At 40.6% G+C, this 121896-nt stretch overlaps 3 protein-coding genes across 3 annotated transcripts; 2 read left to right on the plus strand and 1 right to left on the minus strand.

The window, feature by feature from the left end:
* Positions 1 to 2924: 2924 nt before the first annotated feature.
* nefla (neurofilament light chain a) lies at positions 2925 to 6464 on the plus strand (the record flags this gene model as incomplete). The annotated part of the gene is made up of 4 exons (XM_080510699.1): positions 2925 to 3968; positions 4105 to 4229; positions 5331 to 5788; positions 5876 to 6464. 4 exons carry the CDS (start codon positions 2925 to 2927, stop codon positions 6277 to 6279), a joined length of 2031 nt encoding a protein of 676 aa, XP_080366825.1. The 3' UTR covers positions 6280 to 6464.
* A 4595-nt stretch (positions 6465 to 11059) lies between these two features.
* On the minus strand, positions 11060 to 15154 carry nefma (neurofilament medium chain a; the record flags this gene model as incomplete). The annotated part of the gene is made up of 3 exons (XM_080509955.1): positions 11060 to 12977; positions 13071 to 13195; positions 14096 to 15154. 3 exons carry the CDS (start codon positions 15152 to 15154, stop codon positions 11060 to 11062), a joined length of 3102 nt encoding a protein of 1033 aa, XP_080366081.1.
* Positions 15155 to 45408: 30254 nt separating this feature from the next.
* On the plus strand, positions 45409 to 121672 carry ank1b (ankyrin 1, erythrocytic b; the record flags this gene model as incomplete). The annotated part of the gene is made up of 44 exons (XM_080509824.1): positions 45409 to 45534; positions 79725 to 79826; positions 84001 to 84099; positions 84362 to 84460; positions 85066 to 85164; positions 86562 to 86747; positions 87092 to 87190; positions 87362 to 87460; positions 87694 to 87792; positions 88262 to 88459; positions 88918 to 89016; positions 89627 to 89725; positions 89999 to 90097; positions 90349 to 90546; positions 91039 to 91137; positions 91351 to 91449; positions 91637 to 91834; positions 92665 to 92763; positions 93484 to 93582; positions 93694 to 93792; positions 94910 to 95002; positions 95207 to 95279; positions 95453 to 95473; positions 97780 to 97903; positions 98077 to 98140; positions 99236 to 99348; positions 100187 to 100411; positions 101411 to 101565; positions 101831 to 102042; positions 104089 to 104293; positions 104428 to 104524; positions 104658 to 104886; positions 106401 to 106529; positions 107785 to 107904; positions 108962 to 109046; positions 110130 to 110204; positions 110884 to 111015; positions 112033 to 112191; positions 112715 to 112786; positions 118428 to 119085; positions 120460 to 120595; positions 120686 to 120730; positions 121167 to 121238; positions 121604 to 121672. The coding sequence occupies 44 exons, from the start codon at positions 45409 to 45411 to the stop codon at positions 121670 to 121672; spliced, it is 5757 nt and encodes a 1918-aa protein (XP_080365950.1).
* Positions 121673 to 121896: the final 224 nt, after the last annotated feature.

The raw sequence follows: 121896 nt of genomic DNA on the forward strand, positions 1-121896 counted from the left end.
CATTGTTTACCAAACTACAATCAACTGACTTTTCTGTTTGTATGAGTGAGTGTAAGGATCGAGGCCCTCCTAATCACCAGTCTTTGTTGTTTGCCTTTTGATGGACTGGCGATTTGTCCATAGTTAACTGGGATTAAATCAGCACTCTGTGACCCTGAAGAGGCACATATGGTGGATTGGTTTCCAGATGGTGGAGTGAAATTTCTGACATTTTTTTGTGAATTTATTTTTCACATCAATTTCAATTATTAAGCATTGCATAATTCATTTCTTATAACATTTAGCTCAGATATGGCTGTGCCCTTCTCCTCATCTTGTCTTTTCACTCTGCCTCTCCTCCATTGGTGACAGTTCAGTTCATTGCTGCATGCGCCTCAAGATGCACATGCTAGCGGGACACCAGTCACTGTACTGGGAGCCCTGTATTCAGTGCGGTCTACATATTGACAGTTAATTATCTTCAACTCCTTACAACTGTAAGTTGCATAAAGCAGTATATAACATGGATACATATCTGAGCAATAAAAGTTTAAAATTGATGGCAGAGCTGGGCAGTTATTGATAGTCCCCCACACCCCCAAAACTGAACAACAAATAAATACAAATACACCTAATTTATCACTTATGAATACATCACTTATCTTAATTGTTGATGCCTCCCGTGTCCACTGCATACTCAGTAGTAATTTGATACCAGGAGTGTACTTTGATGTCAGAGAGCCTCAAGAAAGAACAGGAACTGCAATTAGCTGTGTAGGTGTCTTCATTAGTTTGGCATAAAAAAGATCCTAATGATATACAGTGTCTGTTACATTTCAGACAGTCCGGTAAGCATCCTGTCAACCAAAAATCGCCTCGGTGCAGATTGTCAGACTGCTGTTAGGGTGGCAGAAAATGTACACAGAGGAGTTTGTGTGATCACAAGTGTTAAGATGACTCAGCTTGCAGCAGAGTCCATGCAGCTCCCACCGAAAACCTCCCTCCCCTTCACTCCTCGGCTCGGGCACAGTGCTGCCTTTAAATACAAGGGGTCTTTGCTGCAAAGGCAAATTGCACAAGCAACACAGTCACATAGGCGTGCATACACCCTGCGCACACACAAATTCACACATCAAATCACACGCAGATATTACTGCAATATGCTTCATTTAGGCATAGATCTGCAGAGCCAGATGAACCTTAAACTGTATACCTGCATACTCACGCACAAGAAGAGAAAACACCAGTCAGCAGCTGTTATTGGCCTGCCAGTATTTCTGTGCTGCAGATGAGATACAGTAGTTGTTTGTCTTCTTAAGATTAGAGACAACAACCTGACAGAAAGCAAGACAACTTTATCATGAGTGATTTAATGAAAAAACATGCCATATGATCATAGAGGTATAGGATAGGCTACATAAACACCACTTTGTAGATTTAGTGGCATCTAGCAGTAGGGTTGCAAACTGCAACCAATTAGTCTTTTATCACATTTAGACAATGCGAGAACTTGAGGTGGGCAAAAAACGGGTGAATCACAAATACCAATTCATTGGAGGTGAATGTGAATATATATCAAAACTAAGTTGTCTAAATGAAGGCAGCATACATTGTGTCAGTAGTCCATCGCATGGATAACAGTCAGACACACTCAACTTGAAACTACCTAAAAGTTTGAATACAATAATTTGCCTCAAACTTGTAACTGTACATGTAGGAAATCCATACATGTACAGGAACAACATGCAAACTCCACGTAAAAGGGTCCAAACCCAACACAGACTTGAGAAGAAGCATATCTGCTAACCATTACACTACTGTGGATCCATCTATCCTTCCTTCCACCTTCTATTGCTCTTTATCCTATTCAGGGTCACTGGGTGGTGGAGCCAATCCCTTTACATGCAGAAATGTGGGTCCAGAAATGTTTTATTGCCAAATGACTTCTTCAAAACTTCATTGGTTTGGTTGAGAGAACCCAAGAAAATCTATCTTGGTACAAAAAGATCTGAAAAGATCATTCACTTTTTTATTAACATCTTTATCAGCAAACCAACAGTTGAAAAAATAACTTTTCAAAAACTCACAGACACACCACTCTCATGTTAAGTCCTTCAGTGTAATGATGACATTCTATTGACAAAAACTCAATTTCTATAAAAGATCCTTCAATCTTTGATCACATTCTGCATAAAAGTCATTGATGGATTATTTAAAAATAATAGCAAGACCACAGAGGTTACAGACATGAATTAATAATCACATTCTTAAGTCTATAAACTGCACTGCACTATAAATACAGCACTATACATTTTATGTCAGGCCCTCACCACATGACCACTTAGTCTGTTTGGGTGCGATTTTATCACTGCGGGGCTTTCCAGTTCATGACTGTAATTCTGAGCGCCACCAGTGTGAGAGATGCTGTGTCACGACTGTAAAACCAGGACACACAATCCCTCCCCTCCTTCCTCGTCCTGCAGTGACATCAATGCAGTAAGTTGCTTTAGATGTTCAACATAAATGTTTTTGCAGCACTGCTATGGACTCTGATAAATCTGTTTTGGACGTCTATTCTTTCAAGTGGCTTGACTTGATTCACTATTGATGTCAACAAAGACGCACAGCTTTTCCTACATTGCAGTTTCTTTTTTTCAGTGTCTCCTCTCATGTCTTCATTCTGCCTTCAACCCTCAGTTATTTTCCTCCTACACATATTCCCATGGTCCCTCTTGCTTTTCTCGTTGTTGCAGTGTAAAGCTATCGAGCCTGCATTGTCAGAGTTGAAAGAAAGCGCTTGCGTCAGACCCCCTCATCCTGCTATAAAAGCCGAGGCTGCTGCAGCAGCAGGCAGTTGAGGCTTAAACCTGAGCTCATCGTGCACCTCCACATACACATATACACAGAGCGAGAGGGAGAGCAGCTCATCCTCGCAGCACTCCATCATGAGTAGCATCGGATATGACCCCTATTACTCCACTTCGTCATACAGACGCTGGTATGTCGAGGCTCCCCCTCGTGTGGCGGTGACCAGAGGAAGGACCCACTCTGCCTACTCCTCCCACACATCCCCGCTGTCTTCCTCCCGTCTGCAGTACTCTTCTCCTGGCCGGACACTGCTCTCCTCGTCCTCAGCAGCCTCTTCCCTGGAGCTGGAGCTCAGCCAAGCGGCCCAGATCAGCTCTGACTTCAGGGCTGTGCGCACACAGGAGCGCAGCCAGCTGCAGGATCTCAACGACCGCTTTGCCGGCTTCATAGAGAGAGTGCGTGAGTTGGAGCAGCAGAACCGTGCGCTGGAGGCAGAACTGCTGCTGCTGAGGCAAAAGCACACCGAGCCGTCCCGCCTGAGAGCCCTGTACGAGCAGGAGGCCAGGTCACTGAGAGCAGCGGTGGATGAAGCCAGAGCAGAGCAGCAGGCTGTCCTGGGACAGAGAGAACGGCTGGAGCAAACCCTGAGCGCCCTGCAGGCTCGATATGAGGAGGAAGTGTTGGGTCGTGAGGAGGCTGAAGGGAGGCTGATGGAGGCCCGCCGTGAGGCCGACCAGGTTGCCCTGGCTAAGGCCGAGCTGGAGAAGAGTGTTGAAACTCTGCTGGAGGAACTGGCCTTCCTCAAGAGGATTCATGAAGGCGAAGTGGCTGAGCTGCAGGCCCAAGTCCAGCTGGGCGTCCATGTGGCTGTGGAATCTGAGGCTGCCACTCCTGACCTCTCGGGAGCTCTCAGAGATATCCGGTCCCAGTATGAGAGGCTGGCGGCGAGGAACATGCAGGCTGCAGAGGAGTGGTTCAGAGGCAAGGTAGGCTCTCTGACTGAAACCGTGGCCCAGCACACTGACGCCGTGAGAAACTCCAAGGATGAAGCTGGAGAGTACAGACGCCAGCTACAGGCTCGTTTGCTAGAGATCGATGCATGCAGAGGCCTCAATGACTCCCTGGAGAAGCAGCTGCATGACATGGAAGAGAAGCAGAGTGCTGAGATAGGAGCTATGCAGGTCAGTAGAGATGCTGTAACACTCTGCTTTATCAGAGATCCCAGAGATCCATGATAACCATTTTGAATCCATTGCTTTAGGTATAGCGTTCGTAATGCAGCTGTGTTCTGTTCCCTCCTCTTTGTCTTCGATTTAGGACACCATAGCAGAGCTGGAGAATGAGCTGAGTGGCACCAAACAGGAAATGGCACGTTACCTGAAGGAGTACCAGGACCTGCTCAATGTCAAGATGGCTCTTGACATCGAGATTGCAGCATACAGGTAAGAAACAAGAATAATGAAGGGGTTGGTGATCAAATACATATTTTGAGAACAAACAGAATAAATCTGGATTTTTTTTGGGAGGTTAAAGTAGTACACAATAAAGAGGAACACAACAAGACTGTTCTGAGTAATTCTCAAGGTACTTGAATACGAACAACATTCAAATAGCAGGCCTGATTCATGTCGACCACTGAATTCCTCCTGCTTAAAACAGCTATTTGTATAGAACAGGGATATACTGTATATTTGACACAACCTCATCAAAGAGGTTTTAAAAAAAAAAAACAAACATAATGTATGAATAAAATAATCATCAAATTAGAATGCAAACTTTTCATCCACTGCAGGAGCAAGGGAATTTCATCTGGGGCCCACATTTAAAGAACACATACAAAAACAATAATACAATAACAATAACAACAGTAACAAATACAATAAAAACAGTGTGTGATGTACATCAATTAAAAACTCTGAGATTCTTATTAGGAATGTTAATGTCAGATCAGTTATGGAAATATGATCCGTTTGTATAATAACATTGGTCATTCTGATGATCACCAGGGGATACTAAAAACAATAACAAAACCAATGGTCAACTTCAAAAATGCTTAAAGTCTGAATGGAATGGACTATATATATATATATATATATATATATATATATATATATATATATATATATATATATATTTGACCTTATTTTGGTTTACTGCCATAGTATTTTTGGGCCTTTGAGTTTTAAGACAGTACATTCAAAGAACCAGCTTCTATATGTGACAAGTTTATATGTCTAATGTGTCGCCACAATGGTCACTAAACCAATTGGCAGAGGTCAATGAAACAACAGAGGTTATTTAGGACGTTATCACATTCTTAAAGTTAGAAAATAGGTGAGATTGACGGCAACATGCCCATTCAAGTTGTGCTAATGAAAAAAGTCCCACATCAGAGAAAATGTGCTTCAATTTCAGCATACGAGACACTATAGTGTCGTCGTGCTCAGAAATGGCCAGAAGAGAAAGCTGAACGTGCTAATGAAACTGATATCCAATGTACTGCAGTGCACAACACTTTTTCTTTTTTCAATCTATCTGCACAGGAAGCTCTTGGAAGGAGAGGAGTCCCGGTTCAATGTCGGCCTGGCTGGGGGAGTGTCCTCCTTGTACAGCCACAGCTTGTCGGCGCCCTCCTTTTCCCGCCCTGTCTTCTCCAGCCTCAGCTCCGGCACCTCCTACATGCTGACGTCCCGCCTATTCAGCTCCAGTGTCAGCACGACTGAGGACATCGTCTCTGCCAGCCACGCCCAGAAAGCTGAAGCCAGCCCACCTGGAGAGGAGGAGGAGGCAGTGGAGGAAGCAGAGAAGGATGAAGAAGAGGAAGAGGAGAAGGAGGAGGGAGATGAGGGTGTAAAGGAGGAGGAGGAAGAGGATGGGGGAGTACAGACGGAGGAAAATAAAGAAGAGGAAGAGGGAGGAGAAGAAGAAGAGGGAGAAAAAGAGAAAGGAGACGAGGAGCGAGCTGAGGAAGGAGATGAAGAGGCGAAGGAGGAAGTAGAGGGTCTGTGAATATTTTTTTAAATCATATGCTAAAGTTCCTTAAAATCTTTTAACATATCTCATAATAAAGTGTGATCTGTATATACAGGTGGTGTTGAAGAGGAGCAAAAACAAGAGGCTGCAGAAGATGAAGGAGAAAAGGAGGACAAAGGTGAGGAAGAGGAGACCGAAGTCAAAGAAGAAGCACAAGAGGAGGTGAAAACGGAGGGAGCTGATGAAAAAGACGAGGACGCCAAGGATGAAGAAAAGGGGGAGAAGGTGGAAGAAGCTCAAAAGGGTGTAGAGAAGGAAGACAAAACTGACACCAAGAAAGAAGATGGCACAAAGAAAGAAGACAAAGCCGAGACAAAGAAAGAAGACGAAGCCCCCGAGAAAGACGTCAAAGCTGTTCCGAAAAAAGACGACACAGCTGAGGCAAAAAAGGACAAAGGTGAGGACAAAGCAGCCAAACCGGAACCTGCTGAAGAAAAAAGCACAAAAGGTAAAAAGTAGGCCAGTAGCCTCAGCAAACTCGGGTCAAGACTGTCCATGTGCGAGACATAACACACACACAGCTGCCAGCAGAGGCATCGGCTCTATCAACGCTACCAAGCTGCTTGTTAACTCGGTGCTCAATAAAACAGTCCAATAGTAAGTTACAGCAACAAATCAAGGTTAACTGCTTTCAGATGTCCAAAGTAATCCATAAAAGTTTGGCTTCACACATCCCAGTGAGTGTAATATGTGCTACTGCGGTACGTAGAAGTGACCTTGTGAGTGTTTGAGTGGTTAAAATAAATGATTCTCATAGCCACGTGTGTCGATCATTTTGTATCTCGATTTCAACTTTACGGTGTGGCCTCTTTTTGTAAAAACTTGTCCTGGAGCATCTGAGGTTCTGCATTTATCATGGCAAGGATTTAAGAATGAGATATGTGTGTATCCTCTCCACTCCATCTGACTAACAAACAGTGACTTTGCTGTCACAACATTGCTTTTCAGATCATTAACACCCTGCTGTGTTACGCAGCCCATCGCAAGAGTCCTGCGGTATTTCAAGATGCGTTTGGCACATTTGAAGTGAAACTGAAACTGAAAAGCAATTAAAATTCATCTAATGCATTCAGGAATGGCCCTTTTAGATAAGCTGTGCTTGATAAAGGTTAATGGTTTTGGTTTAGTTGCTTTGCTATATCAGCAAAAGTATTAGTAACGCTGTGATTTTATATAACTATTGATTTTTCATTAAAGTTACAAAAGTAACAAAACAAAAAGTTTAAGTAAAGTTTGTTTTTACAGCAATTATGAATGAAGATATGAAATGTCCATTTCATGTCAATTTTTTTTATTTTGAAAAATCAACAGTTCACACCAATCAAATATTAAATATGCAACAGCAGAACAATATAATCTGGGTGCATGCAACATATTAAATTCCACCCTGTCTTCATAGATGAGATTTCTTTTAAGCTTCCACTTATATTAATAAGCAATTAATTTAATCACGTGAGAGCTATTATTTCAAGTCTTTAACATTCATTGATTTACAATAGACCAGGTTCCTCCACAGAACTCTGCAAGGAAATATTGAAGTTATATACAGTTTATAGTACAAAATGTATTTAATATAACAAAAAGGCAGCTTTTTCCTCTAGAAGGCCGTTAACTAAAATTTCAACCAACAAAAAGTTAATCAACACAAATGGAAAACCTGGAAACAAAAATGCCTAATTAAAGGTATAGTGGAGGATTTTCTTCTTCCGGGTGGATCATCAAAATAACTGGTCCTCCCAATTGTCAATCATTCTGGTGATATATGACGTAAGCCCGTCGTACGTGCTCGTCCCTGCGCGCAGCTCACTCCACACGGTTCTCATCATGCCGGTGGCCGACCCGACGCATTATTCTCGGACGTTTTTACACAGTTTCACCCCCTCTGGTGCAAATCTTCTTGTAAAGTGAGCTTATGTGAGCGATGCCGACTTGTGACTTGTAAACAGAGCGTGCACGAGGAGAACTGGGCTCGTGCATGTCTCTCGCACACGTTTTAGTAGGCGTTCCGTCTCGGGAGCAGGCACAGTGTTGCGCATGCGCATTTTTTTCAAACGGTGGAGAGGGCGGTTCTTTCCTAAAATTCCTGAAAATCCTCCTGTATACCTTTAACTCAAAACAAAAGCTGGTACCTTCACCAACATTTTTAAGGTTAATCAAAATTCAAACACTGAAAGATTAGATTGGAGCCGAGTCCAAACACACGCCAAGTTTTCTTGAGGCAGACTGAACAGACACTTCCCACATCAGCCGCCATGAGGAGTCTGCTGGAGCTGTTTAAATGGCCTCAGCTGGTGGGCGGAGCTGAGCCAATCAGCAGTCATCCTCCAATCCAAGTGCTCCACATCAGGACAGGAGAAAGAGGTAGTCGGTGAGGGTACCTCCTGTCAAACAATACACTTTTGGGTGCTTCCGAATAGTCCCTCCTTTCTCCTTTCCTATCCACTTTTCCTTAACTTCGTGGATGACATCAAGGGGTTAAGGGCATTTATGACACTTTCCACCTTCTAACTGCTGATATAATCTCAAAGATCACATTGACAACATTAACAGATACAGGCACATGTAACCCATGAGGTACTTGATGCATGCTTTCTTCCACAAACAAAGGAAATATCCTGTGTCATCAAAATTAAAACACAATAATAATGAATGAATAACTGAACCACAACATTGCTCTTGCGTTCAGATCAAATGACCTGAGTCCTGGCAAAACTCACCAGCTGCTTCATTTCATTCATCCCCTGAGAAACACATCAAATGTCGACAAGTAAGGAGCATTTATAGCCCTGGCTGTGGGTTTATAGAGACCTCTCAGTCTATCGACACTGATGCGATACTGCTTTTGGCATCCGGCCTGCCACGCAAATAACATCTGCCATCAGTGTCTGCGTTTATGTTGCTGTTGACAGCAGGAAAATTAAGACACAAATTTACAACTTGGCAAAGTAGGAGTCCACAAACAGACAAGCAGGCAAATGAATCTCACTTTTGCAACAGAATGAGCACAAAGATTATACCCCTTTTTAAAATGAGTCTTTTTCTAAAAATGTGATTAAAATAATTCATGGATATGATGAAAGGGAAATCATAATTCAATATTAGTTAATTCCTCTTTTTATGTACAAATAATGAATGCAAACTTATAAAAAAAAGGTTGACTTTAGCATTTTAAAAATATAAACACATTTCAGTCTCTCCATGAAAAACATGCATGAAGAAGGATATTTATGACTAGTATTGCAGCACATTAGAATTTTTTTTCATGTTGTATTCATATTAAGTATACGTTACAACAGTTCATCATTTATTCAAACATCTTTTACACCACTGTATCCCAATGCATTATTGTTATGTTGACTTTAATATGACGAATGCCAAAAACTAAACATAAACTTTCAGTAACTTTTAGTATTGTAAATTAAAAATAAACAAGTTACTATAATCTAAATTCTTCAATTTACTTTCAGTACTGCAAACTCACAAGAAGCCATTTAAGTTAATATTAATACATTTTTGTGAGGCAATGAGTTTGCGTTTGTATTTTTTTTTTACATTAAAGTCAACTTGTTATTTTTTACAGTGTATGGGCAAATCAGGGCTACAGGTTAACCTCAACCAGACTTGAAACAGGATATCACTGTTAGGTGAGAGTGCTAACTCTTCAGAGTGTGGCTTAATTTACCACATGGAACTGTTTGAGAAAGAAAGGTTAACGCACCTGCTTTTAAAGTACCATGTAAATATATCACCTCAGGACATTGAGTGAGTACAAATGTGTTTTTTTGATCACTACAAAAATATGTTAATGGACTCTGCTTCATCTCTGTCAAACCCAAATCATCTTTAAAGTTGTGTATCCAAACCTGGTGTCCAGGGCCCCCTTTAGCGGTGGCAGACATTATGCAGAGAGCCAGAGGCGTGACCTTCTCTGAGATTGTCAATATAAGATTGGCACAAGTCCAAGAAAACTATTATAACATAATACGAATCTGACTCAGACGTGGGAAACTGCTGATTTGTTTTATTATTGATTTGATGGCTTCTGGTTCAGTATGTGCACAAGAGTATGTGACCACCAACATTTGGCTTCCCTGTAATATTAAAGGTTCATAGGTTTTCCTTGAATAAACTCACAAATGCGTGCACTCCCCAAGAAACTTAGACATTCTAAAAATGAGATGAAGTTTATTTGAATTAAGGAAGCACAGTTTTAGTGTATACCTTAAAGAAATAACGGAAAGAAAAAGAAAAACAGAGACAGCATTTTTAACTTCAGTATGACATTTATTGAGCAAATGCTGCTGGGAAATTGTTCATTATGAGTAGAGTCATGGGATTGCAAACAGTAGCACCTCATTTATTTCTGTATTTAAATTCAAGTCCATCCTATTCATTCAAGTATGCATGTGTCTACGCATTTACAGTTACAATGTTATTTCAGTAGCACTTGGATAAACATAACAGACATTGATAAAAAGCATGTTTAAGGCTAGGAGTTTCTTCAGGTTTGTTAAGCTTTAATTGCTTCAGTTACTGGATGTATATGGTCATGAGTTTTCATCGCACCGCTGCCAGTCTCTCTCCACACTGTACGTTGTGTATTTATTGTTAGTTTAATTTTGGCTCAGTTGGTATCTTCACGTGTCAAGTAAGGCTTCTTCAGCAGTTTATCATCTCTGCATCAAGGACCCTCCCACCTCGTCTCCCCACCCATTTTTGTCCTAAAACTCAAAAAACCTCTCGGATAATAATATATCTCATTCTCCCACCCACGTTATATTTAACCTTTTACATATATACTGTTTTGACACTGTTTCCACCGGACAGACAGATAAGAGAGGAACGTAGTCCCCTCCCCTGAGCTTGCATGCAGAGTTCCCCTCCCACCCACCCGACCCTGAGCTCACTATGAACTGCAGAAAGAAAGAGAAAAAGAGAAGAAAAAAAAACGTCCAGTCACTTGCTCCTGACCGCGTCTGTAGCGAAGCCCAGTTATAGCTTTCACTCAACATGCAGTTTGGAAATTGGTAGCATTTCAGGATTCGGCTTCTCTCTATGATTTGTTTTGTATGTTTGAGAGTGGTTGTCTTTTTTACATCGCTCTAGCTGTATGATTTTCTTTGTTATGTTAGTTCTGGTTTGATTGCTTGACATGTTGGCTCCTCTTGTCCCCACCCTCCTCCTCTTCCTCCGTCTCCTCCTCCTCCGCCGCTTCCTCTTCAGCCATTTGGATTCCTGCTCAGTCCCCCTCTGATACCTGCTTAATGGACTGGGTGGAGTGCTTCTCCGTCTTCTTGGTGGCGAGTACCTTTTCCTGCACCACCACCTCTTCCACCTCCTTCATGGTTTCTGTCACAGTGACAGACTTGGTGACGTGCTTGGAGCCGTCCTCTCCAGTCGTAATCGTCTCCACAGTCTTGGTGATGACCACTTTCTGGCTTCCATCATCCTTCACTGGGCTCTCATCTACACCGTTAGCAAGCACGTCGGCCTCTTTGCCCTCATCTTTCTTTTCTTTCTCCTCCGGGCTGCTCTTGTCAACGTCCCCATTCATGGCAACATCTTTCTGTTCTACCTTCTTGTCTTCTTTTGTATCACTCTTTTTCTCCGATTTGTCTTCAGTGTCCTTGGGAGCCTCGGGCTTGGCGCTCTCGGTCTTTGGAGACTCAGCTTTGGGGGAGCTGGGTTTTGGGGATCCAGCTTGAGGAGAGCCTTCGTTGGGTGACTCAGACTTAGGAGAGGATGGTTTCGGGGATTCAGATTTGGGAGAAACAGGTTTGGGGGATTCAGACCGAGGTGACAAAGGTTTGGGAGATTCAGACTTGGGGGAGCCAGCCTTTGGGGATTCAGACTTTGGAGAAGCAGGTTTTGGGGATTCAGATTTGGGAGAGGAAGGTTTTGGGGATTCAGATTTGGGAGAAGAAGGTTTTGGGGATTCAGATTTGGGAGAGGAAGGTTTTGGGGATTCAGATTTGGGAGAAGAAGGTTTTGGGGATTCAGATTTGGGAGAGGAAGGTTTTGGGGATTCAGACTTGGGAGAGGAAGGTCTTGGGGATTCAGACTTGGGAGAGGAAGGTTTTGGGGATTCAGACTTGGGAGAGGAAGGTCTTGGGGATTCAGACTTGGGAGAGGAAGGTTTTGGGGATTCAGACTTGGGAGAGGAAGGTTTTGGGGATTCAGACTTGGGAGAGGAAAGTTTTGGGGATTCAGACTTGGGAGAGGAAGGTTTGGGGGATTCAGACTTGGGAGAGGCAGGCTTTGATCCCCCTGTTTTTGGAGCCTCCTCTTTGGTGAGCTCAAGCTTTGCAGCTTGGGTTTTCGGAGCTTCTGACTTTGCTACAGCTTTTTCTGATTTGTCACCCTCTTTCTCGTCTTTTCCTGCCTTCTCATCTTCCTTTTTGCATTTCTCAGCATCCTCTTTTTCCTCCTTCTCATCTCCACTTTTTGATCCTTTGTCACTACCTGCATCATCATCCTCATTGCCGCCCTCCTCTTCGGCACCGGCCTCTTCCTCTTCCTCCTCCTCTCCGCTGCCCTCTTTGTCTCCAGCCTTCTCTTTATCGGGAGACGCTTTAGATTCTGGAGCTTTGGAGCACAGCACCGTCTCCTCTACTTCCTCCTCCTCTCCCCCCTCTTCTCCCTCTTCATCTCCTCCTTCTGTGTCATCCCCCTTTACTCCCTCATCCTCTCCCTCTCCTTCACCTTCTTCCTCCTTCTCCCCTTCTTCATCACCATCACCGTCTCCCTCTTCTCCCTCTTCATCACCTTTCTCATCCTCCTCTTCATCCTTACTGGGTGCACTTGCACTAACTTTAGCTTCAGTGGCAGCTATGATCTCCTCCTCTCCCCCCTCCTCTGCTTCTCCCTCCTCTCCTTCTTCTTCCTCTCCCTCACCACCCTCCCCCCCCTCTTCATCTCCCTCTTCCTCCCCTTCATCTCCTCCCTCTGCGGACAGCTCCTGTGCTATCTCTGCCAAGTCTGCATCAAGTTCTGCCTTGTCATCCTCCACCCTTGTCTCCTCGATAATCTCCTCCACAAACTTGTGCTGCACCTTCAGCCTGGAGACCTCAGATTTAGGTTTGGAGGTTTTGCTGGAAGAGACCACCTGGCGGTAAGGGTAAGTGCTGAAGTGAGTCTCCTCACCCTCAAGGAGTTTCCTGATGGGACAGTAAATTGCATTTAATGTTAATTTACTCAAAGTATTTGTTTTAAGACCACTTTTGAAAAGAGAATTGTAGATTAATGTCTACCTGTATGCAGCAATCTCAATATCCAGGGCCATCTTGACATTGAGCAGGTCCTGGTACTCACGCAGGTGACGAGCCATCTCCCATTTGGTGCTCTTGAGCTCATTATCCAGCTGGTGAATTGTCTCCTGAGGAAACACAAAGCAAACACAATATACGGTTGATTACATGCAACAGATTTGCATGCAGGACAAGCAATCCTTTCTGCAGTTGCTGTTTTCCACCGCACTGTGGGTAAATTGCAGAGTCACTGCAACAGTTTGCAAAGGCTTCTGAATAATGACTGCAGTAAGAATCAATTCAGCCCTCTGTGAATGGAATTATAAGCCTTCTTTTGTGAGACTATCTCATCTCTGTGCACCCAAGGATGTTGCTTCAATTTATTCTGACGCAATACAGTATTTTAGAGAAGTCCATTGCCTCTGTTCCAAGGGCAGCCTCCACACAGTTTTGAATACCCCCCCCCCACCCCCAAATCTCTGTGGTGTGATGCAAGGACACTGCCAATAAAGGCATCGACCCATGCCTCTGACTCAGCAAGAGAGAAAGAGAGAGAGAAAGAGAGAGAGAAAGAGAGAGAGAGAGAGCGAGCGAGCGACAGAGAGAGAGAGAGTCTGCTGCAGTGTCCCCCTGCATTTAACCATTTCCTGACTTTAGGAATCCCTCAAGCTTGAAAGATGATCAGTCATGATACTAAAATGTGTCCCAACAACATTATACACTATACACATAGGCAACACAAACTATTTGAAATAACAACATATCTTTTATTTTGTTAGTTTTTTGGGGGGAACTTTTTGGTCCTTTATATATATAAACTGCGTCATTTAAAGAAAAGCAAATTGTTATCACAACTTAATTCAATTTAACTTACTCATCCAAAATTCTACTTATAAAAAAACAGCAATTATTCAGCTTTAACACAGGTATCAGTGTAAACTGGTTAAAACCCGGAATTCACGTATGTAATAATCACTTTGAACGATTTTTACGCACGGCTGTGCACAAACGCCTCCGTGTCGTCCTACCTGCAGACTGGCCAGGTCGCTGTTGTGACGATCCTCTATGTCGTTCAGCTGCCTCTCCAGTGACTCTCTCGTCCCGCGCACGGACTCCAGCTCCACCGTCTTGGACTGCAACTGGCGGCGGTAGTCAGCGATCTCGTCACGGGCGGACTTGATCGCGCCCTTGTTCTGCTCCGCAGCCTCAGTGAGCTTGGAGTAGCGGCACATGAACCAGTTCTCCACCTGCTGCAGATTCTGGTTGGAGTGTCCCTCCAGCTCGCAGCGGATCTCACGGAGAGCCTCGGTGATGTCCGCCTTCTGGAGGTCTTTCCTCTCCACGGTCACCTGAGACGCCTGGATCTGCGCAATGAGGTCGCTCACCTCTTCCTCGTGGTTGTTCCGGATGAAGGCAATCTCGTCCTGCAGGGACTGAACTTTCTTCTCCAACTCGGACTTCACCAACTCCGAGTCGCTCATGTCCTTCTGGAGGAGGCGGATGATGGCCTCCGTCTCCTCTCGGATGCGCGCCTCCTCGTCAAAGCGGTCCCTGAGCCGCTGGATGTCCTCCTCGATGTGGTCGGTGTCAAGCTGGATCTGCGCCTTGTCATGGTGGATCTGCTCCAGCATGGAGCGCAGCTCCTGCAGCTCCTGGTCATAGACGTCGTCCAGCTGGGTGCGCGACACCTGCTTCTGCCGCAGTGCCTGGATTTCCGCCTCGATCTGCTGGTTCTGCTGCTCCAGGTAGTGCACCTTGTCAATGTAAACAGCAAACCGGTCGTTGAGCCCTTGGAGTTGCTCTTTCTCGTTCGATCGCTTGTAGTCTCCGTTCAGGATGGACGATTGGTTATAGTCAACGCTGTCGGCGGAGCTGAGCACCGTGGAGCCGTACGCGCGGGACACCGGCATGTTGACGCTCCTCTTGTAAGACGCGGTCACGGTGGAGCTGGGGCTCGCCCGGGACCAGGACTGCGAGCGGAAGCCGCTGGATGGGGTGCTGCTGGAGCGGCCGTAGCCGTAACTGCTCGTCCTCGTATCCATAACTCTCCTGAAGGGACTCCCTATCGTGTCCACCGGGTAACTCATCCGGTCAGACTACCTTGGAGGATGTGCGCAAGAATGAAAGGGAGGGACAGTGCAAAGTGGTGGAGGCGCGATGTGTTAATGTGAGTGTATGTGTGCGTGCGTGTGTGTGTGTGTGTGTGGGTGTGTTATGTGTGCGTGTGTGTGGGTGTGTGCAGGTAAGGAGTGTATGGCTCTCACAGCACTTGAGTCCTCCTCCTCCTGCTCCTTATATATGCCAGGCAGTGTCGCTAACAAGGCAAGCTCAGGCAGTTTTGTTTGGTCCACGGATGGAGGGGAGGGTGCAACCCCCTCAGGCAGTCTCCTAGTGGTCCTGGGTCCCGTTCAGTCGGAACCACGTGGTCTGGAGGGCTCTGATTTAAAGTACACACACACACACACACACACACACACACACACACACACACACACACACACACACACACACACACACACACACACACACACACACACACACACACACACACACACACACACACACACACACTGATAGATAGATAGATAGATAGATAGATAGATAGATAGATAGATAGATAGATAGATAGATAGATAGATAGATAGATAGATAGATAGATAGATAGATAGATAGATAGATAGATAGATAGATAGATAGATAGATAGATAGATAGATAAATAGATAAGAATGGACGACAATTGCTAAAGCATACATGTTGCGGTTCATTGATGACCCTAAATTCTCTGTATGTGTGGATGTGAGTGAGTGAGTGAGTGAGTGAGTGAGTGAGTGAGTGAGTGAGTGAGTGAGTGAGCGAGTGAGTGAGCGAGTGAGTGAGTGAGTGAGTGAGTGACTGAGTGAGTGAGTGACTGTCGTCTGTCTTTCTGTGTTAGGGTGAATGGATAGTTACAACTTTAAATCCCCCCCACAGATATATAGTTATTCAATCATTGAACAGTTTTAAATATAATTTGACATGTCTAATACAGTATAACTTTAGTTATTTCTGAGTTTTTTGAAAGAATCACTGCTGATGATGCGGTCCTGTCATTTCAGCACCACGGACAGCGACTGGTCATCACGCTGGCTTAAAACTAACAATCAAAGCTGGTTTTTTTCATATGATATTGGGCAAAATCAGCAAAACTGGCCACTCCATTTCATTATTGTATTTTTACTTGTTTTGTACTGTCAGAAATCTTAAAATACATAACGTTATGTGAGCATGTGTCTTTTCTAGAGCCATGATTCTATGGGAGGTCGGATTAGAGATACTTAAAGTAGTATTGTATGAATAGTATTGTAAAAAAACAAAAAATAGTAACATTGTTGATTCAAAATTAAAATCATGAAAATCTTTAAAACTTACGTTTATTCTGAGTGTTCTTAAACACTTTTCATAAATCTTGTATCAGAATAATCCAAAAAACAGGCTTATAGGAGTTGAATGAATTAAACAATGAATAAAATGGCACTGAATAGTTACAAATATTTGAAGAGGTCAAAGCTGAATGCTATTCTTATCCACACGTAAATTCTTTCCAGTTTTCAAAGAGCAGGAGAATCAGCCACTGTCCAAAAGTCTATGTTATCTCCACCACCATCAGCCGCACGAACTCTCTCTCTCAGCACATAATCTCTTTACAGCAAGTGATAATTATGGGTACAATGCCAGACTTCTTTGTTTTTTTTTTGCATTATAAGATGTTAATATTAAGATCTTTAATGGTTTAGAGGGAATCAAAATTACATAACACTTGTTGTATAAATGATTTCTGGTAAAGCTTTACATGTAGTCTGCGACTGTCATATCTGTTACAACTTGCTTATTGCATTAAAAAAATCCCCACTGACCCCCAGATATATATTTTTTTCTGTGTGCAGCTCTTAGAAAACACGGAAAACCCACCAGGGGAGGCTTGTCGTATATTATGAAAACTTTAAATTGTTGAAAATTGTGTGAAACACCAATCTTAAATGACCACAGCACTTTATTTACATTTATTTGTAGCCTCTAATTGCACAGTCTTAAGTCATGAAAATTCAATAACATACATTTTCAGTTATCTGGGTTATACAAGCCAAGAACCAAGAAAATAATTTGGAAGGTCAATGAGCAGATAGATGTGCACTTCCTGAGATACAACTGCATTTGTTCTTTTTGCATTGTTTCTTTTTTTTAGATTTACTGCAAGGATTTTAGTGTTTTTACACAGAACAGAAGCATTTGCTTATGTTTTCCACCCAGTAGAAATTATTTTCTTGACTGTTGTTGCAGCAAAACCACATGGGAATTAGGTGAAACTCTGCATTTTACTAGACATTCCCACCCCCAGTGTGCCGGCTGCCTGTCTGGTGGATCAGCCTCACCAACAGCATATTGATCTCCTATCTATCTTGAGGCCTCTCTCCCGTATCAGGTCACCTCAGGTCAATGCAGAACGATTAGTGATTGTTGGAGTTAATGCACCAAAAACAGCTGCATCAGAGCCTTTTAAATCCATTACCTAATGTGTTTAAGGCATTCACATTCCTTTACACTGTCCCTCTTTACGTGTTGCATTTCATGCTAAGTGAATGCATACAGTTGCTGATCACGACATAAAACAGTCAACTGCCATGTAAACTAAATTCCGACCAAATCAGGATCATCTCCTGTTCGCATGTTCTTGTGCTGCTTCATTAACTTTCCACTGCAAATCTTAGTCGGGGAGAGTGAATGCATCAAGCACAGCCAATTTTAGATTGCTCTCGAGACAGAAAGGCAGACCCAGAGAGGAAATAGAGACAGAGGCAGACAGAGAGGGAGAGAGAGACAGTCACAATGACTTTCTTGTCTTGTGTGTGTGCATGTCCTCCTATTTTAAGCAGCTCTATGTAATGTAAATGATTACACTACAGAAGCCCCACCCATAATCTCTTCTTATGCTGATGTTTCATTGTCCTTGACCATCGCCTCGGGACGTTTCCTCATTTGGGCCTTACTACCCCCAAACATACGCTGTATGCCTGTATGTGCATTCAGGACCTTAAGCTGCTTTTGAGGTAAAGATGTGTGTGTCTCAGTATGTGTGTGTTTGGCAAAAACAGGGAAGTCATTCAACATCAGTTTGGGCTTCAGCGCAGTGCAGAAAGGTTGGAGTGTTTTCAAATGGCACTGCAGCAGAAACTGACTCTAAAAAGGCGATGAGCCCATCCCAGTCTGTCCCAGCCGACAACCTGCAGAGACCAGGCCACAGTGTTGGAGCGTGCGAGGAGAGTATTTTCCTTTGAATTGGGGTCAAGGCGTTTGCTTCATGATGTGGCATCTTGCAGAGGTGTGCTGCAAGGTCAGCATGACCTTCTATGCAGCTGATATACTGCAGAGGGCTGTAAATATAAAATGATATGCTCAACAAGCATCATTTGACAATCAATTGAAAAGCATGCAAGAGTGCAGAGAGAGTCAGCTCATTGGATTGGGCTGCAGAATGGGACATTCGTTAATGCTCCCACTTCATAGCAAGAAGGTCATGAGTTCAAATACTGTCCAGGCCTTTCTGTGTGGAGTTTAGATTTTCTCCCCGTGTGTGCATGTGCGTGTGCGTGTGCGTGTGCGTGTGCACGTTTTTTCCTGGTTTCCTCTCACAGTCCAGAAACATGCATGTGAGTTTAACTGTTGCCCCTAACTGGCCTGTGAGTGTATGTGGATGTCTGTCTCTCTGTGCTTGCCCTGTGATGGACCAGCAACCTGTCCAGGGTGTACCCTACCCTCGCCCATAGTTTGCTGGGATTGGCTCCAGCAACCTGCACCCCTCTATGGGCTATAAGTGATTTAGAAGACCGATGAATGGACGTTGTCTTGTCAATCATAATGGTTTCAGTTTTATAGACTCGTATACATGCAATATATATAATTTTGCAATCATGTCAGGTTACAGCACCTTTTTCATAAATTAGGGAAGTTAGAATTCACTCAAAACTGACGTATCACATCTGCCTTTGAGTGTTATGACTAATCTCTAATACGCAGAGGAAAAGAACAATGATCAGATGTATCATTTACACAATTGAGAAAATCAAACCATTTTGCTTTTTGGACTTTTGAAAGAACTGCTGGTAATGTGGTTTTTAAAGCATTTGAAGGAAAAGCATTTTTTTTTTTTAAAGCATTTGAAGGAACACTTCCTTTGTAGCTGCTGTAGTATCTCATCCAGTCAACGTGGCTGTCAGCTGCATCTCTAACCTCATAATATATTCATGTGGAAAAGCAGAAGGTCAGGAGCCAGTGAAAAGGCAGAGAGTGAAATCAAGATAAAGATGGAAACAAAGTTAATTAACTATAGGGCACTCACTCAGATATGTGCAAATGTCAAGTTGCAAGAATAAGTTATTGAAAGATACTTCTATACTTCAAAACATTAGATTCTGTGTAAAATACATTTCTATGCCAATTATACAATCATATCTGCAATAAAATGTTGTAAAACTGAACCAAAGCCAATAATTTTTTCTATATTTTTGCTAGAAAATCCTCTAAATGGGTATTTGTTGCTATTTGGTATTTGAGAATCACTATTGTACAAAACAATGTGACATTCATCAAAAAGTGCAACAAATAGTAATCATTTATTTTGTGTAAGTTTCAAAGTTTCTACAGTCATTTTTCTGTGTGTAATTTAATGCAGTTTTCACACATCAATCAATGAGGGGGGAAAAAGGAAACATTCTTGTGTGAAATTCTCAGGGTGAGAGTTGAAAAGTGCAGAGAGTTCATGTGTTTCAGTTTCTGTCAGGATGGGGCTCATCCTCCCCCTCTCTCAATGTCTCTGCACTATTTCTTAATGGACCTCAAAGGATCAAATGTGAATTGCCTCTATACAGTACATATCTAGAAGAGTGATTCATTCTCGTCAATGCTCGTGTGCAGCAGTCATGGGGCCTGAGAGGAAAGATTTATAAGAATGCAGGTTGTTGTTCGAAGGACTTGGCACACACACATCCATAAATACATCTCTTGTTTATTTGAATTTGCTCATTTCTTTTGCGTTTGCTTAGTTTTTTCACAGTGTGGTCTTAACTTGTGCTGCTATCGCATCCACCTGCCCTTGCCTCTCTGTTTGCCCCCCCCCTTCCCCCACCTCTTCTGTGCCTCTCCCTCCATCATTGTGTCATTGTATCACAGTCAACTTTACAATTATGTCCTTTTTGTCACCATAATAATGTAATTTTACTGCAATTTCATAATGCCAGCATACCTCTGGTGCTTTTAACCACAGTTGTCCACCAGTAGTATATATTTTCCACAGTATATTGTATATAAACATATCAAGGTCATACCTTTGTCCTGGTACTCCCTTTTGTCTGGGTCAGTGTGATTTTAATGTTCTCTAATGTTGACTTAATGACAAACTGTGTAAAGCATCAATTAAACATAAATTGTTTTCATGTTTAGGGCACAGTAATGTAAGTAGCTGGTTTTACGACATTCATAAAATTTTATGAATGATGCTATAAACATTTTACTATGTTTGCATTAGTCTAAAAATTGGCATGTGTGTACTTAACAGACACATGAAATGGAATCGGTGGATATACATTATTGCATGTTCACCTCCCATTTGAGGTTTGCTGTATATTGATGTGCATGCTTTCCCTAGAGGATTCCCCTGCTTTGCTGACACACATATCAGCCAAGAAAAATCTATAAAGGGGCTTTCTTTTGGGTTGAGAGAAAATAATTTGTCAAACAGCCCGAAGGGAGTTCGGTCCCCATTATTAGGTAATTCAATGTGTGTATAGCTTTTATAAAAGGGTCTGGATAAGTATATGTCAGAAAATACATTACCCTTTTAGAGGAAATTGAATGTGATAAGTGTTGTGCACACAAAATACACAATGCCACTTTCATTCAGATATCAAAGATAGCTGAACATTCCTTATTGTTATGAGGCACTTAACCTCACAACCATTTTTGTGTTTTGAAAAGGGGGTACAATGATATTGTTTTAATTTTTATTCTGACACTTCCAGCAAACTTCATTGACTATTGTTAGTCAATATTGAATTTCATTAACATGTATCACTGAATATTGTTGTACATGTAAGACTGACTGTGGTCCTACTAACAACGAATTATCAGTGCAATTGTGTGATCACTAAGAAATCTATGTGCAATAGTCACATCACAGGAAATGCAAGTAAGGTAAACTAGCTTATATATCAAGCTACATATGACGTAAACTTATAGTATATCTATATGTCATATTGTGACCAGTCTACTTATGAAAGAGGCAACATAGACACAACAGGGGGGAAAACAAACAAACATCTGCATCTGTAAAAAGTGTTCCAAACCTCTGTGAATCCAAAGTTAAGTACAGACTGAAGGGACACCAGAGTAAAAAGTAATAGGTAGAGTGTAAAAAAACTATATAAATATTACTGTAGGCGTGGAAAATGTGCACCACCTCAAGCACACCTTAAATCTCATTATAATCCTAGAATGGATCCAATGTACACAGAAAAGGGCAATTTCCCCAAACAAATTACCTCTACTTTTGAAAATTCTGGTATATTTGTCACTCATGCAGCTAAAACCTTTGAAAAAACAACCATTGGGACTGAAAGTGTTCAGACTGACAATGATGCTTATTTTAAATGGAGAGTTTGCATCTGTAAAGCATTTCCAAACTTTGAAGGGTTCATTCAAATGGACAGCTAAAATGTCCTTTTGCAATTGGTCTCGCAAATTTCTTATTTGTGTTTTGTGAAAATCCAATGTGGGAGTGGAGTGTGCTGCTCCGGACTACAGCGCTCTGCAGAGGTCAGAGCTGGTGTGGGCTTCTGAGATGGATGGGTGAGAGGTTTGGGGGTTACAAGGCTCAGATGGTGAGGTAAGCAGGCTGTGACAGGTTGTGGATGGTTGTATGGGGTGATGCTAGTGGGCGGGCTGGAGGCAGTGATGTCATGTATACTGGCAGGGCAAAAACAGAGCATAAACAGTGGAGGGTGGGGGGGATGCATACAAGAATAAAATGGGAGGGGTTACATGAAGATCTGCAGTTTATCTGCAATGCATCAGTAGCTCTCTCGCTCTCGCTCTCTCTCTCTCTCTCTCTCCCTCTCCCTCTCCCTCTCCCTTTCTCCATCTCTCTCTCTCTGTGTGTGTTTGTGAGTAGATGCAGCGTCTTTTCTTCATAGTTGATCCTTCATGGACAACTTAATAGCCTCAGAAATAACACTGTTCTCACACAGGGAAAGCGACTGGCAAACGCTCAAGAAACAGTTTATGTCACCTCACACACAGGATATGGATTCCTTCAGATACGCGCACACACAGACAAACAGCCATGGTACAATATATACTGTCGAAGTTGGCTAGCATCAACTGTGAATGGTTTTCAATGTACAGTATGGTAAACTCTTCAGTGTATCCAAGCAAGACCAACACTAACTGTGCACCAATTCAAAAATAACTTCCTAAAAAGTGGTGAGATCTAATTTTCAACTGAGACATCTTCAGCAAGGGACACATCAAAATTGTAATAAAACGTCAGCAATAGTTTCAGTTTTCCCCTTGGTAATAACATTATGGAACAAAAATATATTGCAAACAAAGTGGAGATCCTAAATCTGCCTGCTTCTTCAGCAAATACGAAACCAATTTGAAGCAAACACATCCACACCTACACTGATAGTATTTATCACTCAATAAACTTGCTTCCTTGTATCCCAGCAGAAAGGAAATGCTCTGTGATTTATATGGATTTTTTTGCTCATTATGCAGCATTTGCTGCAAAAGATATATGATGTGGAGCGTGGCACAATAATCAGACTGCTTATTCATGCAATGGTTTTCACTCTGACCTCCAGTCAGCTCGCCATTTGTTACCCTCTAGCATTTGTACCCTGTTTTAGATATTGCATTCTTCACAAAGAGCAGTGTGATTACCCTGACCTTGACCTTCAGCTGGTCACATTGTTGTATTCGTGAGCACTTGCTGCCTGCGGGTTCACTTCACATGTCTATATATTTTACCAATAGTTAAGCTTTAAGGTTGAATTGTTAGCAGTATGTGTAGTTCATTGAGCATGTGTATTGTATGTTTTCAAATTTGGGCTGCCGAGTTGACAACTATTTTTCACTACTCTGAAGTCTCATTGACAATTACATTAAGAACTGGGGGAATTTCATAGTTAGGAAAACACCTTAAGTTTGGGGACCTTGGTCTGAATAATGTTAGGGCATCTGTTGTGACTCGTAAACTAGACAAGTCTAATGTGCAAATTATATTGACTTTTTTTAGCGACACTAGTTGAAAATCAGCAGCTAAATAGACCCATTTGTTACTGAAGAGGCACAATATGATCCTTTCACCCACACTGAAAGAGAGATTCCGCAGAGAATGCCTAATGCCTACAAGTGTTGATTTCTTGATACAAATGGACATATATATATGAGTATATCGAGTTGATGAGTACAACACATATTTACACATTTAGAATCTAATCTTCTGATTCTGTGCGGAAGATGAGACACCTCAAAAGGTCCATGAAGACACAAGAAGAACTTACAAACAAGTCTCGGATCTGAATGGTCTGACAATATAAATATAACTTTTCTTTGAAGACTACCAAGTTGATCTCTGTGTTTTGTTTTCTAAAATTCTTCTTTGTTTCCGTCATTCTTCCCGGGATGACTGGAGGTCACAACAAACCAAACCAAAGCAAATTGTTGTCACAGCCACGAAGAACTACTACAAAACTGATCCTGAGAGACTGAAGTGAGTTAAGGTTTTCAAGGTTTATGTTTTTATGATATTTATGAGGTTCTGGTCAGGCTGGAAACGTTAAAGTAGATTACAAAAAAATAAAAGAATGTGATTGTTCATTCAGTTACGTTCAATCAGCTAAAGACTAAAAAATGGCTTAGCATACAATTAAAAGTCTGAGATATTGAGGACATTGTCTCATGATATCATCACTTCCATTACTTTGTTTTCAGCTTATTTGTGACACAAGATAGCATTAGGCTGACAACATATCACTGGAAATAATGATTTTTTTTTTGGTGGTTTTTGTTCAGGTGGTCCTGACCCAAACACAGTCTTTCCAGGAATGTCTGTATACCTTGCCTTTCCACTGCCTTCAGCAGTGTCCTCTTCCTGGTTATGTGAGCCCTTGTTGTCCCTGAACCACACGTGTCAGCATGTATTGTGTGTGGCTTCGTAAGTTGTCGATATGTCCCTGCACCAAAGTCACACAGAGACAAATTCGTTTACACATGTTGTTGTCTGCAAATAGGCCCATAGCATCCCCCCACAGACATGCTGTATGTGAGGAACGCAATTATTCAGGGTCAAGACAGATACAGAGTACATCACAGATCAGGGTCCTTCTGTGTGTGTCTCTCTTCCTCCCACATGCTGACAAGGTCTCGCCTCTACAAAGTCTTTAAGCTTTTATAGCCAAAGTCAGCAGCTTTTGTCATCTGGGGGGAGAAGTGAGCCATCAGCTGAAAACCGGCAGCTTAAACTGAATCACCTCACAGAGGGGGATCACTGTGAAACCCCCAAATTATTAATTAATTAGTGTCAGCTTTCTCCTCTCTTATTCCTTTATTTTCCTTTCAAAAAGTCTACTTACATTCATCATGTAAGAAGATTAGTTTGACAGCTGTGTATCCCAGCTTATTTTAGTATTATTTTTGTATGCAGGAATCATTCAGCACGAAGAATGTTTGTGTAACAAGGAGGGTCTGCGCTGTGTACCAAGTACCTGAGTCATGCCCATAACTATACAAGGGAGAGTTGCCAGATCCCCTGATGAGGCTTTAGTTTGCTCTTCCTCTGTGTTTAAGACTATTATATGCCAGTAGCGTATGGTATGTTAATTCATGCCAATCATTTGAAATAAGAAGGTAAATGGTTGATTTTGGTATATAATTACTGTCTTTTTTGTTTGTTTGTTCTATTTTTTTTACTTGTAAACACTTGTTCTTTCGTAGCATTCTTCAGCCTTACCCGTGACCAAGCAAGAGTGGTCAATTGCTCAATTTTTATCCATCGGTCGCCAAAATCTCAGACCACGAACAATACTCTGACATCATATTTGTGATCTGCAGAGTCACTCATCACCCTCCTCTGCAACGCCCCTCCCTCCTCTGCTGTCTGCACCTACACCGAAGCAGAATGACTGTCTCTCTTTTTATATCTCTAGTACTCCGCTCGATCTTTTTTCAGACATTTTGTTGCCACAGCCTCTGAGAATTTTCCGATATCTTCACATTCAGGAGAAGAACCAAACTCTACATAGTTTGGGTAGTTCGAGTCAAATTAGAAAATCTCACAAGGGCAGAAAAGACATAGCCGTACATTTCAATGACAGAACAAAAACTCTCCTAAAACAATACGTTGTTTTAGTTCTCTTCTCATATACCTAAGTTCCTGTAAGATAAACTTGAGGATGGCTGACATGGGCCACAGGCTAATTATTTGTGGTGCTTGGCTGAAGTTAGGAATTAGTTTAGGCACAGAAACTACTTGTTTATGTTGTGGATAAAATCATAAATGTAATCTGAAAACATCAATAAACTTAATTTTTTGTTAGACACAGATGAGGTCAAAGTCATATATGGCCAATCCCTACGGTTGGAAATATGCAGTAGGACTCTGTGCCTTGCAGGACTTATTTCATTCTGGTATGTAATGGTTGCTGTAGTTGCTATACAATGACTGTATACATAGACTGTGTGTGTGTGTGTGTGTGTGTGTGTGTGTGTGTGTGTGTGTGTGTGTGTGTGTGTGTGTGTGTGTGTGTGTGTGTGTGTGTGTGTGTGTGTGTGTGTGTGTGTGTGTGTGTGTGTGTGTGTGTGTGTGTGTGTGTGTGTGTGTGTTACACACCCCAGCCAATGCAGGCTGTTCCACTGAATACGTTGTGTCAATGTTTAATTACACAAAGATCAAACCATAATGCATCAGACCATTAACTGCTGGTACTGTGATCTTGTGGTCAATTGCTTGTACTGTCTCCAGTCTGGGTTGAAGTGCATCAAACTTCCTCCCACAATTCAAACACAGTTCTTCGGCCTACTGATGACAAGTAATTGGCTGTAGATATAAATACTTGTTTAGCTGATTGTGTCGGTTCTCTAATTGCTCAAACTGTCTGATATGTTTGATAAATACCTTCACCAACATGTTAATAAAATGTCAATCTAGTTGTTGTTGTGTTAACAGGGCATACACACAAAGTTAGAATTTGTATACTCTTGTTCGTGTGTGATGACACTCATAACATTTTAGTTTGTTGATCATCAAAACCCACAGGGACTAAAGGCTATAATCTATTTGCATGAGCATGCAACTGAGCAGACTTTGTGCAAGATCTCAATTAACCAGGCATTATTTATCCACATACATTAAGCAGTAGACTTGTTCTCCTACTGGTTGCAGTTTCGCACGAATGGCAAAGATAGATGTAACTTTCTCTCTGAACAGGCAATATAGACAGTGAGTTTGTAGCCTACAGTAAGAAGGTTATCCAGTGATGCACTGCTTGAGGACATTAGTGTGTCATTTTACTTCCAGAAAACCCATTGAGAAAGCTGTAAGTTTTTTTCATTGACAGTTTATCTGTCAGACTTATGTGTTAGAGCATCTTTAAGTGGTCAAATGAATACATCAGGTGACAATATACTGTATATGTCCAAGTAAATCATCTGTGCTTGTGTATTTACAGAATAGTTCGGATAAATATAAATAACCCTCAATATTGCTTTTGTGTGTGTGTGTGTGTGTGTGTGTGTGTGTGTGTGTGTGTGTGTGTGTGTGTGTGTGTGTGTGTGTGTGTGTGTGTGTGTGCGTGTGTGCGTGTGTGTGTGTGTGTGTGTGTGTGTGTGTGTGTGTGTGTGTGTGTGTGTGTGTGTGTGTGTGTGTGTGTATATTGGCGTTGTTTTCAGTAATTCCAGTATTTCTCCTGGGCTTGTCAACAAAGCTGACAAAGGCGCAGAGAGGAAAGTGGAGTCATGCTGCAGAGGTTGAGCTGCAGAATCATGATACAGCTGAACGAGGGAGTGCAAGGCGAGGGAGGGGAGAGACGAGGGACCTAAAATAAAAGGAGAAGGAGAGAGGGAGGGAGTGAAAGCAGAGGCTTGGAGGTTTACAGAGGTGGGATTTTAAATCCGTGTGTGTGTGTGTGCGTGCGTGCGTGCGTGCGTGCGTGCGTGCGTGCGTGCGTGCGTGCGTGCGTGCGTGCGTGCGTGCGTGTGTGTGTGTGTTGGGAGGCTTAATGTCCATTCAGAACTCAATACGTAACTGTATCTGTTGCTGCAGCACAGCCGGACACTGTTGCAGTTTAAATAGATGGATTCTGTGACTTTACATCTGTCCAAGTGTTGCACTCAACAAGTCATCAAAAATAAACAGTCTCTACTGAGTCAAACAGATGTTTATTTAAATTAGAATTGAGATAGATCAGTATACCCTAAAGACCAAAGACTTCAGCAGAGAAAAGAACGTACACTCATTTTTGCTGCATGAAGGAAGGAATGTGTGTCCTTACGAGTTGAGTTTAACCTCAAGTCTATCACTATCCCAAATGCAACAATCTGATGCCATTTTTGGAACAAATTATTTCAGGCATACAAGTATGACCATTATTGAAGTTCAAGTAAAAAAAAAAATCTTTCATTCATGAAGTCCTTTCCTGCATTTGTGTCTGAAAATATGAACATAGAGGACAATCTTTGAGGTTTAGTAAAGAGCTAGGAATTCATTACTGAAGTTCAATTTGCATCTGCTTTCCTCTTTTTCAATACGCTTTGTAAGTTAATCTTAATTCTTATGATTCGAGCAGCTGATATTTTTTTCATCTCAGGGCTAAGACTCTGCTTCTGGTACATAATTTCTGTAAAAAGTTGTAAAATGAAATATTTTATGCGGATGATAGTCCTTACAACTAATGTTGAAATGTGAATGTCTGAGGTGAAGGCTTTTCAGTTTCTCTTCTGTTGTCTCCAAGTCTCTTTACACAGTATGTACTTATTGAGTCTTCCATTTTTGTTTCCAATAAATTATGAATTCTTTCCTTTTCTTTGCATTTATTTTCTTGTGCAAGTGAATACAATGTGCCACTTCAAATGCCTGTTTATTGAAACTTTCTTTGCGTGTAAACTTCTTGTATGTGCAGCAATTCTCTATTTCTCGGTATTCCATTGCAGCACATCATTGATTGTTGATGGACAACTTCTTCCAAGAGAAACTACCACGAGATGAAGAATAGTGATGTGTTCAGAAAAAGAATTGACACATGAGGGATGGGTGGAGGGAGGGTGCCTCCTTAATGGCGATGACTCACTGTTGTAGGAGCCTTACATCAGCTTTGCCCCTCAGCTTTGCTTATGCATAGAAAATCCTTGAAGTTACTGCTTCTATATAGATATTAAATCCTTTTTCCACTCCTTTTGGTGGAAAAAAAATCCTACTTTTCTTTGATCTCACAACTACAATCTCTGTCCCTTGTGAGTAATTCGAAGAACATGTTGTTTTGTTGTTTTATTGATAATGAATGCAGCAATGTGCTTCATTATTTGTTTGCATCCTTCAGAGACAAAGAACACTCTAAATATAACTCGAATGTACCGCTTTCTTTGAAAACTAAAGCTAATCTTTTCAGCAGCTTTTCAGTTGATAAACCATTTGTAATTTGATTTAAAAATCTGCACAAGAAAAAATTGGCCACCTGTTCAAGCAATTGTTTCATTTGATTGAAATCAGTGCAGGATGCAGGAATTTGCCACATTAATACTCTCTCACACATCTTAGTCACCTCATTCTGCTTGTTATGAAGGTTGCCTCATTTTATTGAGGAAAGAGTCAATATCCATTTTTGGTAATATATTACTTACTGTATGTTGTGCATCGAAATACAACATGGGTGTTGCAGTGGTTCTTCTTCTGAGCTGTAAGGCAGTCCAGCTGAGCACAGTCGGAGTCGTGTCACGGTTGAGTAAGCTGTCATCTTCTTTGGGTCATGAAACTCAGACTCCTGCAGCCGTGACTTAGCTCAACTTTGCATATTTCATGAAACAGACACATGGCGGCAGAGACCTGGTGTGCGCTAGAGAAATGGGTGTGGTTATGAGTGATAAACTTGAAAGGAAACTACAGAGCAAATAAATGAACGATTTTACAGAAGAATACGACTCAGTCAGATAATATTTCTATCATATTCTGTGCATATCCAAACTTGTTCCCAGTGATGCTACTATTACTGTATGATTAATTCTCTGTGAACGACACATGCGAAAAGACCCTGTGCCCCAACTTCAGGTGATATATGACCACCTTGCATGGCAGGCTTTGCCTTTATGGATTTGTCAAGGTGACTAAAGGTGAACAGAGTGTGCAATCATGAATTGACCCAGACCTCCAAGTGATCTCATGTACTGAAACCTACGATTTAACCCAAGCTTATGAAATGCACACTGTACAGTAGCAGGTTATAGACCCATAGGACTGCTATAAATTGCTCTGGTGAATGTTTTTACACCTTAGGCAGTGTTGATCACAAGCTTGAAGCAAGCTGGCAAACAGAAGATTGTTGGTTCCAAATCCACTACAGCCAGGTCAACAAAGTGGGTTACGGAACAAGAGGTTTTTTTTTTCTCTTTTTTTTTTAAGTACCAGGACAGCAGTCCTCTTTTTTTTTTTTATACCCCCCAAAATTGTTAAAAATATACATAAACATTAAAATTGCATTCAAAGGTGTATGCTTTCCAACACATATAGTATTCCCACATAAAGAAGGTGTGATACCATAAAGATTTGGACATCTGTAAAATCTTTAAGAACAGGCTCAAGGATGTGAGCTGCAAGAAGACTGACAGAGATGAAACATCTCAGGCGTTCCCCCCCTTGCGGGTGGCTGACTCACTCTCATGTCTCAGAAGAGCCAAAATGCTTTGTCTCATCCATGAGAGATCCTTCATCAGCATGTTTTATTTCCTCTGAAGCAGGGGAGGAGGGAGATGGGGTGAGTGTTGTGGGGTGTTCTGAATTTTGAATGTGGCAAGCTTTTCCCTCGTGCATGACGAAGTTTCTTTTCTACACAGTCCTGCAACTCTTTCTCCTGTTTTGGCTTCTGTTGTTTTCATCTCGGCGAAGATGTTTTAGTTTTCACAGTTTAACTATTTTTGTCTCAAACGAAAGCTGCAGACAGAGTATAACTGTAGATTAGCTTGTAGCCTACATATATGCTCAATATGTTTTGTTTTTTTATTTGTTTTAAAACAATATAAATATGAAAAATGTCCATTATGATTCTAACCTGGAGCCAGCGACAGCCTGGGTGCAGCCGTGGAGAGCTCATCAATATTTGAAAAGCCCATTCAGTATTCAGGGAGGTCTGATGCAAACAGGCACCACTGCTCCAAACCCTGAGTTGTAAATCACAGTATTAACTACAGCACACGCACGTACACAACAAATATTTCTATTCAAGCAAGCTAAGTTCAAAAAATTTTACTTTTCTTAGAGTGAGTCACTTGACAAACACAACTTTATCACTGCTTCATTGATTTTCCACAGCTGCATGTCACATTTGTTGTATTTCTTTCACATGTGACAATGTGACTTCCATTTTTTTTGGTTTTTAATTACATTTTGTGTTATTACATCTGCACATGTATGAAAATACATGTGCAGATGTAATTGAACAAAATAAATCAGACAAACTGGCATCCTTGCGCAAAAACACCAGCATAGTGGTTTATTTTGAATCATCAAATGAAGCATATCACAATATACTGTTAATATACTATCACTTGAACAGTTTGATCACTACAGAAATTGTGTGATGATTGAATATTTACTATGCATATAAAGAGGCTAAAAGTGTTGTCTTGAATAGCATATATTGGGGATAATTTTTGTCATTACTCAAAATCAGAATTGCATTCTTCTCTGCACACTTCACACTGACAAGTGTACATAAATAAAACAGCTATGTTTTGTTTTGTTTTTTTCAAACATGAATTCTTGCTGTTTGGTGAGATCCAGTAAACTGCATGGGTGCAATGCAGGGAAACTATGAACAGTGCCATGCAAACGAAAATTCCATCAGCCTCGGGATTGAGTCCTGTTGGCAATACCAGGGCCAACGACTTGGTTAGCTCATTAAAAGTTGGTAGGTGGCCAAAATAGATGCCCACACCATGACATTCCCTGGTGGTCTTGTGAATAGGATTTGGTGCTTTCACAGCCACGGCCTGGGTTCAATTCCTGGCCAGTGAACAGTATTTCAGGCTCCTGTGAGTTGTTTGGTGGAGTGGTTCATTATCTCTTAACTCTTCCACATGTCAAAGTGACCATGACCAAGCTGCTCCTATTCAATGGAAAGAGTGTCATGGCAACCACATCCACTGGTTTGAAGAATCAGTAAACATGAAGTGTTGGAAAAATAGATGAAAGTTTTAAAATGTGTTTAATGGGCAATCACAAAACTATTTCAAACAATCATTATGTTTAGGATTTATAAGTCCTCCACATTCCTCTCTTTGTATTTTCTTTCTTCACATTATATTTCTCTATTTTGTGACTCTCACACTTCTTTTTATCTGTCTCTCATTGGTACCCCCATTTCCATCGTCTGCATTCAAAGCAAACACCGCTCTCCTGATAGCAAAAGCAGCGTCATTATCAATTACTCCCAGTCTCCTGCACCAAAAAACCTCCCTGCGGACACAGCAAGTTTTCCCTGGCCCGGAGAGAGAAAGAGAGGAAAAGAGACGGAGGAAGAAAGGATGAAAAGTCGAAGGGGAGGCAATGAATGAAAAGGAAATGACTTCAGAAGCACAGAGAGAATGAAGAGGAGAAGAGAGAGGTGATCGCATTTAAGGAAGGGGTTAAAAAGAAACCTTTACAGCTTGAAACATCGCATTGGCTTTTCAAGGTGGACTTGGTGATAAAGGAGGTGCTTGCACACATTATAGCTTTATACTTTACAATGTGACAGCTGGACTAGACTTTCCTCCTCTGCGATGCTGAGCATGTCCTCATTCGACCCAGACCGGTACGCAGACACTGAGGATTATAAGACCTCAATTATGTCGGCCTCAATAAAACCCTGAGCATATGAAGAGTTAATGCTGGTTATGTGGAGTTTAACTGCCATAAGTTATTGATTGCAGGACGAGAGGAGACAAAAACACAATGTGAGCTTGCGGAAGCTGGTGAAAATGGACCACAATGACTCAGCAACTACGTGGAACTTTGAATTAAGAAATATTCCACAAGTTACACCTACCTGCATATGAACTCAATGACCATACAAGAGGAAGGCAAAATGGGGAGGGATGGAGACAGCAGCAACAGCACTTGTAGTTTGCAGAATTCAGTGCTTTCTTCAGTGCATTTTTTTTTTCATAAAGTAACTTAGGTTATTGTTTTTTTTTTCTCACAAAAACAACAACCACAGCTTGACACTGAATTTCCTGTCTAATAAATGCTCTTAAGATAAATCTTAATCCATCGCAGGAGATGCTGGAAGTGTCTGTCAGACTCTTGTAGTGTTAGTTAAATTAGTACTGAAAGTTTTAAAACTGGTTTATCTCAGTTTAGGATGACTTTGTGCTTTCACGAAACAATAAGTGGCAGAAAATAGGAAGACATCCAGAAGATTTTCCAAAGTTGAAGAAATATTTTCCCCCTCCTTCTTGCTGACACTCACAGTGACCATCTTCATGCATCTACTCCACTTTTCTTGCACAACTCCTCACTCGTCTGCCTTTTTCTGCCTCCTTCCTTGTGCCGAGACAACGCCCAGTTACTGCAGTGCAGTTCACATCCCAATTTTCAAAGACCCAGCACCTCCCTCCTCCTTTTCTCTCTCTCTCTCTCTCTCTCTCTCTCTCTCTCTCTCTCTCTCTCTCTCTCTCTCTCTCTCTCTCTCTCTCTCTCTCTCTCCCTCCCTGCAGTGAGGCAATGGGGAAGTAGAGAGACAGTGAAATTATGATTTGTTTTTGCCCGCCATGAGCCCCAAACACTCCCACAATAAACAAAGTATGAGTGCCCATCTGCAGTTTGTGTCGATTAGTTGTGTTTTTCAGTCAAAGTTGTAAAGAGACAGCATTATCATTAAAAGTAACATTGCGCCACACAGAAACCCAGCTACAAATTGCTTCCATCCACCCCCTCCTCTTCTTATGTTGGCGAATTTAATGAGCCTAAACAGACTCATCTTCATCATCAGACCACCTCAACGTGTTTAATTTGTGGGAGGTCTGGAACAGTTTGCTGGAACAGTTTGCTCCTGGTTTTGAGACTTTAATAACTTTAATGGCGAACTATTAAAGCTTGTAGTTGTTATCCCAGAGGAGGTGTTAATGTCATTGGTGTTATGTAAGCAGTGCTGGGTCTTTGAAGTAATTGAAAAGTGAGTAGACACAAAGCTTAGATGGGATCTCATGTGAAGGATGAAACCATCAGACAGAGTGAGGAATAGCTCCAGATGCGACTTGGATTAATAATAGAAAGGGGACCGATATCCCTTTAAAAAAAATAAAAGGCTCAACTTCAAGTCTTTTTTAGGAAAAGCCTGGAGAGAAGCACTTTTTCCCAACCATGATGCCACTGATCGTGGAAGAGTTGAAGCCCATATAACTACTCAATCATGATTTATTGAACTCAGAGTCATGGAGTGCTGGAGCTGGTCAGCTGACAATGGTTGAATACATTCTGGACAGGTCACCAGACCAAACACAGTTTTATTGATATATTTATTTTATTAATATTAAACAATAATAGCACATTTTATTTGTTGGATAATTTCAGGGCATTTAAGGTCAAAGATAGTTAAGAAAAAAAACACAACTAAACAATTAAAACAAATGGAATGTTTGAAATAACATATAGGAACTATTCAGCGTTGGAAATCAAGTTGAATAGTTAAGTTGTTAACTCTAATTAACACTACTAATGTATTGGGTTTTACTTTGTTTGTATAATTTCACAGTTTTTGTTTTATTCATCTAAATGATTCTTTTTTTTCTTCTATATTTGCATGTTTCATGTCAGACATTGGCCTGGAGCACAGGAGGGCACTAGTAGGTTGAACATGGCAGGGTGTGTCACCAGAGTGCAGGTAGAGCCTCATTGAGAGGATCAGTGGCAGGTGAGTGCTGCTAAACTGTTTGCTGGAGTTGGAAATGTAAGTTACTTTAGTATCTTGGGGTTTCGTGTGACCGAAGTTGTGCATATTCAAACCTGACCTGGTTTTCTGATGTCTGTTAAAAGGAAAATTAGTGTTTGTTTTTGCTTTTGGATTAAAAGAGCCTGGGGTAGTGGAGGAGAAAATTAACTTTAAATGTTGGTTTTAATCCCTGAGGAATGAGTTGGAAAAATTCTTGATTCAAACACAATTAAAATTATATTCTGAAATTGGTTGGTTTAGACACCTTTTCAAGGTGTTAAATGCAGGATGGTTTGCTTGTCAACAAAATAAAACTAGAAATGGATTTGTCCAGCGTGTGTCTGTTGCTCTCTCCACTGATTGGAGTTCACGGCAGCATTGAAGCAGAAATTCAAAAATAACCTTGACAATTTCCTTTTGGGAGTATCTGTTGCAATGTCAATCTGCACAACAAAGTCAATCTTGCAGAAACAACCTTTTATCATTTTAACCAGGTTTCTAACAAAAGACATTTACTTCAATTTTTGCATTCAAATCCAATTACATCATTACCTTTAAATTGGTTTCAAACCTACATGTTGGATAAGAAAATGATTGCCCTTTTAATTAGTAAAACAAAATGATATTGCATTACATTACTTCGTTACTTAAAGGTTGTCGATTTACATTGTTTTAACTCTGGTCCCTAACATTAATATTTTTGTTGAGAATCGCACGATTAGTTCTATTCTAATCTTGACTTTGTTTCTATTAGTTTCCTTTCTCCCCACAACACTTCTGGGGCTTTCAAGTTTTTTGGGTTTCTTTAGGTTGGTATCCCAAAATATCCAGTACAGAGTGAAGCTGATTTATGTGTTTTGGGTCCTGTAACATAATCACCACAGCAGCCTCGTCAATAGAATGTGTCGGAAGTCTCAAGGAGCCCTACTTTCAAAATGGCTGTCCACAGTGTGACAAGTATAAACAGTGTGTTAATGCTGTTTCTACAGCATAGACATTTTTTTATTTAAATAATTTGAACACATCTCTAGCTCTGCTTACGTGTCTAAGGGTGCACTGTTCTTACTGATTAAATGCAGTGCTCGCTGTTTGTTCTCACAAAGAGCAAACACAATACAGCTTCACTGAAGAGTCCACACTGTGATGAACCGCTGCTTATCCTGTACAGATATTTTAAAGGTCATCATGTTGCCTTGAGAATGGTTTTATTTTCTGTTATAAAAAACACTTATAAATAAGCTCAACATTTATCGTCATTTTAATGACTTTTGGGTCTGCATGGTCAAATTAGGGGCTTTAAGATGTTAAAGCAAATTCAGTTTGAGTTTATGATCCCATTGGTTTTGTGAGCGAGCACATATGATGGTGTAATGGAGCTTTATATTCTGACTTTATTCCCTTAAGTGATCCATCATTTTCACTGTCCATCATTTGCTGTCCATTTCCATCATATTATGTCAGTTCACATTACGCTGCAGCATGACATACAGTAAATATTACAGCTGCAGTAAAGAAAAGCACCCCTTCTGTCATACCACAGGCAGCTTTTGGAAGCTGATCAGACCTCTACACCTCTGCTGTACCTCCTAATCTATGGAACAAGCGACCCGATGCGCAGTTTGCAAAACCACTGCAAAGCAAACACATTTACTGTAATGTAACTCTTGTAACAAAAAAACCCCCAGCACAATCAATGAGTATTGATTGAGTGCAGAGCAAGTCATGTCTTCAAGTGCTCTTGAGCGGCTCTCAAAGGCCCTGTCAGGTAATCCAAGACTCAGAGGTCAGCGAAATTCCCGGCAGGTTGAGGGAGGTGTAGCTGCAGCGCCGGAGCAAAAAGAGACGCAACAATCTGTCACAGGATTTAGCTTGAGTTAATTGTTTTTCTACTAATGGGAACCTAGCTGCCGTTAGGATGGCTGTGTTTAAGTCGGACCTCAATAAAGCTGCAAAATATGCAAGCTGCGCCACCATCAGCGACTTCCTGAAAGGGCTTTGACAATGAAAAAGGAGACAGTATTATAACCAGTGCAGAATTGCCATGTGAGCAAGTCCTCCTCATCAGCATTTCGGATGGAAAGAGAGAAACTTTGCATTTTTCTTCCTCCTGGACAGGAAGCCACTCTGCAGTGCCGTGGTGTCTTGGCTTCAGCAGGGGTGACTCTGAGATAATTTTTGGGTGTCCGCCAAGTGCTATTCAACCCAAATCACTCTGATTCTCAGAGCGGGGCCAGCATGCCCAGCTCTGATGATCAATGCCTCCTAATGGAGGAGTGGTCCTGCATGGCATGGGCTTTAAAAAGAACAGTCTTCGATTCCGTTTCATTTTGGGTAGCCGCTTTCTTACAGCATGATAAATGATAGGCACCAATCTAATTTTCAGGATCCATTCATGCGTGCAGGACTCATCCGGATAATATGTTGTAAAAGATTTCACGCTCAAAATAGACTTGAGTCTCTGGGGGAATATTCTCATTCTCATTTGAGAAATATGAGTAAAAGCCAGACCGGATCAAAAGGTCTGAAGTTAGCTTGGTAACTATTTTACAATAATGTCGAGAGAGTACATTGTGGCTAAAAAGGTCATGGTAGCTTTTTCGCTTCTTCTCTGTTGTAGACATTTGAAGAGATCTGGAGTTGTACAATGGAGAGATTAAGAGATGTTAAGAAGGAAATATCTGAAGGTCAAGGGATGTCTTTTACCAGGCTAATATTTTTTTCCCTTTTTTCTTTTTTAAATTTCAAAAGACACCACAATGAAGAGAATGGAGGGTCAAACTATTTTACTAAACACACATTTTTCAAACAGATTATTTTGTAAATGTAATGGAGTTAAATTTGAATGATAAAATACATGCATTTCAAATTTTTATATTTTACTATGATTCCAAAAAGGCATTAACAATGATACCATCCATCCATCTTCTATACCGTTTGATGTGCAGTCAGTAGAGGCATGGGTGGGATAAAATGTACAATAAACAAAAAAAGGTAAAAGTTAGATTTATCCAATTTTTTGAACCGTGAATTAATTTTCGATTTCACTTAAATAGTTTGATTGCTTTTTAAATTAAAAATCGTTAAATTTTCACATTTCATTTTCAACTATGGGTGCTTGCTTGCTGAAGTGAGGCACGTATCGAGGTTGCAGGTGAAGCAAGCAGTTCTTCTGCCTCCTGGTAGGGGGCGGTCGTGAGTTCCAAGCACTCTGGTCGTCCAGCTACAGAGGAAGAAACCGACGCTCAATCCAGTCAACAGAAGCACATCCGCTTTTTAACCAAAAATACATTCAATATAAAACTATTTTCTAAACTAGACCTTCAGTTGAAGTACGAGGAGATAATTCGAGTGATTGCAGAAGGATCTGCAGATGAACTGAATTTATAAGTAAAGGTAAGACCACAATAAAACAAATTTGAAATGACACGTGCATCACATGGTCTACGATTTGCATAAGTTATCTGTTTTCATACACTCATTTTACTATCTTTAAACTTTTTCATCGCTTTTGGTTTCCTTCTTCCTGGTGTGTTGGTGAGTTTTAATCTGCTTCGTCCAACACGTAGTTTTTTGGGGGGGGTTTCTCTCAGACTTGCTGGATTGTTTAGGTATCAGCTGATCACTTCTTTTTAAATGTTTTTTTTTTTTTACGGTCCAACCTTTCATTGTTTTCATATCGATGTATCATTTGACATGTAAATATTAAAATGTCCTTGTGCACATTCATATTTACTTGTTTAATATTTAATTGTTACTTAGTCAAGTAGTTCACGTTACCTGTGGTCCAGTATTTCTCCACTTGTGCCCATAATCAAGACACTTTACCAGGCCACCACTTGGGTGGTAAGTAGTTTTCTTATGACATATGCATGTCCTATTTGGGGATGTTGGAAAAAGTTAGCTTCAGTGGGAGATCCTGAACATACATTGAAATTAGCGTCAATCCTCCATTCATCGCCCCTTACTCGAGTATATTAAGTAATCTTAATATTGCTTCCGGAAATATGGCTCGTAGCTGCTCTGATATGAATGAGTTCAGTACAAAAAGTAAGTTACAGTATTAATCTAAAAGTTACAAATGTACAAGTTACTTTTACTTGTTTCATCTTCACAAGGTATTTAAAAAAAATAATAATTTTGTTGTTGTTGCACTGTGACTCTGCATTGGGACCCTTTTAACACCGAAGCATGCTTTTTCTTTCCCGCAGTGCATCACTGATTAGAGCGAGCAGTGCAGATCTTTAATCAGCTTTTGTGTTGTTTATTTCTATGCTTAGGTTCCTTAATAAGTCTCAGTACCATTATATTCATATTTTAGTGTAACTCCATGGCAGTTAATCTGCGTGATGCTGAATAAATAAGAAGAAAATGATAATAATTTGCCATTTTGTTCACACGTTTTCTAAGACTAAATTCGTTGCCACTCTATTACATACTGTGTACTGTATCCCACCTTGAGAGTGCTTTCCAGTCCTCTGTGGTATACCACATGTTGAAACTTTGCTGACACCTACAGTTACCTGTGTGTCAGTGTGTAGAGTACTGTGCATAACGGCAATGAAAGAAACAACTGTGAGACGCAACTGAAGAGTAACACTAGTAGAGGCAATGAAGAAAAATAAATGTATTTTATTTCTATATGGAGAAACTAAACCTTGTATTAAACCATTACATGAAATACCTCCCACAATGTATGCCAAGTAGTAGGTTTTGGCTGATTTCTGGATTATTCAATTACTAAAAGGTATTTTTGTCAACAAATGTGTGTATTTTTCTTTTTTTTATTGATTCCTTATTCCTTAAAAACGGAGAAGAAAGATTTCTGATGGAGAAAAGGCATTCCCATGACCCTGAGATCTGTCCTGCTGCATGTGCCTGCTCCCCTTGAAGCTCTCTGGTGCCCCCCAGAGGCCAGTTAAACACCATAGGGTACACTATTCTGTGAAATTTAGCATACATCCACTTCCTGTGTAATGTGTCAGCATATAAAGGTTGCATTTCCCATCACTGTGTTTACATCATCCTGGATGCATACTAAACTAGTGTAAAAACACTCAGATCATTTTAAAAACCACTTTAGGAAGAAACCTAATTAATAAATAATTTCATAGAGGCAGAGTGTAGAAGCTGTTGTTGTCCTTTCGGACAGCAGGTATGGAATCATTACATGAAGGTGAAATAAGAGACACGTCCTTTGTTTGAGCCTCTTCTTGTTTTAGAAATGGCCGTAGACTTGATATTGGACGCAGCAGCACTGGCTGAGCCCCAAAATGCTCTCCCTCTTCTTTTTTTTTTTTCTGCTGATGGAAGTGCAAGTCATCGTCAAGGGCAAAGACCAGCAGATACACAGCGTCCGCTTTGGAGTTGGGCCAGATGGCATGTGACACACCGGGGAAAGACACTGCGAAACAGTGGGTTCATTTCAGGGACGTTGAAGACACATCACCACAACAGTGAATGGTATTTGTGTGGGCCAGTGTGCGGCAAAATATTGATTCCAATATGCTATCTCTCACCGCGAGTATATCTGCAGGTTCATTCTGAGTGAGGGGGGCTTCTTCGCAGCTTCTCCCACTGCCTGTTTTCACCATTGACTGCAGTTTCAATCCCATTTGCCCAAAATATGCGTTTGAGGTTGAATAGTGACAGCTGGATGTTGGTAATGTTTCCCCTGAGATCGACTCGCCACCTACCCAGTTTTCTTGCCTTAACCAATTGACAGATTAAGATGTGCAATAGAAAATGTATTGATTGATGGACTCAAGTTCATATTTTATTTTTAGATCTAAACGATAACACTTAGTTGAGGCACAGAATTTAAATATCTATCCACAAACCTTTCCATGAACTTGTGTATACAGTATGTAAACAGATTTCTATTTTCAGATCATTACAAGTCTACAGCAGAATTAGTGTTGTCGACCTGCAAAATGAAGTTATACCTATTTTTCAAAATCGACAAGTAGCCTTATCAGGGACATCAACATTTTAAAAAAAAACTGGGCCAAAAACTGGCCCATAAGGTTCCAATACAGCCAAACAAATTGTAAGTATTTCAAAGAAAACTGATATTGTTACAATTTCTTAAAAGTAACAGACACAAAAAACATAATGATGCATAATATTTTGCACCAGAAGGTATCATTAAAATTGGATTTATGTTGAGATTATAGTACATTTCTTTTGCAAATATTTGTTTTGAACAAAAATATACTGACATTTTGTGTAGTCTGCACCAAAACAAAGGAAAACGTTAAAGCCCCCAAATGAAAACGTGTTTGACACGTCTGATCCACATAGTAAAAATAACTGGACTTAAAAAGAAAAGAAAAAGAAAATAGCCTCTGATAGCAGTAACATCTTGTCACCACCCGATGGTGCAACAACACAGTAAATCCAGGGTGTCCCAAAGACGCTGTTGCAGTTTTGGGCTTTAAATAGCATCGATCCACTTGTAAATCTCAGGACTGTAAAATCATGAATCACCATCCCAGAGAAACCATTTAATCTACTCAGTAATGTAGAGCGTGACATTCTGGCAATAAATATTACACTTCCACACTGCACTGTATAGATTGATGAACCGCAACTTCACTGTTGCTCCTGAAAACGAGGATCATGTTTAAAATCACTCTTGGAGTTTCTGGTTTAGTTTGCTTGTCCATGCATGAAAAAAAAACGTACACCCATAAATGTTTAAATTGTGTTAGCGTGCTTATCACGGGGATTTTGAATTGTCCCAAAAGCACCTGGAGGATATTTAGGGGCATATTTTCATTTTGCTCATTAAATTTGCAACATGAATGTCTGGAGATATTAGAGCAGCTTACGCAGCAGAGAGTTTCACTGTGTTTGCTTCAAGGTTTTCAATGTAATCTTCAAAGAAGGGTTGAGGTAAAAACCCTTTGCTTGTTTCATCTGAAGGCCTGGGACTTCATCCAACTTTGTAAGTCAAAGCAGGGTGGAGTTGAAGGTTATGCCTGTCGACTGCAAGATGCATGTTGAATTGTCTGGCTCTTTTCCAAATCACAGCCATGCAAAACCATGAGAGATCACCAGAGGTGTGTTGTGAAAATGGCGACTGGCGAAGTGTTGCAGGATGATTTTTTTTTTTTTACAGCTCGAACAAGAAGGAATCCCAGATTGTTGCAGAAACGTTAAAAATCAGAGGAATATATTTCCACGATTGGATTCAGCATATTTCATATTAAATGTCAGGTTCATTATTTTTCAAAAGATAAATACAATCAGTGGAAGTGTCCTCAGGCTAAAACATGTATTATTAACATCTCATCATTCTTTCATCACATCATTAAATTCAAGTCTTTTATTTTCAGCTCGTGGTTACATTGAAAAACTGTCATTTGGACATTTCAAGTTAACATTGGAAAATATACAATACAAAAAATGTTGTGAAAGTGGACATATAGTGCATAATGTAGTGATGACACAATGTTCTTGGAATCTGTCAGAGGGAATGGTTCTCACGTTTAAAGTTAGAAAGATTATTTCAAATACTGATAGGGATTTTATTGAACTTGAACTTAGATACTGACAAGACAAAAGTTATTTAGTTATATTGATTATCTTGCACAAAGCAGTTATTCATTAAAAAAAATTCCATATCTTTGATGGTGTTTCCAGAAATGTCTTTATATTTAGCTGCCAAGTTAGCATGTGTAGCTTTATTATTATTATTTGTTAAAATTTCAACATCTTTCAAAGATCAACATTAAAAGAAAAAAAGGTCATATTAATGAAGTGATGAATGTTTGCACTGTACGATAGTCTTGTAAATTTTAACCATTTTTTTTATCCATTAAGAGTTTACTCTTGCTGGTGTGGACTATTTCTTATTGGCAAGTTTAGATTTTTTGCCATATAACACATTTGAATTAGCACTAGAACTGAACAGTGGGTTCAGCGTTAATGTAAAATATACATGTAAAATGAGGCCGCCTATTTTTGAATTCGGCATTATTTGATACGGGCGTTACTTGAAGCCACATGAGCCACTAGCAGATACTGTTTAGATCAGCTCAATTACGGTGGCCTCCTTTTTTCTTCTTCATTTCATAACTCAGCAGTATATAAAATGTCATCACAGTTGACAATATTTCTCAGGTAACACAGATTATTTGCAGCATCATCATTATCTATATTTAGCACAGCAGTTTGGCTGAAGAGCTAATGGACCCAGGACATTGCATTGCTATTGTTTTCATGCCTGATAGAACTGAGTACCATCTGCTCCGTTTTATTTTCATTGTTTTATAATGTGTGTGACGTCAGTGTTGGACTGATCCACTGTGTCCTGATAATAATTGCAAGCAAATATAGTACAAGTTTTATATGCACAGCAACCCCAAGCAAATTTTACAGGGTTGCAAATCCCATTTGTGTAAATAAGATGTATTTCCTTGAGATCAGGTATTGCTATTGAATTTTACTAAAGATGTATGAGGCGAGAGTTTGAGATGAGTTTCAAGCAGACAAATATTTACAAGATGTCTCAGATTGACTTATGCTTTTATTATCTAAGCAAACAGCCACTGACAATAACAACATATAGCGTGACAAACATGAGGAAGTTAAATCAAAAAATACAACTTACTGTGTGACAAAGTATGTGCGGTGTCCCGTGTTAAAGTAACTCTCTCAAAAACCTCTTTTAGAGTCAATTTAAGTAACTTGATTAAGTGTAATTTTCCAATTTCACATATTGGAGTCACTTAAAGCCTGAAATAGTGTCTGTATTTCTTACTGGATGAAAAAAACATACAGCATTTGGTGCTTTCTGTGATAATGTACAAACCACCCATTTTTGTCATTAAGGCATGTTGCTATTTCTGATGAAAACATGTCAGTAAGTCTGCACTTTATTTGAATTATAGATAACCTCTGCAAATGCGATGCTCCTCCGGTAGCTGGTAAGCAGAGAGCGCCTCGTCACAAACTATTATCTCAAAGAATTGGGTTAGCTTTGCACCGGTTCACTCCCTCCCAGTGTCTATGACTGGTCATCTAAATGATTTCTGCCTGCCAGCAACCGTTTGACACATTGCAGAGGGAAAAACCCTGTGGGAACATCAATCCAAGGCCCGGAAACCTTTTATCTATTCAGTCTTTATGATCCGCACGTAGCCCTCAGTGGGTGTGTGCACCTCCTCGTGGGTAATTCTTATGTGGAGTTTTCCAATAATTAGTCTGGTTACCCTGACAGCTGTTCCAGGAAAGGCTACGGCATATGCTTTACGACCTTGAGTTTAACGGCATCAGGCAGAAGGAAATACAAGGTTGTCACTGAAACTATTGCAGTAAATCCAACAAACAGACATAAGTTGCATTGAGGTGCACAGACATCAGAAATAGCGATATTTGGCAATGATCAGGTTATCTCTTTTGGAATATGGACACATCGCCTTGTAATTGATTTTTAAGCACTGCCTTTTGGCTTGACACGATTGAATAGATGGTGGTGTTAATGCTCTGGCAGGTGGCATCCATGAATATGAAATGTAGCAATTCCTAGTCCGGTCACATGCTCTCTTTGTTCAAAGCTGTGTTGCTACATCGTTTTGCAGAAAGATGATGTTGCAGTGGCAGAGAGAGAGAGAGAGAGAGAGAGAGAGACTGAGAGAGAGTAATGTCAGTTCCCTGTGGTGATGAATTGTGGGCAACAGAAGGCAAATACACGATATGACTGGAATAAGAATGAATCAGGATGTAGCGTGTGGACAATAGCATGTAACTGTTCGGATGACCGTAGATAGATCACACACTATTGTTATACAAATCACCAGGTAGACGTGCCTCTAGTCACACTTTGATATGATAAATTCTCACACCCATTCACATATGTCTCAGGATTTGTTTCAAACAATTATATTTAGAATGTTTCCGTGTGGTAGGATAGCGAGACAAAACCTATTAGAATTAAGTGTAAATGGTAATTAAGAGTATTGACTTGAGCATAATTGGTGTCTCAGACATGACACTGTTCATTGATCACTGTTGATGCTCTTGTTTGCTCATCTGCTACTAAAGTGCTGCATTAAACATCCTAGCATCCTCTCCTGAAGCGAAGGGAAAAGCAGGAATGCAAGGTGGAAGGAAGGAAGGCGGTAGAGGATATGCAGTTTTCATGAACCATTCATGTCGCTGCGTTTTCCTCCTCCTCTGCCCGTGACACCAAAGTGTAGGAGAAGTGGGCTGGTGAATGGTGTTGTGTTGCGACGCTGTGCTTCAATGTTTCAACGCCACCTTAATGTCGCCGCTTGATGGCCAACAGATAACTGAGCTGAGCTGACATGGTGTATATCAGAAACCCATTTTCATTCTACAGGCTTCCATTCCCCCCCCCCCCACCTCTCTCTCTCTCTCTCTCTCTCTCTCTCTGTCCCTCTCTCTCCAGGAGGGAGGTGCCGTGGTCGAAGAGAGAGAGACGATGTGAGAAGAAAATAATTTGAAGAGGCATTCCGCTTTTGCCTTGGCACCCCTTGTCTTTTGTGCCCCACTTATGCAAGGTGCCACGACAGCTCCTGTGAGGAGAGGATCCTCGAACCGAGAGCAAAGCTGGAGAAAGACGTGCAGCGGCGAGGAGAGGAGGACATTTGACAGATAAGAAGGGAGAGCTCTGCAGCAGGAGCCCCACTGTGCTCAACACAGAACTGCGTGACTGGTCTCCGCAAGCAGAGGGAGAGGGAGGAGAGAAGGGTGGAAGGTAGAAAAAAGAAAGGAGGGGGAGGGGAGACGGTTCAGTGCAGTGCTAGCTGACTGGATGAGTAGCAGCCGCGGTGCAGGCAGCAGCATCAGCACCACTTTAGCTGTAGCATCTTCCCTTCGTGGCTGCCGGAGGCTGCCTGGCAGGGTGGCTGCCGTAGCATCAGCATCACCCACAAGCGACTATCTGCACGCAGACGTCCTCCGCCGCTCGCCTCACTCACACACATGTCGTGGTGGCCACCAGAGAGGAGGAGGTTGTAAGTGACTGGGGGGGAGGCTCGTGGGACAGAGGGACACTGGAAGAGGAAACAGGAGGGGGGGGGCCAACGGCGGTTAGTGCAAACAAGAGGAGGGCTGGAGTGGCGACGGTGACTGGAGCAGCAGTGGCAGCAGTAGCAGCGGCACCATGGCGCAAGCCGCCAAGCAGCTCCGCAAGACCAAGGACCTCGCGGAGGCCGCCGCCCAGGAGCAGAGGGAGAAGGAGGAGGAGAAGTTAAAAAAAAGGAATCGATCCAGGGACCGCAGGCGCAAGGTATGGCTCAGTCGTCTCCAGACACAGGGGAGAGGACGGTTATTCCTACATCCATCTTTCTCCAACCGTCTGACTGCCTTTATTACAGCCTCTGTCACCCACTGAATCTGTTGTGCTTGATTGGTTAGGATGCAATTACACACGTATAATTACACAGTTGGTCCTCCAGCCTCAGCTGGTGCATGCGCCTGAGTGTGTGTGTGTGTGTGTGTGTGCGTGCGTGCATTATGTGTGCAGGTTAACCAGTCAAGCACATATGCTCTTGTACAGGTTGTGTTTGCTCGCTCAGCTATAGGGGAGAGGAAAAGGGCTGTTGTGCCTTTGGAGGTGTGATCAGTTAACGTTGTTGGTTAAATAACAGCAGGTGTCTTATTTTTCAGTCTGACACGGGTGCTGCTTATTCATATTAATGAAATGCAAGTTCCCTGTTCTTTTTTTTGCTGCCTTCAGATCTGTGCTGGAGTTAGATGTGGTGTCTTCCCCCCCATGTACCAGGTTGTATTTATTTCAATTGGGGAGCTGTAAAATGGAGGGGGAAGATGGAGGTACACTCTAATAATAGATGCAGTTATAATGCACCTTTGGTAGCATGTCTAGTGCTACATGCATTGCTCTTGGATAGATCAGTGGTCACATTTGTGTTAACAGAAATATTTTTAAATAGCATCATGAACCAGGCATGCTGAACATCCTCCTGCAGGTACTTTTCTCTTCGTCTCACTTCTCTCCTACACTCTACCACTCTTCCTTTACCATCAGACGCAGATTATATTGAGGTTTTGCCACCTCGTTCTCAGTGTCACCTAAGTGATTTATGAAATAGTGATTTTCTCAGGAAAGGCATTCAATGAACAGATTGTAAAACCAATCCCTCACTGGAATTTACAGCATTGCTCTGTGTTTAGAGGCTATGGCCAGCTCTCAGCTGTTTCCTGTTCCTCTTGCAATATGTCTGTGATGTGGAGTGGCAATAGAGAACATGCAGGGCTTTATGTGTTTGATGTGTGTGTGTGTGTGTGTGTGTGTGTGTGTGTGTGTGTGTGTGTGTGTGTGTGTGTGTGTGTGTGTGTGTGTGTGTGTGTGTGTGTGTGTGTGTGTGTGTGTGTGTGTGTGTGTGTGTGTGTGTGTGTGTGTGTGCGCGCGCCTGTGCGTGTGCGTGTGCGTGTGTGTGTATCATAAGAGAGGATACAATAGGAGGGCAGAAGCTAAAAGCGACATACTGGTACAAATGGATTCTACAAAAAGAGCTGGTTGGCTCATGGGGCGTGATCCCTCTCTTCAAGTTAATTCATGTCCTTTTGGGTGTAAAACAATGTAAAGCTTGTTTCCTTGTGCTTAAAGCAGGCTGTACGGAAGCTTGTTGCAGCATGTTATGCTGATTTTTTTCTCGATACAGAACCTATATAAATGATACAACTCTGGTGCCTGTCTTTCAGCTGTCAGGTTGAGCTGCAATCTTTTTAACCACAACCGACTAGAACAAAGACTACTGGTTCAATAATGCTTTGTAGACAATATTCATATTTTGACTTTTCTGAATTGTTGCTATGATGAGAGGAGGTAAAACCATTTTTGGTAAGCTGATGTGTGATGGATACAGGTGTGAATGCTCTCTCCAGGTCACTGAGGGCTGATGCAGAAGATAGAAAATAGGTCACGTTTATAAAAGTGACACCTAGACAATGAATGTGGAGGTTGGTGGTGCAAACAAGCAGGTGGGAAGAATCACACAGTTTGACACACTTCACATGATGAGTTTCCCCTCAGTGGTGCATTGGGTTCTTGAGGGCATCCTTGATCTCACGTTTTAGGGACCTGCAGTCAAATCCTGTTAAAAAGGGGTTGTGCAAAATTAGATTTGTAGTACCCAGTTTGGTGAAATGTGTTGTGATGCTGTCAATGCATAAGTCACTAAATAATGTGAGACTGCCTCCACTTGTTTATTTAAGTTAACTTTTCCCACTGGGAAAAACAACATCTGAACTGGAAACTTCCATCTCGGTAAGTGGAAGGTTTTGCAATACCGGTAAGCAGATTTTTGATTGAAATCACTCAACATGGCAGCAGTTTTGCTGAAAGAAACTCGCTCCAAATCCTAATAGCTTATAGTTTTTATTTTATTTTTACTCAAACTCATTGGCAAAAGTAAAAATAGTTTTACCTCCTGAACTTAATTTCAACATAGTTGAAGTGTGTGACAGCAAGCTTGTTTGTCTCTTTGCTATACCCTTGACAGTAGTAATAAAGCAGCACTGCAGGTGGCAGCCATGTTTTTATTTGTGATTGGCATGTGAAAACTCAGAACTTGGACAGTCCCAGCTGGCAACTATCTCAGTTTCCCACTGCATTAAGGCGCAGCCATTTCTTATTCTAGCAGATTACAGTTTGAATAATTGTGATTTGGCGCGGCCCCTTTTTCAATCACATGACGACAACAAAGATGCAACATTGCAAGATCTCCAAAACCTGCAGAAAAGAGGGAAATAACCTCGTCATGTTATTATAAAAGGAGTGTCTTGAAGTAAAGCTTTAAACTCAAACATTCAGCAGGAGTTTAGATGTATTCTATTCCAATGTTTTGTAACATACTGAAAATTAGCTATTTTACCAGTCATTACCACGATACTTCAATGACATGTTAGTTTGTAGCATTTCTGATGCAGTATTATTTTCTTACTCAGCAGTCAGAACAATCTGTTTACTGTCATATATACTTCAATATACCCAAATCAGGATATTTAAGCAGTTTTGTCCCTTATTGTATCCACCACAGCATTATATTCAGACTCAGTGAATAGCACTGGTCATTTCTTTATCATTGGCTTATGTCAGTTGGCAGGATACGTTTGGCAGTCAGTGAACATCTTATCATCAAAGTTGATGTGTTTGAAGCGGAAAAAAACTTGGCAACTTTCAGGATTTAGTGAGTCTGGCACGGGTCAAATTGTGAATGGCAGGCAGCCGGTCCAGGGCATCTCCAAAAACAGCAGCTCTTGTGGGAAGTTCACTTGTCTGCTGTAGTTAAGTTCCAAGCAGTGCGATCCTAGCAAATATTAGTAGCTGCTATTAGCACAATATGCTGCAGAAGCAAATTCTGTTTTGGTTAGAAGGAAGTGGAGTTTGTGCTTTGATACGTTAGGGCAGTAAGAGGGGAACCTATGCAACATTAAATCACACTGGTTGATTGGTGGATGAAGCAACTTTTAACCACCTGCAAAACCATGTTCTTTTAGTTAAACTTCTGATTACTATCATGTTTACCGTTTGCCTGTCATACACATTTATTATAAAGTATGTTTTTGAATAAGAAAACTAGCATGATTGTGAAATGTGTTGAAATCACAGATTGAATGAGGTCTACTTATATCTATGCCTGTGTTTGCTTCCAAGTTAGAAAGGGGTGGAAAGTCACAGAGAGCATCGGTATTATTGTCATCTGCTGCATGTTACAAGCTGCAGGCACATTTCATTCTGCAATAAGGCAGAATTTATAGCGAAAACCCATCTCTTCTTTACTGCCTCTGGCTGCCTGGCCTTTCTCCCTCATGTTCACCTCAATCATCATCCAAGGCTTCTCTCATCTCTATCTTTCTTTCTTCCTTTCAGTAGATTGTTGCCACACACCCACAAGAAGTGCAGAGGCAAGTCAAACGGGACTTAGAGAGGAAGAGGAGACGCAGGCAGGTCTTTATGTTCAGGGGATGTTAGTTGGCTCCTCTCGATGTAAATCAAACTTGGCATCATGGGATCGCTCTTCCTTACCCCTCCCTACACCCAAAAGGTCATCTACCATCGTGCCAACAGAGATCCGATCACAGCTCAGGACAGACTGGACAGTAATGCAGTTACAAACCCTGAAAAGAAAGTTTCTCTGCTGGTTAAAGCCGATGCCACATCTGTGGAATGGCTCTGTTATCTTCTTCTCAGTGTCCTAATTCTTTAAACCCAAAGCTAGAGGTAGAGGAAAGTAACCTAAAGAGCAGATATAATTGGTAAGGTGACAAGTGCTATTAGAAAAAAGGAGGTATGGAGGTGGAAAGAGGACTCAACTGAGGGCTGGAACACAAAGGCAAAAGGAATTCATAATAATATCAATGATAATATATTTAGATTTTTTTTGCTACTTATATCCACCCAAAATTACAATACTCTGTCTATTCTACTCCCTTTTTGGTATCACAACTTGTCTAATTCTAATTCTAATCCTGTTAGAATCCGATCCAATACATATAAAAAACATAGTCGCCACTAAAAAAATCTTAATGCCAAGGTTCATTCACAGGATAAATAGACCATTGGCAAACTACTGCCTCAAAATTGGTGTCATTGGTTATGTATGTCCATATTATTTCTTCAAATTGCATTTAATAAACCTCTCTGCAAAACTTTGATATCCAACATTTCTCACTGCCCTTCACTTCATTTGTTTTCTTGACAATGGGTCCTTCTCACTCAAGATCGAGACCAATGCACTACTAATCTGCAGCAGCATCAGCACCCTTGTTGTTAACATTTTATAGCACAAAACTAAACCCTAACCGAGTTCAGAGGTTAAACCAATCACAAATACCAGTTCTACAGATCTCAATTTTAATCATGTATGGAACGGATGACAATACAAGCCAGAGGCACAGTGATGAGCTGCCCAGTTTGAATCACATTTGTGCCAAATTACAGCTTAACTGAATTTAGGCAAACCAGCCCTGAGGGTAGCAGTTGTTTTGCAAAACTGAATGGACACTCCTTGAATTATGTTCAACTCTCCTCGTGAATCATATGGCCACGACCTCCAAACACCAGCCAACAGAGCAGCAGAGACGGGGAAGGCAAATCTGCATAATAAGAGAAGCAAGGCAAGCAAAGGGAGGACTGATGCAGATTCTACACTATGTTCACCCTTATCTGAATAATGAAGAAACATAACCTTTGAAATAAAGTGCAGAAATGTCCTTTTCTTAACATTTTGCATTTCATGATAACATTTAAGCCACACATGTTCCCATAACTGTCCATTCAGTTATTTGCCTGATAAACTAAAACAAAGCTGTGGACTATAAATTAAAAAAAAGTCTTTGCAGGCTCTTCTATGCATATACCAAAGGCTTGGGTTCAAAATGATTAAATCAATCATTGTAAATTATTAATATGATATGAATGAAGGTTTTACTGGGGGATGTGAATTCTGAAAATGATGTGATAAAACAGCTTGAGAAAAGATTTATCTCTCCGATAAGAGTTTTAGTGCAAGAGAAACATTCACTTTGGGTACTCAATATTGTAAGATTCACATCTTCATCTCTCGCTCAATAATCGAGCGTCATCAGACAACAGAGAACACATGATCTTGACAAAATAGTAAAAATGGCGACTGTATGTATGTTGTATGAATGCTTATATAGGGCTTTTTTTCCAGCTTTGGCAATACAAAACTTAATATTGTTAATCACACTTTCCCCTAAAAACACACGCTCATACACCAATAGTGACAGTTACAGAGCAAGGCTCTCAACCTGCACTTTCAGGTTTAGTGTGTTGCTCAATAACACTTCAATGTATGGATGGGACGGACGATCTCACCCACAAACTTGCAATGGAAAGACTACAATCTGGACCAACTGTGGCAAAGCAAAAGTAACTTGTTTTCTTGTGCACAGAAAAAAATAAAAGAAGTTTGGCATGGTGTGTAAGATACGTGTACAGTTTATGTTTCAGAACTGAAATGCCTGAAAATTGATGACAAATCCAATCAAACATCATTAATCCCTGAGATGAACTTGAAGCAACTCTTCCATGACAATATAATCAATTGTATTTTCCAAGTGGCTTATACGAAAGACAAATCTTTAGTTCCTGCTTATTAATGAACTAAATTGGTTAGAAGTGAAGCTTCACTTTGATAATAATAAGCAGATCTGTTGTGCAGACCATTTTTCCTTCTTTAATGTGGGAGTATAGATGCCTGGCTATGTTAGAATAACAATGTGTACTAGGCATGGAGCTACGTCACTGCAGGAGCAAATGAAACTGCTTGGTCATCTTCAAATTGCACTTGTGATTGTGTGCTTAATTTTTCCGTTCTCTGTAACCAATGGGATAAACCGATCTGGGACGTGAAACCTTTTATCGTAGTCGCTCGGCCTGCAGCTCCTCGGGGCCAACGCATTTTCCTGTTTCCTGCAGGCTTGCACTTAATACAATGGATCCGAAGCTCTGTTAATGGATGGTGTGTGCTGTTTGCATCTGTGTGTGCCTGCTCGTGTTTTCAAAGGAGCTGGATGTGTGTGCACTCCCACTTTATGTGTGCGTGCATGCATGCGTCCATGTGTGTGAAATGGCAAGCCTTCCGGATATCTCATTACATTTTCATGTAACCTTATGGATACCCAGCGTTAATTAGCCAAAACTCTCTCCTATCCCTTTCCTTTTCTTTGCCTGTCAGCACGCTTTTGTTCACACAAAAAACAACACGTGATGAAGGACATAATGATGAAGGCCTAACATAGCTAATTAAAAGTTGTGTATATTATATATATTTAAAAAAAAAAAAATCATACCTCCTGGTCATAAAGCTCTATGTCTGGAATGCAAATTAGTTTGTTATTTTTGTAATTCGGACTATTGCATTTCACAACACAACATTTCCCCTTGAATCATTACACCCCTGATCAATGAGACCCACATAAACATTTAACGTTGAACCAATTTACTTTACATCGTACCATTTAAACCTTCAAAAAGCTCAAAGGATAATACATAAATGATAGTTTGTACAAGGGTTGTATTTTGTCCGTCTTAAAAACTGCCTAAATCTTTTGGCACATTGTAGGAGTTAAAAAAAACCCAAAACGTTCTCGCTTGTTTCTTGCATCATTTTGCGTAAGGCAACTGTAATCTGAGGTGTGGGCTGCTGCCTTTTCATCCCCTTTGAGGAAAGGGAGGGCAAGATGAGCCAAGGTCGAGCAGAGCAGAGAGCAGCTCTCCGCCCAACCCCAAGCAGCCAGCCACAGGCTATATTTACCTGGCAGCCGAGGATTACACTGCATCTGAGGCCAGAGCTACATGTCTATCTACACACCACTACCATGTGCTAGCTCGAACGCCTGCTCCGATACGGTATCTGATGTTGCTCTGGATCTGTACCTGCTCAAGCAACATGCAGCATTTCAGAATAAAAGCATGATAGCTGATACTTATCAGATCACTCTGAGGTGTTATCTGTGACCTGACTGTGTCACATCCAGCATTTTGATCTGTAGATCAGCACGCCGTGTCAGACGCCCTGATGATTATCAGAAAAGTAATATTGCTCCATTAATATGGGAAACTTTGTGATTTATTGTCCGCTTTCTCAAAGTGTATTCCTATGATCTAGATTTTGTTCTTTCCAGCAAGATGATGCATCTTTGTACCAAGTCAAGTCGAGTTTGTGAGCATCAGAGAGAGTATTCAAACTTTCCTTTAATTGCCTGAAAGACCACAACCTTTATTTCATTGGCTGAAACGAAGGTTGCAATAGTGATGGCACCACACAGAGTTCAATGACATTTTGCTGAGCACATCCTACTTTATCTGGCAGAGCTCTAACTTCTATTTCCAAAAATTTTCCCCATGAGTATCCCTAGGCAGCTCGCCACATTTTATATTTCTGGTACAATAGTATTGGACAATAGAGCTTGCTAAAGAATTGACTCTATACTGCAGTCAATGGACAGTTGAATGGCACTCCTGTTCTTCTTGAAAGTGAACATGTATACCTGTGTGTGACATTCTGAGAGGGGAGAAACATTTCAATACATTTTAGTATGATTATTACCCTGTGAGCCAAAGCTTACCCAAGTAAGCCCCAGCTTATATAAGTGTAAAAAGGTTTAGGTTTACGTGACAACGAGAAAACTGAAAGCTTTATTTTGGAAGTCCGTTTGCACGACAATGGTGCTTGGAGCCAATGATAATGCCATTTTTTTGAAAACGGCTCCCAAGGTGTAACTTTAAAAAAAAAAACACCACTTCACACAACTTCATCTCTAGAGTTCCTCGGAAATTAAAAGGAGAAACGCTTGCCATGAAAAGGCATCTGTATGACCTGCCATCCACTTTCTGGTGCCCCCAAGGGGAAACGTCTCTGCCACTTTAAAAACCAATGTTTTAGAGTTAAAACTGCAAATGTGGAAGCCACTGAAAAAGAGATGGGTTCATAATGAACTGGGATTTCTTCATTTTCATGAAAAATAACATCCATTAATGATTTATCCGGGGATTCGAGGCTTTGCCTGCTCTGAGCTTGCTAATACTAGAATGTCAAAATGAACCATGACGAAACACTTTCTACAATCTCAAGCCGATCTGGGAAACTACCAGGTGTTGATGTGTCACCCCAGGGTTTGGCTTCACTTTAATAAGATGGCAAATTGTAAATCAGAGATGGCTTGCAGCCTTTCCTTAAGGCAATCGAATGGTTTGCTGCAAAAATATTTACAAATATGTTGAAGTGATGTCAATAATATTGACTTTACATATCATTTCATTCCTTTGTGGGCCGACCTCTTCTATTGAGGCTTAATTACACTCTTCTAAAAATGCTGTTGAACCTGATCACATGGGATTGTATCTAAAAAGGTATTGACCCAAATCAAATCTCAGATTTGGGGCAACTTTTGTATTTAAGGTATACAAGGTTTACTCATGCGGTTGTACGAATGTTAATTCGATTGATTGGATTGATCTGTTGTCTGGCTTCCTGTGAGCTCCTCAGGAGTCACAGCTCATCTGCCAGCCTGTACCTGGTAATCAGAGCATCCATCATCATTGTTAGCAAGGCCAACCAATGTGAAGCACTGCCATCCAGAGGGAGAGGTGACAGCTGTAAATCTTTTGGCAAAGTTTATTGCGACCCTGAGGTCAGCCTGCAGGGGGTCTCAAGTGACGGATGTTGCCATGGTGATTACACATTGACGCCACACGTTGCTGGATGATGAAGAGTCGAGACAAATGAGGGGATGCCTCCGGATTGGCGATGACATATCGGGACATCCGCAGATTACCCGCCGTTCCTAAAATGCTGGAGGCAGGACAGCTTGTTGCTTCCTTGTCATTCTCCTACAGATCTGTTCGCTCCCAGATTTATATGGATGCTGAGTTTAATATCAGCTCACAGTACATCTGTTTGGACTGAACTAAATCTATAGCAAAACAGAATTAAGTTAAGCAGTTATAGAACACGTTGAGTTTCAATAATTGACCTACACAGAAAGAAAGTCCAACACTGACAGGCAGAATCACGCGATTGCCTTTAATTACAACGAGTCATTAGAGGGACAGTGAAAGTGATGCAGACTGGCACAATGCCACACACACACACACACCAATATGCAGACAAAAGACACACACACACACACACTGACAAAGAGCCGAAGCTGGGCATTATGTAATGGAATTAGAGCTCCTCAAGGTCTACATGGATCATGTAGAAAGCAGGAGTGCACTAATGCACTGAAGTAGCCATTCTCAGTCACGCCCAGACTCCATCACTTTCCTTTGCTGGCCTAAACACATTTCACTGTACATGTGCTGGCTAATGGACACAATGCCGAAAAAAATCAACAATTGCATGTACTGGAGTGAGATATATTTATTATTACTTGCACAGTATTTGATCGTGCTGGTAAACATTGTGAAAATGTGTTGTAGTGTTTATTTTATAGTCCATGTTTAAGTAAAGGATTAGTTAAGGAAAGTAATGAATGATACATTTCAACGTCTTGTCTTGTCTTGGATGGTACTGTTGACTTGTGCTAGGTTTTGGAAGCGAGTAGTTATCTTTTGAGGGGAAAAAACCTGGTGAAACCATGGTTCAATGACATCTTCAATGTTTTTTATACATTTGTTTTGTCATTAGATTCACTAAAGGAACAGTTGTGAATTGTCAAACTTTTGTTTTCAACATTGTTTGGTGGCAGAGGTGGCTTGTAACAAGAGTATTTGTACTTGACAAGCTGTCCAGTTTTTGTAACTGATTTAACCAGCATCCCCAAACAGCTGACTGACCACACCAGTGACAACCTGCTGTCTATTTCTCTCTTGTGTCTTAACAAACTGTGAGTAGACTCATGACATCACCTGGTGTTACAGTGTGGTATTACACAATAGGGCATTTCTGGGCTACGACATCAAGACTCAAGGTTGTTGTTTTTTTTTTTTTTTATTGTATATAGTGTAAGTGTACACAATTAGATAAGTCTTTAATCAAGTCATACTGCCCACGAATGTGTAAGTAAAGATTTTGGGAGTTAAATTTGTGATGATTTAAAAATTTTTTGGATCAAGTAGGAGTTGTTTCGCTTTAATTACATCTACTGAAGCATGCAGCTGAACTGGTGGTTTAATTGGTTTTCTGTACGTGCGCACCTGCGTGCGTGCGAGTGTGTGTCTTGTGTCACCAGGACTGCTGTCTCATAGCAGATGGAACGGATGGTCTCCCTTCTGGTTCATCACTCAATAAGTGATCTTTGCCGGTAGAGAGCACATTTGTCCACATGTGCACATCAAGGTGAAATTAAAGGGATTAGGTTAAAAACGAACGCGTACTGTGGGGAAAAATGAGTTGGAACGGCACAATTTCTAACATCAGCAGTTTGCCAAACATCCCTGGCCAGTCAGGCTGCCATTCATTTGCTCGTATCACATCGTCACTCTCTGATGTGGCGGAGCTTGCATCAGCAGTGGCTGATGGCAGCGGGGCGAAGAGCGCGACAGCATTGGGAGATGGCTACAAGTCAACACAAAGCAAGTGATTCCCCTCAGTTGACTCAAGATCTTCGTCATCTCTTTTCCACATTCCCTCTCGTGCTCTGATTCTTTCTTCTCTCTGAGTGTGCGTGATCTTGCGTTTCTCATTGTGAATATGTCTTATTACCTCGAACATGTATGTTGGGGAAGAAAAAAGGAAAAGACGCCAATCAAGCTGTGCGCTTTGTTTTTCTGCTCTATCCTCTTCTGCTGTCTACTGTACAGAGGCATTGGAATGGAAAATCCACACTCCACTCGTATAAATACTTCATTGCTAATTCAATTTTTAACTCGAGATGGAAGGAAGGAAAATGTAGCAACTGTTTGTTCATTCAACGCAACCTCATTGCTTCTTTCCGTCTTTGTGCTTATCCAAGCTGCTGGTCTCGTTTTTTTTTTCTCTCGGTCCTTCCATCTTGCTCTCCTTTTTCTTACTCCCCCTTTTCTCATGTTCTCTTCTTGGTTCATCTCGCTTAATCATTCTGTCTTAGTTTGTGTCATATACATACTGACTTCTTGTGATTTTTATTGGTTATGATAAGTTTTGCTGGCTCAAAGTGAAACGAATGCCTGTAATTATAATACTTTAAACAAGAATGATGGAGCTCCCCTAATTGCAGTAGATGGTGAGATTGCTCTGACAGGAGTAGCTTAGAGTAGTGCCTCCATTGTAACGCCATCTGATCTTTGAGAGTGGAGAAAATAATTGGGAAAGTTTATAAACTCCCACTGAAAGCTTTCACATGTAGGTTAGAATAGATGTTTTGGACACTGTGAATAATCATTCCCGCTCGCTGAGCCATTCTCTCAGTCTACTTAATAAAACCAAGTTAATGCTATTTTATATTACTGCATTTTTGGCTTGAGCATTTTATGTGTAAAATTTGTATGACTCAGAATAGTTCGTTGGGTTGATCATGGAGTTGCCCAGTTGAGTCAGTCACTAGTTACTTTGGCATAGCAGTGAAATCAACAGCTCTGTGCTTCAGAGTCCACCGTCATGCTGCTGTCCTCCTCCAGAAAATCTGTCAAATGTCCGTGTGCTGAACTGAAATACTCGGCTGAGTCTCTCTCTTTGGAATCCCCTGCAATGCTGACAGCAGCAAGTAAGAGAACAAAGCCCATTCACGTTACTTCTGTAGTCCACGTAACAAGGAGTGTGTATAATGGATGCATACATAAATAAGGCAAACAGCAATATGTCTTCATGGTTAGCCATGCATATTGGTTTTATAGTGTATTTTGTTTTCACTTAATTTGAATCAAATTGCCATATTTTCTGGGATATAAGTTACACTCTTTTCAGTTGTTTGGCTGGTTATAGGACTTTTATTCAGAAGCAACATGCTATGGCAGTAATACAGGACCTATTGTTTACTGGACTTCACTGTATTTTGTTTTTTTCTGTCTCCTCATGATACATTTTTAACAGCTGCCAGCTGTAGTCCGGCTTATAGTGTAGAAAGAATGACCACTAACAATTTGTTTCTTTTCTTCACTCTTACAGGAGAAATAAAGCGACAGCAAGAAAGGCTTGTTGCTTGTTTGTTATTGTCATGTGAATGCAGTAAACGGGGAGATGGGACTTAACTAACTGGTAAATTGGAATAGGATTTCACACAATCACATTAAACACGTTCACTGCTTTCTCATTGTTCCAGAACAGGGAGGTGTTGTTTTGTTTTTATTAATGTTTTTCCTTTTGCTCATTAGGCTGAAATGTTTAATGATCTGGTATTTTGAGTTGTGTAAAAATTGTCCTGAGTAAATCATGCAAGGATAAACATTAGTCCTTAATGCACTTTCTTGTGCCTCAATCCAGAAGAAGAAAGAATTCAGATTGTTTCTACAATAGTAGGCCATGTCTGCATAGTTGACAGCTAATGTAACCTCATCAAGCTGCCAAATATCTAAAAATGGAGGTCAAAACTGTCAGGATTACTATTCATACATGGGCACGGTCAGAGCAAGATCAGCATAAAGTAATGAATCTTCTCTGAGTACATTACAGCTGTGTCATATTGAGCTGTAAGAGTGTGTTGCCCATGCTTCACACTGTTAACCTAATGTTAATTCACTGCTTAGTGTGCAGATTCAGCCTCATTAGCAGACATGGAAATTTCTCTCAGTAGAAAATCCGATGCAAACCATTTGCCCTTTCCCCTCTCTTCTATCCATTTGGCTTTCTCCATCTATCCACCTCTCTATCCCTTTATCCTCCCTCCTTACACTGTGAAGGTATTGATCCAACATTGATACTTGTCACTTGACTAGCTGTTGAACACATGCAAAGATTCTGCATCACTCACAGTAATATTTCTCTCGAGCTCAATTCTCTTCTTTCCTGTGCCAGGTAGACCGAAATATCCATAGCACACTTGAGCAGATTAAATAAACCCTGTGTCTCTGCCAGAACAGCTTGTGAGTTATAAAATAGCTTTTGAAATAGCTTGTATTGTTTTGATGATGTTCAAGATTGCGGGAAACAGAAATAAATGGAGAAGTGGTGTTGCTTTGAGGCCACACAGTATTGAAAAATGTATTCATTATTTTGACGCTTCATTTGTCCTATTTCCAAAACAGCCTGAAACCCTGAGAAGGGCTTAATTATGGAATGGTCCAAGGATGATACAGTCTTGATCGTAATATCTTGTCATTTGATTTACTGCTGTGTCTTTAACTTGCGCTTCTAAAGAGTTAGAGTGAGGAAACTTCAAATGGAGAAAAAAAAAACACCTTCATCAATACATGAATTCATATATTACTGTATGATCCCTGGACAGCTGCACTGTGGAAAAATGCACTCAGACTGTGGGACAGTAGAATGGTGGTGCAGACAGCCTGAGGAAAAGGTTTGGCAAGCTCACCGAACCACTGACTCTCACACTGTGATTCCATTTCCTCCCATTCCAATGCACACAGGCACATATATACTTTCACACTGCTGTTCTCTCATGTCTGTGACTCACTCCAGTGCAGCCATTCTAACACATTTGTGGCTCGTGGCATGATTGTAATGAAGCTGCAAGTCTGACTCAGCAGTTTTTCAGGCCGTATGACTGAGTGACATGGTGGCGGGGCGCGTGTCCTGCTGGCTCGGCACCAGCCGCCCCATGGGGAAGGCCAAGGTGACAGGGAAAAAAAAAACACACAGGCTCTTAAAATGTGCACACAGCATCCATGAAAATCACCTCCATAATCCTATAGTTTAACTGAGGCTTTATCGGTGACATTGCTATTCAGAGGCTGAGCTTAGGGCTGGGTCCGATCCAGTATCGGTATCGGGTTCCGATACCAACGTAACTCACGGATCAGAAATTTCTGATCCAACCGGCAGAAATTTCCCATCCATGAAGCCTTGTCTGTGCTTTACTGTTGCCGAAATGACTCCACCGGTGTTTCTCTGCCGATGTCTGGATTGGTAGAAATAATGCAGTGGTATGTTCTTGCATATTTTCAAGCTTAAATTAAATGAAGACAGAATGTTTTTCATTTTTTGTTTTTCTCTCTGTACTGAGTGCATTTTACATTTGACTTGATCAATCTATGGCGACCAGGTGTGTACTTAGTTTCTCCATTTCTTTTTATTTATTTATTATTCTCTTTCTTTTGTTTTTGTGTTGTTGTTGTTGTTGTTGTTTTGTTTGTTTTGCTTTTGTTTTGGCATATCTTCTTATATTCAAAATGCCATTATTTGTAGCAATTCTATATCTAAAAACACAATAAACAAACTTGAGCAAAAAAATGTTTTATTTTTCGTAGTTTTTGATTTGACCAATATTTTACTACCACAAGTGCAATTGAGTCGTGTACAGAGCTGTCAAGGGTGTTGCATTTCTACATGTAATTAGATTATTCCACAAATCACGTTTTGTTGTGAAATTTCTTTTCCTGTTTACAACTGACATCTCAATCCCATGTGGGCAAATTGTTTTGGCATCCTGCGGTACACTTATCGCGTGTTTAATACACTGCACAGACAACAAGAATAAGCAACTGTTGAGGGATGATTGATGGTGCTCTGAATGAAGTGAAGCTTTCCGCAAATGCAGCATGTCAGCTTGTCTAGCCCTTATTTTTAGCTCTCCCTGGTGCATAGGGTTTATTATAGCAGGAGCTCCGGAAGGAGCTCAGTGGCTTCTCATTGTGGCGTCACGTGACAGCAGCCATTCTGCTGCCCACTTCGTGTCAATGTTCACTAGCTTCATCAGGATGCGAGAAGATGTTAAGCTTTAAATGCATAGTTTACTGTCGAATGTTGCCATTTGGGGTTATAGGAACTGTCATATGCTTGAGAGTGGAGATCTTATGAGTTCAAAGAAAGTCACTTATGGCTGTGTGGCTTGCATGGCTGTGGGGTGGTTAACAACCTTGTCTCACAGTGAGAATATCCCCATTTCAGCCCTGGCTTGGGGTGATTTCTATGCAGAGTTTGCATTTTCTTCTTGTTTTGGTTTTCCACAGATAATCTTCCCAAAGTCCTTTTGAGGTTCATTGGTGACCCGGAATTGCCATATGGCTTGAATCTGATAGCTGTCTGTTTCTCTCTCTACCCTGCCTTTAGCCACTGTCCGCTGGAATCCGTTTCAGCAGGCTGTGACTCCAAGTTGAACAAAAACAACATCGTAGATTAAAATACGGTTCTCTGTATCTGTCTTATTCCCTTTTTTCTTATTTCACATATGTGAATGGGTTCAGATGGGTATCCTTGAAGTATTCCACCTTCTCTCGGTTTCTCACTCTATTTCTCACCACTCTCACTGTCCTTCCTAATTTACATTTTATGAAAAAAGTCAGCTTCTTCACATAAGGCGTAGGCCATTCTGGTAAATTGAGTGGTGCTGTAACCCCTACCAGACCTTGTGCCGCGGGCCTGACCCTCCTATCAGGAGCTTGGCCCATTGATATATAGCTAAAATGCCCCTCATGAACTTGCACAGGATGCTGAATCATGTGCAGGTGGCTGTATTGAGTGGCCTCTATGACAAGTCACAAACTCCCGAAGTCCATCACAACAGCAGGAGCAATTTGTGGCAGAGTCATTACTCTCCTCCGGGGGCATGTTGAAATGATTTTCCACTTTACTGAGTCTTCCTCTGTACATTGTGATTATGTTTCATCTTGTTTATAAAAAAAAAATAAAAAATTGTATGTCATCTTCATCTTACTTCATTTTGAGCCTAATGGGGGATAAAAAGAATACACCAGATTCAATAATTTGTCTTCAAACTTCATGGAAAAGTGACTTGATCAAGGCTTGTGCTCAGTGCATTAAGACAGCGCTTTAAGTAATGGTTGATGTTATTGACGTATCGTTGCTATCTTTAGAAGAAAACGTGGTTCTAATGCTCATAGCATCTCTCTCAGCATGAGTGTGCCCTCCTGCAATCTTTTTCTTCTCTCGTCTCTCTTTCTCACATTCGCCCTCTGTGCCGCTTCCTGCGCCGACCCTCATCAGCCCCACTGCGCCCCCATCACTCTTCCATCATGTTGCTTACTGGTATGAGTCTGCTCCACCCGCTGGGTGATTAGTGATGACCTGCTGTCAGTAACACAGAGATGCACAGTGGGGACGGCTTGCTGAGCTCAGACGTCACCCGACGGCATAAACATGGGTAGACGCATGTATTTGTAAACACTCAAATACAATTAAATGACACGTATACATCAAAAGTAATGAAACTAATTCTTTTTGCAGATGATAGAAATATTTTCTGCTCAGGGTTTGATCTCCAATTACTACCGAATACAATCAGTGGTGAAATGTACAGACTAAAAAAGTGGTTTAACATAAATAAATGATCATTAAACGTAAGCAAAACTAAATTCTTCTTATTTGGCAATGGTAAAAGGGATGTACAATGCACAATTACAGTTATATGGTGTGGACATTGTGATCATGAAAGTAAGTTTCTTGGTGTTATAATTGATGATAAAATATATTGGAAATCTCGCATAAAACACATTCAAACCAAAATGTCAAGAAGCATTTCAGTAATCGATAAAGTAAGACACATTCTGGACCACACATCTATCCACATATTATACTGTTCACTGGTGTTACCATATCTAAATTACTTTGCAGAGGTCTGGGGCAACACTTGTAAATGTTCTTTCCAGCCCCTATCAATTTTACAAAAAAAGAACAGGAATAGGGATACTTCATAATACTGGCTATAGAGATCATACAAATCATTATTACTGCAGGTCCTTTATACAGGGCAAACATATCACTACACTTGAATTGCCCAACTGGTCTCCTGACAAGTTGACAGAACGATGAAGAATTTGATTTGTTCTGTTATATTTTCTTTTACCTCTTTAATGCACACGTACCACAGATTTTATTGCGTAAATGTTCTGTGTTTGATCCATCCTTTCACCCCAGCTTGTCCAAATGCCCATTCCCTCACTCATTGGAGCAAGAAATGACACACCCTGGTATTTTATCTCCTCCAGTTTATCTTTCTGTCACAATTAGCACCACCGAAGCAGGTCATATGTAGGTTGTTTTCGTAGCTTGTTGCTTAGATTTATCAGACCAATTTCACACTAGGATGACTTGGTATTGTCTTCTTCTACCGTTTACTGTCCTTGGAGTGGTGGGTTGCAAGATGTTAGTTTCTTGGTATTTTTTCTTTCTTCAGTTTGTCATAGTATGAGCCTGTCGTGTTTTTCTTCATCACATGACAACATTTTCATTCATCAACCCATTCTGAACTGAAATCACGATAAGCTTGTGTGTTCTTAACTGACTTCCGGAGAGGGATACTGGATGAGGTATATACAAATTTCAAGCAAGCCTCGGTGGAATTGGCAGTTCTAAAAGAAATCTAAATAAAGGTCAATGTTGATATAGATTTATTTTTATCCAATAAGTCAGTGACTTTCACTGCACCAGGACAGGTAAAAGGTGCCCCGGTCCTAAATATGGCAGCTATAAATAAAAAGGTCCTGGTACTAAGGCTCCGTTGACATGTTTTTCAAGTGAAAACGGAAAAGGTTTGTTGTGTTTTCGGTGTCTGTTTACATGACAAACATGCTCAAGGCCACTTTTTGAAAACTGCTCCCAAGGTGGAACTTTTCAATAACGCTCCAGCTCTGTCACCATGTAAATGGGGTAAACTCACCTTTTCTGAAATGCTGCTACTGTGCATGTGCACAACGGCTGTAGTAAATAGTACTTCTCCACTTGCGCTAGTAGATCAAAAATAACAACAATGGGGACCTCCAGTGTGGCATGCCTCCATGCTCCAAGTCGTTTCATTACAAAAACAAAAAAAAACAACTTCTGGCCTGGCATGCTAACGACATTGTTTTCAACGTTTTTGCCGTTTCTGTCTTTTCTTACATCATTTTCAAATCATTGCCGTGTAAACACAAAACTTTTCGAAAGCGGATACAGAGAAAGGATGACTTATCAATAGAAACATTGTCTGTTCTCCTTCTCTCACGGGTCTTGTCTGCGTTCTCCCTCTGGTGCTTCCTGGGCTGAGGTATGGCTTTCTGGGGTGGTTTGCTAGAGCATTCTCGGCTCTGGGTTGGCCACCAGGTGCCGGGGTGGGGGTAGCGCTGTTTGTGGCAAGGTTAATTTTACCAAACGCCAAATAAGTAAAGATGTTAAGTGACCATGTCTTCTGACTGACAAGATATCTTGGTGACCTAATAGCACTTTGTGAGATTTTAAGTTTACTCTGCATAGTGAGTAGTTGTTTGTATTGTAAACTCACAAGAATATAACCTGCTTCAAATGCTTTTTCATATTTTAAATGCTCAGTGTGGTTGCATAGCAAAACAAAACCTATGAGAATTAAGTGTAAATGTTAATTAAAAGTATTGAACATAATTAGTGTCTCGGATGTGACAGTTTATTGATCAGTGTTAATACTGTTTAATACTCATCTGTGACTATAGTCAAACATCCCAGCATCCTCTCCTGAATTGATGGGAAAAGGAAAAATGCAGAGAAGAAAACAGCATTTAACAAGATGTATTTTTCTTTTCTTTTTTTTTCTTTTCCATTTGTTTCATCTAATTTGAATCATTCCTTTGTTCGAATAAAGAAATGGATAAAATAAATGTTCAAGTTACCTCAGCACCACAAAGGTCAAATAATTAAATGCTTGACTTCAGAAGGTGGATGCACACTGAACACGTTTAATAGCATTACTCTTGGTCTGTTTGATGCACTGATACATTTTCACATACCATGTACAGTACAACGTATCTGATATTAGCTCTGATTGTCTTTTGTGGACTCCGACACCACAGTGGGGTCCATCACTCTCTTCACATATAGTGTTTGTGTTCCAGCCTCAGAAAGGAAGTGAAAGGCACTAAAAGGTTTGATACTACCTGTGGTCTTGCAAAGCTGTCAACCAGATGAGCATTTAGGGTTGGGTGTGGTTTACACATGAGATATTGTTGGTTGGCATCTGTAATTTGATCAAAGTAATTGATGTGCATGTATGGAACACTGTGATTGAAGTGTGTGGGCAGGAAATGGCTGATAGAATTGACACTTTGGGGCTGGAGCCATCACTCACAATTACTTTTATTGCAACAATTATTCAAGTCCTTTGGAAATGCTACTTTTAATGTCTGGCTTTACTGTGACTGCTCACAACACTGCTAACAACACTATGTTTATTATAATGGAGGACTAAAGCTACTTAAAAAATTAAATTGCCATAGCATTGATTCAGCTAAATATTGCAGCTCTAGATATTTCTACCCTTTCATCGAAGGTTGAGCCATGTGATTTGTTTGTGTTGTTTGCACAGCATATTGTGAGTGTGAGCAGACACGCAGAGGCTTTATGTGTGTTGGAGTGTGTACATCCTGCAGTGAGGAACATATGTCAACTTCTGTGACCGCCTGTTGGCAGTGGGACAGAAGATGATGTAGCATGTTGCATTGTGGGTGGGTTTGTGTGCTGTGACGGACATACTGTATTTGCACAGTAACACGTACGTGTGTGTCCGTGTGCATCTGATCATTATTTGGGATCCACGTGCTTTCACATACAGATTGAGTGTGTGTGTATTTGTCTTGTGGCTGTCAGCACACTTGTGTGAGTTAGTGTGTGTCAGCTCCACAGTCCTCCACCGTCCTGATTCATGACACGGGTGATTTGGTAGGCAGTCAGTCATCGTCCCGAGCGGCCGGCAGCGCCTGCCCCCCGCGCCGACCCCCCACTGCCTCTCGGCACATCTGCCGCCTCCTCCCAGGCCACAGTCACAGATACCCTGACATCGACCACCCAACAGTGCCTTAAACTACTGAGTCATACTGCAATGACCTTATCCTGACTTTCCCATTCAGTTCTGTGGTCAATTTAGTCTCACGGTCCAACGATCCCGTTGTGGTTTTGTTTACCGTGATGATTCTTTGTTTATGTACTTCATTTCACTTGAGATTTAATTCTTTATTTGTGAGTCTGGCTTTTTTTTTCTCTGTGTTTCACTGCATGAAGAATAGCTTCTATTGTTTTGCAGATTCAGAATTTTGACAGACATTTGTGTTCTTACCCATAATTATGAGTCAGGAAACATTAGCATATTTACTCCAGAGAGAAAGGAGCATTTGTATTATTTTGCAAAACATTAAGATACTTCGAAAGTGGAAAAAAAATAAAAAATAAAGGCTGTCTTATCATTGCCTGATCTCATTGAGCTCCAGTTTTATGCACATTTTTGAGTTACTGCGCACCACAAAAAGAATATACAATACTAACGTTCACCAATTTAGGAAATTCACTTCTCACTTTCCAAAAAGACAATAGGAGTTATCCACAAGTTTTGAGATCTCTACTTAACAAATGTTCATGTAAGATAATCTTCACAAGCCAATAAAAAGTTGTTAGAATTGAAAAGCAAACTCTGAGATCCTGTGACTTGGTAAATCTGCAAATTGAGCCGTTTGAGTTTGAAGATTTTCATATAATCTTAACAATGCTGAAGAATCAGGGTAGTTTGTGTTCGAGGTGAGGGCGCAGTAACTCAGCAACTTCCTTGGTAATTATTTTTCCAAATGTGTTTTGTTGTTATCCTTTTATTTCTACCTTCAAAGTACTTTGAATTGCCTTGCTCCTGAGTACTTACCTTGACTGCATTCTCCTTATGAAAGACAAATGAACAGAACTGAGCCCATGCATAGCACTGACACAGTCTGGTGTGGATTCAGTGGTAATATTAACTTTTCTCAGAAATATTGCAAAGGTAAGACAAAAAAAATCCCTTATTCATATAAAACAACTTCTGTTTTTAATCATATTTAGCTGATATCCTCCTCATGCTTTGATCTACCGTAATGGGGTTTATATTTTCATAATCTGCAGAGTCTCTGCATTCATTGGTTGTATGGAATGTGAGTTTGGCATGAAGTGGCAGAGCGAGTGTTCAAAATGTGACAAGTCAATTGATGAATTGACTCCATGTGGATTTTGGTTTTTAGTACTTTCATGGATTAGTATTTGTATATTTGTATGTTAAATGCCATATATATTCCTGCAATCAGGGTTTTCCTGTTTTATCGCATGCGTGACATCACTTTCATGATGTTTGTAGCTTTCTACCTTCAATTTGAAACAACAAAATACCAAAGAACCACACGTGAAATATTTAAGAAATCATTGATATGACAATCTTCTGTGCCTTTCTTAAATACTCACTTCATTTATATTAAAAATGTAAGCTTTATCACAATTTTTGGACTCCTCGACAGAGCAAATATAATTCTTTTCAAGACTTAGGCTTAATAAATAGTATGATTAATAATTCCTTATGTGTATTTCATCACATTGTTCACTGGGGTCACATGTATGAGCATCATGTAATTATGAGAATAAGAACAAGTGTCACTTTCTACTTGTGTTCGTGCAGATATACAATCGATCACACTGGTTTATTTTCACACCGAAGTGGCAAAGGCAACTCCACATTACAACTGATGATTGAGTAACTGTCTTCAACAAACTGATTTCATTGTGTTTACTATTATACACAATTTGACCTTCACTCATTTCATACGATGACGCATGAATATAAATAATTAAAACCGCATCAAAAATTAAACTGAACTCTGCCCAGGATGCTTTATGGGTATGAAGTATGTCTCTAAATCTTCCGAGGAAATTTGGGATTTTGTGCAATATAGTCGCATGAATAAACAAAACGAGTACGGTACTTTCAGTCACTGAAATTCTAACTTACAGCTTTAGAGATAAAATTGGCAGATGCTTTACGACAGGGAAGAACTAGAGAATATAAAGCATTACATGCAGTAGGATGAAAGAACGCATTATTCCAATGTACTGTAGAATATCCTGAGACTGTACCGAAGCCCAAAGGCGGTGGCATCGACCTCAGCGCTGGCCTGAGATCACCTCAAAAAGAACAGATGACAGATGGATGTGGGAGGATGGAGTGATAAACTGACAGAGCTGAAACGAGGAGTGCTACAAGAGTGTGTCATCTGCTGGGACGGCAGCACAGAGAAGCTTTTGTTTCCCCCAAGTGTGTGATTACAACATAATGTGTGTATAACTGAGCGCGTGTGCCTGTAGAAGGGTAGACTCCTTTTAGGTTTTGAAGTGTCTGGTGTGGTTTGTGTAATATTGAGTCTCTGTTGATAGATTGATTATTGACGCAGACAAGCTGCATTCACTGACTGAATATTTACACTTGGTGCATTAATTCACTTGGACAATATTGGGTTGGCAAGTGTGTGTGTGTGTGTGTGTACAAGAATTATGCAAATCTTCAGCTTTCCATACCAGGAAATCTTTGAAGAGATCACATCCACACCGACCACCAAAGGTGCTGTTCAGCATGACCTCTGACTTCCCCCCGTCGAGGGATCCTGAGTTGAAAACAAAATCCCAGTGTGATTCCAATTGTTCCAAGACCTCTGTCCGTCTCCCCATCACACACTGAGAGGGTGAGACGTGACATATCTCAGATCCTCCTTCTTTCCCTGTTGATTTCTTGCATCTGAGCTCCATTTCTCACTGTCCACACCACTTTTCCAGAGCATTTGTTAGCGCTTCAGCCTTTCAGTCCTACTGAGGCAGCCTTTTCATTCACTGAATGCAGGTCTTTTAGAGCTGTACTCTCCTGTGCACACAAAGGTTTGTGACGCTATTCAGCATTATCCTTTTGAAAAAAATAAAATAAAATAAAGTTGCAACACTGTCCCGGCGTACACAAGCTAAGATAAATGGCAATGACCTCTTTCAATCTGCCTTTTCTGCACTTCTTCTCACGTCAATAACTTTTTTCCTCTCACTATTACCCCATTGCTCTTTCCCAACCTCATATGCCTTCCTTTACTTAACCAACCACCTTTTGTGCACTACATGTCCTTCCCATCTTCCTCCTCCTTCCTTTCCATCATTCCTGCTCCCCCTTTTGCCTTATGGGAGGTATAGAGCAGCCGTTGGTCATGTGCAGCTGAGTGCTTTGCATTAGTTATGCACACATGACTTTCAGACATAGTGGCTCCCAGGTACTCTGTGTCTCGCCATCTTTTCTCAGCATCTTTATTTATTTACTTATTTATTTTGCCTCTTCCCTTTTGGGTTTTTGCAGTTTGGGCTTTTTTTGTCTTAATGCACCATTTATGAGCTGCAGGGTTTGCTTCTTCCCTTTTCCTATTCACGAAGAGCTTTTGGCCATTAAAAATGCAGCTTGAGTCACGTTGAACACTTCAGATGTATTCGTTTTGAATCATACTGTTTATTTGGCATTGTTTTGGGCCTGTGGCATATTATTTGTCAGAAACTGAGCATATGTTGATAGCACTTCTTCATGCCTGTTTACTTCCTCACCAAGGGTTGTTATCCATGGCTAGGTAGCTTCGCTTTCCATAAAGATGTGAAACTGGAATCATTTATTGCAATATATATTGGGTTTGAGCATTTCTAATAATACAAAAAACAAACATCCCAGTGTATCTGTTTATTATGTGGCACTTAATCTGAGTTGAGAAGTAATCCACATTTCTAAAGACATGCAAGCTTTTACCCATTTCCAAATTCTATTTGCCTCAATAACAAAACCCACTGTTCACCAATACTTTTTAGATTCCTTCATACTTCTATCCAGTCATCTTTTTTAACATGTAGCATGATGCAATGTTTAATATTCTCTTATATGTATCCATCAGTGACTTCCACTGAACAATAACCCAGATATTTGACATTGATCAAAATAAAAAATAAAAACACATTCCTATACATACCAAATAAAAAAAAGGCCTCATATTTATTTGTTATTTCACTGGGACATTAATGAGTGTTTGTAGGAGATATATTTGATAAAAAAAATTTGGGTCGTCACAGCCACCTGTATTTTCTCAGCACTATTTCTATTGTGCCATTTTTATAGCGCTTCTGGCCTTTGGCTGAAGTTTCTTTCATTGAAATCTGATTTTTATTGCTTGAATGTGCATTTAATTTTGAGATATAGTGACCTACAGCCGACACTCATTCACCACGCTCAGCAGTGGCAGTCAGTTTGAATTGAGCTAATCTGCGTACTTAAAAGTCCTTTTCGCTTGAACTCCTTGACGCTACACTCCTTCGTGTGTGCTATTAAAATGCAGTTTTCAGATATCTGTTGTGCTGACAGGGAGCTTGACTTTGGTTCGGGTACTGAGACGGGGCAGAGAGCCCAGAATGTCAACACGGAGTGATGACGTCAGGACCAGACTCTCAGGGATGGCTCTACCCAGCATGCTTTGCTTGTAGCATTTCTGCAGTGCTCATAAATATTGAAAAGGTTATGAAGAGAGAGAGAGAACGCAAATAGGCTTATTGAGAGAGAACGGGAGGCTTCAGAGAGCGGATGGAGGGTAAAGGAATGAGAGAAACGGACTAAAGGAATAATGACAAGAAGGGTGCTGATGGGATGCATGGCAGAGCAAATGAAGTGCTCGTGAACTGAGGAGTTCAGGATTGCCTCGCCCTGTCATTTTATATTCCCTGACTGTCTCTATTTAAATTTTTTTTTGCTTTAGGTTGAAATACAATGAATTACAATAAAGAAAAAAAATTTAATGGATGAGAGGGAGAAAGAGGCAAGTAGAAGTGCAAGTAAAGTACAGAATGTACTCATGTTTAGTCCAAATATAAGGACCACCAAAACACGAGAAGTGTGTAGTGTCGTAGCAACTAAATTAAAACACTGTAAAAAATATTCTGTCATTGCATATTGCACTTTGATATGTATTCCTGACTCACAATCGCCACAGCAGGCGAGGCATGTATTATTAATGACGTACACATGGACAGAATGTCTGTATACATGCAGTTATGGCCTGTTTCTCCCATTGTCTCCATTGTTTCATTTTTAAACATTTGTATTCTGCTACCCATAGCTCCAGTGTCAATGCACAGTCCATGGGAAGCCACTGCAGTTACACACAACCATACTGCATTTGTATATATTGATTTGAAAATAAGAAACAGCACACCATGATTGTAATGCTTTGCAGAAGCAGTGGCCTGACTGAGGCTATAAATATTTCAGAGGCTCTGTTTTAGCACAGCGATGGAGGAGACAACAGGAAGATCCTCGTTTTGATCTGTCACATCATTCCAGTGAGAAGGAATAATATTAGACTCTGCAAAATATATTCATCCCAGCAAATCATTTAATCTACTATGCACTGCAGGAGTGAGCTGATTCTTTCTTAGGAGAAATGGAACAAAGCATCCCATAGGGAGCCTCTTTATGGACATGAAGTTGCGAGGCAAATATACCTATGTTAGAGTTACTCTTAGACTTTGGTGTTCTTCATTTTACATATATTACATCCCAGTGCTGTTTGTTGCAAATATGACCGTGAAGCCTGTATTACATTTCTGCTGAATTATAATGAGCATTCAGAGTAAATTGCTTATTTCAAACATCTTGATGAATGTTTCTCATTAGTAAGCTCTGTGCAATCTAAGATAATTTACTTGCGAGTGAAGTAATCTGATGTTCCAGTATGTGTTCGCTTCATGTCAAAAGCAAAGAGTCTTTCTTTTTGCAGCTTAGAGCTTCAAAAAGCAATAATGAACAATGAAAAGAAGTGAAGTGGCTTTCTTGAGGGGCCATTTCTTTCGAAATGGAAATTTAATGGGAAATTCTTGTGTTTGTGACAATCAGATTAGATGACAATAAATTGCACGTGCAGACTTATACACACATTTAGATGGGCAATACTTTGATGTACAAGCAGATGCAGGCCTGTGTCAGTGTGCATTTAAACCTATTTCATGTTGCACTATCCATCTATCTGTCCATCCATCACTTCTACTTGTCCGTCAATACTGGATCAACTCTTACTCTGTAGAGGCTGCAGGATCCTACTGATCTTTATTCTCTGAGCTGCCTAACGCATGCTCTTAAATTGATCTCCCTTTGCTATTGTGGAAATGTGTAGTTGTGGCTTCACAACGACAACTTTCTGCAACCAATAGGATTTGAGATTATTCACAATTAAACCCTTTTATTTTCAACATACTGCAACACCTTTCTTTCTAGGTCTTGTGGTGACTGTAGCCACAGCATCCTTTACTGGCTACTGCCTATTAATGAATCTTGTGGAAAGACGAGTATAGAGTTCAATTAAAATAGGTAACAATGTACAAAGTAGTGTCATTTCAGCATCCATTAAAGAAAGAAAATGCCTTTTTTGGCCAACATATCAAGAAAGCCAAACAACACTATTAATACATGAGGTAGAACTCAGTAGGCATCCATAGTTACATTCAAGTTTTTCAGCCTATTTTTTGGAACGAAACTTGTTTCCCAAAAATCTGTTTGAATCAATAGTATTATTATATTAGTATTATTCGATTGTCTATTTTCTTTTCATTTGAAAACATTTTCACTTGTAACTGTTTGACAATGAAGACATATTCTAATAGGAGCTTGTGCAAAGATGGATCATCTGGAGCGACTGATAAATACAGTTATGTGTCATCTGCATAAAGGAACCCTGAGTAATACGACAGTGTATTTGTTGTTTCAACGATATATCCCACCTTCCTCCCCGGTTTCATATGGCTTGCGTTTGATTCTACATTACACCATTCTTTTCTTGTATTATAACCCATATATATGATTGAATTACACATGAGGCTGAGTTTAGTCATCCACATAAGAACACACTTATCAGGAGGTTGCAATCATACAAAGATTGAGTTGACTTCATTTTTTTTTTATTAATATACACATTTTTGCAGGCAGAAACAGGGAAGGAATAGAGAAGACAATGTTATGACTATAAGAGTGTTACATCACATTTAGTAACAACATTATGCTGATCAGCAATTTTCTGGTGCTCTTGGCTCTTTGTGGCAACGACGACACTTTATATACTTGCAGTGATGAGAGAATAAGAGACGATCTTGAAGGCCTGTGTGGGAAAGGAGAAATAGTGCCAGTAATGTAAGTGATAAATTAGGTGGCTGGTTATTAATTGTGCCCATGTGTGTCACGGTACAGCTCTCACCATAGATGCTGCCTTCTGCGAAGGTTCCTTTTGGATGTGTGGTAAAGGAAATAATTTATACCTCGTGTCTAAACCAATGTTCGGGGTTGATTTCTCAGAAGAGCAATTACTGATACTGAGATAAACACTTTTTGGGCACAATGTTGTGTTGTTATGCAATATCTTATCACAAGTCAGCTCACACACACACACACACACACACACACACACACACACACACACACACACACACACACACACACACTCCATGTGTATACATATGTATTTCTTTTTTTTCTGACTTTGGTTACTGTAGTCCACAACAAGGTCCTGCTGCCATAGCCTTCAAAAAATCATATATGCTTTGTGTATAAATCTAGCCGTGTGCGTGCGTTCATCCTTGCGTCCGTGCGTGTGTGTTGGCTTGCATGAGATTCAGTCTTCTGTGGTGAAAGTGGGTCTTTGTTTTAAACCCATGAGGGTTCATTACTGTGATCCATCTCCCTCCCTGTTGGTGCCAATGCTAACATACTGTGGCATCAATGCAGCTATTTTTAGTTTTGGTGCGTGTGCTCAAAGGTAATTTGTCTTCATACGTATTTTTTTCATTATGTGAATGAGTTTTTTTTTTGTTTATGCTCATAGTGACAAAGAGCCCTTATTCTTTTTTCCTCCACTCTATCTAGTAAGTGCTTTACTGTCTGCAAGCATTCAATCACAGTAGACTCAGACTGTGCTGTCTCGGCTAATATATCATGGCTTTGGATCTCTTTTCTCAGTTCTCGAGGTCCCTGAATACTGTGATATCTTATGCTTTAAAATACTTCATTATCTTTAGCTCATTTTTTCTTCCTTCTATTCACCCTCCTTCATTTGAATATTTTGAAAGTCCTGACCCATTCACAGTAATCTACTGTGAATTATTGCAGTGTAATCAGAGAGTAATAATATTTATGGCACATTGAACTGACCGCAGAACTGCAAAATATCAGAATATTTATGGATAAACAGGCCCTTCGATGTATTTTGCAATACAAGTTCTATCATGCTGTCGAGATCTACTGTGATCTTTAACGCACCAATCAAATTGTACCAAGTACTGTCATTTAAGCATAGGAAGCTCGTCTATTTCTGCCAATTTATTATTTTCCAAAAGATCTCACTGCACAGTATTTCAACATGCACCTACTGAATTCCATGCACGTTGAACTGTGGGATGAAGTATCAGCTTCAAGTGACACGAAGCCTCGTTTCAAAATCAAAAGTGACGTGAGCTGTCATGACAATAAGTACACACATCCAATGTGCTGCCAATGACTTCTGTCAGAGAAGGCCCGCAGTTCAGAAACTCATCTAATCCTTCTTGGAAAGCTTTGGGATATTCAAGGACCCGTATTCTCAATCCTACTAATCTTGATTACCGATAGACACAGAAAGTTATTGTCGGGGGGGGAAAAAATTATAGTGCTTAATGCAATCCGCCAATAAATCACAGAGATGTTCAATTGAGGCGATTAACAGCTTCTGTAGCAGACTGTATTTTGTTACAATCAACCTCTCCTGCCTGAGTCACATGTTTAGTTTTTGCTCATCTTGTTTTTTTTTTTTTAAATGAGGTGTTACTCATCTTGCTTCTGTCAGTTGTAACAGACTGTGTTTTCCAGCATGTGTGTTTGTATTTGTGTGAGTGTGCATATTTATGTTGTGTGTGCAGGTTTGGGTTTTTTTGCCTGAGAATTTTCGGCCTCTATAGTAATATCCTAAGCCTTTTGTCACATCTACATGTTAGAAGAACTAATCTCCTTGTGGCACAGCATATGCAAGGCTACGTGTCGCTGCGCAAAACAGGAAATCACGTCTCATTTTCTGCGGGTTGCACACAAACACACAGATGGAATTGTTAAGGAGAAAAGATATCCTCAGATGAATTGCTGTCAGTCTACCACATTAATCATTGAACGGAAATGAGGCATGTTGCACAACATTAAAGCAACGTCTTCTTAAGGGATGCAACAAGACTGGGGAATGTAAGCAGGTCACAATTACACCTAATAGTATGTTTGGGCTTCCAGCTGCTAATTGTGGGACTTTTTTTTTTTTTTAGGTATATTTTATTTCTCATTAATATATCAAATGTTATATGCAAAAAAGATGTGGATTCACATAATCTGCTAAGTTGTCTTGATGTCTTTTTATTGTTATTGGGTATCGGGCTTGCAGAAAGTGTTTATTTTGAAACGTTTCACTAGACAGTATCAGTATACATAACTTAATGTCCATATTATTATAAAACAATTCTGCTTACACCTATTTTTATACGACAGCAAAAGATTAAACAAAATGATTATCAAGATATTTTCTTTCTTTTTTTTTTTCTTAAATTAAAATAACAAAATATGAGACAAATATGTTGTTGAAGTGTGAATGTAGGACAAAAGCAGATACTGGACTTGCCTGCTTTGTATGGTAGCCCGAGAGAGACACAGGAAAGTAGGATTGTAAGCTCCTGAGAATATTCACAGATTCACACAAAATCCTTAACTGGGTCTCACCCAAATCTGTAAATCTTTTCTCCAGTGTTGGTTGCGTAGCTTAAAATAAGACAAAACCGTGTGAGTCATGTGTCTTTGTTTCTCGCTGTGATGTCTGACTTGCCTTTGGTTAAAATGGAATTGGATATTTTCTTTTTTTTTTTCTTCTTCTTCTTTTTTAATGTTTTGCACCAAGTCTTAGTGTTAAGAAATGCACTCCATTAGCCATTTGGCGTGTGGTTATTATTTTTTTTATTGTATCACGGTTTAGATTGTTACTTGAAAATTCAGATATACATGTTTAGACGCTGGGAAGCCCTGAGTCACCTGTTACATCTTGTGTCACTACCATTTCTAGAATCATGTTATGCCTCTCTGAAACAACATGCTGCTTTATCTGTCTGTCTGTCTCTGCCATTAACCGTCTGGTCTTGTGTTGGGGTTTTTCTTTCTGGGCCTGCTGTGTGTTGTTTTTTAGGCTCATGTGGTTCAGCGCTGACTTCTCCATCAGGTCAGTATGTTGGCCTCTGAGAGTTTCAGACCAGAAGTTAAAATTATGTTTCTTTACCAACTCAGTAAACATAATGCTTGCAGTCGACGTTGTGTACACTTTGTTTCCTCCGTGCTTTGTTTGTGTTTGGCCATCAGTTGCAGTGAGGCTGCAAATATGTCTACTTGTCTTACATGCCTGTTGAATAATTCCACACACATGATATGTCGGGAACTGCTGAATATTTTAGTTTATCAAATAAAGTGAATGAGCTGCCCGATAGATTTTCTTCATTGATAAAGGAACTTAGACATTAGAACTTTGTCGAGACTTAGGAAAGCTGGTTTGACTGTTTGTGCTCTGTGTTGGTGCTGTGGTGGTTTCCGTGACTCTCTTGCTGTGCGTGTTGTTACTGTGCTCTGGAAAGCTGTCGTGTTGTGACCTTTTAACTTCCGATCTTTGTTGTGGTTTAGATTTGTGGAGTGTGCGTCTTATTTTTGACAGACCAGTGTTTTTTTTGTGACTCTTTTCTTTTTTGCTCTTTCGTATCTATATAAACGCTTCTGCTTTGATTTTCTTTTAATTGTCTGTGTGTATTCAAATGATCTTCTTGTACATGTTGTTCCTTTATTCTACTATTGAATGAGTCATTATAAAGTTTTTGGTTACTCATGAAAGGACCATAAAAAGGGCCCGTGCTATAAAACACCATTTGGATCACAAATATTTCACATCTATAACCTTACACCACCATAAATTAAATGTACCCACAGTTACACTTTCACGCTTCATTAGTTTAGTAATGAGTATCAAAGGATGTGTTCGACGACGTCATTTGAGGTCCCATTTCTCCATATGTGGATTCACTTTGTCACTAAGTAGTGTCAAAACTCATATGTGTCAAATGGAAGCAAATACAACAACTTAAAATTTATAGCAAAGACATCACATTAGCCTCGAAAATAGATGGAAGGAAGCATCAGAAAAGGGAAAATCTGATTTAGGCTCGGGTAAGTTAAAGGCAGGGGGTATTTGTCCAGTACTGCAAACCAAGGGCTTTGAGTAATCAGATTATATGCTGGAACTGACAGGATGATTGCAAATAAAGCACACGACCAGAAAGTGAAAAGGTGGCTGGAGCAGTTGATAAAAAAAAAAAAGGAAGAGGCGTTAGTGATGCTAGTGCAAAGAAGAAAAATGAATTTTATCCCAACCATGAAAGCAAAGTGTTACAGGATGAGGTTCTGCTGCAAGGTGGAGCAAGATTCTTTTTTCATTTTCTGCAAAATGCACTCTGCTGCACATCCAAATAAACACACATACACACACAGCTGTATCTTCACCACCTCAGGAGACAGTACATTGAACTTTACTGTTCTAGCCAAAAAATGTGTTAGAATAAGGACAAGACCCTCAATTGGCTTACCTTAGAAAAGGCACAGACAGTGTATATTATACACACACACACACACACACACACACACACACACACACACACACACACACACACACACACACACACACACACACACACACACACACACACACACACACACACACACACGCACAGTGCAGATGATGAATGCACAAGGAAAACTGGTTCATGAGGCTGAGTTGTGGCGTCATGGGGAGGAAGGAGAGGGATGCAGGTGCAGACTCTGAGCTGTAAATAACACATCGCCGCGCAAAGAACGACATCAAAGGTGTTTAGCTGTGAAATTTGAAATTGCATTACCTTCTAAAATGTAAAAAAACAAACAAACAAGACACATCACAAAATGAATATAATCAGCAGAACACTTTCAAACACTGAAGTGATACAAATACAAAACTCAACTACCCACAAGTAAACATGTATACTAACTGTGCCATGTTGTAACTTTTCTAAGTAATCACCCATTTCCTAAATATGGAAAATTCTTAAGAGACAATGTGATAGACACCTTCAATATTCACAGAAGCAACACACTGGATTAAGCGGAAAGGCTCATGCCACCGACACCGACTGTTTGAAGTCCTGTTGTTATGGAGAGTAAAGTTTGGCTCTCATGTTCAAAGCAAAGACAAGATATACTGAATAGCTAGTACTACTATCTGGACACTGTCAGGAACTAAGATGTCGGATACGAAGGAGGGAAAGACATCAAAAGGTACTGTAGAGGATGCCAAACATATTTGTGGAATATCTGCTCAACATTGGTTTTCAAAATGCCATTCAACCAGACCTATGGCCACAAATGTATATCTGAGCTGAGTTTAATGATGAAGGATGGGATATTTAGGTAATGCCCCTTTTGAACATTATGTAACTGAATCACAGTTTTTATTCAGTAATTACTAACAACTTCATCCACTGTTTACTCAATCAGTTTGTTGTTTTTCTGGCCACACGAACAGACAGATCAGCTGAAGGGGGTTTGGCTAGCTGGTTACCTACCGCACAATACATAGGCATCACATAGACATATAAAAACACTGTTGTGCATTAATTTACTCTGTTCTGTATCAGATGTAGGTTGATGCTAAACTAAGATCATATTGTCTTGTTTCTTGACGCTCTTAAATAAAAAATATATGCTACAACTTAAAGGGAGTTAAAACAGCCACCTCAGGCACTGTTTACACGACAACATTCTCAAGTGAAAATGTAAAACTTTCCTTACATTTTGGGCATTCGTTTCAATGACAATGGCGCTCAGAGACACTGAAAAGGCAACTTTTTGAAAACAGCTCCCAAGTTGGAACCTTTTGAGAATGCTTCAACTCTGTCTCTATGGAAACAGAGGGAAACGCCACCACTACACATGCGCACCACAGCTGGGGTAAATAGTTCTGCACATAGGCGAGTCGATCAACAATAACAACAATTGGCAAGATTTCCAGTCCATATTCTTTTGGGACTTGGTTGTTTTATAGTTTAGAGTCACTCTGTCTATACTCGCCAATGTTAATATTTATAGCCAATTGTTCTCTGCGTGGATGTGCCGTTGCATTACAAAAAGAAGCAATAGCGTTTCTGCCGTTTCCATGTAAACAGACGTTTTCAAACTGTTGCCACATAAATGCAATACTTTTGTGAAACTAAAAGGTAAAAGCAATTGCAGTGATCTATGCATTCAATCATTGTGTGTGTGCGCATCTTTCAGCAATGCAGTATAATTAAAGCACTTTGCAATAACAGTTTAAAGTGTTGTGCAATATTTCTGGCGACGGGGTGGAGACAGGGTCAAAGAGTCCAGCACAACCACGCAAGCATCTCCTCCTCAGGGCATCGGAAACATTTCATTGTGCGGGTCAGCTGTATTACACTATCGGCTGATGAATGAATTCAGAGGTGGGCGTACAAATGCTGACACTCACCGAGACACAAACCGCAGGAGCATTTTCCTGCCGGAGATCAGACAGGCAGACAGCGAAGCTCGTGGCAGAGTGTGCTGTGAATGTCTGCCAAGCTGCAAGTGTGGGCCAAACTTGACTGTAAGCAGTCTGACATTTTAAGCCTCTTTCAGAGGGAATGAGAACGAGTAAACCTATCATATTTCCCACATGTTGCCTTGTGACTTACCTAAACGTGGTGTGATTTCATTATGTTGAATTAAAGATATATAATCTGACTGGGATTTTGACTGTGACTACAACCTAATATTGACTTATGGATCATGTTTGATGAGTAATAGTGTCGAATTATCGCAACATTGCATATTTTAGGTCTATTTATGCTGAAGCAAAAGGCATATGAAGCTGGTAACCTTGGTCGTGAACAAGGACAGTACTGAATGTGTCTTTTTTTTTCCCACCTGAACGACATACATTTTCTGAAATATGCTTATTAAAGTGCAATAAATTGTTGAAATATTTGATTCCTTCTCAAGGTTCCCTCTTGCCATTATTCATTTCAGGCGGATGCAGCCACCAGCTTCTTGCGCGCAGCTCGTTCAGGGAACCTGGACAAAGCTCTGGATCACATCAAGAATAGGATCGACATCAACATAGCCAATCAGGTGAGAGAGTTTCACTCTGTTCAGCTGCTGTTTGCGCCAGTGTGTTTGTATGTGACTGTGGGGGTAAAAAGAAAAGAAAAAAAAAAAAAAAACACCCACAGATTCCAATTAACAAAACACGAAATTACAGAGTGGCTCATATCAAAATCAATTACAATGGTTATTTAGTGTTCACAGAACCCAAAATAACAGCCTGCAAAAAACTACCTGCATCAGCACAACACTAAATTAAACAAGCCCTAATATGTTCTATTTTTGTCGCACAATGTTGCAATCAGAGCTGGAGAGAGTGCTGAAGATTTGTTCCCATCTACAACTGCGGTTCAAGTAACAAGAAGTACTCATCCCCCCGAAAATACTAAAAACACTTCTATATGTTATTTTGTAACCGCTTTTAATGGCATTGTTAATATCGAAGGAGTCAATTAAATTGATCTGGATAAAATATCCCCTTTCAAAGCACAGTTGCAGCTGTGTGATGACACATTGAAACAAAGTCAATCTGAGATAAATAATCTTTAATACAGGGTTTTCTTAAAGAGATTTCGGTGAAGATAGCTTATTCCTATGGCTGTGAGACGATCAATACATTTGTTGTAATAGTTCAGAAATAGTCAAATGATTTACCCTGGACATGTCACCAGTCTGTCACAGGACAAACAGTCACACTCACACCTACAGTCAGTCTGGAGACTTCATCTCGTCTCATGCAAATATCTGACTGCTGAAGGAAACTAGAGTACATGTAGAGGAACATACAAGCTCTATACAGAAAGACTGCAACATCCAGAATCAAACTGATTATATGTAAAGCCAGGTTTTAATCACTTCATCACTGTGCACGTCTATATTTGATCCGAGTACCACAATTTAATCACTGAACTAAATCAATGAACGAATTAGATTTCATTCGACAAATAGAATGAATGAATTACTACACAGTGTAAATATATTGACAGCAAACCAAGAAATAATTAACATCTTGTTTTCAGACTTTGACAACAATGTGGTATATCACCACTCTTATAATAATCTAATAAACAGTTTGCATTACAATATCATTCATCACACTTAATTACTAGCTGCCTTTTTCTCCCCGAAAAACATACAAATGAAGAGTGCCTGTTAATAGAATTATTCAACTTTAAAAGCTCTTAAATAAACGTCAAAAGCTTCTCCCTCTTGATTAAAAATTCATGTGGACGTTATTGTTACTGCACCTTGGGAAACAAAGGGGCTTTCCCTTGAAAATAAGGTCCTGATTATAAAATGTGTTGAGTAAAAACTTATTTTCATTCCTCGTACAAAGTGCAGGCTGTACAGAGTTCAGAGAGGAATACTTAAATGCACCTCATGCACTAATTTGACAGTAATTTTCAATGGGAGGGCAGGTGTCTTTGCAGAATCAGCAAATGGTGTAAAATAAAGGACCAATAATGAAATTAAAGATTCATGACCACGAGATCCCCTTATTATTAATCATTGTGTAAAGTAGTGCATATAAATAATTAAGCATATTAGATTATAGTGCCCTCGATCTGCAGCCCTGCACTCTGCTCTCTTACACCTTGTTGCATCATCACCCAACAAATCCAGGCGATTTATTACCTTCAGTTATAAATATGTGCATTAGCATACAGCTTCAACAGAGGGCAGTAATATCCAGGATGGTTGTAGAGTAGGATTGTGTTCAAGTAAAGAATAAATGCACAAGTGCTTTGATATGTAGACCGAGTCGTGTCTGCGACTGAGGAACAGTTTATTTCCAAAGGGAAGGAGGATGTGTGACATTTTCTTAGCTTTCCTAAAGCTTCATCAAATCCTACAATGTATAAAGAAATGTAATTGAAATTTAACTAGGATCAATTATAATTACAAAGTGTAATGGCTGTGGGGCTTTATACAGGGACACGTCTTGCTTTGACCCAACAACTACGGTACTACTACGGTAACTGACGTGCAGCAAAGGGTTCAGCTCCTGGATGTAGGTATTTAGAATGGATCCTTCTTGTATTGAAAGTAATTTAGCACAAGATAGATAGATATAAACTAGAAGGGGGGATTTATCCTTATCGAACTATGTTTGAACCACTGACAGACAAAGAGAAGATGCAGCCAGATCTAATAACAATACAAGACATCTACTGAAATAAAAAGGCCATTTATTCAATATACAATTCCTATTCATTTCTTGCTTTTTCTTCATTTATAACATTTCTTTTGCTGAGGTGATTGATAGCTATATCAGGTTTGAAAAGAGGACAGAGATGGTATTTTTATATATGATTTATGTGATTGTGTTGCAATAACCTGTCCTTGCTATAGCTCCAAAGCTGCAGGCTGCTGGTGATGCTCTCACGTTTTCTTTCTCTCTTTCTACCTTTCTTCATTGAGATGCCCGACCACCAACTTCCATTGTTGCCCAGTATCATCTCAGCAATTCTGGACACATAATTGGATGCTATTCACAAATGCTGGTGTTTTGCAGAAAGGGTGTTGTTATGCACTGTTGCTCATTTCTGTCCTCAATTTAAAAAAAAAAAAGAAAAGACAACTTGAGTCCGTCCGTTTTTCGTCTGCACGACAGAACTCAACACTTTAAATCTAGCAGTGTGTGTAATTGCTCCTGATACACGCTGCACGCATGCCCACGCAGACACTGTGCTCCCCATTTGAATTGAGTGACACTGCAGTATGATGAGAGGCTTTGGAGGAGAGCGCAGATCACTGAGCCTCCTGCTGGTCACATTAGTTACAGCAAGCAGATTGGAGTTTGGACTTTCATTCAATATGTCATCAGTGAGCCACAAACACAGAATAAGACAGTGCTGAGATAAAACAGTTGTCTGCCATACCCCCCCCCCCCCCCCCCCCCGCCCCACTGCACCGACCCACCCATCCATCCCTCGGCTCTTTCTTCTTTTCGCTTCTAATCAGCCCCATCAGGCTGTTCATTATGTCAGAATGGAGTCCTCATGCCGTCGCTGTTGGTTTATCAGTTATTTTTAGATATACAATAACGAGACGGGTGGCGTTCGGTGCAGCTGGAGAACATTGGCATATGTCGCAGTGCCCACAGGGGCGTCACACTCTTTTTCTGATGCTCTTTACCTGTCAGGTAGTTGTGTACATGTGAAACATGGAAACCACACAGAGGTGAAATATTTTATACTAAGTCTTCATGAATTGGACCTCTTGTAATCTCGATAACACCATTTTAATAAGTCCATGTCAATACCTCAGGCAAAGAGTACTAATGATCACAGCCAAGGAGAGAACAAGGACAAAGGTGGTTGTCATGTCAGGGTGATTACAATCATCATTCATCATGATCACTTTCTAGTTACTTACACCTCAGCCTGCAAGGAAATGAAATATTGTTTGTACAATAGGACAGCCATCAGACACATTGCAGGTGCAGCAGTTTGTGAGGCAGACACCCACACAGTTCTGAGACAACTTGTGAGAGTGTCACATACATATTAGTTTGCTTTGTTGTGCAGTGACAAGTCAGGATTGCAGAGGAGCTCAGGATGCTGGTAGCACAGGAAAAGGACGCACCCAGCAACCCTCTATGTTTCAGAATATTTCTGTTTGGATTAGTAGAGATTGGGATACAGCCTGAATGTGAGGCTGTTCTTGAATGCATTAGCCTTGCGGCTTCTCTGCTCTATGTCACAGTGTTTCTGGGGTTTCTGCGCACCAGCCGTTGAGAGGCTGAGATCTTTGCGCTTGGTCAAGCCTAAAGGCTCGAAAACATCCACTGGCATGCTTGTACAGACACCGATGAATGATACTTTAGTTTAAATAGAAAGTGTCAACCATTTACATGTCTAACGGGTTCATGACCATATGTAGGAATTACAGCATTTACAAACATTTACAAAAAAGCAGATGGAAAGCAGCTATTGTCGAGAACCCTTCTTTGAAACTAATAAAAAAGCTGATTTATTACATATAAGACTGAACCCATAAATTAAAATGATTCCGTATAGGCAAGACTTCAGTCTATGGATTTCTATTATTTATCGAATAATTTGCATGAGTGTTTAAGTGTGAGTCTTGGGATCTGTCAGATGTAACCTGCCCACTTATACACCTTATACTTTTCCTTTCATTTTTTTTAAATTATCCTGTCTTATGTCTAACAAAATCTCTCTATTTTGTCCTGAAGAATGGACTTAACGGGTTACACCTGGCCTCTAAAGAAGGTCATGTCAAAATGGTCTTGGAGCTTTTACACTCTGGCATCGAGTTGGAAGCAACCACTAAGGTAACGTCAACATTTGTGCACTACTGTGTTTAGTTGTTGCTCCCCACTGTGAACCATGTCATCTAAATGTCTGGGATGTAGATAGGAGCTACTGTGCTACTTCCTCCGTCACTTCTTATCCTAAATAGTACAAGACACCGGACACATTTCAGTGTCCTGCGCTCAGTGCAGAGATCTAGGCCATTAGGCTCCCATAATTGTCTTCTCATTCATTTTAATTGTCTTTTCACACCTTCTCTGTGGTTTTGCATGTGACCTCCAGAAAGGGAACACGGCTCTCCATATCGCAGCGCTGGCGGGGCAGGAGAAAGTGGTGGCTGAGCTCGTCAACTATGGCGCCAATGTTAATGCCCAGTCACATGTGAGTCTGCACAGGCTCTGAGCAAGAATATATATTGTGTATATAGTGCATGTACATGAACTTATGGGAGATTTTTTTCATATTGTGTATGTGAGATAATTGGTTTCTCTACTACAAATACATTGCTTCTGTGCATACAGTTTATAATTAACTGTGTACATCTGTCTGATGAAAACCTGGTTATTATTTATTTTTCTCACTGGATGAGTCTTTTCGATTCATGACTTTGCAAATATGAATGGCAACAGACTTTAAAAGTGAAGTTATGCTTTCAAAATGAATCGTATAAACCAAGAGATTTCAAGGATTTGTGAGCCGGCCTCACAGAGCTTGTCAATGGCTATTAGGATCCCGATGTATACAGATGTATTCAATTTTAAATGTGTGGTAAATCTATTACGTGGACTTCGATTGGTCTCTATAATGCAATCCATGCAGTTCTGAAAATGGAGTTTCAAATATCAATGATAAGACAAATAACCGTTGTTTTTTTTGTTTTGTTTTGGGGTTTTTTTGGGGGGGGGTTCGTCTTCCAACATCCCAGGTTAAGGCAAATGTAGACGGAACTCCATGTAACTTTACATTATGTGTCTATGCCACAACAGAAAGGATTCAGTCCACTATACATGGCAGCACAGGAGAACCATTTAGAAGTGGTGAAGTTCCTGCTGGAGAACGGTGCCAATCAGAGTCTGCCAACTGAGGTATGTGTCTCTTCATACAAAGTGTTAAACTGTTCACATTGTCTGACACTGCAAAGACCTGCTGCACTGTTGAAGGCAAGTTGCCTTTCTGAAACATCAGCTATGTTAAAAAAAAAAAAAGTACTATGAAGGTGCGTAGATTATCATCAGCCATTTGTATGTGTGCAATGATATGCAAAGATTCTTAATACATGTGTAGTTCTTAGAAGACAGATTTGTATGTGTATACTGTATCAGAATTGTGTTCATACACAGATTTGAATGTGAGTATTAACATGTGTGCATTATAAAATATGTGCACATCGACAGAGACCTGTAAATGTTTTCTACCATATCTCGGACGAGTCTCTCAATCATCTGGATTGTTATGGACGCAAAGATTACAATCCCAGGCAGCAGTTTTAAAAATATTTGTTTTCTTTGGTGCGTAACTCGCCCTTACCGTTGGAAGCATATACACAAAAAGGACGTCAAAATGTGTGGAAAATTCAGGAATCATGTGTTGTGACTTTTGTTAATGATTGAGCAAGCTGTTTCTGCAGAAAATGTGAAAAAAGAAAATGCCCATTCAAAGTGGATGGGACGTTGTTGAAAACCAAAATATACCAGCGACCAACAGGCACACATAAAATTTTATCTGACATTTTCTAGGTTACTTGATATTGATGTGTCAGAGATTAATCTGTATCTCAAGAGTTTTTTTCCTTTGAGTCCCACCAAAAGTCCCAGCAAATATTCAAACATAATGTTACATTGAATTGCTATGCCACAAACTTGACAAAAAAAGGAGCCGGCCAGTCTATACTGAGGGCAAATAAAACCCATGAAAGAATCTCTGTAGAGGCAGGAGAGCAAAATCCAACCTGCTGAGAGGTGTGAGGCAGAGATCAGGAAATGACACACACTCACTTTCTAACCTACTATTGTATCCACATACATTACTTTTAAATACAACTTTACAGAAGTAGAGCAAATTTACAACTTCCTCTATATCCACTTAAAGAATGTAATATCACACAGTCGCATGCTTCCCCATTAGCCGTCCTCTCTTGTTTGTTATCCCTGTGTTGTTCAACTCTCGTTCTGCTTTTGTGCCCTGTTCAGCACAGCCCCTTAAGAACTACCTGTTTAAGCACACATTTTTGGACTTTATTAAGTTTTAGTTGATTGACTCTTAGCAATTTGCTATTTTTGCGGTATTATTTTTTTTCAGGATTTCTTGTTTTGTAAGAGAACACAGACCAGAACAGTAGGCTCTTACCATTAACATTACCTATAGACACTCATGCTTAATTCAATATGTACAACATGTATAATGAGGGAGTTTAGCAGCATGCTTTCATTTAGTCATTTACCTGCCCCAGATTTCACAGCATTATCTTATTTTTATGTCTCAGGATGGCTTCACCCCCCTTGCAGTGGCGCTCCAACAGGGTCATGAGAATGTCGTGGCTCTGCTCATCAACTACGGCACCAAAGGCAAGGTCCGCCTCCCCGCGCTGCACATCTCAGCGCGAAACGACGACACGCGCACCGCTGCAGTCCTCCTGCAGAATGACCCCAACCCCGACGTACTCAGCAAGGTACTCACTGTCAGAAACACGCTGATGGTTTGAATGAATCATGGCAATACGGCAAGGACATATAATAAATACAGCAACAGTGTTGTGAATTAATGAAGTACATGTTCCAGGTGATTCAGTTTTCTTGACGCACATAGTTATTCAAAGAAGCATTTGTTTTTCTAATAGAATAAACACTGAAAGTAGTCATGCTATTATCATCGCTCGTCTCTTTTCCTTTATGTTCAGAACTGTGGTGAAATCTCTGTCGCGCACTTTGTAACCTTGTTTTAAACAGTGATATAAATAGATTCTAATTGTCCTTACTGACGTTGTGTGTCCCCGTTGTGTGTTTTTCTCCATAGACTGGCTTCACACCTCTCCACATTGCAGCACACTATGAAAATATGAGTGTAGCTCAGCTGCTGCTGAACAGAGGAGCCAATGTAAACTTCACCCCCAAGGTCAGTTCACTTCAGACATTGTAGTTTGAATGGGTAAGAAATCAGAGATCATAAAAGATATTTTGAGAAAAAGATTTATGTTCATGGCTACGCTTTAATTATGATAGGGACACTTGAGAGATGAAGTAATTACAGATTACGCTCACTTGTTCCCCCCCCCTGCTTGTCCAGAACGGCATCACACCTCTTCATATAGCCTCCAGGAGGGGCAATGTGATGATGGTCAGACTACTGCTGGACAGAGGAGCACAAATTGATGCCAAAACAAAGGTAAGTATGCCAATAAAGTCACTCTGCACTTTGTTTGCTTTGAGTAGTGGTCTGTCTCAGACCAAAGACATTCTAGGATTGTATTGCTTCTGGATGCTTAATCCCCTCCCGATGTTTACCAGATTGGTGTATTTCCCAGCTGACTTGCTCGTTCTTTGTCTTATCTGTCTTAAAGCCTTTGCAATTATGCTGTTGGTCTCTCTCTCTTCCTCTCTTTGGTTTGTGTTTGGTAGGATGAGCTGACTCCTCTCCACTGTGCAGCCAGGAATGGTCACGTTCGCATTATTGAGATCCTGCTAGAACACGGGGCTCCCATCCAGGCCAAAACAAAGGTAAGACTAATTTGATAAAGCACAGCAATCCATGTGGGTTTCTTTTTATGTCCTAATTTTGACTTATTTGTTATTTTTATTAAAAAAATATTGGTCAGACAGAGAATGATAGCAAATGACCAACCTGAAAGTAATTTTGATGCAACTCTGGAAAATACGATGAACTCTGAATGGCTCATTGTTGTATTGACTGAGCTGCTCGATCTGAGCCTCCTCAGCTCTGGACAAGCATATTAAGCAGAACTTATTGCTGCAAGATTATCTGCAAGTAATTTTAGAATAGTGTGTTGATTTTATTCAGCCTGGACTCTGAAACTAAATCTTATTGACTGCGCTGCCTACTGGATGGTACATGCACAGTTCTTTACTGGCAACGGAAGGAAATACAGTACGTCTCCATTGTTTCTCCGCTCACGCCTGCCTTTTATTTCTACTTCATCTTTTCGATATTGTTATTTCTGCCCTCCAGAACGGACTGTCCCCCATCCACATGGCAGCTCAGGGGGATCACATGGACTGCGTCAGGCAGCTACTGCAATACAATGCTGAGATCGATGATATCACTCTGGACCATTTAACCCCTCTTCATGTAGCAGCCCACTGTGGTCACCACCGCATGGCCAAAGTTCTACTGGACAAGGGGGCCAAAGCTAATGCACGGGCTCTGGTGAGAAACAGCTTGTTGCTTTTGAGACTTGCTGACGGTGTAGTGGGGAGAGCGTGGGTTTTTCCCCAGTGTCCAAAAACATGCATTGTGTGCGTATGTGTGTGTGTGTGTGTGTGTATGTTCAGTGTTGATCTGTGTATGGCCTTTGATGGATTGACTTCATGTTCAAAGTGCAACCAGCTTTCACTCGCAGTCTGCTGAGGTCAGCCCCCAGCACTGTGGAAGATAAATAACCAGTTCAATTGATCTTTTTTAACTCACTGAATGTCTTGCAGTTTGTCTATGGTGATGATAAAATTGTTAGGAATTAATTGCAGCAGTGGTTTGAATATTTTGAATGCTGTGTGATGTGTCAGATCAGGTCAATTAGCACTACCCTCCTTTCCTTGATTTCTTCTTTGAGAATACTGCTGCGTCCTTTGCTTTCTAATTGACTAGTTTCTTTTTTTCTTTTTCAGAATGGCTTCACACCTCTACATATTGCTTGCAAGAAAAACCACATGCGGTCCATGGACCTGCTGCTCAAGCACTCTGCTTCCTTAGAAGCTGTCACAGAGGTGAGACCATGTGACCACGGGGACACAAGTCTGAACATGAACAATCATAAACTCTGATGGAAATGTTTTCACCCTTGTTAGATCCATAAAGTGAGCAATGTTTTGTAATTCATAAATAAAATGACAAAGGTGACATATAAATGAAAAGTTTCAAAATTGATGAGACAGACATTGCTCTTCAACATATTATTTACTCTTTCAGATCAGAATTTGAACAAAGGGAATGTTCACATAGCACTGCAGTTTCAAACTAAGTCCAAAAAGAAAACATGAAGGTGGCTCAGCCGTGCTAAAAAATCCATTTTCAATACTGGCTGGCTTCCAGGTGAAGCTAAAAGTGGCCACAAGTGGATAATGTCACAATGCAAAGCATTGTGGGATTGATCTTCCGCCTAGATTGGATGTAATGTTTAATGCATATAAACCTGCAGATCAATCTGAGTGCTTTATTCAGTGTTCATTTAAATCTGATCCCGTAATTCAAATTTACTGACAAAGTCAAATCCACGTAGTCCTACCACATGGAATTAAGAAACACAAACATCCCAGCTTAGTTGTGATGCATTTATTTTGAGTGTTGATGACCTTTATTGTGTGTTTGTGTTCACAGTCCGGTCTCACTCCTCTTCATGTAGCATCATTCATGGGTCATCTGAACATAGTGAAGAACCTGCTCCAAAGAGGGGCTTCCCCTAATGCTTCCAATGTGGTGAGAACATAAACCTGTTCACTCATTTATTTTCATAGATTTTGAATACATCAATCTGACAAATTATTCTCAATATGATCAGCTACATTACAGATAATAATGATTATTTCACTCATAAAGTTGTATTTGAACTGATATTAAAATGCTTGATGAGTAAATGTTAAGCAGTATGAAGTTGTTGATGACTGTCTTGAAAACCTCAGTGGGATTTCTGTCATTATCCTGATATATTGTGCTCCCTGGGTGACTGCTCCATCCTTCCCTCTACATTAGAAAGTGGAGACTCCGCTCCATATGGCCTCCAGAGCAGGACACTGTGAAGTCGCTCAGTTCTTGCTACAAAACGCTGCACAAGTGGATGCCAGGGCTAAGGTACTAGTTTTATCATCCAAAATAAGGTCACGGTTTCTATGTTTATATTGTTATTAGGAGATTACTTTGCAAATGACCAAATAAATTGCATTTTAAAGAAAACCTCTGCAAACACATATTTAACTTAATAACATGTGTTGTGTGTTTGGTTTTTTTTGGGTGTTTTTTTTTTTGAGTGACTGCCTCATTATTTCACTCTGCTCCATGGAAATCTCTTTATTATTATTCTATACATTGTTTTCCTCCTCCAGGATGACCAGACGCCCCTACACTGTGCGGCCCGCATGGGTCACAAGGAGCTTGTCAAGCTCCTCCTGGAGCACAAGGCCAACCCCGACTCGGCCACAACTGCAGGTCACACACCGTTACACATCGCAGCACGTGAAGGACACGTCCACACAATCCGGATATTGCTGGATGCCGGAGCACAGCAGATAAAGATGACAAAGGTGGATATGTTCAGTCGTTTACAAAGTTAGATATGAAGTTTGTTTTGAATGTGTGTTTTGAAATTGTATTTTCCTTGAATATTTTTTTTTTCATTTTAATTATTGAAGAGAGGTCACAATAAATCTAATTATTTGAATGAAAAATAACAGTTGTTCTTTACTCTGGGATGGAAGTTGTGCAGCAGAGACCAAAGTTAAAAAAAAATACAGACGCCACCTTGAGGCAGCCATCAGCCATGTCTTTAGAAGACTGCCGTGCCACATTGTGTTGTAGTGAGGATCATTTTAATCCAGTCTCTCCGCAATCAACCCAGAGAAAAGGAAGCACCAGATAGTCTGAAATTGTACTCAACAGTGTCTGAGGCTCTCAGCAAATCACTGTTGTAATGATAAAGTTTACAGCTTCATGTTCATACTGATGAAATACCTGTCTCACTGTTCCGGCTGAATGTTCAGAAAACCAATCTCCATTTGTTCTTTTCTTCTGAGCAGAAAGGTTTCACTCCCCTCCACGTGGCCTCTAAATATGGAAAGGTGGATGTAGCAGAACTCCTTCTGGAGAGAGGAGCTAACCCAAATGCAGCCGGGAAGGTGAGCCAATCAGACACTGAGGCACTCTTTGTGAGCCTGTGAAGAGCAGGTCAACATATAAGCTTGGTGTCGCTGAAATAAGTGTTTTTATCAGCTTTATTGACAGATTACCATGCTCTGTGTTTCATATATACATGTTTCTGTGTATTTGTGTGTGCGTGTTTCTGTGGGGGTTTATATATGTCTACATGTGTCTGTGCGTGTGGTTAACAGAACGGTCTGACACCCCTTCATGTGGCCGTCCATCACAACAACCTGGATGTTGTTAAACTCCTGGTCAGCAAGGGAGGATCTGCACACAGCACTGCCCGAGTAAGATGCTCACATGTTTGTGTGTGCGTGTGTGCGTGAAAACTCACACAGGAAGGACAACGCAACATGTCACGCTATTAGCACTCAGAACATTTTAAAAAAGGCCAAATGAGATTGAGATGCACCTGCATTAAGATGAGCTGCTTCCACTTGTGTGTGTGCTGTATGTCCTTGTTTCTCTGTTCAGAATGGCTACACTCCACTTCACATAGCAGCCAAGCAGAACCAGATGGAGGTGGCCAGTTGTCTGCTTCAGAATGGGGCATCGCCTAATTCGGAGTCCCTCCAAGGCATCACGCCCCTACACCTGGCTTCACAGGAGGGACGGCCCGATATGGTGGCCCTCCTCATCTCCAAGCAGGCCAACGTGAATCTAGGGAACAAGGTAGAATATTACAATACAAGAAAACATGTGCCTTTCTTTTATCTATTTTGCTGCGTTCAAAGATAAATGTTACAATGTAAGGCTCAATGTCAGGAAGACAGAGAAAACTGTAAGAAGCACACACTGTTGCTCAGCAACAGTGTATTTTTGGCAAATTGCATCATGGACAGGTTGGGCTAAACAAATAGTACCTGACTCTAGTAAACACTTAACATTAATGAAATTACTTTGCCAGCTACTTAAACAAAAACTAACAAGTGATTTGTGTCTCTTATTTATGATGTACTTATAGTTTAGTGTCACGGACGTGTCATGAGGCTTTGACACATTAGCTGAGCTGTCAGCACAGTGTGAGTCAGACTGATGGTTGATTTACTCCTTAAGGTCAGCTGAAGTGACATCAGTTCAATTCATCAAGTGGCGCAAACACATTTCTTGAATCGCCCTATCAGTCAAAAATCTGATATTTTTAACTGTAAGCTCTTCTGCAAGGTGGCTGCAATATTTGACAGTTGTCATGAAGAACTTTTTGCATGACACCCATTCGTGAAAAAAACAATATTATTGAATAAATGATAGAGCAAAAAAAAATAGGTTCGATAAAATGTCAACATGAAGATGGAGTATTTAGCATTTATGAATACATCTGAAGCATGGAGGAAGGGTAATGTTGACTGGTGCCAAAGCTAACATTTGAATCACCCACACAATTTGGAAACTCACATAAACCTATGTCATTTTAATAACTTACTACTGCACCAGATGAAATATTGTGTGAACTACACTTTTGATTGTTACCTTACTTTTGTGCGTTTTTTTTTGTTTTTCAGAACGGTCTGACCCCTTTGCACCTTGTGGCTCAGGAGGGTCATGTTGGCATCGCAGATACGTTAGTCAAACAAGGAGCCTCCGTTTACGCTGCGTCCAGGGTAAGTCACTACACCAGGCCTGGCACATTGAACGATCAAACAGGTAATATTGATCGGTGGCTCATTATATTTTGCTGATGAAAATGGTGTCATGTTCAGGGTATGATTCAATTCAAGTGCCTATTGCCGGTAGACATTCATGCTGCCTTCTTTGTGGTACAGACCGTTCCAAAGATTAAGTTACTTTAATGATCCACTTGCAGAGAGTCTTTTATCCCTCTGCATTTGAGTCATCCTATTCATAGTTGACTACACATCCTAAAAGCAATGACTTGCTACAGTGCTGCGACTTCGGTGCCTCGCTCAAGGTCCCACAGTGGTGGTGAAGGGGTGGGGACGACTTTTCATGTACCCCACCTAAACCTGTTGATGGAGCAGGGACTCAAGCTAGTAGTCAAAAGCTTTAAGTCACCACTATTGTTGTTGGCTTTAATTATTATTGTAAATTATTATGTGCATATATTTTAGATGTTTTGTTCGGTACGATGGATTCTGCCTCTAAACATAGCATATCAGAGGGTGAGATGTACACCAGAGGGAAGAGGATTTTAATATGCACATAGTAAATTAAGCATTTTACTTCTCCGAAGTACCAAAAAATAATCATCTTGGAGTTTTCAATTTCCCAATAAAACTTACAAAACTGCTCTGTCTCTGAACAGCCTCTCTCTCTCTCTCTCTCTCTCTCTCTCTCTCTCTCTCTTTCTCTCTCACACACAGATGGGCTACACACCCCTTCATGTGGCTTGTCACTATGGCAACATCAAAATGGTGAAGTTCCTTCTGCAGCAGCAGGCTCATGTGAACAGCAAGACGAGGGTAAAAAAAAAAATACAAATAAAATCAATATGGTCTCAGTTTATTTGGAGTAGAACAGCACCTTTTTTATTTTGGATTCTTGTTGTGCGTGACTCTGTTCATCCTGTTCAGATGGGCTACACGCCTCTGCACCAGGCGGCTCAGCAGGGCCACACCGATATCGTCACCCTGTTGTTGAAACATGGAGCCCTGCCCAACGAGATTACCACGGTGAGACACTTTTAGGAATACCCTGTTATCGCTTCGTAGTGCCTACATACAGATATCTCCACAAAAACATTCACAGATGTTCATCAAAATTCACAAAGATGAGAAATAATATGTTTTTCACATGTTGATTAAAAAAAATGCCTAAAAATCTAACAATATGAGGGAGAAAAATATATTTTGATCACAAAATACAGCACATATAAAAGCATATCCTTTAGTTCTGTACTATCAACTGAGGTAATACAATACTGCAGTAATAATGATAAAATGAATGTGTTATTTGAAAGGAATGGTAAATGGACTTTACTTATAGTAATAGTGCATTATACCACTTTAGCAGTCTCTTCATACAGTCAGCGACATCAGAAGGCTTTGATGATACATCACTCAAAAAAAATAAATTACAGTGCTATTTTCTAAAGACACAAACTTATATTCGGAATTTGTCCACCATTTCAGTGAGAGTGGTAGTAAAAATAGACAATGGCTTAGAGAAAATGTGCATGCTTAAAGGGGCAGCGGAAAGAGTGTGACGAGTGTGTTGGCGGTTTGAATCCCTCGCCTGACGTAGCCCACGTGTCAAAGTGTCATTGGACTATACATCGAGACTCCTGAAACAGTGAAACTATTAAAGCTATAAAAAGGAAGTCCATTTACCTACAGTATGAAGAGACTCGCTGTGTCGAAGATGTTCACAGAATGCACTTTTTAAAAATGCCAGAATTCTGTGTAATAAAAGAAAGGGGGGAAATGATGGTAGTTTGTATTTGTAACAGCTTGTCCTAACTAGTTAACTACGCTCCATGAGATTAAATGAGGCTTCTCGTAGCCCTTGAACTAAAATGAGTTACGAGCTTTGATGTACACAAAGTACCTCCTCTCACACAAAATTTTGTTTGGATTTGTTGGAAATATCGTTGAATGTTTAATAAATCAAAAAGAGAGCATTTACATGTGACATCTCACGGCAATATCAGTGTATTATAAAAGGTTCAGTTCAGTTCAATGCATAAAGGGATGTTTACTTCTTTCTTTTCTTTTTTTTTCAATGATTTCAAAACAAGATAAAGCTCTATGGAAACAATTATACTGAAGCTTCAGAATTCTCCCCGTACAGAATGGGACATCTCCTCTGGGCATAGCTAAGCGGCTGGGTTACATCTCTGTCATCGATGTGCTGAAGCTGGTTACCGAGGAGTCTGTCTCTGCGGTGAGCAACACATCATCACGCACGGTTCACATGGTTACACTGAGTGGCCTTGACGCGCCGTGACTCAGACGTTCAGTCAAATAACCATCCTGTCGAAATCACACTGCGCTCCCTCACCTGCCCGGTGATAAATGTGTCATTTGGCCGTATTTTCTGTTGTCCTCCCATCTCCACAATCACACCTCTCACTCCGATTCTTCACAGATCACCACGGAGAAACATCGGATGAGTTTCCCCGAGACGGTGGATGAGATTCTGGACGTTTCGGAGGATGAAGGTAGGCGACCTGACCTGAATGTCCGACTGTGACTCTGTGTATTCATTTTCAGCTCCCAATTTGTGATTGAAGAAAACTCTAAAGTGCGCTCACATTTCAAAGTGCTACAGTGAATTTGAATGAATGAATATGTATGCAATTGTTTATAACACCGTTTTCCGTTTGTTTTGTAGGTGTTGCCCAGCTAACGTTAGGTAGGATTGTGTGTGTTTCTCTGCCTTGTCCGGTCGGGTGGCTCGTGAACTTGTGCCTTCATTGCAGTCTCATTTCCTCCGTGTGTCACGAATTGTCCTTCTAATCAGTTCAACTCTCAAACTCCAGCACTGTTCACTGCTCTTTCTCTTCCATCGTATCTCCTGTATCTTGATTCTCTCCTCCGTCTTGTTGAGAGATTTATTTCAAGCAAAACTGTTTTTCATCAGCATGAAAGCATTTTTTCTTTTCTTTTCTTTTTTTTTTCTTACCAGCGTTCAGTGCACATCTGTTCGTGGGCTTCTCGTCGACAGAGCTCCCCATATTTCTGCATTCAGACAACAAAACGGCGCCCTTTCCCAATTCAGCTGTTACTTTTCCCTTTTACAGACTTAATTGATGCATAAGCTGATTATAAACACATGCTGAGCCGCAGCTGTGACGCGCTCCTGCAAACAGTTGCTGTTTACGCAGTCGTCTCTCTGCTTCAAAGAACCTCAGAATTAAAAACCCAATCAGTCATTTCTGCTCAACACATTTTCAAGCTTTTGTTATTTTTGCAGTCCTGTTATCGTTGTTGAATTTTATCACTTTTTTTTTCCTTCTTTAACATTTTTGGTTGTTTTTCTGAACAGCTTGTTACTACTGGATGTTCAACTGTCTCTGTCTCCGTCCTGTGAAGTGTTTTATAGTTCTGTCTTAGAGTTGTAACGGTTGTGAACCAAACCCCAAAACCTCGGTTTAAATGATTCCTGTTTAAAATCTCATTCTGTACTCACGACCTCTGGTTTAAACACTTCCTATTGGGGCAGATAGGTGTTGCTTATTTTCATTATCAGTTTGCCTTCATTACATTTACACTTGGAGTTCCTCAAGGTTCTTTGATAGGACATATAAATAAATAAAATCTAAAATCAATTTTTTTTTTCAAACCTTACTTATGACTTTTATCTATCTTTTATCTATCTTACAGGAATTAAAACATTCTTTGAAAGTATATTTATTTTATTTTATTTATATTTTTTTATATATGATTAACCCTTTATCTGCCAAGTGGCCATACTTGCTATCTTGTATTTGTATGCTTCCAAATTAACAATGGAAATCTGAAGTAAATAATAGAACATGGAAAAAGTTAATAGTGCTAATTATTGAGCAGTTTTTTTTAATTACTCATCATAATATAAATGCCATTGTGCTCTGGTGCATCTCATATCTCCTTTTAGTGCAGCCGATTTAAGTATTTATCTTTAAAATAAGTGAAGAAAAAAAAGGTGTGAGTATTTATTTCTAAAGGTTTACTGTTATTATTATTATTGTCTAAATTCCACATTATACCATAGTCTCCTTTGGTGGTGCACTGGGTTAACTCCTCACCTTTGAAGGACGCATGTTCAAATCCCCAGTTGGAACAACAACTTTATGTGGTGTGAAACTTCGCTGAGAACCAACTGAGCTTTGTAACGCAGCTGGATAGACATTTATTCTATTGTGGACAGTTCTACTTGATCGAATTCAGGGGGGAAATGCATTTAGATGCTTTCTAGAGAGGACAAGAAATTAGATAGAGGTCAAATCCCAATATTTTTCCTCAAAAAGTATTGGTCATTTATTGAAAACTCAGATCTGAGCCGGGCCGTGGGTTCGGTGAACCGTTACTCCTCTACCTATTTACTGTTGTTATGATTATCATCTTATCAGTGTCATTCCTATTTATTAATCAAGGTGTTTTCTCCTACACAGAAACAACCATCACCCCATGTGATTTCATCTTTAATGGGCATGCTCACTTTAAAAGCTGTCACCAGGTGCCTTGCAGTTTGCCGTCCCATGCAGTGTCCCTTCAAACCGTGTTGATGCTCACTGTCTTATCAATCCTCTTCTTTCTTTGGTTTCCATCAGCTCTGGTTGTTGTTGGTTTGACTCCATCGCTTGGACTAAAATGTTTAAAACTGCTTTGTGGTCATTTTTTTTTTTCTTCTGTGGGTTCATAGAAGTGAAGGGAGGGGAGGGTTTGGATTTGAGGCTGCTGTTGCTCATGAAAGAAAATGTCAAAACAACTCAAGATACTTTGACACTATTGGCAGATATATATGTTTAAGGAAGCTGTGTGAATTGATTGTGACTGTTAAAATCAGCATCATTTTTCCCCTTACTTCCCCCTCATCCTTTTCTCCCGCTAATTCTTTATGTGCTCTTTGTAACCTGGTTTTGGCATTTTTTATTCAATTGATTTTTGCTTCCTTTTTTCCAATTTTCATTGGGGATTTTTTTTTTTTCGTTTGTTTGTTTTTTTAATTTTCAACAGGAGACGAGTTGCTCGGGATGGACGGGGCGCGCTATTTGAAGCTGGATGACTTCAAGGATCAAGACGACGACTTTCTCTCACCAAAGAAGACGCTCAGAGACTTTGAGGGTGGCATGGGCACCACGTAAGTCACGTGTGCAGCGTAATATGTGAGGAGGTGGTCTGAAGGTGGCAGAAGTTACAATTTCCACCCCCAATTTTCATTCATTTTCAGGAGCACCTGACATAAATACTAATATACAAAATTATTCATCCACTGTGTCTTGCCCTACATTATCCTCTTCTCCTTCGCCACAGGCCATATTCACCTGCTATTCCCAGGATCCCCTGTGTGTCACCAGAGACAGTCCTTCTGGATCAGGTACTCTTTAAAATGCATTTTATATCAGACAATTATTCACCTTTCACTATTTTTCTTATATCACTTTTTAAAATGTCTATTCTCTTTTTAAAGTGCTATCATTTATAGACTTCTCTACTTGAGACTAGAATAGAATAGAAAAGAATAGAATAGAATAACTTTATTGTCATTTTGTGTCACAAATAATGAAATGAAAGGTGTTGCTCCCTTCGTACATCAATATAAAGTGTAAAAAAAAGTACACAAATTGGACACATGAGACAAACTAGAGGTTTGCATTTCCAGAAGAAAATGCGAGTGTGAATGCTGAAGGCTGTATCTCTTTTGATCGGCTGCCTCTCGCCCCTTCGTCTCAGTGGCAAGAGACGCTGATCTCCTTTGATATGCTTCCCTGCGTCTCCAAGGCAACAGACACTGACCTGCTTGATTCATTGTTAAGACATACCTTCCACACGGAAACTTACAGATGCCAACATGTATGAATCATTTTTTAAATACAAGTACAGGAAATGCAGGAAACAACAACTAGAAACAACAGCATGTTTCAAATGATGTTTTAGTCCACATTCCTGAAAAATGGCTTTTGGATTTGCTATCACACAATGAATGTAGCGACGCAGGTTGTAGGAAGGGGCTGGAAAAAGCTGAAGTGTCTAAAAAGATGAATAATTTAAAATTAGAAGCTAAATTTAGAACAGAGCAACATCTTAAACCACCAAAACAAGACAGGAGAACAACTGTTCTTTAACCCTTTAAAAACTTGAGCCTCTCAGATGGAAAGCTCAATTACAAACAGCAGAGAAATTACAGTGATGTTACGCATCAAAATAAACTTGCACCTAACGCCAAATGAATTGTTGAATTCTAAAATCTATATAGTGTCCTTTTAGTGTCAACCTAGTTGGATTTCCTAATTAAATATTTTAAATGACTGTAAATATGTCTATTTCTCATTTTCTTTCCTTTCTCTTTCTATTCATTACTTTGCTCTTCGCTCTCATTTCTTTCACTCCTGTCATAATCTATTCATGTATAGTTATTTCACCGCTTCTGAATTTTTCACGGCCTCTCATTTTTCTCCTTTTACGACCTCAGCACACTCCAATCCCTTTGCCAAAAGAGTACGACGAGGATTCCCTCATCCCGAGCAGTCCGGCCACAGAAACCTCCGACAATGTCAGCCCTGTGGCCAGCCCTATTCACACTGGGTGAGTTCATTCATCTGCTTTTTTTGTGTTCATGCTAAATTATGTAATTGGGAGCTTTATTTTATGAAGGGATTTTGGACTGATGCAGTAGTATTACACATGCCAAATTTGAGCATGGAGTACAGGACGGTTGTCATGGAGGAAAAAGTCAGAGACAGATTTCTAATTATTAAAAAAAGCAGATATATAAATCAAAGGTCTCATTTGGGTGTTTCTGATTACTCGCCAAATGTGAATAATTGATAATATACTTGCTGGCATACTACCGCAAACAATATTGTAAATGTGTTTTGTTATGAATATGGGACTTAAAAGTGTAAAGGCAGGTTGAATACTGTAATGTTCATACAACCTTATCTGCTAACAACATAGGGAGTTCTAAATTGATGGGGGGAAAAGATGAGAGATGAGAGGAGTCATCCTACCACACACACACACACACCTGTGTTGTGGTGCTACTGCAGGATTGAACAGCTTGGAGCTGTTTGAAATCTCTTCATGTCAGTCTTGGTGAACTTGTGGAGTGGTCACTCCAGATGGCCTGTGGTCCACCACCATATTGAAGCAATCAAACGGAAAGGGCGCCCACGCAGTAGATTGATTTCTGCTTTTTGACACAGAGGTGAAGCGCGAACAGGGAGACACCAGATCAATTTGAACTATTGTTTAAAAGAATTCCTCTCTCATTCACTGGAAGCAGTTCTGTTGAGTGTTGGATTTTGAGTGTTCTGTTGTTCTTTATTGCTAAATGCATGTTTATTAATATTGCCTTTCAAGACGATGAAGTGGCCATCCGAGCTCTTGTCATGAACTCACCAAATCCTGTTGTGACTCTCAGCTTCCTGGTGAGTTTCATGGTGGACGCTCGAGGAGGCTCGATGCGAGGCAGCAGACACCACGGCCTGCGGGTGATCATCCCTCCTCGGACCTGCGCCGCACCCACACGCATCACCTGTCGTCTCGTCAAGCCCCAGAAATTGACCACGCCCCCACCGCTGGTGGAGGGGGAGGGTCTGGCCAGCAGGATTATCTCGCTAGGACCGTCCAGCATGCAGTTTCTTGGGTAAGTCAAACTTGTTCAGTACTACTTTACTGTACTTGTCTTTGTTATGTTTGTATTCCGATTCCAAATTCTTAACATCTCACTAGCTTAAATTTGCTATTTTTCTAGATGGGTAATATAAATGCACCCCAGTACCAGTGTGAAAACCAGTCTGCTAGTATGACTAAAACCTTAAAATGGCTTTTTTTAAGCTCACAAAATGGATTTGGAGCATTTTTGTGTGGCACACTAGTTGTTGGATGTATAGACATCATCAAGATTATAGTAATTTTAAGTCAAAAGGAGGTTGAGGTTTTTTTTTTCACACTGCGAGTTTATCACAGCATGGTAACCAAAAACGATTAAAAAAAACAACCCAGAATGATAACGTGACAAACATGAAACAAAAGAAAGCTGTGGTGTACGTGGACACAGGCATACATAAACACAAACATTAGACACAATATGAAATAAACACAACTAAATTTCACCTTTCAATAAAAATCCAACACAAAGGACAAGGCAACAACGTGAGCAGATGTGAAGCACAAAGAATTACGAGGGAATTAAACATGAAGCACACTGGAAAAACAAACCACCAAGACTGTGACTAATGTGTCGAGAGAAGATCTCAACGTCCAAATTTTTACTTTGTTTGTTGTTCACTAGATGATCATTAGAATCAAAAGGTTTGATATTTAGTTTTAGTAAATGAAAAATAGACCAGCTGCTTCAAACAGTTGTTAACAGTTAAAAAGTAAGTTGCTATGGATATGAGCTAGTTTTTGATAAACAATGTTTAAGTCACTGTCTAGCAGACTGTTACATTAAAGGACCTTACAATTTGGTGGGATTAACACATGTAATTATAGTTCAATGCCAACAATGCCAATATAAATTAAGATCATTGTAATTCAATTGCAATTCTGTTCATTTAAACCAAAAGTGTATTAAATGCTTTTGATGAAGTGGTAAATTCATTATATAGAAGATTTTCATCATTGCTGTTTTCTCCCACAGGCCTGTGATAGTGGAAATCCCTCACTTTGCCTCACTGGGCCGAGGGGATCGGGAGCTGGTGGTCCTCCGCAGTGAAAACGGCTCGGTATGGAAGGAGCATCGCAATCGCTATGGCGACGAAGTGCTGGAAACTATTCTGAATGGCATGGATGAAGGTCAGTGTGATGGTTATGGATGTCGCTGTCTGTGAGACCTTGCAAGGTCGCAGATAAGCCGGTCTTAATCTTGATGTATGACCCTGGAGTTACAGAGCAGGAACACCGGGGGAGGGAACCTTTTTAATGCTACATCTGTCTCTGCAGCATCACATTAAGCGGACTTTCTCTCATTTCCACTCTACTCCTGAAAATCCTAACTCCACACTCTTTGTGTGTGCTTTTTTGTGTCTTATCTCCATTCCTGTCTTCCTTTTCATTACAGACTTGGAGAGTCAAGAGGAGCTGGAGAAGAAGCGAATCCGCCGGATCATTTCCACCGACTTCCCCCTCTACTTTGCTGTCGTCTCTCGCATTCAGCAGGAGAGCGATCTCATTGGTCCGGAGGGCGGCCGGCTGACCAGTAAGCTGGTGCCACATGTTGAGGCCATCTTCCCCGAGACGGCGGTCACCAAAAGAGTGAGGCTCGGTCTGCAGGTAAGAAAAGTAGATGGTGGAAAAGTGCCTGCGAAATCATGGGAGTCACAGCAAGGAGGATAGCAGAACTACTATTAGACAGAGTCTGTGCACACGCTCATCCTTCATAATTGCTCGGGTGTTTGCTATGTTGTTACACAACAAGCACAAGCCTGTTGTGTCGCTGGAATTACTGAGAGCAGATGTTTGAATCACAGAACAGAATGCAGTCTGTTACACCATCGTCTGTGCCAACGTAATCACCTGCAGCCTCCATCTCTGGTTGTGCTGCGTTCAGTCAGCCTCAATTCAGACTTGACTGATTTGATGTCCTGAAGTTGATGTGTGATCTAATGACCTTAAATATTTACGAGAGGTGCCGTCAGTCAAGGAGGTGCTGTACAGAGTTGCAGATGCATCTTTTTTTTGTCTCCCTAAAAGTTTTGAAGTTTCAAAAAGAAACCTTTTATTAAAATGTAGCTTTTTAAAAAAATCTAATTTATGTCACATTTTGCAAATGTGTTACTTGCTTTGCATTTCCTGTCTTATCAATACTTTTGTTCATCTGTCTTACACTTAAAAGCCCTAAAAAGTACAATACCTAACATTGCGTTGACTCATTTCATGTTGTCTAATGTGCTATCTGCATGTTGCTCGCTTGCTTTGCAGTTTATTGTCATTTTGTTTTTGCATTATTGTTGACCACTATAGTTGTCCAAGCATTCAAGATGACATTTCTGTTTTGATATACTTTTTGATACATATTTGTTTATGACTGCGCAACCACATTAAATTGTCAGTTTCTGACTCTATTAGAATCCATTTTGAATTGTGCAAGCAAAGCTCATACTAACAGGCACAACAAGCTGATTAAGATAGCCAGTTGTAGCCACTGGTTTGAATTGTGTATATGTTTTTTTTTTTCGATGGAAGAGAATCACAGCATTTTGTCTTCTGCCAGCTTGAACAGTTAGTCACATTTTACAGTAAGTGAATTATCATTACAAGCGGTTTAATGTGTCATTATGGCTGCTCCCGTTTACAGGGGTCACAACAGAAAGTCACTGCAACATGCATCAAAGCATCAGATAGTTTTTATGTCTGATGCCCTTCGAATATTTTGCTTTAATTGTTTGCTTGCCAAGAGCTTAATTATCACTCTTCACAGTTATGATTAACCAGGGTCTATAATGACAACCAAGGGTCAGTACTAGCAAGGACTTTGATTGCAGTTGCATAAAGTCGAGACTAAATTTACATCACCATCTAGTGGTACAAAGTGGTATTACAAGACCAGCTGTTATGAGGCTGGTTGGTTTGTTTGGTAGCATCTTCAAGTGCTCTTATTTGAGAATGTTTATAAACAATAAAAAAATTGCATATTGTATCTGTAAACTACACAATGTAATACATCATCTTAAAAATACCATTTTAAATACATTTCTGAATTGTAACACATAATAGTTGTCCTGCAAAATATGAGGTCTTGGCCCAAGTGGTTCACTCTCCCAGGCTTACACATTTGCATATACTCATGCTGGCCATCTCATTTCAAACACCTCCACTTCGTTTTGTTTTCCCTTGACACCAAGATTACAAAAGATTACAGATTTTTCATTCATTTATTTTTGGGCACTTCATTGTATATTGTTTACATTATCTGTCATGGCACTGATGCTGTTAAAAAAAAGTAAATTGCATGTGTTTTGCTTTGCCTTATGCTGGTCTGTTTATGTTTTCCTTTTATCCAGCCATCCGTCACTCTTCAGTTCCCTGATTTAAGTTGTGAGCCACACTGAACGAGCTGATGCACTGATCTGAGTGGGGTCAGGTGTGAAATATGAATTGGTTGCATGTGTGAGTATGGCTGTGGGCTTGATGTTTTTTGCATTTGTGCTTTCTTATTTTCCTTCTATGACAATACCATGTGGTTTGTTTGTAGACTTACTTATGTTACAATGTGATTACACTTCACACATTTTCGGCTTTCTTCCTTTTTCTACTCCATGTGCCGCCATTTTTCTGGTATCCTTTCAATAAGCTTCTTTCCGACCACTTTCACCTCAGGCACAGCCGATCCCTGATGAGCTGCTGACTCGGCAGCTTGGAAATCAAGCGACCTTCAGCCCAGTTGTTACCATAGAACCACGCCGACGCAAATTCCACCGCCCAATCGGATTGCGCATTCCGCTGCCGCCATCCTGGAGGGAGAGTCCCCGTGACGCTGGCGAGGGCGATACCACCAGCCTGCGCCTTCTCTGCAGCGTCATTGGTAGGAATGAACTTGAAGCCGATGAGAAACAGCAAAAAGTTTAAAGTGTCTAAAATGGCTAGAACATTTATGAAAGGGGTTCTGTTACCTTGTTTAATGTCGTCAGTGACACAGTGTGATTGTTGCGTCGTCAGGTGGAACGGCACCAGCTCAGTGGGAGGACATCACTGGGACCACCAAGCTCATGTACGCTAATAGCTGTGCCAATTTTACCACCAATGTCTCTGCAAGGTGAGACCCCAGACACATTCGTCACCTCTCAGCTTTCCTTCTCCGCTGTCTTTTTGCCCACGTCTGAATATTAATCAAGTTGCAGACAGTTAATGTATGTCCTTCCTTCCTTCTATTATCCTCCCTTATTTAGATTCTGGTTGGCAGATTGTCCGCGTACAGCAGAAGCAGTCACCTTTTCCAATCTGCTGTACCGGGAGCTGATGGCCGTCCCGTACATGGCCAAATTTGTTATCTTCGCCAAGATGAATGAGGCCCGTGAGGGACGTTTGCGTTGTTACTGCATGACAGACGACAAGATGGACAAAACTCTGGAGCTGCATGAAAACTTCACTGAAGTGGCGCGCAGTCGAGATATTGAGGTCAGCCCTGAGTGAATAGTGACGTAGTGACCAAAGATCAAAGCTGTAAACCAGAGCAAGAAACCTTCTTCATAAAAATACTTTATCCCTTTTGGAGATCAATTCAAAGGAATGTCAAAGTTAGCAGTGCAGCAAGCTCAGTTTATTAAAAAATGAAGAATTAAAGTAACCAATGCTATCAAAATGAACTACACCACGTGAATGACTTAATCGCCCACCATTGAGATTTGTTTGTTTCACTGAATATGCTCAACCTCCAATAAAGTCTGTTTACTCTCATCAAAATGAAAATAAATACTGTAATACAACAAAAACTCTAATCTGCAAAAAGAAAAAGTTTTCAACAAGAAATGACTGAGGGCAGACGAGTTGATGTTCAACATGAGACTATACAGTCATGTCCATGGCGTCTGAAGAGCTTGCCAAGCCAGCAACTTCATGAATGGTGTCATGTTTGAGTGACTCATCAAAAGCAACAACATTGCCAAGGCGGGGGAAATGGATTGACCTATGCAGCGCCATTCAGACACAAATCAATTCACAGTGTTTTACAAAGAAATTAGGAGAGCCTCTCTATTGAGTGTGTGAGTTTGACAGAGCGCTGACATCCACTGCGACACCTCCACTTCTGTATTAGGACTCCTCATAGTGGAGTCATGATTAGCATTCTCACCTCACAGTGAAAACATCAATATTTCAAGCCCGCGCTCTGCTCAGGGGCATTTTTGTTTCTCATTCACGCATGACTTTTCTCTGTGTACTCTGGTTTCCTCCCACAAAAACATGCTAAAATGTCCATAGGTGTGAGTGTGATTGAGCTGAAGTAAGGTTGAAGTCAAGCCTTTATAACCAAGTCGAAGTATAAATCAGAATTGGTTAAAAAAAAAAAAAAATTGTACCCAGTTAGACAATGTGCAATTTCACTTGTTTTCTTTTTTTTGGGAAATTTTTTTAAAGGCCCAAAAACATATAAAATTTAAATTTAGAGCTGGGAAAAACAAAGACTTTTGCAGAGGTGTCTTCAGTGTTGTCCAATATAAATACAGTATATTATTTAACAGTGAGCATCTGTTACATGCATCTGGTGAGTTGATGCCACAGATGTACACAAACTCCACTTTCTGCAAAAAACTTTTGTTTTCTTCCTATTAGCCCACGGGTTTGCAGGGTCATGATTGTTAGCGCTACAGCCAGGGTGCCTTTAAAAGAATAAACTATCTACCTTTAAAATGAACGCAAAGGAAGTTGTATAGATATTTGATGATGTGTTTGAGAAAATACAATAAAATCCAGTGATCCTGTATCAAGCACAGACGTCACCCACCAATCGTACGAGAGCTCAGATTGTATAGAAAAGGTAACTTATTTCCACATAGATGACCTCACACCAGTAACTTCAAAAAAGGGAAATGAAATGTAGCACAAACCCAGGCAACAAATCAAATTTCTTTCTTCTTTTTTGATGAAAAGGAAAACAAGGCAATTCCTCCTGACATTTGTTGCCATTTCCCCAGCTAATGGAGGGCATGCCGCTGCACCTGGAGTGCTCTGGGAACCTGGTGCCCATCCGGAAGGCCACCCAGCAGCCTCGCAGCTTCAGCTTCCAGGCCTTCCGAGATAACAGACTGCCCGTCTCCGTTAAGGTCTGTCTCCATTTGACCACTCATTTGCCTGCTTCTCTATCACTCGCTACGTGTTTCACGCGGTATTGTGGGGTGCTTTTGGTTTTGTTCAGCTGTTGTGTTCAGTGTGTCGAGGGCCCTCTCACCAGTGAGTTGGGTTTTCCTTCCTGAGCACCTGCGTGTCGCCCCAACAACATCTCCATGTGGTGGTTTTTGTGCGTCTGTTTGCTTGCACTGTTGTATCGGGCAGGCAGAGTCATGTACTCCTCTTAGCGGTCCGCTAGCACCACAGAAACACTAAAAATCTGCAAATTATATGAGTGTGAAGGACATTCGTCTGTATTTAAGTCCATTCTTTCTTGTCAATGTCAAATTGCTATATTGTCAAGTTGTTGTTGTCTAACTTTTGGTCATTTTCTTTGTTTCTTTCATCTTTCATTGAGATAAGCATGTATTAATAAATACACGTTTGAATACGAATGTTTTCGTATTGGTTGCGAACGCCTCGCAGTGAAACGAGTCCTTTTCCACCACTTCAAAGATTTGTATTTTTTTTTTGCACTTTCTCTTGCACACATTTTCATACTGTGCATATACATGTATGGGCCTTTCCATGTCTGTCCTGTGACCATGTCAACTGTATGTACTGTTCATATGTTTGTCTATTTCTTTTCTCATGTACTATCAGTGTCTTTCCATTCACGCGTGTCTGCCCTTGACATACAGTGCTGTTTAGTAGTGTTCAGCTCGATGAATACTGGTAGCCACGCTAAAAACAAACAACTTACCTACCCACTTGTCAACTCTCTTGGGTAATTGTTTGCATGACTCCCTCACTTTCTTTGCCTGCCTTCCTATCTTGCGGCCTTGCCTGTCTGTACGTGTCTGTCTCACTGTCTCTCTTTCTCTCTCTCACGGTCACTCTGTAACTGTCTGGTCTGACAGACGTCCAGGTAAAATGTGCAGGTAAATCTCTCCCTCTCGCCTGCCTGTGGACTGCTTCCATCCCTGTTTCCCCCCTGCTTCTCGTCCCGTCACTGCGCCACATGCTCGAGACGTAGCCGAGGGATCTAATACCCTGCCTTGATCTGTTTTCTCTCCTCCTCCTGCTCCACCTCTGTTCCATTATTCTCTTTTCATCTCTCCTCCCTACCTTTATCTACTCGTCCTTTTCTTTCCTATCTGGTGTCTATCTCTGCTTCCTTTTTTGCCTCTTTCTATTTTCTTCTCTTCCTTTTCTCTCTTGCCTTTTATTTCCGACTCCTCTCCCTCCCAGGTCAGAGATAGTAACAAAGACACCACCGGGTTTTTGTCCTTTCTGCGGAAATGCACCAAATACGAAGACACACAGCACGTACTGTGCAACCTTAACATAGCCATGCCACCTTGTGTCAAGGTAAGAAACTGCATCACCCTCACAAGCAGTTTGAGGGTTTGATGAAAATCCAAATATCAAGTCTTTCTAGTTCCAGTTACCTCTGGCATTCTGTCTGTTGATGAATCAAATGCATTAGAGACACAGCATGAAATACTTAGAACAGGATCAGTACAAAATAATATATATGCTCATTTGGTAATAAATTAGTTTTTTTAAATGGCAACCCAAAGCTCGGAAGAAAAAGTGTGCCATTAGCAATCGGGTAAATGTTTCTTCATTGAGCCATCATTGGCTTGCTCAACACTGACATACTAAGACAACATTTATTATTCATATATACTTGGCAAAGTCACAGTGAGACTCCATCGATGAAAAAGAGTTGGCTATTGCTATCGATATGAACACAAGATCTGTTTGAAACGTAATAAAATGACTGATTAATGCATGAAGCTGGAAAAGTTAGTTTTATAATGTCCTCAGCAGTTTTTTTTAATATATATATTTCTCTAGGAGTAGAGCCTTAAGCTGTGATCTTAGTCATCCCATTATTTCTTGTGATTTGATTAATGTTTTCATCTTTCAAAAAATTTGTTTGGGATTATTTTTGAAAAGATACAAATGTGACAAAAACACAACATTTAACCTATAAAAAAATCTTCATCTTGCTTCCAATATCAAATTTCACACATTTCGAAACAGAAAGCACCACTTGACTTTGAACGCTAATCTCTTTTCTCATGGTGCACCATCTCATTGGCAACAGATGTACTATTTTTGAATGTTAGGCCCTGATAAAAAAAAGTGTGTATAATTAGTTCCTAAGGATTTATGACACTTTCCGACTGCCAGACTGCTTTAAAGGTATGAAGACTTCACTTGTGTTTCCACTTTGTTAGACCTGAATCCTTCTTACGACATGTCAGTTCAAGAACATCTCAGAGCACTTTTGGTTCTGCTGGCAGTTTCTTCAAACATCTTGAATCATCCACTTTGCTAATGTTAATTGAACCACACAGTGTTAGGTGAAATGTTAAATTGATTGATATTAGTTAATATTTTTGACTCTTGTTCCCAGGTCGTCGGCAGTGAGGAGCGCAGGCGAACTCTCACCCCTCTGGCCCTGAGGGAGCGCTACAGCGCACTGAACGAGCCTGGTTTGGGTAAGTCCGCCACTGCCTGACCCTCAGCCCTCTCCTCTCATATACACTGTGGAGACGGGCACTGAATGTTGCACTGCCCTTTTACCCACAACCCTGCTTCCCTCTCTATTTACCCTGATCTGTCTCTATCGGTGCACGCATGGCACAAAGACCGAGCCTTGGATGCAATGCGCTGCTCTACTGTATGCCCCAGAGTTAACCGCAGTGCAGTTATAGAACATCATGTTGAATGTGCGACCCTAAGTCAAGCAGCAGAACCCAATATGATCCAAATGGCTCCATGGCACATGGCAAATTAGCTTTTTCTTTTTGTCCTAAGTGTCCTGGTAGCTATGACAAACAAGGAATGACTTCTGTGATTGGTTTTGCATGGCGCTGGTGTCTCCACTGCGATTTCCGACAGCATGGCAGCAAATGCTGTTAGCATTAGCACCGTAGCTTAGCACTGAGAATGGGCAGGACCTCGCAGTGGAGCTAGACAGACGAGCCCTTATACTGGCTTGTGGTAAAGCAATACAGTCAATTAGATCATTGTGGTTGGGTTGAGGGTGAAGGGGAAAGGCCTTTTCTGTCTATTACATAGCCAGCGCTGCTACATTGCACCTCAGTCCCTCTGTAATGATTATTGAATGCTCCTGTGGTTAGTGGGACGAGCACCTGAATGAACCCTAAATTCTAACCTCCCCTGTCCATATGGTGTCTTAACTCTGAGGTTATATATACTATGTTTCGGGTGTTGCTTGTTTTCTTCAACAGAGCAGTGATTAATCAAGGTAAGTATTGCTATTAACAATTTTAATAGCAACTCAAGTCAGTGTCAACTTGTTTGGTCACAGCCAACAAAACTGAAATATAAAAAAAACACGAAAACAGCACGTTTTGAATTACAGTATTTCTATAACATACCTGGCAATTGCATTATTTAAACTATTACAGAAATAGTGGTATTAGCATAATAAACAGTGGGCTTAGTAAGTATAGACACATACACACACAAATACACAGTATTTTACCAAAGTGACACTGACTTTGCATGCCATGTTGTATGTTTATAAACTGTGTGTTTTCTTTCTTCTTCTTCAGCAACAGTGAACGCAATGGAGAGGACTGAGATCAAGATCAATATCATATCTGAACAGCTGGGTTTGAGCTGGGCAGGTCAGTCACTTCATTTACAGTATTTCCCAACACACTGAGTAGTCACAAACGTCTTTTTGTTAAAACGTCAAATTGTAAAATATCTGATTAGAGGTTGTAACGAGAACGTGCTGCCAACGATGACTATTCCTCACAAACAAGAAAGGAATCCTGAAACAAAAGAGCAGGCTGTTTGATGTTAGTGTGTCATTCAAGGCCTTCGCAACATATGAAGGTGCACAGTTTAATAATCCCGTCTTAAAGGGACACTGTGCAAAATTGAAATCGTGCCTCTGAGATACACTTTGGTGGCAGTGTGGAGTCACTTCACTCCTCTTTTTGCTTTCAGTAGAGCAGACTGGGTCCAAAAACTGTCTACGTACTTACTTATCAAGTAGGCTCGATCACTGTTAAGCACTGTGTAGTAACTGTTCTCTGTTCACTGTTGGTCATAAAAATAACACATACTGTACCTGTATACTGTTTTGTGAAATCATACTTTTTCTTGTTCAGGAAGATTGTATTCCTATCTGCAATATACTTTAAAATATTATGTACAAGACTTATTCATAGTTTTCTTCAGTAGAGCTGCTGCCTAGAAGAACGGGCTGTTTTCATAAGTAGTTTAAATATTGCTCATCTTTTTTTTTTGTTTTGTTTTTAACAATGTTTTCATCGTGTTTGTCTGTCCCCTGATCAGAGTTGGCACGAGAGCTTCAGTTTGGCGTGGATGACATCAATAGGATCCGTGTGGAGAATCCAAACTCCCTGCTGGACCAGAGCTCAGCTCTGCTCAACCTGTGGGCCAGCAGAGAAGGCAAAAGGGCCAAGAGTAAGGGCAACACTGCAGAACTTAAGAGATGACAAAAAAGAAAGCGATTATTAAAGCTGTTTCCAAAAAAAAAAAACACATTTTAATTGATATTTTTTAAGTCATTTACCTTTCAAAGTTTGAACGTGTCTTTCCAGATAGGTTTTGAGAATAAACTCCTGCAGCACCAAGTGTTTGTAATTTGACACCAGGGTCATATTGTTCATAGAATCTGCTGTGCCTGCAACATATGATCATGGTCTCTCAAGGCAGAACTTTTTGAAAACTCACCAACAGAGACGGTCTCCGTGGAAAAAGGGGGAAACGCCAACTTTTCTGAAATGCTGCTACTGTACGAGACCACAGCTGTAGTAAATATTTCTTGTGCACATTAGAGAGTAGGCGGACAATAACAACAATATTTGCCTCCAGAATGTCATGACTCCCAGTTCATATCCTCTGGGACTTAGTAGTTTTATTTTTGAGACTCAGTGTAATAGCAATCTAACTTGGTTTTCTGTCCATACAAATGTCTGTATACTTGCCATTGTTAAGGTTTATGACATATAGTTCTACTGGCCTTACTTGAAAACTCCAGTGTTTTCTGCGTTTCTGCCATTTTCACAGAAAATTATTTTTTTCAAAGCATTAAGTGTGAAGGCAAAATATTCTTGATATGAAAACGCAGAAACGATGCGTAAACAGGGCTAAATGTATCTATAGGCATTATTCAAATTTGAAATGCTAATAAGGTTGGTTCACCTCAGCACAAACACTCAAACAGCAGTGTCATATTGTCTATTTGACAAAAAGCAGTTGATAATGAATGTCTTTTAGTCCACTTTGCATAACCGTAGGAAGCGATCATTCATGTGAGAATCATGCCCATTTTACATTTTGCAAATCTTTAATAGCTGAATTACCACAAACTTAGCAAATCCAAAACAATTCAATTAAAAATAACAATGTGAAATCTCCATGTTTTAGGTACATCTTTGAGTCTTGACTGTACCAACACATTGTGTGTGTTTCTCTCAGTGGCGAGCCTGTACACTGCTCTGAAGAACATCGATCGTGCCGACATTGTAACCTCTCTGGAGGGTCAGGCGCCTCAGCCGGGACCCGGCTCAATGGAGGAGGGCGCCAGTCGACTCAGTGACCGCGACTCCACGTTTCTGTCCCCTAGTGTAATTAATGGTAAGAGACGCAAACACATCGGACGTGGCACACAAGAGTCCCAAGTCAAGGCTTATTGAACAATTAACACTGAACCCCTCTCTGATCAGACAACAAAAACCTTCAACTCAACAAATCCATTTTTGAATTTCATCATACAGTTTTTCTTTTGTAAGTCACAAATACTTGAACGTGAAGGAATCTCTTTCAGCAGAACAGTTTAGAAGCCACTTTCAGACATTCTGTTACTCTAGTCAGGTGTTTCACATACTGTACTTGGTAGCGGTTCTACATGGATAAATTCATGCAGCGACATGGAATTGAGTATTACATATAAATATATTGTGCTGCTCGATCATGCTAAGTTGAAAAGGCGTATTGATCAGCAGAGGTTGTGTAGTCAGCCACTGAAAATCTTGAGACCAAATTCATCCACACAAGAGGGTGAGCTGTTGTTCTCATTCACTTCCCGCCCCTGAAAGCCGCCTTGTTTCCTCTGAGTGTGGGTAACAGTAACTGTACCTTGTCTCTGTTGCCCCACAAGAGATCACGGACACAAGGCTATCGCGCCTAGTGCACAAGCCGCGAGTTATTAGACCCCCGTTTTTCAGAAGGGGTAAGTTGAAGAGAACTCGGGCTGCATGGTGGTTTGCTGCTCATGATGATGATGATAAGGATGATCAGAGGATGTTTTGGAGGTCTGAGGAATGGTGTCATTCTTCCACCATGAACTCAGCCTTTTTGCAGCATGCATCAACACCGCCTCTGTGCATTCCTCACCGGGGCACAAGTCATTTTTATTTCTCTTTCTCTTATTTTCAGTCACACTTTTCACTTTTTCATACTTGAGCCCTGAACATGATGGTTCTTATTCTTCCCCCTGAATATGAGCAATGAGGATAACTCGCAATTGCTGTTTGTGACAGGCTTTAAAAGCGTAAACAAGACATTTTGGCCAAACCGGCTTGATCTGTACTACTTTTCAATATAAGGGTAATGTTAATTCTTTTATCATAGGTGTTGGTTTACTTATAGCCGAGAGTCTGCATTGCCATTGTGGGGACACAAATTGGTTTAGACATTATAGAACACCATAAGGAAAATATACAGTATTTCAGTTTCCATTGACATCTGTGTCAAGGTAAGGTTTAGGTTTAGGTAAGTAGTAGTTGAATTTAAAGAGTAAGGGAATGAAAGTCAAATGTCTCGAGAAGACATGGAGTTACACGTGTGTGTGTGCGTGCGTGCGTGCGTGCGTGCGTTTATGTGTATGAGTGTGTGTCTGGGATGGATACACTAGTGGTGCTGTTGCACAGATGATAGTGTGCTCTGGGCCTTCATACCTTCTCAATCCTTTTTCTTTCTCTCTGTCTCGTTCTTCCTCTCTTCCTGAGAACAAGACAAAATTTCACCCAGCAGATTTCCCCCCCGGCGGACTGCAGACAACATCGTTGTCCGCAATGTTGTGGCAGTCTTGAAATTTTGCCTTTTCCTCGGGACTTTCTCCAGCTCTCCGTTTCCTCTGATCCTGTGACATGTCATATCTGCTGCCCAGTCGCCTCCCCTCTTCCTCCTCCTCCTCCTCCTCCTCCTCCTCTCCCTCCTCCTCGCTCCTCTTCTTCCTCCTCACAGCTCTTCCTGTCCGACCTCTGACCTCATATGACCTCATGTTGACCTCTGGGCCTCCTCTACTCTTGTCATCTTATTTTCCCGCGCTCCTCCCTCGCTCAGTCGAGTGGGGACCCTCTCCTCCTCCTCCTCCTTACAATCCAGCTCTGTGTGTGTACTACAGTTTGTGCATGAGCACGCTGCATGCTTTGCTGTTAGTGTCTATGTGAGTGTGTGTGTGTGTGTGTGTGTGTGTGTGTGTGTGTGTGTGTGTGTGTGTGTGTGTGTGTGTGTGTGTGTGTGTGTGTGTGTGTGTGTGTGTGTGTGTGTGTGTGTGTGTGTGTGTGTGTGTGTGTGTCCTAACTGTGTGTTGCAGACCTGGGATTTGCTTAATAGCTGCAAGTTTGTTTGTTTTCTTCAAACAGTCAAGTAAATGTTTGAGCTTGCAAGAAATTTGTGAATATTGTGTCTTGTTTTTGCACAAGAGATGTTGAAATACCTTGCAAGACATTCCAATAATTTAGCTACGTAAAACTTAGATTATATAACATATTTTGTGACCCAGGTCTGCTTTAGACAGTGACGGATGTGTGTGAGGAGATTCTTGAAAGGAATAACGTTTGCCGTCTGCTGTGTTTGATCATATGTGCATGGCATGCTTTCAATGTACAAACTTTTCTTCACAGTGTAAAATGTTTTCTCTGTTCAGTGGGTGTATTGTTTTTAATTGCTATATTAACAACTGTTTTTTTTTTTCTTTTCATGTAAAAAAAATATATGGTGTTTTTTTTTTTTTAATGCGACGCTGTAACACATGATCAGCTGTGTAGCACATAATGTTTGATGCACAATGTTGCCGTGACGACGTCTATCATTCATGGGCAAACTAATACAATATGAATTTATTTGTCCCTCAAGAACAGTTCTGTATAATTTCAGCACAGATTTTGAGAGAAAGTGAGATTTTCACTATCATGCACACTAATCATCTGATTGCTGGAGTTATCAGATCATTCAAGTGATTTTGTCAAGAAAATAGTGTAATATGGTTTATCTGATAATTGCAGTTGTCTGATTATGAGAAATCCAATTACCATGTTTTGATTTCTGCTCAATACTATAGCTGTGCATGTAATAATAACGATAATCTGATTTAGTTGTGTTTTACCTCTGCAAATGCATAAAAACTACAGAGCCCCAGGCATGAATTAAAACTTTTGAATTGCAGTCACTAACTAATATTTCATGGCCACAAATTATTATTCTGTGGCTACAATATAGTATTTCGAGAGCACAAATTAATATTTAGTGGTTTTGAAATAGTATTTTGTGGTGACAAATGGAAATTTCATGGTCTCGAAATACTGATTTGAGGTCAAAAATGTATATTTTATGGCCTCAAGTTAGTATTTTGTGAGTACCGTATTTGTCTTGTATACTGACTCAGTTTTATATGTCACACTTTGCCCAAGTCTGACAGACTCAGTGTCAACATTGCCTGAACGTTATCTGCCAGCAGGGGTATTTCTGTGAGGTGTGTGTGTGTTTGTGTACTGGTGTGGGTGTGTGTGAAATTTTCTGTACATTTAATCCTCACCTGTGTGTCTTCATCTGTTTTAATCAAAATATTGAGTGGAGTGTGTTCATGTGTGTGGGTGTGTGTCTGAGTAAAGTGAGTAGCGTGATGTGCGGTGTGTTGTTTCGTTTCTTTGTTGTTGTTTTTTTGTTCTTGTGCCATGTAACCTGTGCGGAGTGTTCTGTGCTTCAACTCCATGTTGTGGCTCTGACACTGTGTGTGTGTGCGCGCGTGTGTGTGTGTGCTTGTGTCTAAACAGCAGGAGTGAAGGGAAGGGCCGACCCACATCCATCGAATCCATCCTAACTCTCATTCTGATTCTGACTCATTCCCCCTGTTCACCTCATTCTGACGCCGCCTCTGACCATCCTGGCCCTCTACCATCCCAGAAACACATACACACACCAATACCATGTCTCATAACTGCATATGCTCTGAGAGATGGTTATTACTGCAGTAAAGAGGTATTTCACCCATTCACTAACCAAAACTTGTTATACTACTGCAAGAAGTGATTTAGCGTTCTTGTAAAAATGTAAATCACTGGCACTATGCATTTAAATATTTAAAGTATATTAGAAGAAAACACATTTTATATACAAATTTTACTGAAACTTTTCTCCCCCTATCAGTTCTGTTGATAGCCAGGTCATAATATCCTATTAAATATGAATGCATTATGTTGTTTTTTTATATTCCACCCATGTAAAAACAATCAATCTTTAAATGTTTAATACAAAAGAATGCTTTGTTTATTTCTTTTTCCATAGTGCTTATTTTCTTGTGGGTTTTTTGGTTTTGTTTTGCAGGAAATCATTATTGTAAAAGGAACTATGTGGAATTTAAAACTGATATTTAATTCATGCAAACACATTTTGCAAGTTGGCTGCATATGAGACCAAAATTAAGAGTGAAAAACAAACATCATATAATGATTTTGAAAGCATTTTGATCTCAACAGGAAACAAAACGCAAAAACCTTTAATAGGACGTTTCCGACGAAGTCTGTCATCTGTGCTGCTTTTACTCCTGACCTGTGAGAGCTGGCAGCCCGACTTGGATTTTAAAATAAATGTATCTGATGTGATTTATACAGGCTGCTGGGGACGTAGCTTTAATTACCATGAATGAGAGCTAAATGAAAATAATTAAAATCACATCCTAAATATCAGAGGTCTTATTTCATCATGAGTATTGTTATAAATATAGAGCCAAGCCCAGTTTAGACCTTCATATTTGAAATACCGACAATGGGTGAAATACTCTTGTACTGTTCTGTTTTGCTTTGTATCATTCAAAATACATTCTGCAAAAATCCATCAAAGGCATTTTATGGTACAGTGCTGCTTATTCAAATGCCCCCCACTGCCACCCCAATCCAAACCTGTCACTTGTACTAAAGTGTGAGAGTATTAGTGCGTCACAGTATCACCAAAGATCAACACATCAAAGCAGTTTTATGTCTGTCGATAAACAGTAATTAACAAGAATACTTATTTTTTAATATATATTTACATTTGTTTACATATAATTCATGTTCATTTATTTTGATATTTGTAATTATATAAGCGCATGTGAGTCATAGAAAAATAAAAATGAAATAAAATTAGCTTTTCCATTACAACCTATTCAATAAATTCTCAAAAGGGTTCAAATTTTCTTATTACTGTACACAATCTTGTTCTTTTTTTTTACATATTTATGAAAGAAAAATAAATTCTAGGTCTGAATGGGTAATTGTGTGTTGTATGTTTGTCTGTCTTTGTTTATTGTTCCATGGTTAATAAATCCTTCCTCAAATAAATCAAAGTACAACAATAATATTAAACAGATGCTGTTTGCAATGTGTAAAAAGTATTTTACATTATTTATTTAATTCAGAGTTAGCCTGACTTGTCTGGTAAATATCAGTTTGATGGGGGTTTTTTTAGGATCAATAAATAATGTATATAGTATAAAATAACACACTCTGCAATTAAGTAATAAATGTTTTATTTCAAAAGAAGTAAGTTGTCAGTGTTGACGTAAATTACACTTAAAAAAACTAAACATTATGTTTTTAAATGTATCAGTTTTGTCGATATGTGTGTAAAATGATGTGTGTGAGAGTGTTTGTACAGTGACTTTTATTTGGATGCCTGGGGTTCAGACATACAAATGCATGATCCTGACGTCCAACGGCGGCACGTGTTATGACAGGAGCAACGGTAACTTGCAGAATCTGCAAGCTGCCGCTGCCTCCCACTCAGAGACTTGTGACTAAAGGGTTGGAACGATAAGAGGAGTCTGTAATTGTGTTACAGCTGCGGCGATATCACTGAAAACTGTTTTCACCCGGATTGGACGACAGAAACAATTATGTTAAAAGGAGCCAGTTACCCAAATACATACCCATATGTGTGACGATCATCCATTTTTGCAGGACTCTTGTAGATTCCGATGTCAGAAGTTAATTGAATAAAAGTGAAAAAGGAATATCGTGCCAACCCCACAATCAATATTTAACTCTACCCTCACCCTTCTTTTTTTTTTTTTTTTTTTTTATCAAGGAGCAGTGTTTGTTCTGCAAATTCACTTTCTTATCATGGAAGCAGACTAGAACCCTGCATCGCTCACGTCACACACAGCAGATAACACACAGAAACCTGTTTCTCCCCCACCTTGCACACATTGCTATGTCCCAATAACAGTGATCCTAAATGCCTTTCTTTCAATCTAAAGTGAACAGAGATTTACAAATCAACAAATCCAAAATTCCATGAAGCAGTTAAAAAAAAAAAAAAATGTCTCCAACCTTTAAAGAGAAAGTATCATGGAGTCACCAGTATGTATGCCATATCACATCGAATGAAATACAAATTGGGGCGTCTTGATTCTCAAATCAGCAGTTCAACCTCTGAGCGATTGTTAAAGGATTTTTGAATCTTCCTCCTGGTATATTGGGACAGGGCTGAGCCCCACTGTTTCCTTCCTCAGACGGAGAAACAGTCGAACCGTCACCTCCCCTTCCTCCCCATGGCTGTGCCCGCTTGGTGTTAGTCTCTCTCTTGTCTCGCCCCTGTCTCCCCCACAGGTTACGGGCTGGTGCAGGAGGAGCTCCTATCGCCGGCCTCCATGCAGTACAGCTTGCCTTCCCCGCTGGGCGCCGAGCCGTACTGGCAGGAAGTCTCCAGCCTGGAGTGCGCGCCCATCGCCACCACCGAGGAAGATACACTCATGGAGATGTCGGACGTTCAGGTGTGGCCGGCGGGGGTCAGCCCCTCGCTGGTCACGGTGGAGGACTCGTCACTGGACGGCAGCAGTCGGGCGGACGACTCGGAGGGCGCCACGCTGTCTTTGCCCTGCAGCTTGGGACGTCCGAGCAGCGGAGCCAGCGGGGCGAGCTGTTCCATCATGGAGCTGGAGGAAGAGGAGGAGGAGGAGGAGGAGGAAGGGGAGGTTGAGGAGGAGGAGGCACCACAGGAGCCAGCAAGTGTGCTGGCGGAGAGGGACAGGGTGCGGGCCAGTGGCGCCGTCCCCAAGGTCAATCTGAACGGCCAGTTGGGAGGTCAGAGGTCGGACGCGAGGAGAGGGGAGGCCGTGGCGGTAGGAGGAGGAGCGAGAGGAGGAGGTGGAAGTGTTGGGCTGGGCTCAGTGGAAGGGGTTTCTGTTGTTGCAGGCCAACAGGTGTACGCCCAGCGGATCGAGGTGACGGGGCTGAGTCGTTCCTCAGAGCACAACGGAGACAACCGGTACGTTGGCGACACTCGTGCCGAGTCAGCTCACACACCACCGACCTCTCCATCATACACAGAACGCTCGCTAATAACATGCTGGTCAGAATTTATTCTGGGACTGATTTTAAGTGTATAATCATCTTATCAATTTAATGCATATGAACCAGTTCTCTACAAGCAGGATATTTAAAAAAATACCCAAAGTTTCTGAAGAACAACAAATAGAGTTCAACTTGTTAAAAGTCTGCACAGAAAAGTTTGCCTAAAAGTGACGCTTTGTCCGTACGATGACCACAGAAATGACAAAGATACTGATGGAAGAGGGTTTTGTTAAAAGATTGAATACGATCCTCAATTGTCTGTACTCCGTAATGATCTCCTGCTACAACAAATGAAGAATATTTGGCTATTAAATATTTGTGATTTTGACTCTCCAGTCGTAGACACCTTTTGAAGTTGTTGTTTTTTTGTTGTCCTTGGACCTTTCCGGAAATACCTTTTTTCTCTTTAAAACATTATATTCTGCTGGACTGAAGAGTGGGATACTTTCCTGTTTAAAAGCACAATACTTAAAATGTCTGATTTCTTATACCAGATTCATGCGGCCTTTCAGCATGTTGATTCTCAGTAAGCTGTACATTGCATCTTGTTTTTTTTTAAATGTTTCACACATCCCAAGCTTTTTAGATTTATGGCTTGTCTTCTTTTTCTGGTCATCAGACTACTGTCAAAGCATGCTTTTTTTTAATTTCCAGATGAACTTTAGTTTTATCTTTCCATAAAATGTTATCCAAGAGGGACTATGTGTTTCTCTATCAAAGTATATGCAGACTCTGTGTAGTGGTGTCCTTTTTGGCCTCTGCCCATAGAGTCATATGTAATTTAGTGTTTGATGGATGATACAAGCTGAAAACACAGCCAGAGACCGCTCCAGCTCAGCACCAGGCCTTTTAGATGTCATCTGTGTCATGTTATGCCATGTTTCACACCAACTATCACGCGTTGCTCTTTTTCAAGCTGCACATTACGAAGCTTTCAACAGTTTTTTTTTGTGTGTGTGTGAAACCTTTTAGAACATCAAAAATTGTTGGGGGGGAATCAATGTTTTTGTTTTTGAGCCTTTCGAATTGTTTTCTTTTTCTTTTCTTTTTTTAAAATATATAATAGCACAACATGAGAATCCAGAGAAAACATGAAAACCCACTTATTTGGCATGACTCTTGTTTGAGGAACTACTTGAAACAAAAAAAAAATCCTAAATATTCTGATTTCAGAGAATTGGTGCATTTGAGCTCAGATAATGTACTTTTAAGTGAGTTGGCTTGTTCTGCGCTGCATTTGCCGTCTAATTATTCCCACCTTTGCTTTGACTGCATGTCTTCTTCTCAGGGTGGTGGGAGGTGGAGCATTTCAACCTTACTTGCCAGACAAGGACTCCCTGCAGAGCTGGGTGGGCTCGGTGTCGTCGGGACGTGACGGCGGCATGCAGGGCTTGCACGTGGCCCAGGAGGCTCTGCTGACTCCGGTGTGTGACACGGGTTACTCTCATGTGCTGCGTGGGCGGCTCCTGCAGGGCACGCAGCCCTTTGACAAGGGGCTAGGCTTGTCTCATCAGCAGGCAGGCCAACGAGCTTGGGAGCAGGAGCAGAGGCAGGGCCAGGTCAGCTTTCCACGCCGACCACCCGCCGCTTCCTGCGCCCGAAGGGGGAACATCTTTGTCCATCCATTTATATATATATATATATATATTTTTTTTTTTTTCTTTTCTTTTTCTTTTGAATCAGTCAAACAGAAGGGTGATCTTCAGTTTGATTCTTTTGATTGTGACCATCAGCAGGTTTGGCTTCACTTAACAGCAATCATCAAAAAAAAAAAAAAACCTGATGATTGAACATTTTAAACAATTCACAGAAGCAAACCAGCACTATGTGTTGCGTGGTGCAACACATGGGGGAAATCTGCCATGTCAGATGTTTTTTTTGAGTTTGAATGAACATTTGATTGCAAAAACAAATAATAATAATAATAATAATAGTGTTAACAATTGATGAGTCTGTATTTATTTTTTATTTAACATTTCTACTGCTGTCATGCAGAGAGAAGAGAAGGAGGGCTATGCTGCCGAGGCTCAGTTTGTGGAAGAACGTGGGAATACCCTCACTAGAAAGGTGAGTCTGTTGTAGTTTTATCATGTCTGTGAGTTGCACACAAATGCTGTATACCCCAAGAAGATGGCTGATTTTGATGTGAACAAAACACATTACCTGCACACAGGGTGGGAAATTAACAGGAGCCACAAATAGCAAATGTGACCTCAAGCTAATTGTGTTTCACGGTTGATAATGACTATCAGACGAATAATTACAAAGCAACATGCTGAATCTCACTGCACAAACCTACAATAATCTGGTTACTCTGACTTGATGTAAACGGTGGCGGATTAGACGAGTTAGTTTCCTACTCTGCTTTGTTCAGATGTTTACTGAACACCGAGTGTTGTTTCCTTCCCTCCTCCCTCCCTCCTTCGCTCCAGGTGGGGGTGGATGTGAGAAAGGGCGTTCAGTCAGTGCAGCGCACCAGTCTGCGGAGGGTTAAACACTGAAACACACACACTACCCAGTCCTCCAGGTACGGGACAAGCACTTGAGCATCCCAGTGCTTGGATGTAGACGCCTGTAAGGCAACCTAGTGGACTCTTGTTGGAGCCTGATAGTCCCACATGCTGTTCTGTTTCACCGAAGTTTGTAATGCCAACACTTTTTCTTTTTTTGTTCAGGGGAGAACATGGTAACTTTAGGTATTTTCTTAAATCGAATTTGTGGAGAA

This window comes from Blennius ocellaris (assembly GCF_963422515.1).
Source record: "Blennius ocellaris genome assembly, chromosome: 15".
NCBI lineage: Eukaryota > Metazoa > Chordata > Actinopteri > Blenniiformes > Blenniidae > Blennius > Blennius ocellaris.